At 49.6% G+C, this 139,424-nt stretch overlaps 8 protein-coding genes across 21 annotated transcripts; 3 read left to right on the top strand and 5 right to left on the bottom strand.

The window, feature by feature from the left end:
• Window positions 1–18,325: 18,325 nt before the first annotated feature.
• On the bottom strand, window positions 18,326–47,299 carry CDC42 (cell division cycle 42). 2 transcript variants are annotated; one of them, XM_071575450.1, is made up of 6 exons: window positions 47,212–47,299; window positions 33,145–33,286; window positions 28,981–29,053; window positions 25,669–25,778; window positions 25,376–25,573; window positions 18,326–19,728 (listed from the first exon to the last, which is right to left on the bottom strand). In XM_071575450.1, the coding sequence occupies exons 2-6, from the start codon at window positions 33,247–33,249 to the stop codon at window positions 19,639–19,641; spliced, it is 576 nt and encodes a 191-aa protein (XP_071431551.1). In that variant the 5' UTR covers window positions 33,250–33,286; window positions 47,212–47,299; the 3' UTR covers window positions 18,326–19,638. The 2 variants fall into 2 exon arrangements, with proteins under 2 accessions (XP_071431551.1, XP_071431552.1); XM_071575451.1 differs by lacking the exon at window positions 18,326–19,728 and adding an exon at window positions 20,353–21,207.
• Window positions 47,300–50,179: 2,880 nt separating this feature from the next.
• Window positions 50,180–54,098, bottom strand: C22H1orf50 (chromosome 22 C1orf50 homolog). Its single transcript, XM_071575475.1, has 4 exons — window positions 53,933–54,098; window positions 52,890–52,976; window positions 51,732–51,863; window positions 50,180–51,078 (listed from the first exon to the last, which is right to left on the bottom strand). The coding sequence occupies exons 1-4, from the start codon at window positions 54,065–54,067 to the stop codon at window positions 50,887–50,889; spliced, it is 546 nt and encodes a 181-aa protein (XP_071431576.1). The 5' UTR covers window positions 54,068–54,098; the 3' UTR covers window positions 50,180–50,886.
• A 143-nt stretch (window positions 54,099–54,241) lies between these two features.
• On the top strand, window positions 54,242–62,150 carry P3H1 (prolyl 3-hydroxylase 1). Of its 2 annotated transcripts, none has more exons than XM_071575469.1 (15): window positions 54,242–54,750; window positions 55,109–55,261; window positions 55,465–55,654; window positions 56,120–56,251; window positions 58,165–58,304; window positions 58,996–59,085; window positions 59,181–59,233; window positions 59,593–59,714; window positions 59,882–60,009; window positions 60,092–60,187; window positions 60,303–60,453; window positions 60,911–61,028; window positions 61,243–61,318; window positions 61,467–61,607; window positions 61,685–62,150. In XM_071575469.1, the coding sequence occupies exons 1-15, from the start codon at window positions 54,268–54,270 to the stop codon at window positions 61,802–61,804; spliced, it is 2,193 nt and encodes a 730-aa protein (XP_071431570.1). In that variant the 5' UTR covers window positions 54,242–54,267; the 3' UTR covers window positions 61,805–62,150. The 2 variants fall into 2 exon arrangements, with proteins under 2 accessions (XP_071431570.1, XP_071431569.1); XM_071575468.1 differs by having other exon boundaries at window positions 55,444–55,654.
• A 1,241-nt stretch (window positions 62,151–63,391) lies between these two features.
• On the top strand, window positions 63,392–67,451 carry CLDN19 (claudin 19). 4 transcript variants are annotated; one of them, XM_071575473.1, is made up of 5 exons: window positions 63,392–63,802; window positions 64,750–64,914; window positions 65,118–65,205; window positions 65,517–65,573; window positions 66,583–67,451. In XM_071575473.1, exons 1-5 carry the CDS (start codon window positions 63,580–63,582, stop codon window positions 66,602–66,604), a joined length of 555 nt encoding a protein of 184 aa, XP_071431574.1. In that variant the 5' UTR covers window positions 63,392–63,579; the 3' UTR covers window positions 66,605–67,451. The 4 variants fall into 4 exon arrangements, with proteins under 4 accessions (XP_071431574.1, XP_071431572.1, XP_071431571.1 ...); XM_071575471.1 differs by lacking the exon at window positions 65,517–65,573 and having other exon boundaries at window positions 65,574–67,451; XM_071575470.1 differs by having other exon boundaries at window positions 65,517–67,451.
• Window positions 67,452–71,478: 4,027 nt separating this feature from the next.
• LOC139681959 (claudin-16-like) lies at window positions 71,479–74,163 on the top strand. Its single transcript, XM_071575788.1, has 5 exons — window positions 71,479–71,592; window positions 71,913–72,015; window positions 73,006–73,170; window positions 73,322–73,513; window positions 74,072–74,163. The coding sequence occupies exons 1-5, from the start codon at window positions 71,479–71,481 to the stop codon at window positions 74,161–74,163; spliced, it is 666 nt and encodes a 221-aa protein (XP_071431889.1).
• A 2,261-nt stretch (window positions 74,164–76,424) lies between these two features.
• Window positions 76,425–85,872, bottom strand: YBX1 (Y-box binding protein 1). Of its 3 annotated transcripts, none has more exons than XM_071575561.1 (8): window positions 85,557–85,872; window positions 85,166–85,229; window positions 81,795–81,828; window positions 79,578–79,667; window positions 79,053–79,355; window positions 78,621–78,700; window positions 78,250–78,527; window positions 76,425–76,793 (listed from the first exon to the last, which is right to left on the bottom strand). In XM_071575561.1, the coding sequence occupies exons 1-7, from the start codon at window positions 85,711–85,713 to the stop codon at window positions 78,281–78,283; spliced, it is 975 nt and encodes a 324-aa protein (XP_071431662.1). In that variant the 5' UTR covers window positions 85,714–85,872; the 3' UTR covers window positions 76,425–76,793; window positions 78,250–78,280. The 3 variants fall into 3 exon arrangements, with proteins under 3 accessions (XP_071431662.1, XP_071431660.1, XP_071431663.1); XM_071575559.1 differs by having other exon boundaries at window positions 76,425–76,798; window positions 85,557–85,871; XM_071575562.1 differs by having other exon boundaries at window positions 76,425–76,798; window positions 78,250–78,515; window positions 85,557–85,868.
• Window positions 85,873–88,993: 3,121 nt separating this feature from the next.
• Window positions 88,994–98,323, bottom strand: LOC139681957 (peptidyl-prolyl cis-trans isomerase H-like). Of its 7 annotated transcripts, XM_071575783.1 has the most exons (8): window positions 98,230–98,323; window positions 97,857–97,921; window positions 96,237–96,279; window positions 94,143–94,235; window positions 92,572–92,659; window positions 91,585–91,625; window positions 90,729–90,828; window positions 88,994–89,172 (listed from the first exon to the last, which is right to left on the bottom strand). In XM_071575783.1, the coding sequence occupies exons 1-7, from the start codon at window positions 98,293–98,295 to the stop codon at window positions 90,760–90,762; spliced, it is 465 nt and encodes a 154-aa protein (XP_071431884.1). In that variant the 5' UTR covers window positions 98,296–98,323; the 3' UTR covers window positions 88,994–89,172; window positions 90,729–90,759. The 7 variants fall into 7 exon arrangements, 5 of the variants coding, with proteins under 5 accessions (XP_071431884.1, XP_071431883.1, XP_071431885.1 ...); XR_011699576.1 differs by lacking the exon at window positions 91,585–91,625; XM_071575782.1 differs by having other exon boundaries at window positions 88,994–90,828.
• Window positions 98,324–121,181: 22,858 nt separating this feature from the next.
• HIPK4 (homeodomain interacting protein kinase 4) lies at window positions 121,182–122,423 on the bottom strand. Its single transcript, XM_071576011.1, has one exon. The coding sequence runs from the start codon at window positions 122,421–122,423 to the stop codon at window positions 121,182–121,184; it is 1,242 nt and encodes a 413-aa protein (XP_071432112.1).
• Window positions 122,424–139,424: the final 17,001 nt, after the last annotated feature.

Genomic DNA, 139,424 nt, shown 5'->3' with positions numbered 1-139,424 from the left:
AGGGGTTTAGGAGGGGCAGGTCCTGCCTGACCTACCTGATCTCCTTTTATGACCAGGTGACCTGCCTGGTGGATGAGGAAAAGTATGTGGATGTGACTACCTGGACTTCAGCAAAGTCTTTGACACTGTCTCCCACAGCATACCCCTGGGAAAGGAGGAAGCCCATGGTTTCAGACAGGTGCACTCTTCACTGAGTTAAAAACTGCCTGGATGGTCAGGCCCACAGGGTGGTGGTGAATGGAGTTAAATCCATTTGGCATCCAGTCACTAGTGGTGTCCCTCAGGGATCAGTGTTGGGCCCAGTCCTGTTCACTATCTCTTATTGATGATCTGGGTGAGGGGATTGAGTTTACCATTAGCAAATTCGTGGACAACATTAAGTTGGGTTAGAGTTTTCATCTGCTGGAGAGTAAGAAGGCCCTGCAGAGAGACCTGGATAGATGGGCCAAGAACAACAGCATGAGGCTCAACCAGACCAAGTGCTGGGTCCTGCACTTTGGCCACAGTAACCCTCTGCAGCTCCAGGCTGGGGACAAAATGGCTGGGAAGTGGCCCGGCAGAAAAGGACCTGGGGGAGTTGGTTGACAGTGGCTGAACATGAGTCAGCATGTGCCCAGGTGGGCAAGAAGGCAAATGGCATCCTGGCCTGTATCAGGAACAGTGCAGCCAACTGGACCAGGGAAGTGATTCTTCCACTGTACTCAGCACTGGTGAGGCCACACCTTGAGTGCTGCCTCCATTTCTGGGTTTTTCAATTCAGAAAGGACATTGAGGTGCTGGAGTGGGTCCAGGGAAAGGCAACGATGCTGGTGAAGGCTCTGTAGTGTATGTCCTATGAGGGGTGCGTGAGGGAGCTAAGGGTGTTTAGCCTGGAAAAAAGGAGGCTCAGGGATGACCTTATCGCTCTCTACAACTACCTGAAAGGAGGTTGTAGCCAGGTCTCTTCTCCTCGGCAATTAGCAACAGGATAAGAAGACACAGCCTGAAATTAAACCAGGGGAGGTTTAGGTTGGACATTAGGAAAATATTCTTCACAGAACGGGTCATTAGATATTGGAAGGGGCTGCCCAGGGAGGTGGTAGAGTCACTGTTCCTGGAAGTTTTTAAGGGAAGACTGGACGTGGAACTTCATGCCATGGTCTAGTTGACATACATGGTGGTGCTCATAGGTTGGACTCAGTGATCTCAGAGGTCTTTTTCAAACTAAGTGATTTTGAGTTTCTGTGATTTAGTGTCTCTTCAGTGTATTCCAGTGTGTCCAATGTCTGGGATTCAGCTGCTGCCACATCCCCGGGGTCTTGTCCTCAGGAGTGGGCAGGGGGGTGAAGGCAGCTGTAAGTACAAAACATGCCCTGAGATGGTCTATACAGATGTCACACCAGTGGCAGCTCATTTCAGGAATGTTGTGCAGGCAGCTGAACTCCTAGGACATCTACCTGAAAGATTACCACCCTATCTATGTAACGTCTTCAGGGACAAGCAAACAGCCAGGACCATGGAACAACAAACCTCTGAAAGCCAGGACTGAACAGAGTCTGTCTCCAAACTCAGGCCAGCTGGGTCTGACTCCATATGCCATGCCACCCGCCTTTCCACTTCGCAGACTAACCCAGCACTGCCACAGCTGCAGACAGGATGCATGAAGTGCAGTGCCACCACTGACATCCCTGGGAATTGGGGACCTGGTGCAACCACTGCTCAGGCTCATGAAGGCTTGAAATAAACAGTGTTTCCATTTTGTCTTGGTTCTCCAGCTGCCAACACCTCCACATGACAGAGGAGACCCTCTCAACCTGAGAGGCCAATATACAGCCAGCCAGCCAGCCAGGTCTCAGCCTCTGGTGTGGGCTGTGGTGGGGTCTCTGGTCCTTCAAGCTCTGACTACATCTATAGTGACTTAAATGATCATTGTTGTCACTGCGGTGACATCAGGACAGATGTTTGTGCTCATTCTACCCATGCCTGTGCCTTCCAACCAGCCCTCGGGAGGGAAGCAGGCAAGGAGACAGAGCTTGAGCTGAATGAGCAGGTTCAGAAGCTTTTTGGATGGGACAGTGTCAAAAAAATGACAGGCTCAGCTGCATACCAAAGCTCTGGTTGTCCTGAGCTCCTCTCAGGAATGAAAACACAGCAATACAGGCCTTCCCAAATCAGCACTCTGGTCCCAACACATGCCCATGGGTCATCAACGCCAGCAGAAGCTCCTCCAGTGCCATTTGTTTTCATGTTCCCCTTTTACTCATCCTCATTCTTGAAGACTCCAGGACCCAGTGTTGGTCTTTAGATAAATACATCACTCATTGAAAGCTGCAGGATTGCTCAGGTGCCAAGGTCCTTCCAGCTTTCTTGGAATGTCTTGGGGGTCAGCACTGAGAGAGAATGGGGTCTGGTGATGAACCCAGAGCACATGCAGCCTCCTCTAGAGCTCCAGCTGTGGCAGGACCTGCAGGGTGCACTGTGCTCCTCCAGCCTGACAGTTCCTAACTCCACCCAAGATGGTAATAAAAGGCAACTGGCACAGTATCGTGGTTTAAACCCAGGCAGCCCCCAAGCCCGTCACAGCTACTCACTCACTCCCCCACCAGCAGGACTGGGGAGAGAAATCAGAAAAGTGAGAAAACTCGTGGGTTGAGATGAAGACAGCTTAATAGGGAGAGCAAAAGCCACGCACAAAAGCAATGAAAAACAAAGAATTAATGCACCCCTTCCCATGGGCAGGCAGGTGTTCAGCACCCCCAGGAGAGCAGGGTCCCATCCTGTGGAACGGTTACATGAGAAGACAAGCACACCATGATTCCAAATGTCCCCCCCTTCCTCCTTCTTCCCCACAGCTTTATATACTGAGCATGATGTCATATGGTTTGGAACATCCCTTTGGTCACTTTGGGTCAACCAGTCCTGGCTGTGTCTCCTCCCAACCTCCCATGTACACCCAGTCCCCTCCCCAGCATGGCCATATGAAAGCAGGAAAGACCTTGGTTCTGTGTCTGCCCTACTCAGTAATAACAAAAACATCACTATACTACCAACCCTGTGCTCAACACGAATCCAAAACACAGTCCCATACCAGCCACTATGAAGACAGTTAACCCCACCCCAGCCAAAACCAGCACACAGACAGGGAATAACATGTCTGTAGCTCACAGGCTGCATTACTGGTATGCAACTGGACAGGTAAGGAATGGACTGGAAACCTGGCTTCACTCATGACACCTGTGCAGAGCACATCTATAGCAAATCCTGGGCTCTGGGGTTTGGCTATGATTTTGCCAGGCAAGGCAAAGGTGGCAGCCAGACTTACCTCCACCTCCAACACACAACCACTACCTTGGCATCACTGGATCAGCAATGCACCTTTAAATACACAAGTAAGTCCTTCCACAGAGGAGCTGGGAAAGGGCACAGGACATCACCCCCAGTCCCAGTAACGGTACCAGAGGTGGCTCAAAGTGTTTTCAGTGGCTGCCATCACCCTGGAGCTCCCCACAGCAGAGATGGTCATTGCTCCATGTTCTTCCCATCCCAAAACTCTGCCTTGGAGGCAGTGTACTGCTCTGTGCTTCGGGAAGGGAGGCCACACCCTCAGCTAACACTAAGTCAACACAGCGCGAGTGCCTGTCACCAGAACCCCCACTCTTAGGCAGGCCGGCTCCACACAGAACACAAGCAGCAGGCTCAGCAAGAAGCACCCTCAGTTTGTAGAGTGCTGTGCTGTTTTAAAAATCACAACAGTAATTGCACCTTCTGCAGAGCTGGAGCCCCACACACAAACTCAGTTACCTTTACACCAAAGCTGCAATCTTGCCGAGAAAAAAATCAGGTCTCTTTAGACCAGGACGATTGTTTTCGAACCCAAATTGCTGTCGGCTGCAGGAGGGGGGAGGAGGCAGAGATCCATCATCATCCATTGTCTGGGTGGGTTTTTAGAAACAGTTTGACAGATTAACCCATGCTGTAGCCAGGCTGGAGGCAAGCCAGGATGGAACTAGAGTGGAACAGAGCGAACGAAGGAGCTTGAGGGAGGAATTAAACTGCAGAGATAGACCCTCCATCATGCAGTGGGCAGAGATCCCACGAAGGGCCAAGGCTTTAAACTCAGGGTAGGTTTGGATTAGGCATTAGGAAGAAATTGTTCTCTGTGAGGGTGGCGAGGCACTGCAACAGGTTGCCCAGAGAAGCTGTGGCTGCCCCATCCCTGGAAGTGCTCAAGGCCGGGTTGGATGGGACTTGGAGCAACCGGGGCTAGTGCAAAAGGGGGTGGAATGACATGAGCTTTAAGGTCCCTTCCAACTCAAACCAGTCTGCAATTCTATGGAAAAGCAGATGCCCTTGGCACCATGTGAAGGCTTCTCTGCATCCACTGCCAGGTTCATCACTGAAGGGCAACAAAAGCACACCACGCACACCATGCACTCCACACATGTCCCACTAGCACTGTGGACACCACACAGCCCAGACCCTTCTCCATTCCTCACAAGGTTAGGAGTGCATCTGAACACCCACGTCAGTCAGACCAGCTAGCTTCAGGCAGATCATCCCTCATTCTGTCTCCACACAGGGCTGAGAAACAGGACAGGCTCACAATGTCAAAAGCCCCTCAAGCAACACAGTTCCATCTTCAAAGCTATGCTGCTCTCCAGCCACAGCAGCTGACCTCTGGTCAGACACCACAGCCAGGTTTAAAAGGTATTTCAGCCCCTCATCATACAGATTAAAGTCTGAAGCCATTTTCGGAGGCATCTCAGTACCTGCAACCATCAAGTTCTTGAATTACTCAGGCATCACAAAAGTTCTGCTCTGCTGCAGCAGCAGCCACATCCCCATGTTTCCTGGGCAACAACTGCAGTTGGTAGCAGCTCTTCCATGTCCCATGAAACATACCAGCCCGGCAGATTACAGCTTCCTCACTCTCAGCAGACAGATGCTCCCACTCCTTTGCTGAACCTCAAAGCAAAAGTCCCAGCCTGCAAACCCAAGTGACATCTTCCCTTCATGCAAGAAAAGGCCAGGAGCCAAAGCTGGGGAGAAACACTGGTCTGCTGGCAGTGTTCTCCCTGGAATAGGTTTGTCCTGTCTAACTGATATCACATTCTTTCACCAAAGAGGCCAAAGCACCCCAGGTTCACCAGGGCTAAGACACCAGGAGATAGCAGTGCAGGGACATCTACAGAAGGAGGGACAGGGTGTCTGGGAAGCATTCTACAGGCTTCTACCAGTCCTGAACCAGGAAATATCCTGAACTGTTAGGGACCCAAAAGGATCATCAAGTTCAATCCCTGGGCCTGCACAGAAACACCCCCAATAACCTCACCATGTCCCTGAGAGCGTTGTCCAAATATTCCTTGAGGTCTGGCAGTCTTGGGGCTGTGCCCACTGCCCTAGGGAGCCTGTTCAGTGCCCAACCACCCTCTGAGGGAAGAACCTTTTCCTGAGATCCAACCTCAACCTCCCCTAGCACAGCTTCATGCTGTTTTCCTCGGGTCCTGTCACTGGCCACCAGAGAGCAGACATCAGCACCTGCCCCTCCACTGCCCCGCATCAGGATGCTGTGGATTTAAATAAGGTCTTAGACTGGGGTATCTGAGGGGGGCTGTGCCCATAAAGCACCCTGTGGGGACACAGCATCAGGGAGAACAGGTGCTGAGGATGCACTTGATTAGCAGTCAGGGAGACTCAGAGAAACCCAGGCTGCTCAGCATAGTCAGTGAACACGCTCCCCTACTACACCCCCAAGCCTCTCTCCTCTTCCTCCTGATCCTCTCTAAACCAGGGCTGGGTCCATCCAGAGGAAGCCAAAACCAACAGCAGCAGCAGCGGCAGAAGCACAGCTGGACACAGCTCGCTCAGCTGATGCCACAGCCCCAGCACAGTTGTAAACAGCTCAGCAGTTTGTGCACACTCGGGTATTGATGTTATACAAAGGAGCTGGAAATGTAAATGATTGCACTGGACCCACAGCCAGTGGCTGCTGGTGCAGATGGCCTAGGCAAAAAGAAATCTAACTCCTCCACCCCCCTCCTTGGCACCAGAGTCAGAGACTGGGAGGTCCAAGAGCAAGCAAAGCCTTTACATGTTTGCCATCTAGTGGGCTGTAGACAGCTTGACGGGCTGTCCTGAGCCAAGTCGAGACTCACCTCTGCCTGGGGCACAGCAGGGTCCTCAGTCAGCCCACTGATGCTCTGTGGTGCAGCCAACTCACCTCATCTTGCGAATGGAAGTCCAGCTCCAGGAGAACAGGGCATGGGACAACACCCATCAGGACAAGGGGGCTGTGCTTATGTAGTGGGAACCCACAAATCCACCTCATGGAGCTAAGGGAGCCCCATCACAGCCAACACCAAGTTGGGTGAGTGGGGATCTGAAGGCAGGAACAGTCTACATAGGGATCAGAACAGCCTGGAGAAAAGGAGGCTCTCTACAACTCACTGACAGGAGGGTGAACCCAGGTGGGAGTTGGGCTCTTCTCTCAGGTAACAAGTGACAGGAGAGGTTTATAGAAACACAGAATATGCTGAGCTGGAAGGGACCCACAAGGACCATTGACTCCAACACAGCCCTGCACAGGACCATCCCCAAGAGTCACACTTTGTGCTCAAGGATCATCCAAACACTCCTTGAGCCCTGCCAGCCTTGGGACTGTGCCCGCTGCCCCAGGGAGCCTGTTCAGTGCCCAACCACTCCCTGGGGAAGAAACCTTTTTCTGATATCCAATCTAAACCTCCCCTGACACAACTCCAGGTCATTCCCTGGGTCCTGTCCCTGGTCCCCACAGGGCAGAGATCAGTGCCTGCCCACACCCTGCCCCTCCCAAGGAAGTTGTACCTGCAGTGAGATCTCCCCTCAGTCTCCTTCTCCAGCTGAACACACCAAGTGCCCTTAGCTGCTTCTCAAATGCTTCCCCTCCAGGCCCTTCCCCGTCTTGGTTGCCCTCCTTTGGACACTCTCAAATGGCTTCAGATCTTCCCCATGTTGTGTCACTCCAAACTGCCCAGTATTGCAGGTGAGGCCACCCCAGTGCAGAGCAGAGCAGGACAATCCCCTCCCTGATGCCCCCCAGGACAGGGATGGCTCCAGGGCATTGCTGACTTGTGCCCAACTGGCCACCGACCAGGACCCCCAGGGCCCTTTCCTGGCACTGCTTTCCAGCATCTCATTCCCAATCTGTCTGTACATCCGGGGTCACCCCATCCCAGGGGCAGAATCTGGCACTTCCCCTGGTACAACTTCCTATGGTTGGTCGTTCCCAGCCCTCTGATCTGTTCAGGTCTCTCTGCAGGGCCTCCCTTGTCTTTGAGGGACTCAACAGCTCCCCCCAGCTCTGTGTCACTCACAAACTTGCTCAGTGTCCCTTTCCAGTCCTGTGTCCAAGTCACTTACGAAGCTGTTGAAGAGCACAGGGCCCAGGATGGAGCCCTGTGGAGCCCCACTGGTGACAGTGACAGTCTGATGTCACCCCAGTCACCGTCACCCTCCGTGCTCCACCTGTGAGCCAAGTGCTCACACAGCACATGATGTGTTTATCCAGCTCTGGGCTGGACAGTTTGTCCAGATGGATCCTGGGAGAGCTTTACTGAAATCCAAAAGGTTTACCCCCAAGTGGCTTCCCTGGATCAGCCGGGTGGGTTATCCTCTCATAGATGGAAATCAGCTTTGATAGGCAGGACTTTCCTCTCCTGAAGCCGTGCTGGCTGTGGATGATGACTGCCTTGTCTTTCAGGTGTTTTTTAATACTTCCCAGAATAATCTTCTCCATAACTTTACCAGGCACTCAAATGACACTCACAGGCCTGTAGTTTCTGGGGTCCTCCTTCTTGCCCTTTTTGAAAATCAGGACAACCTTCACCAGCTTCCAGTCAGCTGGGACCTCTCTGGATTCCCAAGACCAATCAACAATCACGGAGAGAGGTTTTGCTATGACACCAGCAGCACTTTTAGGATTTTGGAATGAATCCCGTCAGGCCCCATAGATTTGTAGGGATGCAGCCGGAGCAGCCAATCCCACACAATTTCAGGGTCGACTGGGAGTTGATCATTCTCATAGTCATGGTCCTCCAGCTTACGGCACTGAGACCTCCTTTGTCCATCATCCATGTTGAAGACGGAGGCAAAGAATGTGTTAAACACCTCTGCCCTGTCTCTGTCCCTGTTTGTGAGGTGCCCATCCTCGTCCTGTAGGACGGTATTTCTATACTGCCAATTGGCATTAATATATTTGAAAAAAATCTTTTTATTGTCCCTCACATTTCTGGCACTTTTAACTCCAGCAGAGCTTTGGCTGCATGAATTTTCTCCCTACAGCAGCAAGCAGCATCTCTGAGTTCTCCCCCCGACACCTGACCTTGCTTCCACTGAGCATACCCATTGCTTTTTTGCCTTATCTCCAGGAGAAAATCCCTGCTCAGCCAAAACAGCGCTCTGCCTTCCCTGCTTGACTTCGACATTTGGGAATTGCCTGTTCTGTGCCCTTAGAAGGTGATGTTTGAAAAGTGACCAGCACTGATGGATCCCAGCACCTACAAAAACATTTTCCCAGAGGACCTTGCTAATTCTCTGAGCAGCCTGAGTCTGCTCTCCTCATGCCCAGAGTTGAGGTTTTGCTGGCACTTTTCCTCCTGTCAACTGAGACTATAAAGTCGATCACCTTGTGGTTGCTGTAGCCAAGACAGCCACCAATCTCCACTTCACTCATAAGATCCACCCTACTGACAAGCAGCACATCAAGGAAGGCATCTTTCCAGGTCAGGTCCCTTAGGACCCATTTCATTGACTTGTTTAGATTGGGTATTAGGGAAAATGTCTTCCATGAAAGGGTGGTCAGGTATTGAAACAGGGAAGTGGTGGAATGGCCATCATGCTTGGAACATGGGTCAGTGATGGGCTTGGCAGTGCTGGGTTAATGGTTGGACTTGACGATCTTGGAAGTCTTTGTCAACCTTTAAGAAGCACAGAAGCAGGGATGTAGAAGGGACTAAACCCCATTTTTTAGGAGTAAGACTTTCATTTTTCACCACATTCCTAGCAACCTTGGCTGCTGGCTCAGTTAAGAATTGCTTGGGTTTTTGGACCCATACAGACCCACTGCTCCACAGTCCACTGCAGTGTCTTCAGGATGGTATAGGGCATCGAAAGAAACGCACCATACTACATAACAGCACTAATGAGTCAATCACTTTAACTTCAACACCAACAATAATTCCTAAGGAGATAAAACCAAGTCTGTTCAGCTGTAGTTAAGGTTGAACAAACACAGCAACTACCACTTTTGCTTTGTCTCTTGGATAAGACTCTATAATAAAGTGTCATGTTTTGAAAAAAAAAATTGAAAAAAGGAAGGGGGGGAAAAAACCTCCACAAAACAAAAAACCACCAACAGTACCAAGGCCTCGGGGAAGCTCTGAGAAGCCAGTGTCACTTCACACCACCAAGGGAGGGGATTAAATTCTGCTGAATGCTGGAGCCAGCAGTCAGCTCTTCCCACTGCCAGCCCAGCTCCGGCTCCTGCATCTGTTTTCCAAAAGGCTTCATGAGTGCGTGACCTGGCGGGGATCAGGGGCACAGCTATTTGCAGATGCTGAGATGGCTGCAGGAAGGCCTGAGCACCTGGGACCTGCTGCCTGGTCATGGCTCCTGGCAACACTTGCTGGCATCTCTCCATGATGCTCACACATGTAGGCGGCACACCAAAAGGACAGAAGCAAAACTGGGATGGGGGGAAAAGAGAAAAGGAAACAGTGGCAAGAGGGATAGATGGAAAAGGAGTGATGGCAGAGGCTACGAAGTGGTGGAAGGGGTTAGAGGTACAATAGATAAAAGGAACAGTGTCAAAAGAAGACACATGGGAAAGGAAGGTATGGAAGAAAAGTGGGAAAAGGAAGACAGAGAGAAATCAGCAGGAGCTTTCTTTCCCCTTCTCTCCCCCAGTCTCCCCAGGATGTTCCCTGCAGCTCACTTGGGGTTAGCGGGAGCAGCTACACCCCCTCTGGAAACCCCAGGATGGCCCTGCGCCACTCTGTTCAGATCACCAAAGATGTGCCAAAGAGCCCCTAGGGAGCCAGCCATCAGCATCCACAGAGGAGGAGGCACCTTGCTCACCTTCAACCCCTTCACTAACCCAGGCAGGTTTATCCCACAGGATCCACTGGCATCAGAAGGCTGGCACCACCTCTCTCAGATGCCAGTGAGTGCCTTCCAGCTTCACCCAAAGCTGTCAAGAGTGATGCAGCCACCCCACATGTGACAGAAAACTACCAACTCAGACACTGCATCTGATCCCAGGGAAAGCCCCATGACCAGAGGAGGGGACCCCATGGTGAGGTTGGCTGCATGAGCCCCACCAAGCCATGTGCTGAGCAGAAGTGAGAAATTTCAGATTACTTCGTGCAGACGACTTCATCTCTGCCTGTTCTCCCACTGCATATAGGTGACAACTTCCCATCTGTTATCCAAGCACATCCCAAATCAGGGTGATCAGTATTTATCAAATAAGGAAAAGAAGAAGATATTAGGCAAAACATTTCCAGGTTTAATTTAATAAGGGTTTTGCTATCAGTCAGCGCCAGGTCCATAAGCACTTCTTGGGATGGTTAGCCCTCATTTGTCATAGAAGACTTATTTTTCTTCAGTTTTTCCTTTTTCTTTTCATTAATTCAAAGGAAATAAAAACAAGCAGGCAGCCTCACAACATCCCTGAAGCTTGGGTATCACCTGCAGAATCCATGTGGCAGCCCAGATTTAACCACCCAAGGTAAAACACACGGCCAAGTCAGACTCAGCAGACCTTGGTAGGCTCATTTCTTTGTCCCCATATCCAAAAAAAACCTTATCCCTGCAAGCACCATGCCTACACCACCCCTAAGAGCCCCACTCCTAGTTGCAGAACATGGGCAGGGAAACACAGCCCCACAGAAAATGTTTTTAACTTGTGCTTCAAAGCTCTTTGGAAAGCTGCAGTTGCTGCTGCACACTTCAGTGAGCTGGGCTGAACAGGGGCAACGCAATGCAATACAAGACAAGCCTCAGAGCCACCAACAGCAAACCCTGGCAGCAAGCAAACAGTGCAATGTCACAGCAGTTGTGCCCATGAACCTCTCATTCACTCTATGGGAGCCAGTGAGCTCCTGTCACAGAGTGAATTCCTGTGAGTTCCTGTCACACAGCAATGCTGGAGTGCCAAGCACACGCAATCCTCCACCAGGATCCAAAGTCATGGCTGAATGAACACCCGTTACCTCACCCTTTCCTGGCACAGGAGACTCCAACTCCAAACCAGGGCTAAATGCCTCCAGGGATCTGGAGAAGCTGTGGCTGCTCCACCCCTGGAAGCGTTCAAGGCCAGGTTGGGTGGGGCTTGGAGAAACGTGGTCTACTGGAAGGTGTCTCTGCCCATGGCGGGGCGTTAGAACTAAATTACCTTTAAGGTCCCTCTGAACCCAAACAATTTTAGGATTCTGTGATCTGCCATAACCACCCCCTGGGCTGCTGAGTATCCCGTGCCATCAGCAGTGACCTCAGCAGCCACGTGCATGTCCCAGCACTGCCACCAACAGGGACAAAGCCAGGGATGTGCTCCAGGGCGGGCTGCCAACATTTCTTAAAACCGCATGTTGGATAAAAGCAGAGAGCAACAACCACAAAGGCCCATTGCAGCTCCCTCAACCCATCCCATCCCACTACCCTCCTGCCTCTGCCCACTCTGCTTTCCAGAAAGCAGTGGCTTTTTCCTCTGCAGCTGCACTGCTCAAACACAGCCAGATCCCAGAGCATGCCAGAGACCCATCCCTCATGTCTGCTGACAGGAAATGAGCCTCTTGGCTGCCAGGACGATGCCTCAGCAGTTTCTAAAAGTGATGCCCAACTGAGACACTCCTCAGGTTAAAGGAAGAAGCCAAACCAGGATTACAGAGCAAGCCTTTCCCATGCTTTAAGCTCACAAATGTATCGAAGTATCCAACTGCACTCAGCACAGCCCTGCACCTCTGCGGCACACAGCAGCCCCTGCAGGCAAGGTGGAAGGAGCTGGCTGCACTGCCAGACCACGGCTGAGCAGGCTGAAACACTCCTTGCAGCCGAAAGCAGTCACTTACCTCACCTGGAAGACATCAGGTTTCAACTCCTGCATGAAGATACCCCTTGCAAACTCCCAACTATTTGATGTTTCTGGTTTTGCCCTCGTTAGTCCTGGCTGCATTTAAAAGGAATTGCTTCTCACCCTACACTGACCCTGGGATGTAAAGAAGTTTCACAGCACAGAGTGGAGACAGGCAGGTGACAGACAGCAAACAACGCGGAAACCATCAACAAGCAAGAGCCTACACTGCTGTGAGCTCTGGAAAACATGGAGCACTGCACTAGTATGTCCACTTCCCCTTTTGTGAAAGGTGGGAGTGAGGAGACTTGGGAAACAGCTGCCTGAAGCCAGCACTAGCCACAAAGGAGGGCAAGGCTTTTTGAAGGCTCTGAACTTATAGGAAGGAGAAGAGAAACACCTTCAAACCAGCACAGCATCATGAAAGAGGGAAGGAGGGGGCAAGATACCCACCTGCTTCACTGCTGCCACAGGAACCTCTGCTCCAATCTGAAGGAAGGGCCAAGAGCTGTCTTTCTCCTGGGTAAGCTCCCTCCCTGTAACTGTATCATTGAGAGCACAGGAAGGTCATCACAGCTGTATGAGGGACAGCAGCCTAGACCTGGGTCCTATGCTAAATTTAAGGAAATGTACGCAGCACTCCACTTCTGATGCCCCCATCCTTCCAGAACTGGATGTTGGATAAAGTAACCACCCATTCCCCTTGTGAGAACATGAAAAATTCTTCCCCCTCCCCATGTAGTTGAAAGTAGGCTTTGGTGAGCATCATCCCTGCAATACTCCCACACATACTGAGCATTGGCAGGTCATCAGTGTCCTGGACTTCTGCAGGAGCCACTTTTATCCAGAACAGAGGAGATGGTCTATCCAGCAGTGGTATTTGTTGGGATGTCAGTGCAGTTGCTGCAGATGTCCTGTGTTTTGGTACAGCTCACCTGCTATAGCTGCTCCCAGGGAAACAACTGCCCACTAGACCACAAGCAGACAGGTCTGGGGCACCCAGGAAGGGCAAGCACACAAACCTGCACAGTGTGTCCAACTCCAGCCAGTTTCTTCAAGGCCTGTACAGACAAGACCAGTACACTCCTTTGACCATGGAGTTTAGGCTCTTTCCTCACACATTTAACACATCATTCACATGGGCACTTCTCCAGGATGAGAGGTGCAGTGCACAGAGGCAGAGGAGAGTAAGCAGATGCACAAACACTACCCATGTGTGCAGGCAGTAACCACAGGCTGCTGTACACAACCCTCAAGACGTGTCCTGATTTCTTCAAAACCAAGGAAAAGCTGGAAATTCAAAACTAACAAAGTGGGTTTTTTCACATATGTATCAAGTCTAAACATCAAGAACTCAGTACACAACTAGTTTAATTTTATGTAGTTTATCCCAGCACAAATACTGACAGCAAGATTAAAGGTGATGGCAAACCTGTGCTTTGGAGCTGAAGCCCATTTCTCACCAAAGCCTATAAAGAAGCTGCTGTAGGAACTCTAGTCTGCATTTTTCTGCTCCAGAACTCCATCACCTCACCTTGGAACATCCAGCCACCTCCCATGCAGAAACCAACCTGTATAACCCTTGTAGTCAATTTGCTCAGCTCCTCATCCACCTTTATTAGCAGCACCCATGGCCAGGCACTGCTGCAGGTCACCCAGGAGGCCCAGAGGGCTGCTGGAGTCAAGCCTGTCATGTTCCATCCTGCAGGCTCCTGCTCCAAGGGTTGCTCAGCTCTAGAAGACCTTGTTGGCAGCAGACGCTCTCATGACCAGGTGACGTCAGGAACACAGGCCAAATTCCAGTCTCAGCCCTTCTGTCCCAAACCACCAGAGGGCAGCTGGAAATGCACCACGGACTGTTGCAGACGCAGTGAATATTCCATTACTGAGCATTCCCCTTGCGCAGCTACTGCCCCACAGGAACTGAAAAGACACCCTAGCACACATTCTCTGCCCTCCAGGTGAGACGAGCTGCTAGCCCATGCTTCAGGGAAGCCCTCTTGCTCCTGCCAAGCAGCACCAAGAGCCTAACAGCACACACTGGATAGGGTCTACATCCATCTGGTCTTTAGGTCTTAGGGGTCACCTTGACAATTCAAGCCAAAAACCTCCCTGTAGCAAGGAAAAGAGTTTACTAATTTCCAGAGACCACTAGATTATGGGGTGATCAGAGAAATTTACCCTCTTAGTTACTCTGAACTTCTGTCAAAGCTGAGAAGCAGGCAGAGGGCAGCAGTATCAGGCTGGGCTTTAAATAATACAGACTCTATACCCAAGAAAGCCCCTCATCCACACTCCTTCCTATGAACTACAGCCAAGTCCTTTTTTATCCAGGCTTTTTTCCTCATCTAAGCCCATGATAACTAATATTTTTATCTCAACACACTACAGTGAGAAGTTGGCCAGCTAGCACCAACTTTCAAAGAAAGAGCAGGGAGGAGGCCCTGGACTTGCCTGTGTGTTTATGGCAGGGCAGCAGGATCTTCAGCTGAGATAACCTTCTTGTTGAGCTCCAGACTGCACCCCACTACTAGTTTCTTGAGCAATCCTGGACAAGTAATTTAGGTCAGGAGTTCACAGAGAGCTCCAGCCAACTCCTGGCTCACAGTTTCATTTTTCCCAGACAGTTTCAGGAACTGATTCAGCATTTGAAAGTAACAGATCACCACTGGGACCAAGGTGGCAAAACCAGCAGAAACGCACTGCCAGAAGGAGGGGCCTGCTCCTTTCACCATCTAGAACTAGTTTACTCATCATAGTTTAATCACCTCACGATTATTTAATTCTTTCAAGTTTTTGAAGCAGTGATTTCCTCTTTCATGCTTCATTTTCTCTGTTTGTTTAACTACTCACCACCAGGAAGGTCTCTGGGCACCCAAATGGTAAGTTGCACTCCTCAGTCCAGAGGTTGAAGAGGAACAACAGTGAGGAATGTTTCTCAGAGGAAGCAGTGTGTGGACAGCCAGGGAAAGCAACGACACACACCTCCCCAGCACAGTGCCCCAGAAGCACCCTACAGAAAAGAGCTGCACAGAGAGAGAGCGCGCGACTGGTTCACCTGAGCTAAAGCAGCAGAAAGGCTGGGTGGGGCAGTGCTGACAATGCTCTTGCAAGTCCCACTCAGAGTCTGGTTTTAAAAGGAGGCAGCTGCTGCCAGCTGCAAACCAAGACCGAGGCCAAGTACCAGAGGATACTTCTGCCTCTTGGGAACACACCAAAACCATTGTCTGTTTGTAGCTGTATACAGCAAGTGGCAGGAGCAGGTCTGCCAAGTGAAACCACCTCAACAGCAACACTCAGATTTTGGGGGCCTTCAAACTCCCTCCAGCTAGGACCCACTGACCCAAACTCCTGGAGGGCAATACCTAGTACAAATCCCACTAGCTCACTCCAAAACCACTCCAGGATGTAAAATTGAGCATGTGAAGTACAGACAACTCAGGATATTTGCACATCGATCCAACATAACGTTAAAGTAGCTGTACCCTGTCAGATTTCCCTTCTGGGAGCTCCGTAGGACAGGAAGGGCAGACACATGTAATCCAGGCACACAGTCAAAGCACAAAGGGAACTATCCCAGGTCAGACAAAATAACACACTGCTTGAAAAGCCCTTCAGGCCACAAGCAGCAGCTACCTGGTGGTATACAACAGTTTGACCAATGCCATGACCCCAATTGCTCAGGAGCCTGAGTGACTCAGTTATACCAGTTGCTCCCAAAAGCTCTTCTCTCAGAAGTCTTACCAAATGTGCTCATCATATCCTCCCCATTATTTCAAATAGGGCCACACTTCACTAAGTATAATGCCCAGCACCGACAGCAAGAACCAGCACATTCCTGGGAAGGAGAGGAGTGAAGAACACAGCTGAGCAAAGGAGCTGCCTTCTGGGACAGCTGCAGAGCTCAACCTGTCTCACTGATCTCCTAAACACATCAGAAAAGATGACCATCACTGCATCTGCTTGAAAGCAGCAACATTTCTTCCAAAGGCATAACATGGTTTCCCATTGCCCCACAGGGAAACAGGCAAGGGAAAGCAAGAAAAATCTCTTAATTACAACATAGCACAGCACAGGAAAGCCTGGAGAGAAAAAACAGCCACCAGTTTAATACCATCAGCACCAGTCTGAGTTACAGCAGACATGCAGAGTTCATGCCTGCACCAGAAGCTACAGAAACAGTAGGATTAGCTGAATCAGCTTATACACAGTAGGAAATTTCCCCATATTAACTAAACCAGCAAGGGAGGGACCGAGCAAAGGGTGTACTTAAAGCTATCTCCTGCTCAGGAAAGCAACTGCGTCCCTGACATACTCTTTCCAGCAGTAATCAACCTTGGAGTCCAGCCTCTTCATTTGGATTTCAAATGCAACTATGTCCCTGACAAGTAGCAGGACTTTTTTCAACATTAACTACTTCTCTATTTGGCTGATAGTCCTCAGTTTCTGTATTTCAACTCCCTTGACAACAGAACAGTGGAAAAATAAACTGATTCATGCTGCTTGTCACAGCACACAGGTTACCTGACACAGCTGGAGTGGTCAGACTTTGGGTATGCTCCCACCTCCTCCCTAATTCCCTATGCCAGATCTGCTCTCCTACCTTCTTCCCTTGCAGTCATTTTGGTATTAGCTTGACCCTGAAAAACACACAGTGAAGTCCACTAGTTCATCAGGAAAGTACCCTGCAGGATGCCATATTTCCATGCAATTCATTAATGTAATCATCTCCCTGTACAGCTGAATGGAGCTGATGTGAAGGAGGTGTGGGAACACACAGACCAGGCAGGGAAAGGGGATGATCCCTGCTTCAGAGACAAGCAGCTGATGAAGGCACAGAGCCACTTGCCTTGAGCAGCCAACAGAAGCAAGAGCTCTGCTCACTACCTGATTTAATCTTAGGAACTGGAGGTTCACATGTGAGCCAACCAAAGCACCCAAATCATGGACCTACTTTTTGTGCAGGAAGAAGTGGCTGTTTAGTGAAAGTTATATGACTCAAACCATAACAATAACCCCAGGATTTCATTACAAAATTACTGCATCCCAGCCATTAAAACACAAAGATGCTTTTCAGACTTCATGCAGCCCTCAGTCCCTGGAACAATTTTAATACAATTCTCAGGCGTCTTCCCATCAGATATGTTTGGCCCTTTGCAAGGGACCCCATTAGCACATGTAAGGCCAGGTTGGATGGGGCTTGGAGCAACCTGCTCTAGTGGAAGGTGTTCCTGCCCAAGGCAGTGTGGTGGAACAAGATGGTCTTTCAGGTTCCTTCCAACCCAAACCAGTCTGAGATTCTGGGATTCTATCTGTAGCAGCTGGTTAAGCAGCCAGCCCAAACCTCATACACTATTTGTGCTCATGTGCTGCAGGTACCTCACTAACCTTCACAGGTGAGAGGACAATAGCCCTCAGCTGTGGGTCCATCTGTGAGGCGAGTCCTCTGTCAGTAACATGAGGCAATCTCAGCTCACACCACAGACTAGCTTGCCATACAAGGATCAAAGAAAGCACCACGTATTCCCACCTGCCCCCAAGCCCTGTGCTGTCAAACTCACTAGCTGAAAGTGGCAGTTCCAGGAGGGGAAGAAAGTGGTTGATTTGCCTGCTTTTGCCAGTTTTTCATGCTTTCATACAAGAACGTAGACAGTTACCACAGAGCTCTCATAAGAAGCTCATATAATTGGGCAAGATAGAGCACACCTCACACACCTCACCTGAGACAGACCCCTCTACCATGCTCCATCTTCAAGAAACAGGCACAGTGTGAAACAGCTCAAGAGCATTTTGAGCTTGTTTAACCAGTCCCAGGACTGGGACAACTATGTCCTAACAGATCCAGGGAGCTACCAGAAAGACTTTTGCAAAGCTAATGTAACACTAAGAGTAAGAAAGCAGCACCACTCCTTACAAAGGAGGACTTTCAATCATCTAGTGCCTCCTGGATTCCCTTCAGAGCCAAATTGTACTATCTGGGAGCATGCACACTGAGTATTCCTTTCATTAAAACCACTCAGCCCTCTCTTCAGAGCTGGGTCTGACAGCAAAGATGTTATATCAAAGATTTGAGCAATCTTGACAGGACTGAGGCCAAAAGCAGAACTGGATTATACATTAAGGAAAGACCCGAGCTAGCTCACAAGCAGGACAGTGGGACTCACAAGGTATAAAGCTGTTATTTACAAGTCCTTCACACTCAGGAGAAAAGATAAAGGAAATAACTACCCTCAGGCAAACTTGTGAAGATACTTTATGTTTAATACATCTGAAAAGAATGCATATACAAAGAACTTAGACATGAAAAAGCATTGGTTCAACACTAATGAGTCTACAAGAAATTGGAATTTTGGAAGATGGAGAAAATTCACTAAGTCTTAAAAAACTTTGAATTTGCAGGCCAAAATATATACTTGGTAAAACCCTTACGTACTGCAGTTGGTCTGTGTACAGACCCTGTGTATGATCCTCAGGGGCTGGAGCCCATCTTACAGGTTCAATGTTACTCATGAGCAAAATGTAGAAAAAGGGGTTCCATTCACTGGTCCCAGTATGGTGCCACACTAAACACCAGAAGCCCCTCCCTGCAGTTCCTTCCAACTGACGCAGGTCCATCTTTCCACCCCTCCCTGAAGGATGCCAAGCCATCCAGTAAGAGATGCACCATCAGAGCCAGCTCCAAAGCCCATTGCTGCATACCCTGGGTCCCTTCAGGGTGTCCAAGCAGCAGTGTATGTGCAGATCATTGTAAGTATTTCTGTAATAATTAAGGATTTGCATAAGGTGGACTTGTTAAAAGCGAACTGATCCGGCCAGGCATGCTTCCAAAGGTGCAGGTATTTATCACCAGCCAAAAGGTTATGATGGCAAAGATTTAGCAAGAGACTGGCAAGTTAGTTTCAAGTCTGATCTGATGGTGCATTCAGAGAAAATGATTCTCCTATTCCTAAGGCTTCATAACTTATAGGATGGGGTAGAAATTTATGACCTGCACAGTAAAAAGCCAGGGGAAAAAGATACAAGGCAACTTCAGAGGAGATGCATTTTCTACACTCCTTCTTAGAGAAGCACCAGCTTGAGACATTTTACTTTCCTAACTAAAGTCTGCTCACATCCAGGCTGCTGGCTGGCTACAAAACAGCCCTACGAGGTCTTGAAACCTGAACCAAGTCTTGCCAGGCCGGCATAAGGGGCAAGGCTTCAGAAAAACAGCCTAAAATTAGTCTGTTACAGAAAAAGTCATTGAGCGTGCCTTGATGTTAAACAAAAAAAATTAGAAACAAAAAACAAAGTAAAAAACTAGTACTGATCAGTGTTTTCTGATAATACATAGTTACTCAAAATTAACTAGTTTAACTGAATTGAGGGGGCACTGGGGAATAAACACTAACATTCTCATCTCACACAAGAATCGTGTGGGGGAGATGGGAGTGCAGGGCATTTGTCATTATTGCAAAAACAAATTTTAAAATTTGTATCTTTAGTTTGATTTAAACATTGCTTTTAATATGACATCAAACATCAGCTTTGCAGAAGGGGCTGTGGAGGGACGTTCATAGCAGAACACACCTGCGAGTCTTCTTCGGCTCCGGAGGCTCCAGGGCAGCCAATATCGCTTCATCAAATACATTCTTTAGGCCTTTCTGAAAAGGGGTAAAGAGAGAAAGGGGCAGTCTCATTTTTGAGTTTTCACATAAGCAAAACCCCAGAAAGCCACACCCCTCTACAGACAGATGGAAGTTTGCCATCCACAGACCTCAGAGCCTGCCTGTCTGGCAAGGCTCCGTCCGAGCCGCACTGTTGCGCTCAGCAGCTTCTGAGCGCAGCATCTCAGTTTCAGAACAGGAACACAAATCCTCTGAAAGTAGACCAAAGTACCCCTCATATGAAGCAAAACACATACACCAAAGTAATTTCCTTAAGGCGATTTTTATGATTAACTGGCTACTCACACATTTCACATGCTAATGACAAAGCAGAAAGTGCTGCATTCAGATGAAAGAGCTCTACCTGGAGCACACCTGGGACAGCAGACACCCGTGTGTTAGGGGAGGAAGAGACAGGGCAAGCATGCAACTGGTCCAGTATATGCTCTTGTGCATCCAGCCCTAAACACCCCAGGGTTAGAAGCAACCAGGCAGAGCTCAGAAGCTGCCAAGGTAGCAGAGAAATCGAGCTGGAGGAGGACACAAAGGTACTGTACACTGTGTTAAGGATTAAACTGAAGCCAGGAGATGCAATTTGAATAAAGCTTCATCAGTCATTCATACAAACAACTGCAATTTTTAATTTCAAAATTTAAAGACAAGCTACAATTGATGTTTTCTCCTTAAAACAATAAAATCAGAAGCATGATAGTAAGCAGCAGCTTTACATCTTACAGTAACAGGCTTTAAGGATCTATTATTGAAATGAAGAGCTCTACCATGTTAGTGAAAGCAAGAATTTTAACAGTTCATAAAGCAGTAGCAAGTACATTGATATTTCCTTCCCCCCAAGGACTGACAAATACTCCACTATAGCACAGACAGCCAAAGCAATAGCAACACAAAAACATCTCACTGCACACAGGGAAACCAGAAACCCTTCACGTTACAGCATCACTTGCAGATCACCAGTTCAGGTACTTTTGTCATGCAAATACAGTTTACAGGTTCACAAGCAGAAATGGAAAACACACCCATTGTTTCTTCCAGCTGGATTCAGGAAGATCAAACATCATGTCTTTTTCTTTTGATCTTTCTTTAAATAACAATGTAACCAAATCCCTTCCCCAACAGCCTGAATTATAAAACTAGCCACATCTGGCAACCCAAGCAGCAGGGAATTAAGCGAGTCCAGTTCGTGTTGCACAGTCACAGCGTTTTACTACAGATCTCAAGTACTGTTTTCAGTCCAAGGGCTAATACAGAGGTTGCTCTAAGATGGTAAGCAGGCACAACAGTTTTCAATCAAGGTGGTTTGACGCATTTTTAACCACGTTTCTACAGTAGTGGGAAGAGGAAGCAGCAGCAAGAGGGGAAGAAGAAAGTTTAGAATATACAGCACTTCCTTTTGGGCTGAGTTTCCGGAGGCTCGAGGGCAGCTAGGATAGCCTCATCAAACACATTCTTCAGACCTCTCTACAAGACAGAGGGGAGGAGAAAAAACAGCAGCCAGGTTAGAGGATTAGAGAAAAACAAGCAGATACAAAGAGCATTCAGGATAGAGCAGGCTGAATTCACAGAGGCAGGTAAACAGATTTACTTTGTAAATAAACAAAGTAGATCGAAGGAGGAAATCTCATTTGGATGACTGAGAAGTCAATGACAGACAGAAAGAACATTTGACAGAACAAGTCACGCAGCAGGGCAGAGGCAGAAACACAGCAAGAACATGGGGGTGGGAGCCACACAAAGGGTGGTAGTTTCCACTCCACTGCTGTACATACACTGAGGAAGTTTACAGTGGAGTAAATGGAGCAGAGAGCAGCTTGCCCCACCTTAGGGACCCAAAAGGTCAGCTAAACCTTTTGTAGTCACCCAGTGCAGATAAGTGAGCACCGTGGATGCACAGACTACTGCTCCCAACTCCCCCAGTGGCAGCTAGTCCAGAACAAAGGCTCCAAGCAACTCCTCTGCTTTGTGAATTCAGCCCCTGAATAACTGAAGGTCTCAAGATGGCTGGGAACACACAACCTGAAGGGAAGCAGGACTCCTCTGGTAAGCCATTGTCACCAGCAGTCAGTAACTCTGTCTTTAGAAGTGATGCAATACCTTACCAGTGCTACTCTGACACTGGGAGCCAGCATGGAAATGGTGCATTTCAGTTATTCAGTTTAGTTTCCAAAGCAAGTATAACGACAGGAAGACAGAAACAGTGTTAGGACTGGAGCAACTAGGATCTAACACCAGAGAAGCAGTCACAGAGTTGCAGGACTCTGCAGGGGTTACACCGGAGCATGGAGCATGCACTGCATTTGCTGTAAGCACAACGGGAACACCACAGGCTGTTGCCACTCCCACACAGCACTGCCAAGTTACGCACCACACCAGGAGTAAAACCTGGCTCAGTTTTGGCTAACTGGACTCGCCTAAATCTACTGTTTTGAGTGCAACCTTGATAAATTCAGGAGTACTGCTTTATCACAGCTAAAGGCAAACAGAAAAGCTACAATTACATCCTGCAAACAATTGCAGTCTGTGCAAAATTTAAAGGGTTTTTTTAAGATCATTCAAATGTAACTGGTTTCTCCATCACAGATTATACTGGATATATCCCTTTTAGAAGGTCTTTAATCTTGTTTTACTGAAACGCATCCATGGGAGATCTCTAAGGCAGTTCCATCTGAAAGCATTTAAGGCCATCACATTACATACAAGATTATACTTCTACGTATAATCTTTTTTAAGGAAACTACAGTGTACACCCTGTACATCCTCCCCAGCACCTTAAATGAGCTGCAACCCAGACTGACAAATGAGCTAAAGACTTCAGACAAATAACGCCTCGAGTCCGTGTACTAATTACATTTCCTTTCTCTGCTAAAATAAGGTTGTGGCATAAACTCAATGATGTACTACTGTTAGACAGATTAAGAACCCATGCAGGGGTTCCTTAATTCTCCTGCTCAGGGACTTCTATTTTCCTATTGCACGGGAGAAATTTGTTCAGGAGCCAAAAATGTGGGATTTGTTTTGAAGAACCCAGGAAAAAAGTGGAAAGGAGAAAAAAGGGACAGGGACAGAACTGTTGTGAAAACAGAAGCAGAGCTACAAACTTGGATGACCAAGAGTAACAACATGAAGGAACTGTGTTCAACACCACAGACACACAGGCCCATACACCAGTTAAAGTCATGGCTCCTGTGCTGCACTGAGAACACGCTGAGGTTCAGCCTTCCTTTACTCCCTCCATTCATTGACAGCTTAAGGCACTTCATGAATCTGTGCCAAAACTGTCAACCCAGCATCTCAGGGGAAAAGGAATTCAGTGTTCTCCCTGGTGTTACATACTAGCATTGGGCTTTAGAAAGCCCACTCAGATATTTAACTCTTCAGTGTAACAGAAACTACAGTCACTGCAGTGGGAATCTGTGCATCAGTCACCCTTTCCTAACAGCAAAGCCTTATCCACTTGTCACAGGGGCACTGGACACCACTTTGTAGAGAAAGGTTGAAGACAGACATTGAAAATGTCATTGTCACAAAAAGGATTCCACAACCTGAGGAAAGGGGGATAGAACTGGTTCCCCACTACAGCACTCATCCAAACTCAGGGAGAAGATATTTTGTCTATACAGAAAGTCTCAGAAACTCAGCCTCTCATGACTGACCTAGTACAAAACCAAACATGCCAGCCCCATGAGTCTAGGATCACTTGCTACTGTGGTGTCGGCCATTTGTAAATCAGCTGGGAAGAAAAAACCACCCTGGACTGCCAAGGTGAACCATGCAGACAGCAGCCAAAGTAAAGAGAGATTGAATACCCAGCTGAGTCTCACTTCAGCTGAAACCAGCTACTACTGCATTGCCTTGCAGGTAGGAAAACAACCTTCCCAGCTGGGAAAGCAGCTGGCTTCTGTGTTCAGCAAGCTGCCAGCAAGATCATTGCAGGAGTTCCAAACAAACCTTCACAGATCAGCCTTGATACGGTTCGCCAGACACTGCTGACAGACCCAGGGAAAAGGTGTTTTGTGAGGGAAGTCAACAACAAATGAAGGAAGAAGAATGGAGCTAATGCAAACCAACTAGTCCTCCAGGTGAGAAGGCTTCTGAACCCTCCTCCCAGGTCACTCCTGACTCCTAAAACCATCAATGGGTATAGAGGCATTAACACTCTGAAAGAAATTCAGGCTGAGCTTCCAAGTGCATAAAGCTCTTCACTGCAACAGAGACAGATTAGTCTATCTATAAATAGAAAGAATAGATAAACACTGCTATTTTTTATCATATCAACTCTTGCTCTGGTAATTCTAAGTGTTTCCATGCAATTTGAGCAGACTATACAACACAAGTCTAGAGCTACAGAGGAAAGGGTCTCAGTGACAGGCCCTGGACAGGTATTTATCCAACTATCAGGCTCTACAGCCTAGTTAACAGCAGCATTCAGGATGTGCCAGACATGACCTAAAACACTATTCTGGGGCTGAACAGATCTAAGAGAATTACAGGTCAAGCACAAATAACCCTCTGCTTGCCTGTGGGTGGTAAGGAAGCACAGCCAAGACCACCATTTGATAAGGGACTCCTGGAATGAACCACAGCGTGCCTTGCCACAGCACTTCCAGTGCCACTGTCCTGCTCAACTCCAGCACAGCCACTTCATTCACAGCGAACACTCAGGCAAAGCTTTGTTCCAAAAAAAGCCTCCAGATCCCAAATGGAAGAGCCAACATGCAATCTGGGCAAAAGGGGCAAGATAAGTAAAACTTCAGGCTTTGTGAAGTTTTGCAATAAAGCTTTGTGTTCAAGGAGATGAACGCACAATATAACTGAAAAAAAAAGAGTGAGGGGCTTGATACAGGAAAGAGTGAGGGGCTTCATACTGTGCACCCCTGGTTCCATGCACATCAGGCAGTGACAATTTCTTCATAGTGTAGCATTAGGGAAGTTGTTAAGGAGTGGCAGTCAATTCTCCGAGAGCAGGCACACAAGATTAAGTTCCCAGAGCATCCAAAGTCAAGGCAAAAGGCCAGCGAGCCAGAAAATGGCTCCCACACTAGTACTCCTAACTGAAAGGGAAAGGATAATCAAGTTTCCTGGCCTCAAATCAGCTATTTTAGTTAGCTTTTACACTCACCTTCACAAGTTAGTTCACACATCACATTTATGTCTTAAGAGCTATTTAATTTTTATTTTCTGTTTCAACAGAACTTCCATCTGAAGTTCTAGAAAGCAGTTCTAGACCATGAACATTTCCAGTCTTACAAGTACAAGCATTAACTTTTTTGGTGTTTTTTTCCCTTTGCCTGCTCTCTTCAGTAGTGAGCTGTACTCTGTGCCCTAACCCAATTATTGTCTGTAGTGCACCTTCCAAGTTTTCAATATTCTTCTGCAGCACAGAAGCAAACACAGCAAGCACATTCTCCTTTATCACTCTTCTACACTAGGCCTAATCCTCACAGGATCATTTTCATTGTACCACTGCCAACTCTTCGTGCCTCGGAACAAGAAGACAAAGAGAAAGCTACAGTGTCAACAGTAGAAACAGAGCCTATATCTTTTCACATCCACTTTAAGCTGTTTTTCCCTGGAACTGAAAAAGGTATGGGACATAAGCAAGCAAAAATGGTCAAAGACCAACCCTCACCTGCGTAAGTGCAGAGCATTCCACATATTTCACGGCCTTCAGGTCCCGGGCCAGCTTTTCAGCCGTCTCTGGGGTTATGGGCTTCTGCTTGTTCTTGGCAAGTTTCTCAATTGTTGAGGGATCATCTCTTAAATCAATCTGGGTCCCAACAAGCAGGAAAGGAGTCTTTGGACAGTGGTGAGTAATTTCAGGTACCCACTAAAGATAGAGACGACACAACATTTGTTATTAACCACCTATGGTAACTCCTGGCATATTTTAGCAGCTCCCTTTTCAGGCAAAGTTCAACCAACCTTTTCTTTCACATTTTCAAATGAAGAAGGAGACACCACTGAAAAACAGACCAGAAATACATCTGTCTGTGGATAGCTGAGGGGTCGTAATCTATCATAGTCTTCCTGACCTAGAGAGGAGAAAATTCACACAGTATTAGACACAGACAACAGAATACTGCCCTTTACAGTGGGTTAGAATGCACACTCCAGCATAGTAACGTTACTATGCTTAATCCTAACTCTTAACCAAAGAACCAAGCATACCCTGAACCCAAACATTAGTTTTCAAATCCAGAATTCATTCAGTTGCTATGTAACAGTCAGCTGCTGAAAGTTACAGAAGAGGTGGGAAGTCTCCAATACACTTTTAGATCAAACACCCTCTAACTGCATATCCTGTTCCTCAATTATGAAAAGCTGCAAAACATGGATCCAGTTATTGATGAGGTCCTCTGCACCTAGCCCGTTCCATACAAATATTATGCCATCAAACTTCATTACCCTGTAAAAAACCCCCTGCTGTTTGGAGGGAAAAAAACCCCAAACAGTTTTGTTCATGAATATATTTTGACTTATGCTGTGAGTGCTCTGTGAAGCATCCCCAGGCAGCAGGCAGAGAATGCTGCTGGTACTCTTGACTGCCCTCAGGCCACCCAGCAGTATTTCCCTAAATGTCACCGAAGTCTCATTATAGGCTGTGTTTTGGAGGAAGCCTGGGTTCTTCCCTTTTAATCCTTAAGGGCAGGCAGTCCCCAGAGAGCACCATCAGCACTGACCCATCAGCCTCACTCTACCCCAGCTCCTTCTTAAACCTCCTCCTGCCCAATTCAGCCGCACTTTGTTTTTAGAAAGCAAATCTGGCACTGAATCTGCTGCACCTGCTGGCAACCAACGCAGAAACACTTGTTTAAAACGTCTCAGATTCTCTCTTGTTCTTCATACAAGACGAAGACCTCAAAGATCTTGAAGGTTCTGATGCAACATCGGATACACCTCAACAAAGGAAGATCTACAGTTTGAAGATGGAGATGTAGAGTCTGCTAGAGCCATTGTGCTTGACTGGACAGAGGGGTAAGCACTGACCAGAATCACAGAATACTTTGGGATGGAAAGGACCTTGAAGCCCATCTTGTTCTAATCCTCTGCCATGGACAGGGACACCTTCCACCTGACCTGGTTGCTCTGAGCCCCACCCAACCTGGCCTTGAACACTTCCAGGGATGGGACAGCCACAGTTTCTCTGGGCAACCTGTGCCAGGACCTCCCAACTCTCACACGGAAGCTTTTCTTCCTAGCATCTACCCTAAATATAAAATATCTTGTTGCAATTAACAGACTACTCCCAAAAGCTTTGTCTTTCAAGTACAAGCTCAAAACAAATAGTTTGTTTTTAATCTGACAACTAACAATAGAGGTTTCATCCACTGTTAAATTCTGTCACTTGTGCTGGCTACTATTCAGCAAAAAGCAGGCAACTATTAAGAACAACTGTTTCCTCCTCAGCAGTCCAACTCAAAAATTAAAGCCTTTATGTTCACCAGTGCACAGAGTTGCTTACATGCACAAAAGTCACTTGGTAACTTCTCAGAATTACTAACTGGATCACTTCTCATGTTTACAGTATGTGAACACACACCACTTCCTAGAGGTCTGAACTCCAAGCAGGACAACAGGCAGGGAAGGACCCAACACAGCTTTTAACCTCCCAGGAGACCACGCAGTGCTACAGCTGAGACCCACTGGAGTACAGGCCCCTCCAGCAGCCCATATAACAAGCATCAGGAAGGAACCTGTCTTCTCCACCTAACTCCTTATCTACTAGGGAGCCTGCAATAACAGGGACATAAATCACATTTGGGAGAAGAACATGAAGAGTAAGTGAAGCTATGTTGAGGAACGCATTCAGTACACGAATATCAGTGTGCAGTTGCAGTGTCAGCTGCAGGTTGAACTCTGGGTGGCTGGAACCCCAGTCAGGAGGCCATGAGCTGGCTCCAACCTTTAGCACAACAAAAGGCCCGAGGACCTGTGGCATAGTCAGGTGACTGGACATTCAGACACACAGCAGGAGCTGAGGCCTCAGCTGGAAGAACCCCGACTTTTGCAAGCACACTGTAAGGGATATAAAAGCCCAGGGTTTGCTTTGTTCAGGGTCCCTCCTCAGAGGCACTAGCTCAAGCTGTTATTTTGTTTTAGCACTGTGATTATTTTAGAGATCTGCACATCTGAGACATCCAGGGGAAACCTGAGGCTGAGCCAGTAAGAAAACCCTGTCTGACTATGTGAGTGTGGGACATGCAGGGAGTCAAGTGAGGCCCCATCAGGTCACCGGAACTGCCACGGCAAAGGAGCTTCAGTCCCAGCTCAGGTGGAGTGTGACTGCCACAGTGGCTCCTGGATGGTCAGACTGGAAAGTCTCCTTAACAGCTGCAGGCTTTAACTGGAAACCTAAGATCATTTCATTAGTCAAATTAGACACTAATGATGCATTTAAGAACAAAGCTGGAAACAGTCAGATTAAAATTTTATCAGGACAATTTTAGGTGACAGCTTATGAACTAAGCTCCCTATATCAGACTCTTTTGAAGAAGAGTTTGCAACACCAGCTGCTGCAACACCACTGTGGTATTATTATGCAGCTGGGGGGGACGAGGTATCCAGCAGCTGAACCAGTTTCTACCCCTTCTTGCTAACTTTTCTCACACACAAAGCAATAGGTAGCTGTTTAATCTCTGCATGTCTCTCCAGTCAGAAACTGAAAAACAGCTGAAACAAGAGGTCAGCAGATTTTTAATTCAAAAAAGCACACAGTGAGAGAGCTTATGAAATCCACACCCTGATTTCATCCACATTAAGGATGCAGAGACAAATGCATATTTAAGACATTCTAGTATTATTGTTCTGTCTTGACATTTGGTCAAAAAGTTGGCTACTTACTAAACAAAACCCACATACAATCCAACATTTTATTCAATACACATTTTTCATTTAATTTAATTTAAAAACACAGAAACTTTTATCTTTCAGATATCATGTCGATAAGAGGTTAAATTCTGAAAGTTGTTATCTGGTTACACAAAATAAAGTGGGTCTAAAAGAAGTACAAGGTTTTCTTGTTTGAGTTTTTTGTTGGAGTTTGGTTGGTTTTTTAATAAAGTCAGTTTAGCCTAAACTCTCCAAAGGTCAAAAACAAACAATGAAGAGAGATTTTTCACCTTCTGTTAAAAAAACCCTGAACAAAAAAACCCTCAACTGTATGTCTTAATGCCCAGTGTCACCTAAGGTAAATCCTGGGGGCAGGAACAATGACACAAGCACTTGGTTTCTCACCTGCAGTATCAAAGAGGCCCAGGGTGTAAGGCTCTCCTCCAATCATCACTGTTACAGCATAGTTATCGAAAACCTGGCAAAAAAAGAAGTACACATTTAAAGAGAATGTGAACAAGCCATCTCTCAAACTACCATCCTACTCACCTTGTAAGAGCACAAGAGACACCTGCGCAGGACAACAGAACCATCAGGCTTACAGTACCATCACCAGCACTATGGCCAGGAACAGAACAATTCCATTTGGAATAGGGATACTCCAGCTGTTTTCATGAGGTACTAAAGCAAAGCCACAGCAAGCATGGGTAGTGCCCTTCCCAAATCTTCATTCATGAAGCCTAGCCACAATGAAACCAAAGCCACAGTGGGGTACACCACTGCATAACACGTGGTAAAAACCACTGAGCAAAACACAATAGTGCTTACCTGCTGCTACAAAGAGGTTCCCCACACTGACACAGAAATCTCGACCTTCACCCTTGGTGTGACATAGAAATCACATCTCCACAAGGACAGAATGGGTAATGTCAGCCCTGCCCTTCAAGAGTACACAGCAATGGGGCTGCATCTCACAGCATCCAAATCCTCTGAAGTCATCTCTCTGAACACATAGGGAACACCACAATAAAAGTCCATCTTTTCAACAGGGATTTATCCTCAATTTTTGAAGGAAGCAATCCCTGGTCAAAAAATCAGCCTGTGTCAAATTTACTCCCAACCTAAAAGGAAAGTTTGGCTTCAGAGACAAAGTTCTACTGTTTCTGTGCAGCATCAGGCACAACAGTGCCAGGGCAGACACGCTGCACAGATCAAATCCAGCACCAGCGTTTCACACAGTAACTTGTTTAGAACACAACTGAGCATGAGGGCCTATCTAAACACTAACCTCCAACACCCACCCAGTCAGCACTGCACTGTCTGAGGTCAGCATCCTTCCAATAACCATGCTATCTTCAGAATCACAACAGAGAGCACTGCAGAAACTACCTCTGGGAAAAGATCCTTCCACTGTAAAAAAACCAAAACCCACCACCTGTCCCTGCACAGGAACTCGGGGCCAGTCAGGATCGCTGAATGAGGATGGGGAAGTTCTGCTTCCATACACAAGTGCAGCCTGAGCAGCTCCCACAGCTGAAATCAATCCCAACAGGAGAGAGGCCAGCAGCCACCTCAAAAGCACAGTGGAAGCGAGAAAGGACGGACATAAAAAATAAGCAGTCACTGCATCTATTAACAGGGCTACAGCAAGAGCTTAGGACCTTGAAACAAAACACAAAAAACTGAGGTAAGAGCAGCGAGACAGCACTTCAGAGCTGAACTTCCCAGAGTTCAGATGTCTCCTTTCCACCTTACTGCCCTGGTTAAAGCAAGACCTGACACCATCCTAATTTTTCCAATTTTTTACAAATCACAGTGACTGAGAAAGCAACTATGGCCAGTGCACACTGCATATCCACAGCACAACATCCAAAAGCAGAAATCCGTCTCTCTCACTACTTTGGATTAGCATTCAAGATTTTTCAAACACCTCAAGACACTTCGCCGCTCATCCCCATTACCCACAGCCCTAACCTTCACACACTGCACTGGGTTTGCCTTACTAAAGACCCAAGAAAAGTGTCCAGCTCCAAATAACACCTTCTGGCTGGGGAGGGTGGAGGCATTTCACAAGGCACATTCAATGTGCCATGACTACTACTGCTTCAAGAAGCTGAAGGACAGGGAAACAAGAAGACTCCTCTGTTCCCAAGTACGGACCAAGAAACCAGAGTGCTGAAGGTCACAGCTTTTGCTCTTCCAGATGTCAAAAGACAACCAGCAGCTCAATCCCTCAAGGATATCTCCTCATTTTTGCTGAGCAGAGAGGAGGTCAGTAACACTAGATGTAGCTGAATTTTAAGGCAATTAGTATGTGTTCTCACACGTTGTTATTTGTAAAGTTTGCTATCTGCAAAATGGGATTTTTTAAATATTTTTGTTAAGGTACAGCTACTGTTGAAATGTTTGGGGTGCAGCCCTAAGGATACCAGTTTTAAGACTGGCCTTCAAACAAACCTGGCAACTACAGTCTCCTAGCACAATCCATAGATGATTTCATCCTCAGTTGTGAGAAACAGACTTAAAACCAGAGTCCACCAAGAAGTTTCAGTTCTTGCCAATGCCAAACAGCCCATTATAGCAGCGGGCACAAGCTCTCGTGGGACAGGACTCACACTTGAGCTGCCACAACCCAAACACTGCCAGAGCCTTTCCACAGGTATGTCCCTCACTGCCTTGTTTTTTTGAGTATGGCAACAACATCAAAAACACACAAGTTACCAACCATGTGCAGTACCAGCATGAAACCCATCTCCCATTGGGAAGTATCCTCCACAGAGAGAAAGGGTTGCAAAGCACCCATCAGTTCTGTTAATCTGGCTCCACTGGTCTGAACTGGTGTGCTCTCCATCTGTGGCCACGCCGCTGCAAAAACAAAGTTTCTGTTCTATTCCTCTGTCAATTTCTTATGAGCTGGAATATCAGAAGTGACATATCAGTTTGCAGAGTCCGAAAAACGCCTCTAGGCCAGTCACAGGATTAGGAATAGGCCTTTGATATCTCCAGAACAGCAAGTTCCTCAAGCCACAAAGTTCAGAGGTAAATATTATTCCACAAACAAGGGGCAGATTTAAAAGGCACTATAAAGAATCCTTAGGACACCCTGAACACACCTTATGGGCAACTAACTTTTGAGTAGGTTTTCCATATTCCTTGTTAGCAGAGATTTACAGCCAGTACGACCACATGCAGGGTCAGTTGTTCCCTGCCAGAGACACCCATGTGGTTTGCTATGCCAGAACCCATGCCATTGCCTGGCAGCACAGTTCTTTTCTTTTGATGTCCTTCCAGTTTTCGTTTTAGCCCATGGGGAGGGGAGCAGCTAGCTAATATTTTCTGCTACTGGGTTGGTTGGTTGGTTGGTTTTTTTATTCTTCTTTCTGTTTTTAGTAAAATTGTTATTTTTCCATCTTCATTCAGACTCCTTGTAATTTGTACTTTGTCTATACTAGGGAGAGGGAAATAAAAAAGAAAATAAAAAAAACAAAAGAGGGTTCATCTCATTAGACGTCTTACCTCCCACACTCACTGTCATTAAACCAAGACACTTTATAACACTGGAAGTATTAATGTCCCTTTCATTGGGACATTAACTTCAACTTCTGTGATGTATTTCCAGATCCAAGTTTGTTTCGGGTACCTACGTAAACTCTTCAGCTTGTATGTTAGTAGAAGATGGCCTTTTCAGCTCCACAACAGAGAAAACTAGTAAAAAGAGCATCCAGCTGTCAGAGTCTTCTCTTGCAGAAACCTCATTAAAAACTGACCTGCCTCTGTGCCCTTATCTTGCATATGCAAGACTAAGGAGAAAAGCACTTTGTTCTAATAGAAAGGCTGTGCATATGCTCCATGGGCAGCCACACTGTTCCCAGCTTGACCTTTAGATAAGTTAAGGAATTCAGTATTGCAGAAAACTAAGCTGGTGAAACTCAAAAAGGCTACTTAAAAATAGTCAAGGACTACACACAAAACTAGCAAGTGTTTCAAAGTACAGATGAATGCAAAAGCACAATCTAAACCCAAACAGATTTCCGTGCTCAGCCAATATTGACCAGTCACATTCCATAGTTCACTACACTTCTGAATCTTTTAGAGTTGCAAAGGAAAAAGGAGCCTCAGAAAATGTTAACCTGTAGTCACTGACTATTCTAGCAACATGAAACTCCTTTCCCTAAAAGCAAAGAGGTAGCAGGAACTGAGAGCACAAGCTGGAGAGCAGGCATTCCTGCTGCTTGCTCTCCTCCCACCTGCAGCTGTTTGCACTGCCAAACTCACGCGCAGAATCAATCCATAAAGAGAATCCAGATTCTGCAGAGCAGGCAAACAGCAAGAACTGATCAGATACAGGAGAGGCATCCCAGTACAACCAGATGATATGGAAGGCAGCAGCAGGGATCAGGCTGAGTGTCACTTTTCCAAGCTGTATTAGTCAGCCTCCAAGAGGAAAGCAGACTGCAGACTAAGAACGTGTACCAGGGCAAGGACACCACAAAGGTTAGTTCGGAAGGGAACTCAGGCTGCCCCTGCCCATCATGACCAAAGAACAACTGGAGCCACTCTCACACTTACCGTTGGTACATATTCCGAAGGGAATTTATTTGTTGTGTAAGAAATTAAGAGACAGGTTTTACCAACGGCACCATCACCCACGACTACACACTTGATCGTCTGCATAGCTGAAATCTACTAGAATATCAGCTCCAAAGAGAACCTAGAAGAAAAAAAAGAGATACACAGATTTAGTTGTTTCCCATACTCATTATATAGCCCCTATCAATGAGCTTTGACTGCAGATGAAACCACTAACAACACATCTGGGTTATGATAACAAGACGTTTTTAAATGAGTTTGTAGATCCTTTCCCTCTGTCACACACAACAGGTGTTAAATTAAATTAACACATTTTTGCCTAGTTACCTAGAGATGGGCAAAAATGGTCTTTAGGCATTTCCAGACTGTTTTTAATGCATGGAAGCATCCAGCCTCAGATGTTCTGAAAGCTGAAAGTGCAAACTGATCTTGAGAGCTGCTCAGGAACACACCTGCTTCCTAGACAGCTCCCTCTGGGGAGCAGCTCAGCAGGACACACGGCAGCATGTGCTCTGAAACTAGTTTATGGATATAAACAAACAAGTACAGACAGAAATAAATGTGATTAATTTCTCCTCTCACCTTTTTTAAGGCCTAAGCACAGTTTTACAATGTTTTGTAAAGTTCCTACTTAACACATCCCTTTATCCCCACTTTGATGTGCTAACAGAAAGGAGAGCTCAGCAGGGCATCCATATCCCAACAGAATCACTCTCCAGACATCAAAAAATCCTGATGAGCCCAACTGCTCCAGCACTGTCGCAGCAGAGACTTTAGCACATGAACTAAATCAACATGTGCCATCAATACCTCCACTGTCAACACAAGCTGCCCTTCATTAATGCATTAATTAGAAGAATACCAGGCTTCTGGCCATTTCTTTGCATACAGGTATGAAATCCTGACCACAGCAAATTAGTGGAAAAGCTCCCACTGACTTCCAGCATTTCCATAGTACCAGAAATACTTTTATTTACAGCATCAGAGACTTGCTGCAAAGTCTCTGTAAAGTCCTGACAGGGGCCAAGGGGTATCTGAAGCAGCAAATTTCCCCTCAGAGGAGTGGCAATGCTTTAGCCAAGCAAGGATGCTGCTATAGCTCTCAGGTCAGTGTAATCCCATTAAAAAACCCCAAATCAATCCCTCCTGAACTACACACTTGGGCACTTCCTGGTGAATTCACTTTTTACAGTGATCTGCAAGAAGTACAGTGTGATTCGAGTTTTTGAGGCTCTGGTCACACCCAGCAACAGCACAGAATGACAGAATACTGAGTTGAAAGGGGCCCACACGATGCATTAAGTCCAGCTTTTAAGTGACTAGCCCATACAGGGATCAAATCCATGACCTTGACCGTGCTATTATGAGCACCATGCTCTCATCAAGCAGCTAATGATTTGATACTGCACGTGACACTGTCATGCCTGCAAGGAAAGAAAACTGCTACAGAATCAAAACAAACATACTACCCCCAGATCTTCTTCACTTGCTGCAGGGATGCTCAAAGACTTCAACAAAATCATCTACCTTCAGAATAAACATCTGCAAAAGTTCCTAAGAATGGCACTTTTAGGGGAATACAAGTCACCACCCTTCCCGCAAGCCCCAGACAGATTCGGAAGCAGTTTTAGGAAATGGCAGCAAAGACTCTTTCTCAGAGCAGGTGATCAGCCAACACCTGGCACATCAGGCACTCACACTGCCATGGTTATCTGTGTATCTTCTTTCAGCAATAGAGACAATGAATGGTTTGTATAAGCATCAGGTGTTGCCACCAGTCCTCTACTTAGTGCCCTATTTCACTATCCAAATAACAGAATCTGTTGATTTATGCAGACCTCGGTTTCACAGCAGGCATTCAGCAGGATGCACAACACAGATGTATCAACAGGTCCTTCATTAATACAAGAAAAAGCTCTGAAAGTTGGCTCTGAAGCAAAAATATTTACTCAGAAGGACAAAGTAATCATTTCCATTTCAAAAAACATTTTCTGTGTTTGGGTCGGCTCAGCTGTTTCTATCCAAGTAATATTAAGTCAGTATTTCCTCAACTGCTAAATGCTCCCACTTGCCTTGCTACACTGGTGGCACTGACTGATCACAGAGGAAGTCCCATCATAGAATAAAAGCAGGCAATGGAACAGAGTAGCTCAGGCTGATATTAAGAAAGCCTTCAGGCTCAAAGCAAAGGCAGAAACGCATGAGCCACTTACTAAGTAGATGTTAAAAGGAAAACACGTCAAAACTCGGGCTGAGCAAACCAACCCAAGGGCACTCCAGCTATGCCCAGGCACAGCCACCAGCATGCCTCACTGGTGTGCCAGCCTTGTGGGAATACACTGTGAAATGGACCCGAGAAAGACAGCGCTAAAGGCACCCTGAATTCTACGAGAGACTTGCTGGAGTTTAAAGTTAATGCGTTTTCTCTGCACAGTTTTGAGTCCAGAAAGCTCTGCATCTATCCCCCCGCGGTTTCCACACCCCATGGTCATTCCCCCCGCCGTGTGTTCCCCCTCCGGTTTGTACCCAATGCCGCGCCACTGAGACACTGGGGCCACGTCCCGAGCACAGCCCCTGCCGCCGGGGCCATCTCCCATGTCCCGAGCACGGCCCCTGCCGCCGGGGCCATCTCCCATGTCCCGAGCACGGCCCCTGCCGCCGGGGCCATCTCCCATGTCCCGAGCACGGCCCCTGCCGCCGGGGCCATCTCCCACGTCCCGAGCACGGCCCCTGCCGCCGGGGCCATCTCCCACGTCCCGAGCACGGCCCCTGCCGCCGGGGCCATCTCCCATGTCCCGAGCACAGCCCCTGCCGCGCTGCCAGCGCAGCCATCGTGGCGAGTGTCGCTGCCACGCAGCAGCTCCGGGACCCGCCGGGGGGTCCGAACCGGGGCAGCCCCTTCCGAGGGGACAGTCCCTGCACGCGCTGCCGGCAGTGCATGGGAAATGTCCCTGCCCCTTCCGACTGTCCTGCCCCAGTCCCTGCGTCCCTATGGGTTAATTCTGTTGTCACTTGATGAGTGTTTCCCCATTGGCTAATCAGGTCGTCAGTTAACCACTCTGCCCTCACCCTATTCTGTCCAAATTCCAAAGCCCCTCACATTTCCTTCCTCTTTCCAGGACTCTCATTGTATGTTTAATGGTTATCAAAATACTGTTCACCCAATCCCTTTTAGATTTCCACTCCGTTTCAAGTACCTCCCGTAACCTTTTATAAGTCGGTTCCTTCACTAATAAAGTGCTTTTCTGGTTTACCCTCTCACTGAGTGCGGAGGGTTTCCTTGGGAGCAGATCCCCCTCGGCTGGTCACCGTTACAGCCTCTCGTACACAAGAAGGCACCAACATCTGCCTTTTGGTTTGGGCAAAGCCCAAATCATTCAGCCATGCCACTGCTCAGCCCAGGTAAGCTGCTGGCTCCAGTAATTCCTCTGAGTTAGTAAACGAAGTACAAGACAAATCTGTATGCTGCGTTTCCCAGCCATTTCTCAAATATTTTTCCAATTTCCACTGGAATTTCTTACACTCCCCAGCTAGTCCTTGGAACCCCCCGCTCATCCCAGGGCTGACACAAGAGGAGCAACATCCCCTTCACGTAACAGCATTGTATGCCCACCACTTTAGAGAAGCTCACTGTCCACCCTGCTCTCCCTTGGGCAGACCACAACACATCCATCCTATAATCCTCCCTTGCTGCTCTACCTCCTTCATCTACCCTCTTCCCCAATTATTTGCATTTCCCCATTTACCTGTAATTTGCAGGTTACACGCCTGCCCAGAGTCCATAAAGCACACTAGAGGAAAAATCCTGGTCCAGAAGCACTCCCTGTGCTCTCTGCAGCATACCAATCCACAATTCTCTATAAATCCAAATTCTGTATATGCATTTGTACCAGAAAAGATCACATATGCCTTTGTAAATAGAAAAAACCCCATGTGTTTAGTGTTACTCCTTATAGCTTGTTACTCCAGAGAGCACTAGGCAGGCAACAGAATGAAGCCACAGTATCAGAAAGAACCTCAGATCACACAGTGTGCTGCAAGCCTGTACTTCTTCCCTGTCCTTGGACACAGTCAAGCTCTGGGAGAGAAGCTGCTGTTCTCTCAGAAGGGCTCGGGTCAGAGTCTAGGGCTAAGACACAGAACCAGCTGTACACACACCTTGCACACAGCTCACATTATCCCTGCCACAGCTCTGAGTCTGGCACTGAGCTATCAGCCTTACCCACACAGTTACTCCTGCAGAAAACAACAGCACTACAAATCAAGAGCCTCTCCTACAGCAGCACTACTCACTCCCTCTGCACCTCCAACTCACTCCTGAAGTGAAGCACTGGTGAGGTGCACACACATCCTGCACTGGGTGTGGGTGAGGCAAAGTCTCTGTGCTTGAAGCCTGTGCCGCCTTTTCCTACCAGGTGACCAACCTGATCCTTTCAGTTTTCTGCCAGTGGGAACAAAAGAGAGGGCAAATAAACCAAGGTCACACTGTGGAGCCTAGAGAAGAACCTGAAAGGCACAACAGGGATCCAAAAAAGGCCAGGCAGGGTGGCAGGGTTATTTTTTGTTGTGGTTTTGGGTTTTTTCTTTCTAAAGGATGAAATTAACATTTACCATGAAAACCAGTGAACTGGCCTACCAGAAGTTCTCCATGAAACAAGCCAGAACCACTGCTCTCACAGTTGCTTAATTGTGTGCCTTTCCCCACTCCCACCCCAACTAGACACCTCAGGATTACATGTTTAAAGGACCAAGAGGAATTCAAGCACATCTTTGGGTAAAGGGATCCTCTCACCTTCTTTTTTTAACAGCTATATAAATATATCTATAAATACTGAAAAGTAATGGCATAAGTTTTAAACAGATTTATTCTTCAGCATAGGTCTCCAAAGACTTGGCAATGGGAAAGTGGAGTTGCTGAATAAATTATTTTCCTTGGATTAATTGGCTTTCTAGATTAGCTGGATGAAACACCTCATGTTTTGCACTTCTAAGAAGTCCACAGATCATAGCTGAAAATAAACTCCTTTCTAGGGAGCTTAGATGCACCTGGGACTACTCTTACACAGGCATAGGTTTAAAGATACATATATTACTGACTTGTGGTTTAAAAGTAATTTAATCCAATATGAGAGTAAGTAGAGAATAACTCATTCCCAGAGTGCAATGCCAAGGAAGGTAAAAACAAAGAGGTTGTAGAGACTCTGGGTTTGTTTTCCCCCTAAAGTCAACCTAATAAAAGGAATCCTCCATATACAACACCCAGCAGGACTAGAGAGCACTCTGCGTAGTTTTATGTATCTGAGGGAATCGAAACAGAGCAGACAGTGCTGCAGTCCCAGACTTGAGTGCAGTGAGTGCATTTTGAGCCATGTAGCTGTGAGCCATCCAGCCAAGGCCAGAAAAGAGAGCTGATAAAGACTGGAAGTGTAATGCAGGTCAATATGACTTAGTTCTGGTTCAACAAGTTCTACAGACTTTTTAAAAAAATAAATTACAATAAAAAGAAACAGAGCACTGAATTGATTTAATTTCTCAAACCTCTCTATATTGTAACCAAAAACTTCAGTGCTTCAGTAAAGTACACGTAAACTAGTGATACTTGTAGCATCTGTTAAGAGTTTAACATGCTCAGCATGCAATCACAAGAGCAGAATTTCACAAAACTCAACAATGTCCCAGAGAACTGGGACCTGGCATCCTGGAAACTATGGATTACACACCATGTAAACTGTGTCAACTTCACAGGCCATTTTACAGAATTTTGCTTTAAAACTCAGTTACACTTTTATGGAAGACAGCTGATATGCATCTAGGGTTGATCTCAAGAAGTGTTAATAGAGGAGAGAGTGTTGCAACAAAGAGGGAACTGAAGTCTCCAGCAGGACATCGTGGAGGTCAGTAATCCTTCTTGGTGCAAGGAAATTCTGCAGTGATGCACTTTGGTCACTCAGGCCTGTGTAAGCATCAATACACTGACCAATCACAAAAGGCTGAAAAAATCCACAAACCTCTGGCAGGTTCCCACTGACTAAGCACAAGTTTCAGGAAATACTCTTCCAAACACACTTGACCTCTCCTGTGCAAGCCTGACACTCCCATTCTAAAGGCAAGCACGTGGACAGAAGCACATTGGTTTTGCAAACTGTAACTTAAGAGTAGCTGCTATGACTTCACTCTTCCTGTATGTGCAACACGAAGCATAAGCCACAAGCCTTCAAGCTTCTTACAATTTCTCTTATTCTTAAGCTACTGTAGCCTGTTTTCAGGTTAAAATGTGTACATTCTCCCAGCCAAAGGAAACTGTGCTGTCAGATCTGTCTGCACATCCTGTGCTCACTTCCGGCCAAGCCACTTCCTCTTTCAGGCAGGGCTGCACCCACTGCCATTTCACCGGCAGCACCGGCTCCCTGCAGGCACTACCGATCAAGAACCCTCTCATGGTGCTCTTTGGCATACAACACCAGCTCACAAGTTAAACCATAACCAGTCTATCATAGCTTCCAGATCCTATTTGGGCACCTGCTCCACATTCCAAGTAAAAAAAAAAAAAAAGAGAGCCATTTCTGAAGATTCCTCCTCCCAGTGAGATTTTACAGCGTTCATCTAACTCAAAGCACTCTGGAGTCCACAGTGAAAGGAACAACAGTCACAGGATTTTACTCATGATCTCTGGTAACCACTTTTGCCCTTCCACTGTACTTTCATTTCATACGCCATAAAACTACACAGTTCTAAATAAAGTCTTTCTTTGTACTTGATCATTTTTTCCCGGACTAATCACATCCACTCCAAGACAGCCTTGCCCCAGCATTTCAAGGTCCCTGCCCTCTGCTACCTCCTCCAGCCCTACGACAAACTAACAGTTCTGCTTTTCAAAGTGGCAAATCTCTCCAGTCAGGGGGGCATAAGGAGAGACACTCAGCTGCTACAATCCCAGCAATCCAATTTTCCTCACCAGAGATACCTACCAGCATTACATGGAAGATGTACTGCATACCTGTATTACAAACACTGCATAGCAAAGGCCACTGTGTACAACACATCAGTTCTCAGCAGAGATCCCAAACCACTAATAAAGGGACTACATGAGCTCAGCAGTCACGTGAAGACGGAGACGACCTTGGACTTCTCGATATACTAATACTGTCACACAGCTGAACAGAAGCCACTCTGATTGAGAGCTTATTCCAGGACGACATACTGGCACAGAAGGCAAAGCTGTTTTTGAGAGCAGTATCACCACAGCCAGAATTCTCCTCTGCACATGTGCAGCAACCACCTACAGACACTATCCAAATCCTCCAACCCAAGGCCCGCCTTCCAGCCTGCTAGGAATCATCTTTTTCATGGAGATCTCACCCCAGAACTACACACATCTGCCACTTCTATGTTAGTAATGCCGTAAATGAATGTAAAAGAATGTATTACCTTCTGAAACACCTGGTGCCCAAGCCCACCTGCCTGTCCTGCCCACGGCTCACGCTACTGCAGGCACATAAACTCTATAAACAAACATACTTATTCCCAAAAGTTCCAAGTCAAGCTTAAGGTCTGGGTCTTCGCTCTCTTAGACAGAGCCTAAACTGGCTGTTGAACAACAAACCAGCACCAGAGCTGCACACCCTTAGAACAACATAAATCATAAAGTCCGAGGCAAAACAGGCAAAAGCAGAAGGGACAGACCTGAGAAACGACCTTGTACCCCATGAATTCAGGATCTTTAAAAAGTTATCCTCATTTAAGCATTGCCTTGGGGTTTTGTTTACTGTCACTAACAGGTCAGACGCAAGCCCTTAAATTCTATCTCAGAATTTGTACTCCACAGGGCGAGCAATCTCCAAAAACTAGCACTGTTTGGTTTATATGTGTCTAATTATGACAGACAGACACAACAGCTCAGTCGCACCAGAAGCTGTGTCAAGACAAACACAAGAATTCAGTTAAGGACCTGGATCTGCAGTGGGCAGGTCTCAATTCAAGGTTGAAAAGACTCATATCAGCAGAGCACACTGGTGGGCTCCTTCCCACATGTCTGCTCACACCCAGTCTCAATTTGGTGTTGGATGCCAGCATGGGAAACCTGTGGGCAGAGCCACAACAGCACGTAGTGGAAACAGCCACAGGATCACCAACAGAGCTGGATCAATGCCATGACAGCCCTGATTCAGCTCACAGGCTCCTGTTGTTCTTGAAACCCACAAAATTTGCTATCTTTATGGAAATCCCTGTTGGAGATAAAGCATGTGTCCAGGATGCTGGACCATCCCTTAGTCTGCCACTCAGCAGAGCCTGCATATCCCAATACCTCAGCAGGTTTGAAGCTCCCATTTCTGGACAAGTTATATGAACTCCTGTGGTCTCTCTCTTCTCAAAATGCAACTATCACCATCATGGCCAGGCTTCGCAGAGGAAGATTTTGGGAGGGGCTCTACCCAAGTGGGTAGAGCCTGTGCAGTGGATTTTGTTTTTGGTGAGGCAAAGCATGCGTGAAATTGACCCCACTCTTTGCTCCTGAGGTTCATCTGCCACGGCCGAGCGAGCTTGGACAGTGCCAGTGAAGTCCTCAGGACTAGAATCCACAGCCCCCGGCATTCCCAGGAGGTCTCCCATCCAAGTACTAACCGAGCTTGACCCTGCTGAGCTTCCGAGGTCAGGTGAGATCAGGCAGCAGAGTGGCATGGCCACAGTTTGCAACTATCATGGAGCTATCATGGAGCTACCACAGAATATGTTGAGTTGGAAGAGACATCACTGTTTAAGACCAACAGATACTTTCTATACTTAATGCAACTTTCTTTTTCTAATTCTGTAACATTTGGAGCTACTTTGCACTTCTTTGTAAAGGCCCCTCACAACCACCTGGTACACAGACACATGACAGGAAGTGAAGATGGTTAAGCAGGGAAATTTTAATAGCCTGAGCCCAAGCCATCAGTAGCACCATAACACACACTCCAAGTTTTCCAACTTCAAAAGAAGGGGAAAAAAAATGTCATCCCATTTTAGTTCTAAATTCAAAACCAGAAAGCTGACCAGACAGATATGGAGTGACTCAGCAGGCTCTGCTGCCACACCAGTTACACTCGGTGTAGCCATGCCTACACCTGCTTTCCCTGGGCACTGCCCACCATCCCACTTCATGGCTACAAACAACCACTTTCACCTGATCACCAACTCCAGAGAAAAAAGCAAAATTCACAACTTCCCCATAATCCCTCTGGTTAAGGTTACACTGTCAAAAGCAGCCATCAGCACTGGAAAAACCTGCCCCAGATTAAGTGGTGAGAAGCATGTGGGCTTACATTAAGTCCTTTTCTGTCAAAGGCATTTTAATCTTACATTATTACTCTTCACTTTTTATACTCTACAAGAAGCTGTTTTCTTCAACCACGTAAAAAAATCCTGTTCAGTATTTTATTAACACTTTAAAAGCTCTGTCTTCACTGGCTTAATTGTATACTGATAATATCTAAAAATGCAAGCTGCAGAATCAAAGCAAGGCTCACATGCTCCAGTGTTCTCCCTGCATTCCCATGGCCAACCACATTTGGCAGTGGCAGAACAGACGTTTTTGCACCGCGGAGCGTCCTGCCTGAAAATCCCTGCAGGAGATCCTGCTCACTCCCATTTTGCTCAGGGAACGGGAGAGCTGCACTTGCTCTACACACACAGAGCCAGAGGGTGCTGAGAGGACGTGCTGTGTTGAGAGGGGATAGCTCAAGATGGGTAGCAAAGTGTTGTCTGAGGTTTAAAGAAAAAAAGCTTTGTTAAAAAGCACTGCAAAAGCAACTTCGCCCAGATATTGAGCTTCCCTGGAGTTCCTCTTAGAACTACCAAAGTAGCCAGAAGGCTCACTAATGCCAGGACTGCAGCTGGGGAGCTCTGGTACTCACCTAACCAGCAAAAGGAACCAGAGCAGCTGGAGACAACCCCTTCACCAGCCAAAAAGGGACACTGCAGCGCTCTGCTCAAGGCCAAGGCTGCAGGACCAAGAGCCTGGTGAGCAACTAGAAGCTCCTCAGCAGCTGGCAAATGCACAAAATGCTTAGAAAGTAACAGCTCCCACTCCAGGATATGGAAGAAGAGGGTCCTTCTGAGAGGAGCCAAGTAACACTTCACATGCACTAAACCCAGAAGTACCACTGAACCCAAGATAACTGCTCAGGCACACAGCTGCCGTCACACCCAAGCCCTACACGAGCCCCCCTGCCTTTAGGTGCTCCCCAGCAGCAGCTGCCTGGTTCACAGTCACCCAGCTCATGCAGTGGCAGAAACCTTCTTGAGTTGTATCCAAAACTGGAGACGCAATTTCGTCACTATTTCCCCCAAAACACAACACTCATCATTGGCCAGAACACAGCACAGCATCCTTGAACTTGAGAAGAGCTGAGCAGTTCAGATCAGCTTGTTACAAAGCAGGACAATTCTGGCAGCCTCAGCTGCTGCTGGGAGTCAGGCAACCCTCTGCAGCTGCCCCAGGGCTCCACTGCTCCCACTCCACAGCAGCTTAAGGTTTGCTCTGACACTCCCTTAGCTTGGTGAAAACCTTTACCTGCCAGAGTTTGGTCTATGCTGGAAAACACAAGCTGATCCCACACAATCTGAACACAGGCATGGACAACTTCACAGAGATGAGCCAATACCTGCACACCCCCTCCAGACAAGGGCCCCAGGGAAGCCCCTTGTGATACTTTACTTAAAAACGTTTTGGGTTTTCATAAGACAAGAGAACAGTGCACAGACCAACTCTCCTGGTAGCAATTACACCACAACATTCTAAAGTAAGGGGGTGAATTAGCAGCACTAAAGCCTAAAATAGAACAACTTTTAAATGCTTTCACAAAACAAACTCTTTGTTTTCTCTTTATAAAATGTCACTTGTTCAGCAGAAAAGTCAACACATCTCAAGGAAAGGGCAGCTGCTCTATTGAAAACAGACCAATCAGTATTTTGAACCTTTACAGCTCTTTAGGACAGTCACTCTCTCCAACTCCAAAGGAAGATTACAACTATTAATTACATGAGGACAACACCACAAACTCTGTTTCTTGCACTCACTGTTTTCAGTTTTCTGCACACCCAGTGCAAGGTAAACAAACCACTCAGAAACAACCTACAGGGTCTCCCCCAGAAGCTGGGAATACCCTGCTGTTATGCCATTCCTGGCACTGACATGCAGCCCAGGGGCTGCAGGAGGCAGCTGATCACTGTGTCACGGGCCAGGCACCCTCAGGTTGTGCCAGGCTTTAGCCCCTGGAAAAACTCTGGTGAAAGGGCTTTCTCTACCTGCCATTTCTAGGGGCAAACCTTCCTGATGGATACCCTTAGCTTGTGTAGTGTAAAACCACACAAGTTCACTGTAAGTCTGAAGTGTAGGGCTTGGAGGCAGCCACCTAATTAAGCAGTGACAAGCTGCAGGAGTGTAAAAATACTTTAAATTTCTTTAAAAACTCTGCCTAAAAGCTTATCTGGTCAGTAAGTTGTTTAATTTGTCTTATATTAAATACTAAAAATAGGGTGTTTTCACCTACAAGAGCTTCTTGCTACCTGGAATACCAGAAACCAATTTCATTTTCTTTTAATCTGACAGCACGTCCATTTTCCTAAAAAAAAAAAGTATAATTGGTTCCTCAGGAACAGAACTTCAAGGGTGAGCATAACTGTCCTCCCATACAATTCCTCCTGACTGCCTCCTGCTCTAGAAGCTCCTATCACTGAAATTCATATGATGGAGCCAAAGGACAGGAAAACAGTTTGGCTGACCACAAAAGGCAGACAGAGGATGAGAAGGATAAAACACACAAGCCCACAGGTAATTTTTAAAAGGTGTCAGCATTCCTCACAGGAGCATCAAGCAGATTACACACACCTCAACTGCACTGCTGTGTGCTCATTTACAGTCCAAGTTCTCCAGAGGCAGCAGCAGAGCTGGAGCCCAACCCGCTGTGGTAACTCTGAAGTGTGCAGTGTAACAAGAGAGCTGCTGAAAACAGTTTAATAAGAACTCCAGCTGTCCATGCTTGGAAGATTTGGAAATTTATTTTAGTTCTACAGCTGCATTTTAACCAAAAGGAACCTTTACATCAGGATCAGTGGTCAGCTTCATGGTGCACTTCACACCAACCTCACATGCCCTTTACAGGACAGCAGGAAAAGCCCACTCCACACTCAGGGAAATCCCCAGGAGTTTCAGAGGGACTCCAGTTCTGTTTGTTCTTTTAGTAGAAGATCCACAGACTCTATTTTAGGTACTTGGCACTCTGGAGCTTCCAGAGCTTTTCTATCAAACAATGAAAACATCACAAACTCCCCAGACATTGATTTCAGGCACCCAACCAACCTCAAAGCAGTGCATGTAATGAACTCAGAGCATCAGCTGCAGGTCATGAATAACCAAGTTCAAAGTAAGCAAATCCAGCGATTAAAATTTCTGCCCAGGGTATGTTACCAAACTGCAAATATGCTTCATTTTGCACCACAGTAGTTTTTTTACTCTTTGTCAAGACTTAAAAATCCTTTTCCCCATTGTTACTGAAGCACACAAGTGAACAGTTTAAATACTGAATCATTACTACAGTCAGGAATACACTGATGCAAGACTTACATGTGTGTCTGAAATCTGTCTCAAATATACATTTGCCTTTACCAGAACCCCTCACTAACAAAGAATTCTCTAAGCTGAACAGCTTCCCAACATACAGTCAGCGAAATATTAGGCTTTGTATGTAAAGTTCATTTTGCACAGGACCCTTTTGCCAACTGAAGAAGTGAAGCTGTTACTGCCTTAATGAGTTTTCCCAATCAGCAAAATCAGGAGCTTCATCCAGGTTTCAAATACCCTTCCAAAAAAAAAAAAAAAAAGAAAAAGGGACTTTCGGGGTACTACAACTTAACACTTTAACACTTTGAATGGAGACAGCCAGCACCTTCTTCCCTGGGAGAGAAGCACAGATGGTCAGACCGAGACACTTCAGACCACCCAGCTGCCATCTAACACGCCCTGCTCGGCAGGGCTTCTCTGTCAAGAGGGGAACAAAGCTGTTCCAGCTCCCCTGTCCGCAACACCCACACAAACAGGGCACAATGAATCCCGACAATTCCGCAGCTCTCCCTTAAGCACAGCTTTCCAATGCTGGTTGTTACATTCACAGCCACTTTGCCGTGTGAGTGTCACCCACTACTTGTCACCAGCTGCAAGGTTTGTCTGCTCACAGGTAAAAACACAACTGAAGTCCAGATCACTAAAACAGACCTTTATAACAGCAATAGGTGACATGCTGCTGCAGTATGTACATTTTTATGAGATTTCACAGGAGAATGGGAAACACGTGCCAATACCAACCCTTCAAGGCAGCACTGGCTCCTGCCCCGGCTGCAGCCGGTGGCATCACCAGCGACGTACAGAGAGCTTTGGGATGGCTCTGAATAACCCACTGCCTCGCACCTCCTCACGAGGCAGACGCCCAGAAGGGCCTCTCAACTCTCTGACTACGAGCTGCTCGTGCAGCGCACCCAGCTGGAGCTCCGCTTCTCCCCGCGCCCGCAACCCCGCAGCAGCTCAGGGCTCCTGTGGCACAGCCCGGGCCGCAGCCTCTCGGCGCTTCTCTTACAGCCCCGAGCGCAGCCGGGCTGCACCGAGCGCGGGGAACCCGCGACCAGGGCCGGGCCGGGGCAGGGCCGCGCCGGGGCAGGGCCCGCCATGGCCGCGGAAGCGCTTCCTGCGCCGCTCAGAGGGTCCGGCGCGCCCGCTGCCGGGAAGCGGGGCAGGAGGACGAGGCGGCGGCTGCCCCAGCAGAGCCGGCCCCGCAAAGGCAGCGCCCGCCGGCGCCCACCGGGACGAGCCAGCCCCACAACAGGCGGCTGCGGGGAGGCCCCGCACACACCGCGGGCCTGGCAGGGCGGCTCCCGCAGGGCGGGCGGTCCGCCCGGGGCGAGAGCGGAGGCCGGGGCCAGGAATCGTTGGGTCGGAGGCGGGCGGGGATCGGGGTCGGTCGGGGGTGCCGGGGGTCGGTCGGGGGTCCCGTCCCGTCCCCACCCCCCGCTCACCTCGGGCGCTCCGCCGGGCGTTGGCAGCTCGCTGCGGGGTCTCCTCGGCGCAGGCACAGGGGCAGCCGCGTGACGTCACCACGCAGCGCACGCCGCGCGGGGGGGGGGCGGGCAGCGAGGGCTCTGCCGGGTACAGCGCCCCCTGCCGGCCGCCCCGGCGCCGCCTGCTGGGCAATGCACGGGCCGGCAGGGGGCGCCCGTGCGCAGGGACCGCCTGGCCCCGCCCCCGCCGGGCCCCGCCCCCGCCGGGCCCGCCCCGCTTGGCCCCGCCCCCCCGCATGGCCCCGCCCCGTCCCGCCCTCCGTCGGGCCCCGCCCCCGTCGGGCCCCGCCCCCGTCGGGCCCCGCTCCCGCCTGGCCCCGCCCCGCCCCCCGCCGGGCCCCGCCCCCCGCCGGGCCCCGCCCCCCGCCGGGCCCCGCCCCCCGCCGGGCCCCGCCCCCGGGGGCTGCAGCAGCTCTTATGGGCAGAACCTCCCCACGTGGTGCATCCCTAAATCATTTTCCAAATTCCCTCAATGTTTTCTTCCCTTTTTTTTTTATTTTCTCCCTGGAGCTGAAGTTGAAATAAAAAAAGCCAAAGAGCCACAATTCTTCTGCTGGGAGATTCCTCCAGGCTGGGAGGAGACCTCCAGAACAGCACTTAAGGGGGGTTAAATCCCTGTAAGCCTTCTCATCCTTCAGGAACAAGAGCCCAGAAATAAAATCTCTAGGCATGGCCACTTTGAGAAGCAGGAGCCAAAATCTGGCCTGACACAGAAAAATCCAAAGTAATTCAACTCATAACAGCCACGAAGAGCTGCAGGTCCCAGTGCCAGCAGCCCAAGGCACCAAACATGCTCTGGGGAGCAGCTGAAGTGGGTCAGACCCTCGGAATATCTTTGTGCTGGGCCTTTCAAAAAAGCCCTGGTTCATCTTCGAGGCCAAAGATTGAGCAAAACCCACTCTGCCCAATGTAATGGTGTCAGATGCATATCTGTGCTTTCTTGTGTAAATATTGGCCATCCTTGGAGACTTCAGAGTAAGCCATTGCCTTCTGAACATGCTCACTGGAGCCCTGAGCACTCACCAAAGATCAAAGGAAGAAGAGTATTTTCAAACAGAAATTTCATTATGAAATTGGGAATGGATGTCAGGCCCCACTGACTCTCTCCAGCTGATTTTGGATGAAATCCCTGCCCTGTCAAGCACAAAGGCAACAGCGGGGTAAGAGGCTGAGCCAAGCAGGTGAGATCATGAACCCAGAGGGACTTGGGGAGTCTTTCAGAGCACCAGCTCCTCGATTCTCCAGAACTTATCCTTGTTGCAAGCCTCACAGGAGGCTTCAGCTCATCCTCCTGCCACCAGCTCTATCCTTGCCCGTGCTCCAGAGGATGGGTTGCTCAGCACTACAGCAAGTTCCGACAATGCCTCAGCTCTTTGGGTTTAGTTAGATACAAAACTAGCAGAGATGGCAACATTGGGTGGGCTGTTTTGGGGGAATGGTTTCCCCTTTCCAGAAACCCCTTCCTGCATGGCTGCAGGACTCTCATCCCTGCTTCCCACACTGCTGAGAACACCAAGCACGAGCCCACCACCTCCATGTCCTATCTCTTAAGACCTTTGTGGTTTCATACAAATCCACAGCCATTGTGGTTTTGCCTTTTAGGAGCAAATCCAAGAGAAAGACTTGCCTGTGCCCAGAGGGACTGCAGAATACCAGCAGGTTGTGGGGTTTGGAAACCTGGGGGTATCTGCTGGAGGTGTAGGAAAGCACAAATGAAATCCCATCAAAGGCTATGGAGGTCCCCAACCACCCCAATTCCCCTGTGCATGTCACAGTACAGATATTAATGATGGAAACATAAAACTGGGACAGGAAGCACCATTTCCCAGAGGAGCATACACACACATCTGGGTTGCTGTAATTAGCACCACAGAAAGCACATGCAGTAATTAACTTTCTCCCTTCCAAGTTAAGATTTAGTAACAAGCAGTAAAATCGGAACAAGCAGGAGGGAAAACCATCAAATTAGACACTTGTGACTTGATCAGGAATTAATTATACCTTGGAATAATAATAGAAGAATTGCTGTTAATCTGGCCTTGTGCTTCAAGTGAGGAAGGACACTGGGGAAAATGTCCTTCATTGACTCCAAGAAGCAGGTTTCTGCCAACCAGAGGCTCAGCCATGCTGGGATGGGGGGGAGCTACTGCACCAGGCAGAGGTGGGAGAAGAAAGTCTGGGACAAAAAAAAATCCTGGGCTGTCAGGGAGCTGCCTCAAATCTGCCATTTCTATGTGATCCCACAAAGAACAGCTCTTCCAATAGGGAACTGTCACTGTCAGCAGCCTCAAGCATCTCCCAAGGTGTGGGGAAAAGGACATTAGAGGCTGGAGGAGAGTCTATGCCCTGGAAAGGGGGAATAAACTGCAGTGATGACAAAACACAGTGACAGTGCTGGTTCCCAATGATGTGATGACAAAAGCTGATGCCCTCATGGCTGGGCTCCACCAAGAAGCACCACCTCCACCCATAGTGAGCCCAGACTCCAGGTCAGAATTCAGCTCCCACAGTGGCCCCTGATCCTCCCACATTGCAAACAGAGGAGGAGGTCAAAGCTACTGTGCACGTGGAATGCCTGGAGCAGCACATACAAGGTCACCTAGTCATGTCAGGGAGGTGAGTAAGTCATGGGAGGATCCAGACAGGTCTGATCTTAGATGCCATGATCCAACCTGGATACCTCTGTCTCTGTCAATAAATTACAGCTTTGACTCCTCACACCGGAGCAGGTGAGCTCCTGGAGGAGGCCTGTGCAGCTGGGCAAAGGGAGGACATCTCCTCAGGAGCTCTGATCTTTACTTCTCTCCAGTTCTTGGTGGAAAAAGAGGCTGGAGAAGTCCTATCAGCTCCATGTGCCACCAAGTCTCTCTGATAAAGCCAAAGGGATACTTGCCACACAGGAAGAACACAGGGCCTGTCTCAAAGGTACATCTGAGATCAAGACTGATTTATTTTACATTACCCACAGCTGGCACAGAGACATCCAGTGTCCTGTCTCTACCTGGCAGCTCATGCACTCAAATCCATGGGGAGTGCACAAGGAATGTGAAATACCCATCATTTGAAGAGCACCTGAAGCCTGCATGGCACTTTTGAGGAGACTCTTCCTAGAGAAGAGAGCTCCAGGTCACCCCATGTTCCCAGCTCAGGGGTTTAGGTCACCTGGGACAGAGACCAGCAAATTCCTGTCAAAACAGACCCTTTGAACAGGGATTTGACCACTCTTTCAAGACCACACAAGTCCATAAACACATGCATTTTAACAAGGGACAAAATCCAGCTCTGAAATCATTACCTGTCACAGGTACTCACAGTGAGATACACCAGAGCCAGGCAGGTAGGACATATTATTTTACAGCATTATCACATCTTCTCCAAGCATTTCTGCTTTTTGCCCCAAGCCCTCTGGAACTCACACCAGCTGGTATCATCTGCCTCTCACTATGGCTTGGCACAGGTCAACAAAATAAATTATTCAATTACTAGAAAATCCTATATGACTGAACACAGTCTCCTTAAAGTACAGAGCAATCAGCATTTTTGTTTCTTGGTCTCTTCCCTTGCCCTGCCTTTGGTGGCACGCAGGCCCTGTGTCCCCTTACGCAGGGACTCTGCTCAGGGGGTCCTGTGTGGTCACTCATGTGACTTGGTCAGGCCCTGGAAATTGGGCTCTGTGCATGGAGGCAGCGCTGCTTGCCGGGTCAGCAGCTTCTCCAGGATGGTTATTTCTGCATCTCGTCTCTCAATGTCCTCAAATGGAGTCCAGGACATGTCATGCTGGAGCTTATAGGCACCCAGAAATTCATGGGGAGTGGTTCCCCATTCCTGGTGGAGAAAGGAGAGACCCATCAGTGCTCAGTTCCCTTTGCAGCTGGGCTGTGCTGTCCCTCACCCCTACGCTCTTTGAAGCAGCCCCAGCTGCATGACCATACATTTCTTAACCTACAAGTAGGCTCAGCTACCCCGAGTCCAAGATCAGGTCAAGCTCCAGCACTGCTGACGCAGGGAGACTTGGGGACACAAGAACTCCCTGATCTGCCCAGAAGTCTGCCCCAAAGGCTTCACCCTGCAGGTAAGAAAATGGGTGGCCTAGAAGGAGAAGACCTCCAAGACCACCCCTCAAGCTGCAGGCAAATTCAGTCCCTGGATTGAAGCATCTGAAGAGACCATCCTGTTAGGCAGTGCTGGCCAGGAAAGGCTCTTTACTTTCAGAGGAAGAACTGCAGGGACCAAAAGGCAGAATTCAGGTCCATGCACCAAAGGGCTTCTTACCATCCTCCACCAAGAGCCAGAGAACTCCAAAAGATGGCTCTGGCCCCAGCAGACTAACCCAGACCAAGGGCAAAGGCCAACTGAGCAGCAGCCAACAAATGCCCCCATCAAGCTGGTGCTTTTGTCTGAGCACCACATGTTCCCAAACACCACAAACAAGACTTTTTTTTCACCTCCCTGCTTTCTCAGGGGCTGCAACCACCCACCTTAGGAGACAGGATGGAAAAGTACCGCTGCCCACTCTCCCTCCTGTACAGGTAGTAAATGTTTCCTGGCTTCTTCACAAGGTTGCAGGCCACATGGTTCAGATCAGCATCTCTGTTAGCTTCATCCAAGACCTGGAAAACATAAACTTAGTATTTCTACATTTGAAATAAAATGACAATGTGCTACTGCCAGAGCCCAGGACACATCACTTGACACATGGCTCACAAGGCCTTGATCTGCCTGCCACATGTGTGATTTCACTTGCCCCAGGAAGAAGACACTTTCCAAAGAGATAAAAGTTTTCTCCAAGTCTTCCCTGTCAGCTGGAACTCAAAGCACCTCTCCACGGAGGTGGAGATACCTCCAAGAATTAAGGATCTCTGCACCTCACTCCAGGTTCACCTCTGTTCCTGACCCCACAATATGTTGGGCTTTTTCTTCATCTCTGCACACAACTGCTGGACCCTGGGGGCCTCCTGCTTCAAACCCCAAGGAAAGGGGCAGGGAACAAAGGGGTATTCATCTCCCCAGCTCCACCAGCTGACAGCTCCATAGCTCCAGCTCCACCAGTTAGTGACTACATGATGTAAGTGCCTCAATGGCTACAGGCCAGTTGCTATGACTGGCAGATCCTTTCCCATTCTGCCTCCACATTTCACCCCTAAAGATGAGGATGTATTGATGAACACAGCTGAGCCCTGCTGGGTGCTGCCAGGGCCACCCACTCCAACAAATGAGCTGGGACAAATGGAAAAGCCAAGTTCACATCTCTCAGGGGTCTCAGATCCAACCAGGGGCACACTGTCACTGCACTAGGTCCTCCTGGGAGCACAGCACATGCAGCAGTCACCTGTCCTCAAACCAGTCATCTCTCTGTTCTCCCTGAAACCTGAGCTGCTTTGGATCACTCACTCTTGCTCCCCTACCTTAGCTGAAATCTTCCTGATGTGCCCAAGACTTGGGGAAAGCACCAAACCCAACCCTCTCTCACCCCTGTTGACACCCAACAATAAACCCTCATTTTCCCACTGAATCTTCTCTTCTCGGCTTCTGGTCCTGACACACCGGGGCCACAGCTCTCCCCAGACGCCCAGCAGTGAGGGCAGGTGCTCCTCTCCCTGGGCAATGCAATGAGCCTTCTGCCCATCCTCCCTCACCTTCCGCGCCTGCTCCTGCAGGTGCCGGATCTGCTCTGCGATGACGGTCAGTTTGCTGCAGGCGTTTGCCCGGACAAAGTCATCGGCCTGGGATACAGAGCGAGGGCTGGTCAGGATGGAGGAGCTGCAGCCCCCCGGCCCATGCTGGGCTGGCCACAGCCATGCTTCAAGGTGTCAGCAGAGCTGAGGGGTACAGAAGCTGTCACAGCACCCCCGGGCAGTGGACTGACAGCCATGGAGCAGAAACCATGCACTGGGAGCTGCCTGGACAGGCTGGGGGGAAGTGGGAGGTGGCTGCAGGACACACTGGTAGGCAATGGGTTGGACAGGGAGGTAGGGGGATGCACAAGAGAGGTAGTAGGATTTACAGGGAAGCATTCAGACAGAGTGAGAAGCTCTGGGGGACAAACTGGACATAACTGGAAGGCAGTAGAATGTTCTAGGAGGCACAAGAGGGAAAGTAGAACATTCTGGGTGGCACTGGGGTATGCTGGGAGGCACTGGCAGGGACAGTAGGGCACATCAGGAAAAACTGCGGTGGACTAAGAGGCACCAGGATGGACTGGAAATCACTTAAGTGGGGATAAGACATACCAGTGGTGTTGGGATAGCCTGGGAGAGTGGCAGCTGGAGGCAGCTGGAGGCACCTGGACACACGGGGACGAACTAGTCAGTGGGACATACTGGGAGGCAGCAGGGCATACTAGGATAGGACTTCAGTGTGATGTTCTGTGAGTCACTGGGGGGCAGCAAGACACAATGGGAAGCAGTGAGGTGCAATGGGAGGTACTGGAGATACCAACAGCGTAGGAACTCGGGAAGGTATTGAGGGGCACCGGCACATACGGGACGGGGACAGTGCGAGACGGTGACAGGCACCACGCGACACACCAAGAGGCCGCCGGCGTCACCAGAAAGCAGCGGGACTTGCTGGGAGGCAGCCAGGTCGCCGCCGGCTCAAAGCTCCGGAGACAGCTGGGAGGCAGGGGGACACCGGGCCTAGCCATGCCCCCGCCGCCCCGCAGCTGGGGCCCGGCCCTCACCTGCTGCACCTGCCGGGCCAGGGCCACCAGGTCCCCAGGGTCCCCGACGCGCGCGGCTCGGCCAGCGCTGCCCTCAACCAGGCCCAGCCCGGAACCAGGGCCAGCCAGCCCGGGCTCCGCGTCGCCCTCCGCCATCGCCAACCGCGCCCCCCCACTTCCGCCCGGCGCCGGGGTTTCCGCTGTAGCGTCATCACGTACGGAGAGGGGCGGGGCCACGGCTGGGCGTTCCAGTCGCTGATTGGCTGGCGGGCAGGGCGGGACGTAGTAGAGGGGGCGGGGCTTGTGCCGCCGCCGTGCGCGGGGTGGGCGTGGCCGCGGTGGGGCTCGGCTGGGTCATGGCGCTGCCGCCGCTGCTGCCGCTGCTGGCGCTGCTGGCGGGGGCGGCCACGGCCACGGCCACGCCGCCGGAGCCGCTCCCGGTCCTTATCCCGACCCCGGCACCGGCCGTCCCGCCGTTGCCGGCCCAGCCGCCGGACGCTCTGTTCGCCGCCGGTACCGAGGCGTACGCGCGGGGAGACTGGCCCGCCGTGGTGCTGCAGATGGAGCGGGCGCTGCGGGCTCGGGCCGCCGTGCGCTCCCGGCTGGTGCGGTGCCGGCTGCTCTGCGCCAACGCCACGGTGACGCCAGCAGAGGGAACCGAGCCCCAGCTCGACCCGGTGCTCCGGGACCTGCAGTTCTTTCGGGGGCTGCTGCGCCGTGCAGCCTGCCTGCGGGGCTGCGGGCCCGTCGCACCCTCCCGGTACCGCCTGGGCGAGGAGCTGGACCGGGAGTTCGTCCGGCGCAGCCCCTACAACTTCCTCCAAGTCGCATATTTCAAGGTGCGGGACCAGCACTGACCTCGGCGGGGCGGGGGGATGAGGGGTCGGGGGAAGAAGGGGGAGTCCCGGTGCGGCGGGATCCGGGACGTGCGGAACGCATGGAAGGTGCGGGAACCAGGCGGAGGGGGCAGGATGGGACCGAAGAACCGGCCGGGGCGATCCCGGTCCCAGGGAAGTTTAGTGTCTACCCCGGCGGGATGGCGTTGGCAGCCCCAGCCCTGCCCCCGCCAGTGCCACGTCGGAGCTCGCCGGAGCCGCCCCCGTCGCCGCCCTTCGCCCCGGCCGTCGGGATGTCCTGGGCTGGGGGTTCTCTCCGCCCCGCGTGCAGTCAACGCTGTCTCACCCCCCTCCTACCCAGATGAACCGGCCGGCTCAGGCAGCGGCGGCGGCTCACACCTTCTTCGTGGCCAACCCTGGGCACCAGGAGATGAGGCAGAACCTGGAGTACTACCAGGCTATGGTGGGGGTCCGCGAGGATGACTTCACCGACCTGGAGGCCAAACCCCACCTGGTGAGACCCCCCTCCCCTTCCAAAGCACCTGTCCACTTGTCCAGTGATGGGACAGTCGCACTGTGGCTGTTGGCTCAGAGAGCTTCTGAGATGCCGTTGTGGTGCTGTGAGGTCCCTCCCATGGGGACCAGATGCCCCAAGTGACCCATCATGGCGAACAGACTGTTGAGCCTCCCCCGCAGTCATCTCTGATCCCTCTGCAGAGCGAGTTCCGGCTGGGTGTCCGGTTTTACACCGAGGAGCAGCCGGCCGCTGCCATCCTGCACCTGGAGAAGGCACTGGAGGAGTATTTTGTGGCAGATGCCGAGTGCCGTGCGCTCTGTGAGGGACCCTACGACTATGAGGGCTACAACTACCTGGAGTATAATGCAGACCTTTTCCAGGCCATCACAGGTGGGAGCTCTGCTTGCTGTGTCCTGTAACAAGACCTGGGGACAATTCTTTGTGGGTTGGTTCCCAAAGATCTGGGGAATGGTACATCCCTGAAGAGGGCAAACTCCATGCTAGGTTTCACTAGGAGGAATGTGACCAGTATGTGGCAGAAGGTGTTTGCCTGCACTCAGTACTGGGGGTGATGCCCAGGAATCCTCCAAATTCCATATGAATACGTAAAAACAGGAGAGGGAGCAGTAGAGGGTCACCAGGATGCGAGGATGCAAAGCTGAGGATGGCCACTCTGTCCCCAGAGAGCAGCACAGGCCCAACCATCACTTCGACGTGGACAAGCACTTAGAGTGTTTTTGCCTCCAAAAAGCTGGCAACAGCCCCAGGGCAAGCAGAAGGTTGGAGACCCCTCAGGGTCCTGCCAACCAGCCTGTGGGTGACCATGAGCAGTGACATGAGGTTTTTCTTCACCAGATCACTCCATGCAGGTGCTGAGCTGCAAGCAGGGCTGTGTCACAGAGCTGGCCTCACAGCCTGGCCGGGAGAAGGCTCTGGAGGATTTTCTGCCCTCGCACTTCAACTACCTGCAGTTCGCCTACTACAAAAGTAAGCAGCTCCTCGCCCCATCTTCCATGGGCTGTCAGTGCTGGGCACCCAGCTCTGCCCAGGCTGAAATCATAGATCCGCAAAGTGGTTGGGTTGAGAAGGGACCTTCAAAGATCATCTCATCAGTCCAGCCCAAGATGCAGGGACGTCTTGCACTGGTCACTCTGAGGTCTCTTACTGCCCCATCCAATCTGGCTGTGAACACTTCCAGGGATGAGGCAGCCACAGCTTCTCTATGCAGCCTATGCCAGGGCCTCACCAGCCTCATCAGAGAAAATTTCCTCCTTATGGCCAACCTAACCCTGCCCTCCTCCTTCAGTTTAAGACCGTTGCCCCTTGTCCTTGTGACTAAAAGCCTTGGTAGAAAAAGCCTCGTCTCTCTTGTAGCCCCTTTAGATATGGGAAGGCCATAAGATCTCCCAGAAGCCTTCCCACATCCAGGTTCAACAAGCCAAATTTTCACGGCCTTTTTTCTTAGACATGCAACAGCCCTCTGACCATTTTTGTGGCCTTCTCTGGACCCACTCTAAGGGGTCCACATCCTTCCTGTCCTGGGGATCCCAGAGCTGGAGGCAGCATTGCAGGGGAGATCTCATCAGAGAAGATCAGAGCGGCAGAATCCACCTCATGTGCTACTCATGATGCTGGGGATCAAGCCAGGACATGACGGGTTTCTGGGCTAACAGCACACATGGCTGGACCCTGTCCAATTTTTCATCCACCATTACCTCCAAGTCCTCTGCAGGCTACTCTATAATCCCATCCATCCCCCCATCTTCACTGATGCTGGTGGAGAACCTTCCACTAGACCTTGTTGTACTTTGTGAGGTTCACACAGGCATGCTCTTCCTGCCTGAAATGTTGTGCAGGAGATCTGGATCTCCCTATGCCTGGCTGCAGTCACCTTCCACATTGTTTTATTCCTGGGCAGTTTTGCTTTCCAAGCGAAGTAACTGCTTAGAGAAGCAATTTTCTTCCTCCTGCCTGCTGTCTGTCTCGCTTCAAACCACAGTGGCAGGCTCCCCCTGCAGAAGAGTTATAACCCAGGCAAATACATCAGATTTTATTTCATTTTTTATTCACCTCCTTAAGCTGTTTCTGTGCAAATTTCTGCAAAGGGAGAGAAAAAAAGATATGACATGCAAGAAGATGGAAATCCTTGAGAAGCAATAACTGAGAGGGGACTTCATCAGTGTCTCTCATTATCTGCAGTGTGGGTGTCAAAGGATAGAACCAGGCTCTGCCCAGTGGTGCTGAGCAATAGGACAAGGGGCAATGGGGAGAAACTCATGCACAGGAGGTTTCTTGTGCATGAGGGAGGAGGCCATGCATAGCCAGGAGGTTACCTGGCTATGAGGAAGAACTTCACTGTGCAGGTGACCATGCATTGGAACAGATTGCCCAGTGAGATTGTGGAATCTCCCTCACTGGAGATATTCCAGAACCATCTAGATGCAATCCTGTGCCAGGATGTCCCGGCTTAAGCAAGGAGGTTGAACCAGATGACTCACTGTGGTCTTTTGCAACCTTACCCAATTTGTGACTGTGTGATTTTGTGAAAGCCTGCACAAAAGCAGGGCAAGGTGCTTCAGTGGCTGGAAATTGCAGGTTAGTCAGGAAATGGTTGGGTCTGGCTGCCTGGAAATGGGCCTCAAGATGTTTTCCAAGGAAGAAAGGTACACAGGCTGTGACCCAAGTTTCTGGTGCAGTGGTTTCTGGAGACATGAGAGCACCTTGGATTCTGAATTTTGCCTTTATGGCAGCAGTTATCCTTGCTTCAGGGGATCTGCCCTACTTGTGAGACCCTTTGCAGAACAACAAGCACTTTGTCTCTCATCACTCCTCCATATCCATGTTTGCTCTGCCTCCAATGCCCTTGAACATGCTGTTAACAGCCCCATTTCTCTTTGCAGATGGAAATTATGAAAAAGCCATTGAATGCACCAAAACCTATCTGCTCTTCTTCCCACATGACGAAGTGATGAACCAGAATTTGGCCTATTACACTGCAGTCCTGGGGGAAAACCTGGCCAGACTCATCCAACCCCGAGAGGTGAGCGATCAGCTGGGGCGAGCTGTTGCAGAGACATCTTCTTTCCTCGGGGACCTTTGGGATCTTCTCTGATCCAGCCACCCAAGGTGGACAGAAATGGATGAGTTTAGGGTCCAACAAGCTGGAAAATAGCTGGGAGGCTGAAAAACATCACTTACAAAATATCTTTGGCCAAATGAAGTTGGATGACTGGCACACATGGACCCACTCCTCAGGGAGAGGGCTGGGAGAGGCAAGTAGACAGATTTTTTAGGAGGATCTGAGTGCACCTCTGCTGCACTCTTCCACAACTGCAGTGAAAGTGCTTGAAAAGGAGAGCATTTGGGTTCAAAAAATAGCTGGATCTGGATGATAAGGTCCTGCCTAGGTTGTGGTAGGCAGGAATGGGTGTCTCTGCCCCACACCAGCTGCAGTAGAGAAGAGGATCTGCTACTAAAGAGCTTCCTGAAGAGGGGCACATGTGTGTGCCTCTGCTTGACTGTCCTTTCCCAGGGACTCGTCCACACAGGACAGGGAAATACAGGCAGGATGGGGAAAGCCACTTCCTTTCCAGTTGCCAGAGGGACCAGGAAACCAGGACTGTAGGTCTGGAGCAAGGACTGCAAGAATTGTTTAAACTTGCACCTTTCTGCCCTGTCCTTCAGAGCCCTCATGCTATAACTCACTTCTTACTTCTGCCCCCTTGCCACAGGAGATCCAGGTGTACCGCCAGCGGAGCCTGATGGAGAAGGAGCTGCTCTTCTTCAGCTATGACATCTTCAGCATCCCTTTTGTGGACCCGGTGGGTGGTGAGAGACCAGGGGGACATGGTGGCTTGATGGAATGTGTCCTGGCTGGATCCTTGTCCAGCTCCTGATGCTCTTCTTCTGGCTGCAGGACTCTTGGACACCTGAAGAGGTGATACCAAAAAGGCTGCGAGAAAAACAGAAGTGAGTGCTGTCCCCAGCTGAGGCCACCCAGTGGGGGTCCAACAAAACATAGACCTCTTCCTCTGTGGGGTTTGGGCCAAAGACCATGGCACAGGGTTGCTGCCAGGGAAGGTTTTGATGTTGGGATAGGAAGAGGCTGTTGGAAGGCAGAATCTTTGCTCCCCATCAGCCCCTGGGGTGATATGCACAGGTAGGTCACCCAAAGAACCACAGGATGAGGGATGCATTGAAGTGACCCTCTCCAGTCTTGGGCTTTGTCACCAGCCCCTGAGACAACTTGTCCTGCCCTTGTCTTGGTGCCCCTCATTCCCGACATGGGAATAGTGGGGCGGTAGGGCTGATGACTACCACATTCCCAGGGTGGAGCGGGAGACGGCGGCGCGCATCTCGGAGGAGATCGGCAACCTCATGAAGGAGATTGAGACACTGGTGGAGGAGAAGGCTAAGGAGTCTGCTGACATGAGCAGATTCATCCGAGAAGGTGCAGAGGAGGGGAGGTGGGATGGAGACCTCCATGACCCCTGCTGCCAGCCAATCCATATGTGGCTGGCAGCAGGAGCAGGTAGCAGGACCACAGCTTCCCCCAGCACTGCACCCCAAGGTTGGTGACATGCATCCCTAAGTCCCCCAATCCCTTTTGTGCTCCAGGTGGCCCCTTGGCATATGAAGGAGCCAGTGTCACCATGAACTCCAAGGCCCTGAACGGTTCCCAGCGTGTTGTGGTGGATGGAGTCCTTTCTGCTGAGGAGTGTCGGGAACTGCAGAGACTCACTAACGTGAGTGCAGAGATGGGTAGAGGATGGCGAGGGTCCCATCCTGCAGCTCAGACAGACCAGTAACACCAGTTCGGTTTTGCAGGCGGCTGCCTCAGCCGGGGATGGCTATCGGGGGAAGATGTCTCCTCACACCCCCAGTGAGACCTTCTACGGTGTGACCGTCCTCAAGGCCCTCAAGGTTGGGGTGGATGCGAGGAGGAATGAGCTGGGCTGTGGGGCCAAGAGATGGGAATTTGGGGGCAGGTGGTTGGCCATGCCCAGTGCTGAGCCCCCGTCCTGTCTGTCCTGCGCAGCTGGGCCAGGAGGGCAAGGTGCCCCTGCGCAGTGCCTACCTGTACTACAACGTAACGGAGAAGGTGCGGCGCATAATGGAGTCCTACTTCCGCCTGGAGGTTCCGCTCCACTTCTCCTATTCCCACCTCGTGTGCCGCACAGCCATCGATGGTGAGCATGGCCCAGAGGAGCAAGTCTGGACCTGGAGGGGTCTGGTCTTGGATGTTTCCTTGGAGACCTTCTTGCAGCTCCCTAACTTGTTCCTCTTCCCAGAAGGATGTGGGAAACTTGTCCCTAAGCCCAGTTCAGGAAGATGAGCAGCAGCTCATTTTCACTGGTTGCCTCCAGTGGGGCAGATAGCTTCATGCCATACAGGATCTCAGCACTCAGAGGCATTTGGGATGGTTGCTGGGAGAAGCTGTGCATGGAGGGCCATGGAAATGCCATGGGACAAGTCAATAGGCTTATGCCACCTGAATGGCCTCTCATGGTCCATGCTTCAGCAAGTGGAAGTGCTTTAGGCTATACGTGACTTTCTTGTCACCTCCAAGCATGGGATGCTTGAGGATGGACCCTATTCTTGCACAGACAGAGAGGTCCTGATATGTCAGGTCTTGTTCCACCCTAGAGAAGCAAGAAGGTCGAAGTGACAACAGCCACGAGGTGCATGTGGACAACTGCATCCTCAATGCAGAGGCTCTTGTGTGCACGAAGGAACCTCCAGCCTACACATTTCGGGATTACAGGTACTGATGGTGCCTGTCAGCTGAAGCTTCCTCACCTGAAGGTACCACAGCTTGGTGGCACCTGGGCTGGGAGGAGCTGGGTGGGAGGATGCCCAGCCTGGGCTTTCCTGCCTCTGGCTCTTGCTGTGGTGTTGATGGAGCTCTGGACTCACCTGCTTGCTGGAGCTGTGGTCATGGTTGTTAGTTACCTCCACTTGTTCTCTGCTCCCTTTAGTGCCATCCTTTATCTCAATGGAGACTTTGAAGGCGGAGCTTTCTACTTCACCGAGCTGGATGCCAAAACACAGACCGTGAGTAGCTCAGCTCCAAGGATCCATATGCAACACAAAACCCAAACAAGCTGGCCCTGTCCCCTGGGAACATCTGGGCACTGCAAAAGATGAACTTGGGTTGAGGGGGACTGACTCACTCATGACCAAGGTCTCCCATCCTTGGCAGGCAGAGGTCCAGCCACAGTGTGGCCGTGCTGTGGGCTTCTCCTCTGGCTCAGAGAACCCCCATGGGGTGAAGGCTGTGACCAAGGGCCAGCGCTGTGCCATTGCTCTCTGGTTCACCCTGGACCCTCGGCACAGTGAGCGGGTGAGCTTCCTCCCAGCTGCAGGTGGGGGTTTTGAGTAGGACAGTGGCTGTGCTTACCCCCATGGGTCTGTCCACAGGAGCGTGTGCAGGCAGATGACCTGGTGAAGATGCTTTTTGGCATAGAAGAGGGAGATTTGGAGCCAGAGCCAGAGCAAGAACCACCAGCTGCCATTGTGGTGGGGAAGGATGAGCTGTGACATCCCACAGGAACCAAGATGTCCTTGTCAGGACCACTGACACTAGTGTCACAGTTTTGGGCTGCTCAGTCATCAGGGTGACATATGGGACCCTCCTCTGCCCCTCACCCATGTGGGATGGGACATTGGAAATGCTCTTCACTGCTCCTGCGTCATCCGGCATCCCCCTGTGGACCTGAACTAGGGTGTGATAGAGACTCATAGGGGTGACATGGGAACAAGGGAGCAATGCTGTGTTAGGGGTGACACCCCAGTGCCACAGGTGCAGATGTGTGCCTTTCCTAAACCTGCAGCTATTTAAGTGCCTTCTGCAGAAAATGGGCAAATAAATGTATTTTTTTTCTAAGCCGTTGCTTCCTGGTGGGGGTCTGGCTGGAGGCCGCTGCTCCCGTTAAGCTGTTATCAGTATAGGGGTGGTGCCTTTCACTCTGGCAAACATTTACCAAAGGATGTTGTAGCACTGCAACCCCACAAAAGTGTTTTGGGGGCGCAAGGTGCCCCAGGGGCAGCAGGGTCAATGCAGTCCCTGGCTGAACATCCCCTGCACCCTGCTCCTGTAGCGTGGGAAAGGGACCCACCATTCCAGGGAGGAAAGAACAGTCCTTGAACAAGAAGGACATTGAGCACTCTGGCACCTCTGGCAGGATATTGAATTGTTCCCGGGGGTGTCTGGCCATTACCATAACCATTCCGGGAATGTGGGCAAATAAATTCTGCCCCACTGCACCACTACCCGGCACCCTCATGCCATTTGAAGAGGACATAGGGCTGGTCCCATTCAGCATCAGGATGGGTGAGGTGGGGTCTGGGGCACAGTTTCTCCAGGATGAACAGATGGTCCCACAGGAGGGTGCCCACCATCCCGCAGTTTGACCCTGGCTGCTCAAGCGCGTGAGCAGACTGCTGATGAGGCCAGGGCAGTTAACGATTGCCAGGTCCTGGGGCTGACACGGGCTTCGTGTCACCGGGGTGGTGGCACGTGTCCCCCTACACTCCGTGTCCCCCTCCTTCAGGGGGACACCACTGACAATGGCGTCTTTTGTTTGTGCCACCGCGGCGTGGTGTGCTCGAATTCCCTCACTGAATGAACCCTTTCCCCACTCCCTGTCGCATTCCTGGAGCTACCCCCGGGGCTCTGTGGCTGAAGGGGGACTCCCAGCCCACGGCAGGGGTGCAGAAGGTCATGGATTTGGGGGGGGGGGGAGGAGTGTCACCTCCTCCACACCCCTTTCCCCTCTTCCCGTTGAGGAGCCTAATTTTCCCATTCCCCTCCACTGTCGTTTGAAGAGTCCCCATCTCCCTCGAGACCCAAATCTCTCCTGTAGGACAGAAATAGCCCCCATGCCACAAATCTCTCCTCCAACGCCAAATTCTTTCGTTCAGGACTCAAATCCTCGAGTCCAGTCCCAAATCGATCTCCTCAGACTCAACTCTCTCCCCCTCAGACCCCCAAATATGTCCTCCCGCAGACACAGTGCTCTTCCCTCGGACCCAATGCTCGCTCTCCAGGACCCTAATTCGGACTCCCCGCCCCAGCACCCAACTCCCCTCCAAGCCCCACGTCACAGCCGCCCCCCCCCTCCCCGGGCTCCAAGTGTCCCACTCGGGACTGAAATCCTTCCCAGGGTCTAAATCTACCCCCGCGAGACCGAAATCCCTTCCCAACTCCCCGCCCCCCAGAGCCTCCCTTCACTCCAAATCCTGCCCCCACGCTGCCCCCCGCGTAGCCTCTGCCTTCCTCCCATCGCGCTCCGTGCGGGGCGCGGCGCGGGGCGATGGGCGCCGGGGCGCGGGAGCTCGGCGGGTTCCTGGCGGCGCTGGGCGGGTGGGTGGCGGCGCTGGCGGCGGCCGTGCTGCCGCAGTGGCGGCAGAGCTCGTACGCAGGGGATGCCATCATCACGGCCGTGGGGCTCCACGAGGGGCTGTGGATGAGCTGCGCCGCCCAGAGCACCGGGCAGGTCCAGTGCCGCTTGCACGACTCGCTGCTCTCCCTCGACGGTGGGTATCGGGCTCGGGGCCGCTTCCTTTCCTGGGTTCAGACCCCCCCACCCTCTCTGCCCTGTGTCTGAGCTCCCCTTGGATCTTGATCAGCCCTTACCCTCCTGCAGGTCTGAGCCCCGCGCTAGGTTTGGCCACCCCATATGCCTCCAAGCCCTTATCTGTGTTTGAACCCACCTATGTGGGTTTGAAACCCTGCCCTGCAACAAGCCTGTACCTTCTCAATGACTGCGTGCCCCCTTCCTGCTGTGGGTCTGAGCTTCCCTGGTCCCTCCAGAGGCATGAGTCTTCTGGAGGTCCAAACTGTTCTTGCCCCCCTCCACCCCATCATAGATCTGAGCCCCTCAGCTGTGCCTGACCCACCTCAGAAGGGTCTGAGTCCACTTCACCCATCCTCTGAGCTAAGCCTCCATGTGGGTCCAAGTTTTCCCCCTCCATCTGTGAATATGAGCTATTCTTAGCCCCCAGCCTCCCCACACCAGGGCTGAGCCACTCTAGGCCCTGTGGGTTTGAGCCCTTTTGTGTGGCTGGGATGCCCCCTTGCCCTGATGGGTTTGAGCTCCAGCTTGGGCATCACATTTGGGGACCAACAGCACCCCATGACGACATCACAACCCACCCCACCGCCCTTCTGTGACTGGGCATCACCCTTGTGGTATTTTGGGACTGTGGTACTGTTAAGGGCAAGGTGTTTTCCAGCCCAGGCAATGATGAGGAGGATGAGTGTGGCAGGGAGAAAGGTCAGGGAAAGTGTTGGGAGTGGTGCCCTGACCTGAGCTGAGGTCTCTGTACCTGCCAGGTGGGGAAGAGGTGACATGGGAGTCATGCAGTGAGGACAGGGTTAAGGACACATCCATCCCCAGTGTAATACAAGGTGACTTTGTTTCCAGTGCCTGGCAGTGGTCAAAGCCACATGCTGGGAGTGGCTTTTCTCCCTCCCCTTGCAGTTCACATCCAGATGTCCCGGGCTCTCATGGTCATTTCTCTTCTCCTGGGCTTCTTCGGCATCATCGTGAGCGTGGTGGGCATGAAATGCACTAAAGTTGGGGAGGAGGATCCTGTCACCAAGGGCCGCATAGCTGTTGCTGGAGGTGTCCTCTTCGTCCTCTCCGGTAAGGCAGCTCCAGCCTCTGCACCTCACTGGTGCAGGAACCCTTGAACACCTTTTAACATTATTGGAAGAAGGGGAGTGGATCAGTGAAGGCTACATGTCACTGATGGTCAGCATTTGATGTCTAGGGAGGATTGGACTAGATGACCTTTAAAGGTCCCTTCCAACTCAAACCATTCCATGATTCCATGGTTCTGTGCCTAGGTCTGTGCTCACTGGCCGCCGTGTCCTTGTATGCAACACAGGTGACCTATGAGTTCTTCAGGGAGAGCACTGTCCCCATCAACGCCAGGTAAGAGCCTGGCTCAGGGGGTGCTCTTCACCTGAATCCCGTCCTGTCCCTGCACTTCCCATCAGACCTTCCCTTGCTGGTGTTGGCAAGGCGTGGTGTTGTGGACCACATGGGTGGGACATCTGCTACCCCTCGCTGCCACCTTGCAGAAGATACTCTTGATGGGCTCAAGGGAGGGTTAAAGCATAGGGAAGTGTAGGAGCTGGATCCAGCAAACATGAAAGATGGGGATGGAGAGGGAAGAATCAAAATCGGCCTCAGCATTGCTGGTGGCCTTGTCAGGGCTTCAAGCATGCTATTGTCCATTTCAGTTTGCACCTCTGCCTCTCTGCCGCCTCCCTGATGCTCCCCCAACCTTTTCACCACAGGTATGAATTTGGCTCTTCTCTCTTCATTGGCTGGGGGGCCGCCAGCCTCTCCATGCTGGGGGGGTCCCTCCTCTGCTGCTCTTGCCCTGCCAGGGAGCGCCAAGGACAGCAGTACCACCGGCAGTCGCAGCCCTCCATGTCCCAGGAGTTTGTCTGAGCCCTAACCCTGCACTCCCACTGCCTAGTGCCTCCCTCCCCTCCCAAAAACAGGCAAGACCATGATGCTCCCACCCCACCTGGTCCCTGAATGCTCCATGAGACCTTTCTCCTCATCATCTTCCAGGTTTTCAGCATCATTTGTAGTGCCAGCTTCTAAAACAGAGGTTCTGAGGGTCTCAGCTTCCATATCTATCATTGTCTCAGATGGGCAGGGTGGCACCCCCAGTCCCTGGGCATTGCTGTGCTGTGTCTGTCTGTCAGAGGGATGCTGCAGGGGTGAAGGGGGGAGGCTGATGCTGGTGCCACAGGGGCACAAAGCCAATCCTGTGGGCATGTGCTGCACAGAAGCGTTTTGTGCCATGACCACCCCTCTCCCACATCCTGTTTTCAGGAGTAAGTGGGGAGTGAAGCTGGTGTTTGGTTTTCCTGAGTTGAGGTTTTTGTCTCTAACAGCCCTAGCCTGACTCAGGGTTCAAGCATCCCCATGCTCCGCTCTTGGCAGAGGAATGGTTTCCAGGCACAGATTTCCCCCTCCTCATTGCTACCTAAACCCAACATTTTTAAAATTATTATTAATTATTGTTAATTCCTGCTGGAGGCCAGTTGCTCCAGCTGAGCTCTGCCAGCCAAAAACTGCACTGGGCTTGTTCCTTCCCAGGACCAGGCTGTGCCTTGTTAAACAGAAGAACAAATGGGTTTGGGCAAATTAAAGCAGCAAAAAGGGGCTCTGAGCAAAAAGGAGGTTTTGTTTTTATTTCTGGTGCCCAACTCAATTATTTTGAGTGGGAGATAGACAGAACCTCAAATTTTGGTGCTCCCCCGCTGAGTCCAAATCCCTCTTCATTGACAGGATCCCCTGGAGCAGGTGGTGAAGGTTCCAAACCCAGTATGCTAATTGCTTCTGCCTGCTTGTACCTCTGCTCCACTGCTACTAATTGCTTTGCAACCCCCAAAATTCCAGTTTCATCTTTAAATCCCCAAACCCCCCATACCCCATCCCTGCAGTCCTACTGCATTTGTGGCACCAGCCAACCTGCAGGGAAAGAGACTGGAAATAATTCAAATAGCTTGGTTATCTACTTTTTATTATTTTATTTTTTAACCTCAATTAGATGAAACATCTGATTTTTAAAATTTTCTCTTGCTCTGTATACTTCTATTTTTCTCAATTTTATTTTGCTTTACTTTATTTTACTGTATTATATTCTCTATTCCTCTGTTTTGTTTTACTCTATTTTATTTTACTTTATTTTTCTCCCTTACATTTTACTTCCTTTCCCTTTATTTGATGTTATGCCCATGACCTGCTCTGGATCCTAGGCTGTGCTGGAGGAGAAGCCCCGTGGAGGGGCGGGGTGGTGATTTCTCTCTTACCCCTGTATTACCTGCCTCTTCCTCTCTTGAATTGCAGCCCCCATGCAGGGGGAGAGCAGTGCTTGTAGGCTGGCTTTACTCATCAAGTGATGAACCCAAATTTTGGGGTTACCCTCCAAAACCACCAACCAAAAGCCACTGCAATGAGGATTGAAAAGGAACCTTGTGCTTTAAAACCACAAAAAATCAACTAAAAAGGTCTTTTTATATCAGTGTGGTGTAAAGAATGTTTTTAATATAAAATTCCAATAATTTTCAAGGGGATGCATGGTCTTGGAAATGGGATGGGTGGGGATTTTTAAATGCTTGAGTTTTCTTCAGTTTGTACTAAAAATTGTGACTTGATTTTATTAAAATATTTTCAGTAATGGGTATCTTTCTGGAATTGTCTCTTTTATACCCCCAACTCCCCACCTGGACCAGTCCCTGCCAGTGTCTCCAGTGCTGGGTCAGAGCCACTTCTGCAGCGTTGCCCAGGCAGGAGCCTCTCCCCTATCCTAAATGGTTCTTGCCCTCCTGGCCAAATACCTTGAGTCTTTTGCCACGTATTGCTCTTCAAGGACACGGCCTTAAAATTGCTTAATTTAAGCTTAAACCCCTTGGAATCCAGCTTGGTCCCTCTTGCAGGACTCTTCCCGATGCTGAAATGACACCAGCATGGATCTTCTTATGGACCCTCAAAGCTGAACTCTCCCTATTTTCTCCCATTTTCCATGAATTCAGAGCTGACTTGTGCCTAATCGGGCACTTTGCTAATTTAAGCTGATTTTTGCTCCTCTATGTAGAGGCACAACCTCCTGCCCTGTCATGCTGTGCATGTTTTTCCCCAGTGATAATACTTTCCATCCAGGCTTTTGCATGCCTGCTGTCTCATCTCAGCATCCTTGTCTTGCCTGCTGCACCTGTTCCACAGACACATCCCATCCCACCTCAAAACCAGGGATTTACTGTCCTTGGTGGCTCCTGTGATATCTCTAAGGGCCACCTGAGGGCTCCTTGGGGATAGACACTCAGGCTGGAAGAGCATCCAAAAGAGGAGGATCTGCCTCTGTTCCCAGTGCAGACAGGCTACAACAGTTTCCCCCCTTTCCACACACAACTTTTGGTCAATAAAACCAGTTTAATGAGCAATATTGAGATTTCTCTTCATACCTCTTGCTTTCAGTTAAACCCCTGGGAGATAATAGTCATTTTTAAACAAGTAGAAATGAGGGGTATGGGAAAACTACCCCAACCAAAGGTACACAGAAGGGCTTTTCTCACACCTCTGGGACATGGCTGTTTGAATTTGGTGGTGGGTTTATTAATTTTTTTCATTGTCCTACCCCAACAGCATCTGCTGAGTTCTCTCCAACTCTCTGAGATCAAAGAAAACATCTTTATTTCTTTTTTCCCTTTCCAGCTGTAAACAGGCTTTTCAGCACAGTGTGTGCTAAATCATCAAGATTTGGGTCTTGTCAGCACCACTTCTGTAACATTTGAGTTTGACAAACCTGGTGGGATCCAATGTCTGGTTTTCACCTTCAATAACCAGGAAAAGGAGCTTAATTACTTCACTACTGATGGCTGTGCCCCTCCACCTGAATCTTTTAACCCTCCAAAAGGTTTCATTTGGGGATTGACAAGGCAGATTAGTTTGATACGTCGTAAAGTGACTGTTTAGATGAGTCAAAAATACAAATGACCTTTTTTTATAGGTAGCCAAGGACATGAAGCTACAGTTTTGTATCACTTGAGGTCATACCAGAATTTCACATGTCATGAATGACCAAGGACCATAAATTCCTGAGCTGTAAAGGTTGGAAAATGAAGGTTCACAAGCCCTTCTGAATGTTTTCAGCATTAATTCACTGCTACATGCCAAAGCGCTGGACCTGCCATGTGCCAAAATTCCAGGAAAACAGTAACTCAAAATAAAGCCCAAGCAATTACACACTTCAGACACCTGGGGGTCTCTGCAGGGCTGAAACTCAAGGGTTTGCCAAAAGACTAGTGCAAAATCCCCACAGCAAAATGCTGCACAGAGGATTATCTAGAGGGGAAAAAAACCCCACCAACCTCAAACAAAAAAACCCAAACCCTCAAACAAAAAACGCCACAAAGAAACCAAAAAAATCCACTCTAAAAACCCAAGCACATCTCAACTATAATCTACAAAATGGAAATACGACGTTTTCCATGAGTCTAGGAAATGAGGGTGCAGTGATGGCTGAGCCACAGAGCACAGCTGAGCACAGGGACGCTCAGAGAGTGCCACCACAAGGATCCTGTGAGAGCAAACAGGATCCTTCCCTAAGCAGTAGGGGATTAGGGAACAAACATGAAGTTTTTAGGGCAGCTCCAAGTGCCAGGCAGCTGGCATGCTACTCTCCAGGGTCACAGGCACTTCCTCGGGGGCTGAGCAGACATGGTACCACTGCAGGGGTTGTCACTTGTTTTCTCTTAATGGAGAAAAAAAGAAGGGTCTTAATTACCAACCAAAGGAGTTAATTATCATCCTGGCATTCCGGATTCTTTCTTTGGCCCCTTCCATCCCTCTGACTCTCTTGCACCACTCGTGGGTCTTATGACACTCACCCCTAGGCAGCAATTAAAATGTCTAATTGAAAAACGGGATATTTGCCAGGACACAGAGTCCCCCACCTGGGGAGAGCTCCCAGCAGGTTCCCAGAGGTTTCCCCACATGACATTTCTGTGGAGGCTCCATTCCCAGACTATGACTGATCTAACTGCAGGGACACCCATCATGTCTCAACAAAGCCCAGCTGACATGCCTCGGACAAACCTTAAATAGCTCAGCACAGGCTCCAGCCGGCACTGCGTATCCCTGATTCCATCAGATGGATCCAGAGCGAATCCCACTGACACTTAAAAGCCTTCAAGATCCACATCCCCATCCCAAATCATCAGCGACGAAGAATTTCTGTCATCATATCACTGCAGCTACGATGAGCCTGCAGTGAAGGTAATGCTCCCTCGTGAGCCCCTTTTATTGTCAACTGGGTTTAGAGCTGTTTTTTCTCAGCATTAAGAATTTCTTTTCCTTTTTTTTCTTTTCTTGCTCATATAACTCAAGTGGCTGAACAGATTTTCTGCAAAACAGCAAGAGTCTAGTGGAAACAAATAAGGTTATGGAGAGTTAGCTCAGAATAGAGTATGGGGAATTCAAAAAAATTATCGTAAATTGGGATCTGAGAGGCTGCTTGTGGTAAGATACACTCAGAGCGAAGCTGATGAAAGTGCTCAGAGATGATGGGAGAGTGATGCCCCTGCTCCCAGCAACATCCCAAGAGGGGATGTGGGGGTAGATGTGGCATAATGTGCATGGGGACCATGACCACCCTTCCCACCTCTGCCCCACAAGGGAGTCTGTGCTGTGCCAGAGTGGGCAGCCTCTTGCTGGAGGTACCAAGCCTGGTGATGAGAAAGAATTATCACCCCATGATAATCAACCTATGGAGCTCAGAGATTCATCTGGTCTTGTTAATTGACACATTCATGTAAACCCCTGTCCAAAAGGCTGTTGCAGTGGTTGAAACTTCAGGCATTAAAATATTTGACATTTTGGGTTGCAAAACATGGCAAGGTGGGATTCCTACTGTCTTTGCTGACATGATGTCCCCTGCTCCACACTGTGGGCACAGCTCCCTTCTCTGCAGAGACTCTCCATCTCTGGCTAGCATGGAAAATGAACGATCCCATCCCTTTTGCTCTTTGGAAAGCCTTGGCAGCTCCATGGGGCATCCATGTCATGCCCCAGCAGCCCTTGTCCATCTCAGAATGGGAGATGTTTCTTTGGGCTTGTATTTGAGATTAGGACACGTCCATGGGACACTTGCTCTTGTTCCAATATGGGTGTTTCAACACCTCACAGCTTTTCTTGGAGGAAAAAAACAAAAGCAAGAAAAGGCAGATGATTCCCCACCAAGTCACATGGTTGCAGGCATGGAGGCATCCACAGAACCTCCGGATACCAGCAAGCACATGCTCAGGTCACAGGTTTTGGCAGCAGAAGTTATTTGACAGTGGTTTCCAGCAGCTCTTGGAAACCCCCAAGTACTTACCCCCAAGGGGTACTGATGGTTAGCAGCTTCTATTTGGAAGAGCAGGCACTGATGTGGAAATGTCTCTACTGCAAAATTGCTGTGTCCCTAAAGGCTCTCTCTACATGTTAACCTGGTGGCCCAACCTTGGCTGAGGGTATCAGAGCATTTCAACAGCACTGAGCACCCCAAGACAGGGCCCAAATGACTTTTAGGGATCCAGAGGACACCTGACTTCAGTGGCACTTTGTCCTTGGTGGATCAGGTACCCAGAAGTAGCCAGAACAGAGGTGGTGGGGTGGATGTCTCTGTGCCTTGCAGGTGACCCCATGAGTGCAGCTCTGCAGACAACAGCGTTCGGGCTCGCTCTTCTCTCAACTCTCTTCCTGCTCCTGGCCACGTGCACAGACTGCTGGATGGTCAATGCTGATGACAGCTTGGAGGTGAGCAGAGCAACCACCTTCAAGGTGAGCAGAGCAACCATCATCCTAAACATGAGCAGCTGAGAGCAAGCCTCTTGCTCTCTATGAGGTTGCATACCCATACACTTTCTGCTAAAGTTGAAGGGTTAGAGGATTAGAGAGATAAAGAGATGCTGGAGCAGGAGGAGGTGGCAGAGAGCAGGTATGGGTAGGGAGTCACCAGGACATGTCCAGGTATGGTGGTGGGAGCCTGAAATCTGCTCTGCTGGGCTGGGAGATCCCTGGGAAGCTGGGAGGGCTTTTTGATGTTTTTTGCTTGAGTGTCTTTCTCCTGCTTCCAGGTAAGTCACAAATGCCGGGGCCTTTGGAGGGAGTGTGTCACCAACATGCAGGATGGGGTTAGGACCTGTGACCAGTATGACTCCATTCTGGCTGACCACCCAGGTAAGCTGGCTGGGCCTGGGAGCATTTGTTAAGTTCATAGCTCAGAGTCTTCCTGAAAAAGAAGGGAAGAGGGATCCTCATTGCACTGGGCTGCCCTTTGTCATTTAGCAATGCCAGCCCAAGGTTACTCTCGGTCTTCTGTCTCAACTGCCTGGCCTGGGCAGCTTCAGCCAGACCTGCTATGGGGTCACCAGGCAGGAGAGAGACTGTGAAGCTGTGCCTTCTGACAACAAAGGTCTTTTGGCATAAAGTGCCCAGGTGCAGCCCTTGCTCCCATTGCATGGCGGGATTTGCAACCCACCATGCTGCAGGCAGGGCAAGGACCATTCCCAAAGCCCAAGGACTTGTGAGACGGGATGGGGTGGGTCAGGGCAGACTGACCTGTGTAAGAGCTTGTGGACAGTCATATCGGGGTAGGGACAATTCTCCTGACCTGCACAGGGCACATCAAGCCCTGCACAGACAACTCTTGTATCAGGTCATGACATGGGACAACACAGATGCAGGCAATGGAGAAGGAAACAAGAAGTCACCATGGACTAAGAAGTGCTGCCACCCTGCTCTGAGTAGAGTGCTTTTCAGGGTGCAGTCCCATCACAGCTGATATGATCCATGTTGTTTTTCACTGGTACATTAACATTTGCTGTTCAAAACAGCAGCTGCACAACTTGGAGCAGCATCTTCTACCCAAGAAGGTCTTGAGCAGGTAGCCACACCCTGGGCACTGATGGGTGCACCTTAAGTTATTCGGTTTCTTGAGCTGGTCTAATAGGGGATTTATTAAGCCCTTTTACTAAGTTTCTAATGAGCCTGTTGAGCACCTTCCCTTGATCCATGGCAGCAATGGAGTTGGTGGGTCCCAGTGTGATATGGGGCCTTCTGAGCTGGGTGACTCTAGTTGGGACACAAGCAGCAATCTGGAGTGGAGAGGGCCATTCCTCTGACCGTTCTTCATTCCCCTTTCTGGTTGCTTTTTCCTTCTCTTCCCAGTGAAGATCGTGGTGACGCGAACCCTGATGATCACAGCAGACCTCCTGGCTGGCCTTGCTTTGGCTACACTGGTCCTTGGGCTTGACTGCATCAAGTTCCTCAAGGAAGATCCTTGGGTCAAACTGAAGATGTGCTATGGGGCCGGAGTCATACTCGGCATTGGGAGTGCGTGGCTGGGAGTGCTTAGGGACAGACAAGCCTCAGGTCCCACAGGGAGCTGGGGGGCCTGCCAGGAGCTAGCAGGACCCCCTTAGCAGGGCCTTGGGGAGCTTGGCGGGGTAATATAGTTCTTTTTAACCAATCCCATTCCTCCTAGGCATCCTAGGGCTTGTGGGCTCTGTGTGGTATGCAGTGGACGTGTACATGGAGAGGGCCATGCTGGTGTCACACAATATATTCCTTGGAGTCCACTACGACTTCGGATGGTCATGCTGGCTGGGGATGGCTGGCTCCACTGGCTGCTTAGTGGCATCTGTCCTGCTGACCTGCTGCCTCTATGTCTGCACAGGTCAGTCTGCCCTGACCCACCCCATCCCATCTCAAGTAGCCTTTCACCCTGCAGGGATGTGGGGTCAAGGACCAGCTCAGGGCATGCAGGTGCTTCTCACAGGGTCCAGCCCAGCCAAGGGGAAACCCCTTTGTGCCCAGCCTGTGCCCCTTGGTGGGGGGGGGTTACACCCAGCAGGACAGGGCTGAGTGAGGGCCCCACAAGGGCATGGAGGAGGTGCAGGGGTCCATCCACATCTGTGGTCCAGGTCCTGATGAAGGCATGCTGATGTTTACCCAAAGCAGTGGCTATTCTCGAGCTGAATCCCTGTGACCAGCCAAAGCCTGAGCCAATGGCCACAGGGATGTGCTGGTGGAAATTCAGCTCCACCATCAGGAACATTGGGCAGGTGATGCCTACCCAGACGTCACCTTCAGTCCTTATGCCTGGTTCTACGGGGTGGAAGTTGACCCCGCTGGCTGTCCAGGTTCACTTCTCCTGCCATGTCGCCACACTATGGCAGCTTCAAGTGCCCCTGCGACTGCCAGTCATGACACAATGCCAACTCTTTCCTGGCAGCCCCCAGCAGCCACTGGCAGCCCCAGATGCATCCCCAGCCCTGGGGCCGAACAGCCACCAGCAAGATGTACGCCATGGACTCACGTGTGTGACAGCCAGCAGCACCCCCTGCACCTGGCCCCACTATGGGATGCTCACCCCACCAGTCTGACCCTGTTAAAAGTACCAGCATGTGTACTGGTACATTTCCACAGCTGTCACAAGACTCTGACTGCAGCCAGCTGGCAGCATCAGTGGCTGCTAAAAGCAAGGGTGCTATTGTAGCAGTCACACAGGGAAAGGTTCTTCCCCACTTCCAACCAGGTTTCATGAAAATAAATCCCAGAAAAGCATTGCTTTAAGAAAATATGGCCCCAAGTCCCCTGGGAAAGCTGTTGGGACACTGAGGGCAAAGAAGCTCCTCCGTTTCTCAGCCCGTGCTTTGGAGGAATTCAGTGGGAAGCCTTTTCTGAATGGAGCAACACTGACTCCATGTGGCTGGTAACCCCAGTCCCTCCCACACCAGCCTCCCCTGGAAACTGCTCCTGCATTTGGCATGACTAGCACTCAAAAACTGGGCAAAAACTGGAGCCTGGAGCACTTGGTTATTGTTTCCATGGGGGATCATTTGGCTCATCAGGCACAAGGAGGTGAGTCAATCTGAAGCCTGAGGAAGGTGCTCTACCTGCAGTGGGGTTTTTAAGTCGACACAAAATGGGAATTCTCCTTTCCAAGTGCATTATAATCCTTCTTCATTTGCAAACCATTATGAAAACAAACCAGTATCCAAAACTACCAACGACTCAATTCCCCATCATCCCCAATCACTGAATCATGGTTTTGTGCTCATTTCATTACTTCTTATCCTAAGCTCAGCACACAAAACCTCCACAGCTAGACAGAAGCTTCCTGACACAGGCTCTGTCACCCCGAGAGGCAGCAGGTCAAGGCCTGAGCAGATGGTGCTGCAGGGGCATGCTCAGTCCCCAAAACAGACAAGTGTGATGAGTTTGCAGTTACACTCCTGCAGCCCAGCCCACCCACACTGCAAAGCACCCTGCATTCCAACCCAGAGGAGCTGCAAGGGTCTCCTGAGCCATCTGCCTCTGCACCTGAAGCCAAAAGGCAGCAAATCTGTTGCTCATTGCAGCTCCTCACGCTCCTGCCAACAAGCATGTCTGAAGTGAGTCTGCCGATGTCATCAGCAACACCCCAGGGACCTGGGAAAGGAGGAAATCCTAAAGCTAAAGTTGAGTGACAGGAATAAGCAGCAGGAATGACAGTTTGCTGTCAGTGGTCGAGGGCAGGACGCTCATGGCTGTCACAGCTGCAGGACAGGCAATTGGGAACATTAGAGGGTGCTTGGAGAGAGCAAAGCCTGGAGCAGAGGGCTGTTGAGGCAATGGAGCTCACAGGAATAATGATTAAGAACACAGAGTTCATTAGTGTGTAGAGAAACGTCCCAAAAGCTGGCATTAGACAGCCAGCCCTCCTGCAGGTGCTCTGCAATGGCAGTCATACTGCCTATGAGCAATTTCTAATGCTCTGGGGGAACAGCCCCCATTCACTGGGCTCTCACCCCAGCACTTCTGTGCAGCCAGAGCTGGTTTTGGCACAAGGAACAGCTGCCTCTGTGCTTCTGCACCCCTAGGGAACAACTGGCTGCCTTGCTTTTGCAGAGCCAAGAGTAACAGCCAACCCAGGCCTCCTGCTTTTCCTCCCCAGTTCCCCTCCCTGCACACCAGCAGCAAGACACCAGCAACTGCTGCAGCAGCTGCTGGGACAACACACCTGTGTCTCAAGAAATCAAGAGCAGCTGTGCTACAGAACAGCCCCAATGACAAGTTCAGGATTTTTTGAAATCCAGAACCCGGCACAGGTTGCCCAGAGAAGCTGTGTCTGCCCCATCTCTGGAAGTGTTCAAGGCCAGGTTGACAGGGCTTGGAATAACCTGGTAAGAGTGGTCCCTGCCCAGGGGCTGGAACTGGATAAGCTTTAAGGTCACACCAACTGAAATCCATCTGAGATTCTATGATTTTGGAGTATGTTTTTATCCCTTTTTTTAAAGCACCCTCACACCGCCTCAGTTCTGCCACTGCCATATTCCAGCATGGACACAGCAGAACTGCCCCAGCAGGCAGCTCTTGGAAACACACTGGGCTACAACCAGACACTCCTCTCTCTTCATACCTGCCCATCTGCTCAAGTGGGACTCAACTGCATCTTCACTGGTTTTTTTCACTTTAATTTTTTTGTGTTTTACCCCACCAACCCGTAACACCCAACGAATAAAGCAGTCTTTTTACCCCCAGCTTTCTATGAACATTTAAAACCCTCACACAGAAGTGGGTTTAAAACACTTAACTACACTTGGTAACTCTTTAAGACCTTTATTAACAGATGCTTGCAGTTTGACTTGAAAAAATCAGGCGTATATTTCATACAAATTAAAAATGAGGTTCTTAAAAATCTCAACTTGACCAGATATGAAACAATTTACAAACTTTTAAAGGTATCTTGAGAAAAAACAGGCTTTTAAAAAACGTGTTTATCATTTCCAAAAAGAGAATTCTTTAGGTAAAAATAATAAAAACCCCATGCTGCATAGATAATGCAGATAGTTCTAGTAATCTGGTCAACAGCAAAAAGCAAGCACTTAAGGTCTTCAGTTCCAATTCTTTTGTTCATTTCTTATTGCTGGAATTTCATTTTCTTCTTCATTTCTTAGTCTTTTCTTTGATGACTAAACTGAAAAAGAAAAAAAAAAGCTGATCAGACAGGTGACAGAGGATTACACAGGTGCTTTGTCTGCCAAGACTCACCTGCAACTCAAAAATTCTCCCTCAGCTGCCTGTCACATGCTCACAGACAACCCTCACAGCTGTTGATCTTTGTCAGCCCCCCGCAGCAACCACACTAACCACCTTCCCTACAGGACCAACACCAAGGACTCCAGAGAGCACAGTCAGTCAGCCAGTCAGTTTAAACCCAAAGAGATTCTACCTGCACCTCTCCCTTCCTGCCATGGGGGCAGCTGCTCCCACCAGCCTCTGCCAACACACTAAGTCATGCCCAGACCACAGAAACCACAACCAATATTCTCCAATGTTTTTCGACAGCAAGAGGAACCAAAGTGTCATCGTGGTGTCCCTTTGAAGCGAGCGGTCTGAGAATTCATCTAGGAGGTGTTGACCATCAAGGTGAACACCAGGATACAACACAGGTTTACACCAAGCACAGAGATCAGTGCAGCAAGGCCTGGACAGGGATGAAGTGATCCATCTGCACAACAAACATGATGCACTTGAGCCCATGCAGAGGGAGCCCCCAATCTCCCACAGCTGGAAGAGGCTGTGGCTGTTGCCAACAACAAGCTACTGCTCTCCCTGCCCAACTCCTGCAGCTCCTGGCCATCCCATCAGTGTGACCACTTGGTGTGCTCCCACCACAGCCTAAATGCCTCTTCTCACTCTCCTGTCTTCTAAGCAGTGAGCAAGGAGCAAGTCACAAAACGGACATGATACCCACACTGGGGAGGGGAAATACAGAAAAAATCCTGGCAATGAAAACTCTCAAATTAGCATAACTGTCCCTCAGAAATCAGCACCAAACAAGTGCCAGTCGCAGCCAGGCTCCCTTTACAACAAATCCAGCTTCTGGCCCCTGCCCTGCGCATAGCCCTGCCATGCCCTCACCTCAGCATTGCAACCACAGCTCCTGCATGCTCTGACAAAAGGACCAAGTTTTTTCCAGCACTCTGATTAGATAAGAAGATGCTCCCAAGACACTCCTGGTAATTCTGCATCAACTTTGTAGAAATGGATGTCAAGGTCTCAATGACACCCATCCATCCCTTTCAGGGACAAAGCTCAGACATTGACAGAGCTCAGTAAATCCCAGCCCCTGCTATTCCTCCACTGTTTGAATTTCTGAGTGGACAGAGACTGCTGTAAGCCTGAACTACCAAATACAGCCAAGATTTTAAGTGTAACTCAATCAATAACAATTCAAACCTGTAACCAAGTCCTCCCAATTAATCAGCAATGCCACAGCAAAGCCTCCCAGTTCAGTTCTGCAGGCACGTTCACAGATTAGTTACAGCACACATGAGCAAGAAGAGTCTAAACCTTGCACAAATTAAAAAAAAGCATCAAACGAAAAATGCCACCAAATGGCACCCCCAGACTCCAGCCACGCACCCGGATGATGGTAGAGATGTTAAGCCGGTGTTTACTCAGCCCCGCCCTGCTCGGCCTCGGGAGCGGACGTGTTCTCAGCTGGTGGTTCGGCTGTCTTCGTCTCTTTGCCATCTTGTGGTTTAGGGTTCTCTGGGCGTCTGCGTCGGTAGTTGAAGTTCCGGCGGTACCGACGTTGAGGTGGTTGCTGACTTTGGGTCTCATCCCCTTGGTTCTCTTTATCTTCTTCATTCCCATCCTCTCTAGGCTGTCTTTGACGAGGAGGACCCCTGAAAGTCAAGCTATGCTTTAACCATGCAGCATCTGAGCATCGCCATGTCCTGGCTCTGTTGCTGAAAGACAAGTGTGAGACCAGAAACTCATCTCCAGCATACCTGCGAAATCGTGGTCTGTAACCCCGGTACATGTTCTGCCTGACTGGTCTGCCATCTCCTGCACCCTGGTTGTCAGCACCCTGCAAGACATCAGGCCACAGACCTCCTCAGCCCCAAGGAGAAGTGCATTAACACTAGAGGTTGTCACGCCACGAGGAAGGAGCTGGAGGTGTCAGGTTCAGCCAAGGTGGGCAGCTGTTCTAGGACACAGATGTGCACATGATGGAGAATCTTCCAGTTAATCAAACAGATTTAAACATGCTGGTTTATAAAGCTGCAACAATAAAGACCTTCAGCTACAGCATTTCATCTGACTGCCAAACCTTAGCAAAACCATCTGGAGTGTCAGAAGAAGTGTCAAAAGCCATGACCCATCACCCTGCTCCCAAAGCAACCAAGCCCATTTAGCATCCCACGTTAGGCACACATTACCTCCACTATCTCTCCCTGTACGGGAGGGTTGGAATACTGTGGACGACGCCCGTAGGGCCTACGCATATAGTAAGGTGGGTACCGCCGCCTGCGATAGGGACGGCGTTGCTGGGCTTGACCTTCTGGCATGTTCTCTGCACCTTCACTCTTTTCCCCACTCTCACTGTTCTGGTAGTTTTGCTGGTAGTTGCGTGGAGGGCCCCTACGACGTGGATATCGTCTGTAATGGTTACGATCTGCTGCATATTTACTGCCCTGCACTGGAACTCCACCAGGTCCTGTAACATTGGCTGCCTCCGCGCCCTAAAGAGTGGGGACAGCGTTAGGGGAAACAGTCAGCATCCCAATTGTTACAGCATAACACAATCTAGCACTGAGCAACGATTTACACCCACATTGTGAAGCAATGAAAAAACCATTCACTCCTTGGATTTCATCAGGCATCGACTCAAACCACAGGCACCACACCAAAGCCTGCAGTCCGAGTTTTCCATGTGCATTCTGACACCCAAGAGATGTGTTTACCTTTTCTCCCTCAACCACATCAAACTCCACGGTCTCTCCATCTCCTACGCTGCGGAGGTACTTCCTGGGGTTATTCTTCTTTATGGCAGTCTAACAACACAACAGTGCAGGCACAACATGAGAATACAAAGGAGTGTATCTGAAGACTTTTCTTTTTTTTTAAGATTACTAAATACTCAATTCCTGATCTTAGGAGAAAGATCTGTACTCCTGAAAAAGCAATTGAATCACTGGGAAAATCCAGGAAGCCACAAAATATACCTCTATTACTATAGTTCTGGCCTATTTGAAATGTGCAACAGCTTTATGGTTGACTGGAAGCATCTGTCAAGACGCTGTCTGCTGGCTGATAAAGCAATCTGAAAACAAACAAAACTCCCACACTACACACTGGCCGAAGGCTTCCTAACCAGACCTTAACATTCAACACCACCATGGTAGTTACACATTCCTATGAATGACATACAGCAATGTACCAGCCTTTCCAATCACTTCCTTGGATTTCCAGCCCTCCACCATTTCCCAGACCACCACAGGGCCCAGTAGCCTCTGGGTCCCGTATTATATAAACACAGCAATTGCCAAAACCCAAGAGATTTCTTCCTCTGAGACTTCCAATGTCATTGCTTCCACCACAAGATTTACCGATTAATCCCAAATCTACTCTAGCTGTGTATGACATACCAAGGATTGGCCCTTCACAGGTGCCAGCACCAGACAATCTTCTGTTAACAGTGGCCACATGTCAAATGTCATTACTGGAACAGACAGTTTTTGGTGCTCTGTAATACTGGATGACATCATCAACAGGGGAGTTAATACTGCAGACACACACACTCAGCCACATTCTGCTAATCAAACACTTCACCTGAACAGCAATGCAAGTGTATAACTTTAACGAAAGATACTTGCAACACAATTTGACTCAATTTTTTCCCCTAAATGCAACAAAATCCATGGAAAAACATGCCCACAAGGCTCAGGCCATATAGCAGTGACTTTAGGGAAAGCATTATTACAACAGCAGCCAGTCCAGCAGCCCTTGTGAGTCCCAGGCTAGATAACAGGAATGGGGAATAACAGATACAGCTAGAGCTTCTCAAACAAGCTCATTTCTTTCAGATTAGACCCCTAAAACTGCTTCATTGTAGAAATTGTTACATTAAACCAAATCACTACCAAACTGTGATTTTAGAAACCTGACAGTGGTTACATGACAAGTCCTGAAATACGACTAGTAAGTCAAGGTCACTCACAGGTGACCCTACTTGCCAATCAGGTCTGAAAGCCTCCCCTCAGGGTGCACGTCCCTGCCTGCTCCACCTTTCTCCACCACTAACTGCAGACTAACCTCTGATAAACCAATGCCTCTAATAGCTGGTAATTTAGACATAGAACAAGCAAGAAGCTGAGAGCTGACAAATCAAACACAAAACACTTTCCAGGGGTTGCTTTTCCCTTCCTCTGTGTTAACATCAGCAGCACATTCCTAACTCGAGACAAAAGAATGATCCTGAAGACCCTAAGTGAGCCATGCTCCACTGTGAATTCTTTGTGGGCTGTTTCCTGACAAGAGATCCTATGACAGAAAAAAGTACATTGCTGATTGCAGTCTTGCAAGTCAAACAAATGACTAAACTAGGCCCAACCTGCTCCATATGAAATAAACCACAAGTGTGGTGTGCAGTGTTACTCTGGGGTATTTTCCAGAGGTTTACTGGTCACTATACATTATATCTAAGGATACATATCTTCCACATTGAGGAAGTCCTTATTAAAATGTTTGTAGACTTACAATCAAAGCCTAGAGCAGTAACATCTACAAAAGTTTTTCCTAGGGGAATAGAGGCTTCACTGGCACTTCATCCTTATTACAGCCCAGTTAATTTCTCTCCCTGCTGCAAGCTTTTCATTTATTTCCAGATGTTTAGTTAACCACTGTATGAATACACAAGGAGACCGGACTCCAAGCAGTTGTCCCCAAGCACACACTGTCAGCCAGTGCAATTCTCATCCCTGTACATCATCAGCCTGCTCAGCCCCATGTACCTCATGTGGACACACAAAACCTCCAAGTGCAAGTAGGTTCTACTTGTAATGCAATAGAGAAAAAGATGTCTGTGTTCAAGTAAGAGGCTCTCCCACTTCAATCCTACTTACATGGGTCAGGCACAGACAGTTTCAGAGGGGGAACGCGTTTCAGTTTCAAGATCTTACCTGATGGACAAACACATCTTCCTTGGTGTCATTCCTGCAAGACAACAGGAAATTGAAATTCATGAATGAAATGCATAATAAATTAAAAATTCAATGGTTTGGCATAGAGCCAAAATGCAAATCTGTTATGACATCAGTCTCTGAGCATCAGCCTTGCTCAACCTGCTCACTGCATGCAGCAATGAGATGGGCAGAAAGCATGTGCATGGTGCAGAGCACATGCTCCAGCCCAGTAAGACACATTCCTCCCTCACTCCTGCACACTCCTCTATCCTTCACATCCCACCGACAGAGATGTCTGAACACCTGAAAGTGACCTGTCTCTTCTTCCTGGCAGTGCTCTGTGGGTGACTGGCTATTGCAGCCTTTGGAAGAAGCAGCTGTGCCCTCCCCACTGGAGTCCCAGTTACACCCCCTCAGCCTCAAGGTTTCCCTCACCTGAGGAGAAGGACCACCAGCTGCCCATGAAGGCAGCAGGGTCAATCAAGAGTAGATCTACCCTCTTGAGAAATGGAAAACAGCCGGGTCTGTACCAACAAGGACCCAAGAGCATCCATCCTTTCAGCAAAATCATGGCAGATTTCCACAACTGCCATGAGACCAGGCAACCAGCTTCAGTCAGAAGTTTCTGTTCTGCTCTGAAGAGGTACAGAGACAAGCCTGCGCTGATTAGAGCTGCACAAGCCATCCCCTCCCATTCCTGACACACCGACATCCCAGCTCCCATCACCCAGCACACACTCTTGCCGTGTCAGTTTCACTACTGCATGGAACAGTTTGAATTAACAGGAAAGTGGCTTTTCTTTCCTAGAATGACTGGTTAAAGACGTAAGTAAGCTTGTGTGAAACCATGCTCAGAACTCGAAAGCTCACAGCTATGGGTAACAGAATGTCTGGTTTGTTGCTTTTTTGTAAGATAAAGCCAGTTGCTCCTCACCACTGGTTTTAAAAAGAGAGAATTGACAATTAAGACAATTAAGACTTTTTCCAAAAACTTCATCCAAGCTACAGCTATTCTGTCAGGTATCACAGGTAAAAATCAGTCACCTTGTTTCCTCATGGAATTGATAACTACAAGCCCAAAAGGTTACTGGGAAAAGGCAGCCAAAAAGCAGCAGAGCAGAGCCACTCTGATCTCATCTTCAAGGCCCCACAATGCAGCACCCAGAAGGCCTTGCAAAGCCAGAGCCTGAAGACTCTTCTTCACAACACAAGTTCCAAAAGCTGAAAACCTTCACAAGAGCCCAGTTACACACTTAGTGAAAATGCCAAGCACCTTCCTTCACCCTCAGCTGAAAAATGAAGGTAGGAAGTGCTCGTCCTCTGCGCTCCACAAGCGTAGATGTCTTTCCCTTTAGCCCAACCAGACCAGATGCTTGGTTTTAAACTCCTTTTGCAAATACCGTTTCCATTTTAAAGAACATTTAAGTTTTAGATCGAGGACTGACTGGGTCACAGCGAGTTCAGGGTGCATACACAGGTAAAAGTCACACCAGGCCATTTCACAGCCACACGCCGCTGGCCACACCATTGCCGGTGCTGCTTTCCAGCAAGTACACCCGGAAGCAACAAGCGCGCGGCCACGTGGATGGATGGGGGAGTAGCAGCAGCCATCACTTTCTCTAAGAAAACTTGGAAGGGTACAAGAAAAATCCCCGTTCTGAAGGCCCAACAAGCTATTTAGTTGATCTTTGCACTAAGCCACTCTCTCATTCACATCTTTAATCTATGAAAATAAATTTTAAAAAGGGGAATCACACGAGCTGACAGACTAAGAAGACTCCACTGTTAAGTCCAGCAGGACACCAAATACCGGGCCAGACAATACCAAATACCAGCTCCAGCTCTGGTAGGGACAAAGCCAGTGGGCCTGCATGCCCATTTTTTCTTTTGATAACCACGAAAAACAATCAATAAAGACTTAAAAATCAAATTTCTGAGCAGACTTCTAACATTAAAAGCACGCCTACATCAAAGCTGATTTCAGTTCCAAAGCTCATTTTATCTTCAAGCAGATCTGGCTAAAGCAGACCTATGTAAGGGCAGGAGCTCCTACATGGCTTCCCTGCAGCCAGGCAGTTTCCAGAGCTGTGGAAATGTCTTCCCGTTCAGTTCCCAGGCTGTGGCTCTAATCTTTTGATAACAGTAGATCATGCTGGGTTTCTCATTATGAATGGCAACCTCAGGGATTAAAGGGCTGTCAAAGTAATGACTAGGGAAGACACTCAGATGTCTTAACGAGCTGCTGCTGCTTCCTCACTTGACTGACATCACCGTGCATTTCCACTACTGAGGAAACAGGAAAAGCCTTCCCTCGAGGTGGGGTTTGTGGCTGGGACCTGGAAGGCGTTTCCAAAGACAGGACGGCTTCCAGGCACTGGTGACTGCACAACACTGGGAGCTGGAACACAGCGTGAACAATGCAAGCTGGGCTGACTGGGAGACAACTTTGTAAAGCTGCAGACACAAAACCAATTCAGGAGCTTGGCAGACACAAAGTAACAGACGTTCGAAAGGGCAGTGTTTAAACCCAACCTAAATAAAAGACCCAATAAAAGCACCACACTTACTGCCCTAAAGGGGGATTCGCCAGTCCTCAGCCACATTCTGAGACTGGGGGCTTGAAGTACCAAAAAATAAGAGGAAGAGCTCTGGCAACTTCCCAGAGAAGGTCCCCACAGCTGATGGGGGCCAAACTTGCCTATTTTTTTTAAGAACTGGTTTGCAGAGCACTTCTAGGACTTCTCTCCCTGATAGGCCTACTTTAAGTATTTACACAACTCCTGACGCGTTAAAATTATGCTTTCACATCAACTACTGTCATAAAAAGAATCTTCTAGGCACGTTTTTCTTGAGACCTTTCCACACACTCTAGAACAGCAATAGACAGTATGAATTGTGCTCCATTTGCTCCACATATTAGAGGGTGTTCTCATGAGAGTGCACTTGGAACTACCAAGTGCTCAAAGCAATTTTTGCTTGCATTGACTGAACCTCACACAGGAGCTTAAACAAATACCGTGTGTCCCAACAGCCAATCACCAGTATACTTTTATATTCTTAAGAGAAAAAACCAACAAACCCAAAACCGCAAATCATCACAGAAGAAACGACTGCAACATAAGTCACATCGCCGTAGGAGTAAATTCGCTGGGTTAGCGCGGGTCTTGCCCAGGTAAAAGGACTCAAAACCCAACCCAGGAAGCCCCCAGCGGCTCAAAGGAAGGTCACACCTCACCAGCTCTTCCTGCAGAGAAAGGCGAGAGGCGGCAAAGTGACGGCCACTGCCGCCCCCCGCCTCGCCTGTCACCCGCACGACTCCCGCGCCGCGCCCGTTTCCCGTAACAAGGCCCGCCGCGCCGGGCGCTCACCTGTTGATGAAGCCGTAACCGTTCCTCACGTTGAACCATTTCACTGTTCCCAAAACCTTCGTTGCTGCGGGAAGGGGCAGAGGGGGCGGGAGCGGCGCGTCAGGGGCACGTGGCGGGGCGCGCGCACAAAGGCCCCGCGTGGCGGACATCTTGGGCCGCCCCGCCCCCATCCGGCACGCGGGGCCGGGGACGCGCGCGGGGGGGGGGGGGGGGGGCGTGTGGGGGCCCAACGGGCGCCGCGCGCGGGCGGGACACGCGGGGGGGGGGGGGGGGGGGGGGGGCCGCCCCTCAGCGAGCACCGCGCGCCGCCCCCGGCGGGAGGGGAGGGGAGGGGAGGGGGGATCGGGGCTGCCCACCCGCCCGGCACCCCCCGGGGACCCCCCGCCCTCACCGATGACCTTCTTGTCCCCGCCGGCGGGAGGCGCCGCCGAGGCCAGGCCGCTCCCCCCGTTCCCCGTCCCGCCGTTTGGCTTGGAGTCGACGGGGGCGGCGGGGGCCGCCGCGGGGACGGGGGCGGCGGGCGGCTGGGTCTCGGCCTCGCTGCTCATGGCGGCGGCTGTTCGGTGCGGACGGTGGTGGTGACTGCTGTTTGCGCCGCCTCCCGCGGTGTGATGGTGACTGAGGCCGGCCGTGGGGGGGGGGGGGGCTGCTCCCTGCTCCGGGCTCGCTGAGCTCCGCTCTCCGCTCCCGATACCGATCGAACTGGCCACAATGGCGGCGCGCACCGGCTAACCACCCCGCGCGCCCCGCCCGCGCGCCCTGCGACTCGCCACCCGGCCTGCCCGTTAAGGAGAAAGCGATCCTATTGGCTCTACCCGTCCCCGCCACCGCCCCTTGCCGAAAGCCTATTGGTGCCGACACCTGTCCTTCCGCAGGCGCGTGCGCCCATTGGCTGTTCTCCCAGGCTCCCTGTTCTCACCGGCCGACCCGCAGTCCCCGCCCCCGAGCCCTGATTGGCCGTGGCCGCCGCCGCTCCCGCCCACAACGGGCACGATCGGGGAAGTGCGCGCGGCCATGTGGCGGCGGCCGGAGCTCCGCGGCCCCTCCCGGCCCGCCCGAGCCGCGCTCGCCTTCTCTGTAAAGACCTGGGGCAGAGCCATCGCGCGGGCGGCCCCGGCCCCAGCGCGCCCTCTTCCGTTAATGCTGGGAAGAAGGGGCCCGGGAGTGTTAATTACTGGCGAGAAATAAGGGATTTGGAGCCGTGTCGGAGCTCCCTAAGCCGTGTACTAACGTGCAGCTACAGTACCGAGCTGACCCCGGGGAAATTAGCTTTTCCCTAAGCATCCCATCCTTCCCTTCCCGGACGGCCGGGGGCAGCTCCCCATCCCGAGCCCTTCTACCCACCCAGGCTGGCGGGAAAGCATCACTGCTGAGTCCTTTATACCCTGGTGGAGCCCTTCCCCGACCACCACCTCTCAGCTCTTCTTTATCTCTTTCCCCTATGTCCTCACCTTACAGTGGCTTGGAGATACCCAACACTTTTGCTGGATTCCTCAGGGGGAAGGTCCAGGGGAGAAAACACCATCCTTGTCCAGCAACTTACTTGCCTCGGACACTTGAAAAACGTGGTTGGTGGCCACAGAATCCCAGCCCTGTCCTTGCTATGTTATCCCTCCTACATAAGAGGAGGGAAAGGTCACGAGCAACTACCTGGGTCTCTGGGAGACGACCCATCACTCCACCATCTTTGCAACCAATGTGTATTTTCTCAGGATCAGCACTTCCAGCATCACACACAAATCACTGTCCGGTTCCCTGTCTCAGTTCCCCACACTCCACCATGGCCGGGTGAGGGACTCCAATGGGGCCAAGGTCAACCCCCCACAAAAATCCATGGGAGTTTATGGACACTGGTCTCATCCAGCTCCCTTGGGCATTTTTCCACCAAACCTCCCAATTCATCTAACAAAGGGAAGGGCTTGAAAACAGTAACACAATCCCACAAGAATCTGCACCACGACAATGACCAGGATAAAGAAGCTAGAATGATGTCAAAGCCAGATGGTGCTTAGTGAGTAATCCAAAAAACAATCTTACAGTGGGAATTAAGGAATACACTGTGCAGAGATCTGAGAGGGAGAAAGTGGTGGAGAAAATCCTGCTCTGAGAGGAGGTCTGTGGGAATGTCAGGGTCATGCACCTACAGCTGAAATTGTGGGCCTCAACATCATCTTCAGGGAGTACCACCATGGAGCCTGGAAGCTACTCTGACCCTCAGAGGAGCGCAGAGGCCATCAGAAACACCATGTCCTGCTGCAGCATCCACAGCTGGAGGAAGATGCCGGAGCTGAGAGTTGCTCCACCATCTGCTCTACAGCAGGAGATTCCAGGCCTTGCTACATATGACGTAAGGGTGACAGCATCATGGGGGAACTCAACACAAAAATGTGGTCTATGAGAAAACTTTCAGTCAGCAGGTAAGGAACAAGACACACAAGCTGGAAAGTTGAAACCCTGTGCATTCCATGTTGAAGAGAAATGTAATGCATTAAAATTAGGCATTTGAACAACATTCAAAGAGGTGGTAATGGGTTTGCTGCAGATAATCTGGGGAAGCTCTGTGACCCCAGTATGCAGGAACTGCGACTGGTTGATGTCAGTGATATAAATACATCAGGCTGAAAAACTGCTGCTGAGCCTGGGCCCAGAAATAAGCTGGTTTCCCTGGTGAAAAAGTGGTGAATTTGGGCACCAGCAGCCAGAAGTGCAAACTTCAGCACTGCACTGGCAGGCAGAGCTCTCTGAGGCACCTGAGCCAGCCTGTTGGGAACCTCCAACCCTCCTCTCATAGTAGAGAGCCCTCTGCAAAGTATTTGTGTGCCTGGGGAGGAAAGGGCTGGCATGTTTGTGCTTCTTGTATTGCTTGATGTTCTGTAGGTACAAGGTGAGATGCCTCAGGCTGGAGTGCAGTGAGTGTCCTCTGCAGCTGTGCAACCCCAAGAATGAAAACACAGGAGTCCTGACAGACAGAGCCTGCTGCCAGGACTTTAAAGAGCTATGAGAGAAAAGAGTATAGCCAAGCCTGTGGGACCTTCCCACAGGCTAGGCCCAGCTCAGGCACAGAGTGTACCTCACACCTGCTGCTTAAGGAGGCATGAGGCCTCTCAGCATGGGATGAAGCATCTGCATGTGACAGAACAGACGCTCTCCTAACTTCTTTACCCTTAAACAGTTGGATGAGAAGCTCCTGTTGGAGTCCAGCCCTGCACAGGGTGCTGGCTTGTCCCTCAGCAGATGGGCAAGTTCCCAGCCCCATTCTGGGTGAAGAAGGGCAGACTTTCCACCAACCTACAGCCTTACCTGTGCTCTCTGCACCACACAGGACAAGTAGCCCCAATTTCCCTCCTACAGCATCCCCATCCTCTGTTTCCCAGCCTACAGCTCTGCTCTAACACCCTTCGTGAACTCCTCCAACACCCATGGCATGAAACAGCCCAATGGCTTGGTGCCACCATGTCCCAGGAGATGCTTCACAAACACTTGTTTATATCAGAACTCAGCTCAGAGTTCAGCACTCACTCACAGTAATGGAATCTGTGCTATACCAATTCTGTGTGCCTCAGTGAAGCTGCACACAGAAAGGTTCTGGAGATTCCCAAATGCCATGAACCTCTGCCAGCCAGGCAGTCTGAGTTACCTGCCAAGTGAAGGGACTGGTGCAGCACAGCTCTGTCAAGCTCCTTTCACCCCTTCATTCCCTCAATAACGTAACGTAAATGTTCCTGGCTGAACCAGCCAGGGATAATGCATATTGCTGGAAAGGCTACAGCCCTTCTCATCTGGAGAAGAATTCATTCCCACACATGTTAACTGATGTGCACTACATAGATGTTTAAAAAACTCCTTTATTTATATTTCAAAATGTAAGAAAAAATATATGGATACCCATTACTAAACAATTTCAGGAGAATGTCAAGAGCATGGCTCTGGCCCGCGGCCAGCAGGGGAGTTGGCTGGAGTTGGAAGTGCATGGAGCCAACACAAGTCTAACCACTGGTGAAGAAACACTGAAATGAAGTAAAAACAGGTCAAAAATCCTATGACATCAAGACTGTACAGTGACACTTGGGCCACATGGTAATCTTAAGTGAGTGCCGGTTACTGCACACACCAGCTTTCATAAGCCAGGATACTCAGGAGTCCTCCTGGGTCTGCCTGCCAGGCAACTGCATCTACCTCTGAACTTAAAACCTACAGTGCCTGTTTCTCCCAGCTGATTTTCAAGGATCTTGACAAGTAGCTGATGCAGCTATCTGACATCAAGCTGTTCTTGTCCTGAGGCAAGACAGACATCAGGGTGCAGCAAGGCTGCTCCTAAGATCTGGCTGGGAAACTACCAAGATGGCACCAGCCTTGTACCTAGGAATGAAAAGCTTCCAGTCCCAAGATGGACACTGGCCAGAGATGCTGTACTCCAAACTGAAATTATCAACAAGTCTGGGCCTGAGGACAACCCTAAAGGGGACCCAACTCATCAGCACAGCTGTGCCCATCTGCAAGAAAGCCTGTTAGCAAGACTATCCTTATCTTCAAAAGTCTGCAAATGCCACCAGAAGTACCATTGGAATGGAAGAATTATTTCATTCTCTGTTGTCACTTAATCAAGTAGCAGGAGCTCCTAAGATTCTGAAGTGCTGCAGATCTCAAAGACTTTATTACGGAAGCAGGGACATGTCTCTGTGGGCAATTCCAGCTGTCTTTGGAAATCATTTAATGGAAGATCAAAAATTGCGGGAATTTGATTTTGTCAGAGCCTGCCAGCTTCCTGAAATTTGGGAAAAATGAGCAACCATAAGGCTAATCCATCAGATTTTTGACAAGCTGCAGCCTCACACAGTGAAATCTAGAGATTTGTTTAAATACTTGTGTTTTTTACAGTAAAGTAAGCAGACAAATGGAAACAAAACACTGTATGTTACCCTGAGCCTCTTGGTTTAACCAAACTGAAGCCTGAATAATAGTAAATAGTGGATCCTTCAGATGAGGACAGTGGTATTTTTTTCAGGTTAAGGTAAGATTATGTAAGATGATAATTCTTTGGTCCTTCACTGGCAGCAGTCCTACTGCTGTCTGAGCAAGGAGGCTCAAGTCCTCCCTTTCTCCTTTTTTTTTCTTGGTCCCTGCCTGTTCCACCTATGGATGCTCTGCTTTTCACAGTAGTTGGGAGAGTTCTGTGATAGCCTCCTGTACCACAGACTGGCTGGTTAGTGCCAGCTGGGTGCCTGCTGCAGGTGCCTTTCATCCACTTTCTACAGCTGAGGCTTCACGGCAGCCTAACTCCACCCAAGAAAGAACTCCCACAACCCCATCTTCCCCTGAACTGCAGCTGCAAAATCTTATCTCTGCTGTGCTGCCTCTGGTGTCTGTGCAGCTCAGAGGGAAGCCAGTTTCAGGGACTTGAGTCGGCATAAAAAGAATGCTGTTAGAGAAGCATTTTCTGGTGTTTCACTGAGTTGAGACAGCTCTCTGCAGGTTTGCAGAAATGTGAAATAAGTCAAGAGAAAAGTAAGGAGCAGAACATCCCAGAGTTCATGGTACTGTCCCTGTGACGACTGAGACTTACCACATTGCCCTTTCATTGCTCTTTCATTGCTTCACATTTTCCCACACTGAGAGATCACAACTGGCAGCTTGGGTTTGTTATTGGGACCTGTAGGCACGTTCTGGGGACAAACAAATACACAACATAAAACCTCACAAAAGCACAGCAAACCCAGCCAAGTGACATTTACTGGAAGACTGGCTAAGAGACATTTGTGTAACATGGGAAACAGGGAATTCTGAAGAACAAAGAAGCACCATTACATATTTTGGCAACAGGTCCAGCCACAAGCTGGTGAATTCTCCCTGTATGCAGAGGTTTTGGACACAGATGAGAAGCTGGTCCTCTGAAAGGGAGGGAAGGAACAGAACAAAACCTGGAGAGCTCATCATGAGACACAGCAGGAATCGTGTCACTCGAGGCTTCTCTGGCTTAAATCTTCTACAGTTACTAAAAACAGCTGCCACAAGCAAAACAACCTTGTATTCATACAGAAAGGGAAGAGTCCATGACAAAGCAATCATCATTCTAAACCTGTTGATATGGTGGAATCAGCTGCTCTTCCTTGAGTCTCAAATTTCCTTTACTTTGCTCTCACTGCAGTGATGCCCAAATAAAGCCTTAAAAAAGCAATTCTGCTCAAAGACTATCAGAGCCACAAGAGACGAGCATTTCCAAAGCCAACCCATACAGCCTGTGCTTCACCAGATTTTCTGCTACATTATAACGGTGACAACTGGTAATGCCAATTATCAGCACTGGTATTCCCTGGTATCCTGTAAACAGACAGCCAAAGAGAACAGGACAACTCTTGTTAACTCTGTACATGACTTTCCAATGTGAACATTCACAGAGAAACAGGCAAATTCAAACCTACTTCAATTTTTCTCATGACCAACAGCCCATCGACAATTTTACCTATAAGAAAATTTATGCACTTCAGTATGGACATTTAACTTTGCTCGTCCCTCCCATCACAGGTACAAGCATTTTTGTCCTTCCTGAAAAGCCTCCTGCAGTGTGCAGCTATTTGGCACTTCAGAGTTGGTTACCGACCTCTAAATTGATAAAGGAAACAACCCATCTTCAAACGTTTATCACATTCAGCACAGATTAAATGCCTTTTCCCACTGCAGGGGTGGCGTGTGTAGAAATCTAGGGTTTGAGACCTACTGCCACCAGCTATGCTGCCATCCAGCATGAACTACCTCTCTAGGAACACAAGCCTGGCAATGAACAGTATCAGTGTTACTTAAGAATTAGGGGGAGCACTAAGTAGGACATCAGCTTCAGGCTGGTGTGGAATTCCTACAGCTCAAGAAGCAGTAAATGCAAGTTAGCAGATGTGGTTTCACAGAATTACTGTCCAAAAACTCTCCTGAAAGCGCAGTTCACTCTGACAGTGAACCCTGACAGATCTGTACTGTCTGCACTGGCACAAGGATTTGTGCAGCACCACAGTACACCAAACACAGAACTATCTGGATTAAAGTTAACCTGGGAAAAAATTATTCTTTTCAACAATAATCCATCACAGTATCAGGCTGCACAGATCCCTCTGCTAGCACAAGCAAGAAGGGAAGAACAGGCAGTCCATACTCAGAGGATGGCTGGGCACTGAACAGGCTCCTCAGGGCAGTGGTGACAGCCCCAAGGCTGCCAGAGCTCAAGGAGCGTTTGGAGAATGCTTTTAGGCACATACTGGGATTGTTGGACTGTCCTGTGCAGGGCCAGGAGTGGGACACAATGATCCTTGTGGGTCTGTTTCAGCTCAGGAGATTCTGTGATTCTCACCATTTATTTTAACAGCTGCCCCAGGCATGTCCATGAGCTGGCACTCCAGGACTCCGCTGCAGGTACTTACCAAACACAACATGCTTTCCATCCAACCAGTCACACTTGGAGCACGTGATGAAGAACTGGCAGCCATTGGTACTTGGGCCACTGTTTGCCTGGGATTTGACAATGGCAAAATACGACAAGTGTACAATTGGCCAAAACGAAAGGCAGACACATCTCACTTAAGAAAGAGCTGCTGCTCTAGACCAGCTTATTTTTAGCTTATTGCTACACAAACCAAAGGAAGCAAGATACACATCTGGTCACACCAGTGTGCACAAGAGCCATGTCACCAACTTTTTACTATACTTCTACAAAGGCACACTCAGCACAAGACTGTTCTCAAGTCCAGGCTCTTGTGCACACTCCTGAAAAAAGGCTGAACTTTTAGGTGATGGGTACTTGCTGGCTGCACTATTGTCCTGAGGAAGACAGCCAGGAACCAGAGGGTCGAGGGAGGGAAGAAGCAAGCAGTGATTTCTGCTCTTTGGGAGGTTTCTTCAGAATAAAAATTAAAAAATGGTGTCTGTTCTGATGATCAGAATGAGAAAGATAATGACCATTTTCACACAGAGCTCACAGAAACAGTGGGATGCAGATATGAAATTGAGTTCACTTCTGAGTGCAACACCCAGAGCACTTGCACTCTGTTAAGAAAACATCTCTGTGACACTGCAGTGCATTTGCAATATTGACAACCAGCAACTACTACAGCACATTTCTGTGCTGACAAGTGAACTGGTCAAGTTTTGCAGCTGCAGGACTGCATAGGACAGGGTCACTTTGGGTTTTTAGATGCTGCTAGCCAGCCTCAGAAGAATCCAGCTGGGATCCATCATTTGACCGAGCAGAAGGACTTCAGAGCCATGCCACTTTAACACAAAGCTGGCAATACTGGAGTGGATTCCTTCTCCCATACTACAGTACACTGGCTGCTTAGCTGTGCCGTGACACCACTTTTTGAGCCATGTTTTGAACTGGATGAGTAATTAATCCAAATGATGAAAGCCCTAAGCATTTTTAAGGGTACAGCAGCTGAAAGACCCAGAGAAGAAGCAGTTGTGGATAGGAACACTGAAGCACTGGCTCCATTTGTTTTCTCTTCTAAAAATCAGGGTACGGCTCCTACCAGACAACATGTAATGGTTGCAGTTTCTTTACTATGTTGAACAGGAAGGTCTGTTATGAAAAACACCACGGTAACACTGCTGTGGCTCTGGAACTCCCAAGTATCTCTGTTTCATCCTTGTTGAGGTCAGTGTTGGATAACACTGTTAGTGAAGACAAAAATGCCACCCCTCACCACTGTGAGAGAACTGTAAGAATCAAGCTCTTTGGAAAGCTGATCAGCCAAGCCTGTCCCAGAGCAACAACAGGCAACAAAGAAAGGATGATGTAGGATGAGGATTATTGAGTTACTCAAGACATGAATCCATGAATAGTCTTCTGACTAATAGTTACAAAGCAGGTCTTCCAGACCTCGAACCAAATGGTGGAGATTTCTGTTGCCCAGCAAATAATGTATACACTTAGAAAAAGGCACAGAGAAAGTACCAAAAGCTTTTTTGGTCTGTAATGTGAGTATTTCACACTCACCATAGAGAAAAGGCCAGGAGCAGAGTGTTTCAGCTTGAAGTTTTCATCTGCAAAAGGACCCCTGTATATACTGGCCACTCCAGTGCCATCTCCCTGCATGAGAGAAGTGCCCAGTCAGCCACTGTATTTGTTCTGTAGCAATTGCTGCAGAACAATTCAATTTAAAAATTAAATTTAAAAACCCCAAGCAAGAGAAAGGGGTTAAACTCAGCCCAAAATGGACACTGTGCTGCCATTTTTATACACCAGCAGTGAACACAATCAGTGTTTCATTTCTGAACAGGAACGGCAACTGGTTTCTAATTACAGAGTTCATTGTTCGCCATCCATATGTTGGCAGAAACACACTGGGGTGGTAAGGGTTACTTCCAAGCCTCCCAGAGTGAGGTGGAGGCTATAAATTGCTTGGTACAGACCCACTTGGACTTGGCAGGGAAAAAAAGAGGAGATGTAGAAGAATGGGCTGATGCGCCAAGGAAAGTAGAAATGGCTGCATGGAAAAAGTCTGCTCAAAGTATTTCACCTTATTTTCTGTGACTTTACTGGAAACAGGGAAGCAATCTCCCTGTTCTTCAAGGACAGTTTCTAAAACAAAGATTTTCCTAGTGTCTGCCATACTTTCAACCAAGTCCAAACATCTTGTACTTAACTACGTGCCCAAGCACTCAGGTCTCAAGACACTTATAAATGAAAGCAGCATGGGCTCTGACAGCTGCAGGTTGCAAGCTCTGACAGCCCAGAAGTTCAGAACTCTGCAGAAGCCTGGCACATGGCTCACATCAGACACACTGACTTGAGGGACTGCTGCTCTGCCCTTGGGTCCACCCTTTCAGAGACATTCCTGTATGATGCCAAAAGGACTGAGCAGGACCCCTTCAACAGAACAGCCTTAAAAATGCTGCAGTGAGGAGTCCTCCAGGGAAAGCTGTGGATGCAATGCAAACATGTATCTCTGGTATGGTCACTTAAATTCACTATTCTTACAGTTAATTCCTTTTCTGTGTTGATTTTCTGTGTCACTTCAGCCTCATTTCTTCTGCCTTGCCACAACCTCTCTCCCTTCCCTGCCTTCCTGCCTAACATACACAACGTTTATTAGGGCAAACTTAATAGTTTACAATAAAATGCCAGTAATATACCATGTGCAGTGCCACATCTTTTGCTCTGCTTGCCCAGCTCTTGCTTCTTTTCCTCATGTTCTCAGTAGCTACTTAAACTGTTGTCTCTGAGAGAGGAACTTGAGTCATGTCTCAGGGGTCAGTGTGAAGTGTGCTTGCTCCCCAAATGGCTTTGTAATAAACGTACTGTATAAATTCCAAATACTGGAGGAATCTGTGAAGCTTGGTGAGCTGCAGTGGAACTAATAAAGCCCACTGGGACACCTGAGCAGTGTCACAATTAGCAACTACCTCAGAGTCCGGTGTGGCTGAGCCACCCACTGTGTGGTTGGTTCTTTCAGTGAATTTTATACAACCATATTTTATATTAAAAAATCTTTATTGCTCCCCTCATATTTTGAAACACTTCCAGATATGAAGTAATTTTACTTGGTCTAAGGACAGTGAAGAGATCTATGGCCCTTCAGCCTTCCCCATCTACTCTGCTTATATCCAAGTCAGAGCAAAACCATCATAGTGGGCACAGTCTGTTCTATTTTGAGACAATTCAGTAACAGAAAGTTAGTTTTGATTTAAATCGCCTCTTGCACTAGACACTTGGTTCTGTACTTTGGGTCTCCCTCCAAAGCTAATAAAAATCCAAGGGTTTCTTGTTTGGGGAAGGACAACAGAAGGGGGAAGGAAAATGGTAAAGAAATTCTTTGCAAGTTTTAAAAGCCTCCAGCAGTATTGCCAAGCTACTGTAGAGAGGAAGTATTTTGGCAAGAATAAAGTGTGTTCACCCAAGGCCCTAGATTTGTTTTCAAGTACGTTATTGTCTGTTGCAGTGAGATGGCAGCAACCCTGTGAGGACACCTCCAGTTATTAGTGCATACCTCAAAACAGAAAGAGATCTCATAAATCAGCGCGGACCCTTGGAAATAGCTGCATGTTATACAATATAGCAAAAGGACAAAAGGGATACAGGAGTACATACATTTACGAAGTCACCTCCTTGGATCATGAAATCCTTTATTACCCTAAAGAAGTAGTTCTTGGCAGACAAAGGCCTCAGAAAGCTCAGTGTAAGGTCAAAAGGAGTTCTGCCTTGCTGCGCAACAGAAGTTAAGAGAGTCTGTGAACACTTCAGCCTGAAAGCTACAACAAATTAGGGGTTGACATCAGGTTACTTGGGACCCATTGCTGTTTGATCAGGGATAGTGATTAGGTGACAGATGCCAGCCAATGATCTCTGATGTGGCACACCAGGAAAAGGGGATTCCTCCCAGTGATCCCAGTACACACACCTGACAGCACCTCCAGATCCTCCAAAGCCACCGAAGGATGACATTAGCCATGACCCACAAATGCCTCGAGGCAGGTCCCAAAACCCCATCTGGCTCAGGCTGCTATTTAATGCCTAAACAACAGTGGATGAATTACGTGTGGAAAGTGCTTCCTTTATAACCTATAGGGACACCATCTTTCCTGTAAGAAAGTAAAAACGAGAATCCTTACAATTTACGGGATATCGCAACACAAAACCCTGCCAGGAATTCAGTCCCAAAGGTTGCCCTATGCATTAGCAGCTGCTTTGAAATACAATCAAGCACTGCAGCCTCTCAGCTGCTGCTGCTGGAGGCAAAAGGAAGCCTCAGCTGGGCTCTGCACATGAAATGACTCAGTTCCCTGCAAGACCCACACCATCACCTTCATAGGATCCCACTGCAATGTGCAGCATGAGCAGATGGGTTTTCAGATAAGGCTTTCTAGAGTGACCTGGGCATGAACAAAGTCACATCCAAAAGGGAAAATTTGCCATCTCCGTGACTCACGGAGCCCCTCACTATTTCCTTGGGGTAGATTTCTGTAACTCTTTCATTTTGTACTGGTACAACATAAAAAAAACCATCCAGGTGAGCCCGTCTTCCACCTTACACAGTCCTGTTTCTCCGGTGGACCACTTAAAAGAATACTGTAACCCACTTACCTGAATTCACCTGTACAAAACTGTGTGGAAAACAGAAGACAAAAAAAGTATGAGGCACATGAGAACTCTGAGGGCACTGATGGCTGCACCGATTGGCACATAGGACTTTCCTTACTGTATCACGGATGCCCCCAGTTAAACAGGAATTGGCTGCTTCTCCCCACTGCCATTTCAAAACATTTTCTGTGCACTCTGTGGTGAGGAGGTCAGAGATTTTAACATCAAGGTTGTAAGAGACGGTGAATGTGGAGGGCAGGCACTGTGTTTGACAGAGAGTAGGGTATGTACATCTCTCTGATGGAAGTGGGATTCCAAGTGGTGCATCCCTTCGTTGGTGGCAGGAGAACTGGGTGACTGGGAGATCATCACTATGGCACAAGGCACTGCCTGTTCTAAATGCACAGAGCAGATCGGAAGCTCCACAGCAGGAGCAGAGGGGGACTGGGGTCCTTTGCCTTGCAGCCAGATGGGCTCCCCTGAGGGACCAGGATGCCACACACTGAAGAGAGAGACGCAAAGCAGGTGCAGCAGTTTGGTAATAACTTTGCCATCAAAACCCATTCTTGCACCGAAAACCCTTTGCAGCCCCGGCCCAGGCTGCGCTGCAGAACGGCAGCTGCTTCGTACCTGAAGTTCTCTGCCGCTTTGGGTACAACATCAGCAAACACTTCGACCTTCATGCGGCCGACCTCCTGGGGAGACAGGGGCCAGGTGAGCCTTCCGGGCCGCCTCCTACACAGCTGCTTCCCGATCCCGGGAACTCCCACAAATCCAGTCCCCCATCCCTGGAGATCCCTCCTGACGCAGCCCTGCTCCTCTCCCCTGCGAGTCCCTCCCGACGGGCCCTGTGATCGCACAGCTCCGATATCCCTCCCCTGGCACTGACCCTGCCATGAGGAGCCCCGACATCTCCGTTGCTCCTCTATCCCGACAACGTTCCGACGCGCCCGTTTATCCCGCACTCGCTCCCCGGGCACGGCCGCTTTCCACGGCCCCCAACCTGCCCGCCGATGGTGACATCAAAGAAAACCACCGGGTTGTTGGGGTTCGCCGCCAGCGCCGACATCACCGCCGCCCCTGCCGGAAACAGAAATGGTGGCGGAAGCGGAAGAGACCGGCCGGGGCCGTGGCGGGGGCTGATGCCGTGACGGGGGCTGATGATGCCACGGCGGGGGCTGATGATGCCGTGGCGGGGGCTGATGATGCCACGGCGGGGGCTGATGATGCCGTGGCGGGGGCTGATGATGCCACGGCGGGGGCTGATGATGCCGCGGCGGGGGCTGATGATGCCGTGGCGGGGACTGATGCCGCGGCGGGGGCTGATGATGCCGTGGCGGGGACTGATGCCGGGGGCGGGACGAGGCCGGCGTCGGCGCTCGGGGTCTGCAGCACAGACCTCTGTGCTCAGGGCTGCGGCCGCCGGAGCTGATCCAGCCACTCCTCTGCTTGTCCACTCGGGCACACGCCGGCTGAACATGAGCCCAGGTGTGCCCAGATGGGCGAGGAGGCCAATGGCGCCCAGCTTGTATCAGCCGCAGTGTGGCTGGTGGGACCAGGCCAGTGCCCATCGCCCTGTGCTGGTACTGCGAAGGCACCTCGGATCCTGGGGTGACTTCTGGGCCCTTCGCTGCAAGAAAGACATTGAGGGACTGGAGCATGTCCAGGGAAGGGAATGGATCTGAGGAAAGATGTGGAGCACCAGGAGAGGCTGAGGGAGCTGGGGAGGCTCAGCCTGGAGAAAAGGAGGCGCAGGGGGGACCTTCTCACTCTTTGCAATTCCCTGACAGGAGTGGGGAACTGGGGGGTGTCACCTCACTTCCAGGGAACAAAGGACAGGACAAGAGGGAAGTGCCTCAAGTTGTTCTAGGTGAGGTTCAGGTTAGTTATTAGGAAGAATCTCTTTGAGGAAAGGGCTGTCCAGCCCTGGCAGAGCTGCCCAGGGCAGAGGTGAAGTCCCTATCCCTGAGGGGATTTAAAAGCCATGTGGATGTGGCACTTGGGGACATGGATTAGTGGTGGCTGTAGGAGTGCTGCGGGAATGGTGGAACATGATTTTCAGGATCTTGTCTGTCCTCACCAATTCCAGGATTCCATGATTGCAACAGTTAAGTCTGTGCTTGTTTTCAACATCTGAACAGCTGGCCACTGCCTCTTAAGAGGTTTACAGGACATCGCCAATGTCCTGACAGCGTCCTTAAGAAGAGGTGATGCTTCTCTGGCAGAAAGATGAGCAAGGTAGCTATCCAAGTGCACTGCGATTTTGGTGCTTGGAAGGAGACCTTTCCTGGAGGAGAATCCTGTTTTGAAAGCTGTGTCTGCACAGAATGACTGAGTGCATCTGTCCGAGGACAATCAGTGCTGGAGCTCAGGCCTTACTTTTTCCCTGTCACAAGAGGAAGCCTCCGTGTGAAGATCAGCAGCAACTGGGTTTATATAGAGCTGGGCTGGCCCAGAACACTTCTCTGCCACTTAAATGATGAAATGGCAACACCTGCTTTTGATGAACCAAGACAAGTTATTTTTACACCTGCAGCCTGTGTTTAGTGATAAGGGTTTCTCAGGGCATTTCCTAAAATCTCTTTGGATAATTTTTGAGTCTTCTTGGTCTCTCTTTAGGTTGTGCAGTATCCAGAATATTTGAACTTTTGCACATACACATCTTAGGTGGCTGGAGAACACTGCTTTATTCCTTGTAGCCATCCTGAAGGTCCTACTGACAGGACACTGTTACTGCTTCCTGAAGGTATCGACTCAGTGAAATGCATCAATGAATTGTGTCCTTCAGTGTGGCCTGTCTGTGGTTTTGCTTTAGAATCCCTGCAGTTCATCTGAAGATGCCTTCCTTTGTAGGCCAGGGATGGGCAGTGGTACAAGACGAATGAAGCCCTTGTAGGTCTGTATGACATCAAGACAGTTTTCTGCCAACATACATATTTGCCCTTCTATGCCAGGTAGTAACAAGTGTGAAAGAATGTTTAGTACACACTCCCTCTCCTGGAACTGATCCTGTTGCTGTTCACCTCCAGTGGATTTTACTTTCTGTCTTAGGATAGATTGACTGCCCAGGTGAGTTCTGTCAATCCTGCAGTTCACCAGGTCCTTTTTTCTCTATCCTTGTCTGGCACTAAACTCCGCTTGTGTAAATTGCCAGCTGCCTGCCCTCTCAGAAGGGCCAGCTGTGAAAAGGGGCAAAATGAAAGTCTGAGAGGGTGTAAAGATGAGTCACTGCTCTGAAAGCAACAGACATGGCTGGAAAACCGTGATCTATTTTTCGCTGCCTTGTGCTGCTTCAGTGTTCTGCATGTTGTGTCGAATGCTGCCAGAAAATGACAGACCTGAAAGCCACAAGGAGACTGCAAGAACAGTCCCAGACTGAGATCACTGCTGTTTCTCGGGGCATGATGATTTGCCCCCTGAAGCAAGTGCAGAGTGCCAAGAGGCAAAAAGCACTGCTATGGCAAAGCTGGATCAAGTGCTGAAGGGTCCAATTTCTGGAGGCACAATGGGACTGAGATATCGAGGTGAGGAAAGCACACAGACACTGAAGAGGGGAAGCTGAACAGAGCCAACCAGACACTGCAACTTTCAGGAAATGCAGAGAACCCTTGCCATCAGCTGGGACGTGGCTGTGGGAACCTGCTCAGTTCTTCTCAAGGGGAGGGAAAGAGCCTGGTGATGGCATAAGCTCAGGAGAGGAAGGTGTGAGAGGATGAAGAAATCCCAGAATACTCCAGAGAGGGGGACTAAAAAGTAGCAACATTTGCAGCATTGCATCAGTTGCCTTACTCTGCCAGGGGTTTTGAGGGCACAGTTTATGGGCTGTTCACTCTTTGTGACTGAGCTTCCCAGCACACCCTAACAGTGACCTTCAAAGCCTGCAGACAAGCGTATTAAAAGAACACTAACCATCAAACTTGACATTTGCCATCAAGCCAAACCCAGTCCCAAGTGGTGCTCCTGATTTCTATAGGGAGTTTGACCATGCAAGAAACAACAGAGACATTTAGCTTTTTCTGAAATTGTTTCACTCAAAACTTCCTTTATGAAAACTCCCTTGTCATGCAGAAAGGTGAGCTTTGTGCACCTGCTGATCATATTGAATGAGCACATAGAGATTTCAGAGAAAAAAAAAATTTCCCAGGAATAGTGCATATCCAGAGCTGCTGGATAAGAGGCTCAGGTTGCCTGAGAGTGGTTCATGTTCTCACAAGTGCAACATTCAGTTTAAGAGAGGCAAGGGAACCAAGGGACTGCAAACATGACCACTGACAGTTCCCATGAACAGGGTTGTCTGCTTAAGCAGGTGGGTTTCCACTCTTCCCTCTGGTGAAGAAATTGGTTTCCTGGCAAACACTTCACCTTGAAGATGCTTTTGCAGTGTCGCAGACAAGCTGGAGTTCACACAGCTTCTCAGCCTGTTACAAGCCATCCCAAACCTACAATCAGTTTTTGAGGCAAACCCAAGACAAATATGTAGGCATTTCTCCTCACAGAAAGTATAAAGCACTCAGCTCCCAAGCCTGCCACGAAACTGGCTCCAAAATGAAGAAGGTGGTTCTGCATCAGTATCCTCCTTCGTCTCCAATGCCAGTGCTTTGGACTACTGTGCTCTCTAGAAAACAAATCGGACTATGAAATGTGGAAAGAACAAGCTCTGATACAGACTCATATGGAGAACGGCTCTGGCAAACAGCTCCCCCGCATGGTTAGCACCCCTCCCGTGTGTTCCCCAAGGCTTTGTTCCCGATGAGTCATCGAGCCGCTTAGCGTGGGGACTGTCTCCCAGGTCGGGACTACCCTTCCCGGGCGTCCCCCGCCTGTGTCGCCAGCGCAGCCGCCGCTGCGGCAGCAGCTGGAACCTGCCGGGGCTGGTTGGGCCGGGCCGGGGCAGGGGCCGCGCCGTCTTCGGGATCGCTCTTCCTCGAGATGCCGATGTAGCTGCCGGTGGTGCGTCTGCCCCTCCTGTCGGTTTCCGCCTCTGTGCTAACCCCATGTGTCACAGACCTCCAGTGGGACCGCACATGCACCAATATGATGAACTCAGTGGGTAATAGTGGGTCATAGCGATATGCCATGGTAGAGCTAATTTTTTGTTCAATTTTAGAAATGGCTTGTTTAACTTCTGGTGTTTCTGTCCTTAGTTCGGTAGGATCTGTTGCATTCTTTGTTGACTATTAGAGGTAGGGTCACGAGGTGGCGCTGTGCTCCACTCGACGAGTCCGCTGACATCTGTGGGCCAGATAACTCAGCAGCAACAAAGTTTAGTTACTGGCTTTTTAAACGATGGAGTTAACCCTTCCCCTTTTGTATTTCTTTCTTTTTGCACCACACTCCGATCCCCCTCGCCCCCCAACATGTCCCGCACGGCCAGCATGCTCGAGATTTCCTCTGCTGCCATTTCAGGCATTTGCTACAAAGACGTAGTTGGCTCAGGGTCCTCCTCTCTCTTCTTCACTGACGCTGGAAACTCTCAGAGTTGTCGAGAAGTGTGCGTCTCCTCAGTCACTCACTCGGGAGGAGGCTTTATGTTCCTTTCCGGAGCAGCAGTTTCGCCATTCGCAGAAACAGTGCCCGCCGGCGCCGCGGCGGTTGTTGGGGGGGGTGCGCTGGTCGCCGCTGACGGCAAGGGGGGGTTCCCATCTCGGCCGATGGTGAGGGCTCCGGGTACCATGCATGCGCTTCAGCACCCTCCGGCGGCGCAGTACCGGATGGGCGCGCGAGTTCTTTGGGAGCCGGGTCTCGGCCGCGTGGCGAGCCGATCGCGCAATGTTTTTCACGGGCTTCCCGACCACATGGTCTCGTTGTTCTCCCGGCCACGCGGCTCGCTCCGAAAAAAACGGCAAACAATTCTCCCACCGCTTTTTCGGTCCCGATCGGCTCCAGTCCCTCCGGGTTGTTTCCCACGGCAGTTTCTAGCGGTAACGGAGCGGCTCCGGTCCCGCGGGGCGGCGGGACGACCCCAGCCCCGAGGTACTCGCAGGGCATCAGCGGCGCCGAGGGGAGATGCACAGGGGGAAAAAACGCTCCACGGGGGAAGATCTTGTCCCCCTTCCCTCATCTCTCGTCTGGGGGCTTTCGATCCTCACAAGCCGCCAGAGCTGCTCTGACTCCCGTGTCCCCGTGATAACGAGACAGCATCCCTCTAACAGTTCTATAAACCGGAGCAAGCGTCTGTGCCTCGCTGGATGCATTTTGCACAAAGTTTCAAATGTCCATGCCAATTTTGTCCCGTATTTCCATGCAATATGCATGACTAGCATCTCTCAAATTCCCTCGGCAGACGCAGCAGGTGTTCTAATTCCGCTTGATTTATTTTCAGCTCTGTAATATAAGCTAACCTTCTAAGGCTAATCAGCATAGTTGCTTTTCACTGATACAGGGTTTCTCCATCCTGTTTGATTTTTTATCCTCTGACTCACCTGAGTCAGATTCCGTGGCCACGTACATGCTCTTTTCGGCGTCCAGCTTTTCCGCTGCCAAACAGGACCTGGTTTATCTACCACTGGCTTCTATGTCCCCAAACATCACGCCAGGGATCACCAATTGTCGCAGACCTCCCACTCCAATATGATGAACTCAGGCAGAAATCCAATTTTATTCAAATTTTCAACACATTTATACCCGAATAACCACGCCCCATGCGCAACTCATAGGTTAAGGCTGCTGTCGTTATTCTGACTCCAATCCTGATAGGGGAAAAGGCAAAAGCCCTCCCAGGGGGCTGTGCCAGGTCTGCTTGTTGTTTTTCTCTAAGTTTGTTTTGTTCTGGGCGAGTCTCTCGTCATGTGGTCTTTCAGCACAGTCCGGCCCCGGCACCCACGGGTTTTCTCACCCCTCTATGTGCCTTTTGTGACTGGACTTGCCTATCCTGTATCGGCCTTTATAGCCACCAGCACGGTTGCAGCAAGCGTGCGTAGTGCCCTTCCCAAATCTTCGTTCCCGAAGCCTAGGCATGATGATGATGATCCCCAAGCCCTGGGTTCCTATTGAGTTTGATCCTTCCATTTCCCCTATTGGCTAGTCAAGTACTCAAGTCACTCTCTTCTTCCCAAGGCCTTACCTAATCCTGTCCAAGTTCCAGCACCTTCCCCTCAGAATCCTATAACAACGCCGTGGTTCCACAATAAACAGATTTTGCCTCTCGTCTCTCTGAGTAAACACATTTCTCTTGCGGTCCCCAGCTTGGGGACTCCTGTAGGAACCATCTCCTGCCACCCAATGTCTTGTACAAATCCAGCAAGAGAGTGTGCTGATTTAAAAGTAAACTGGTGGAAGAAATGAACCCAACTCAAGAGAGGTTACAAGTCAGAGTTACAATTTAATAAGAAGATTACAATAAATACAACAATACAGATTAAAATTGGTTTCAACACACAAAACCAGATGTATGACCCAACAACCTGAGGTACAAACAGAATGGTGTTCATTGGCCCCTCTGCTGAGTGCCATGTGGGTCCCTTGGGTGGTGAGAATGATGGTCACAGTTCTGTTGAAGTTCTAGTCCTCCTCTGGTACCAGAACCCAAAGCTGAAGTTTATATATGCTCAGGTTCAGGTGGGAATGCACAGTACCTCTCCCAGAGCGAGGAGTTTCACAATGGGTGATTTAACTCTGTGAGCCAAGGGATATTTTGGAAATCTTTGATGGTCTAGTTTGTTGCAGCTGCCAATTGTGCCAGCTCCTAATGGCCCATTAGATCACATGACCCCTCAGGCAGGGTGTGAAGGTGCTAATATTTTCCTGGAGGGGAGTTATCACAGCTGAGTCATTGGTGTGAAGAGGAAGAGACAGTCTCTTGTCTCACAGGGCTCTTTAACACCCAGCTTGTAGCTTTAGGTGTCAGATGTGCTCTGGGAAGCTGCTGTGAATGACCCATTATTAACAGTTCATCAGAAATTACGTAGAGGGTGTAGAATATACAGTTTTGGTTATACCCACAGAGTGATAAACTAGTCCCAGACCCCTGTAACTAGGGGAGAGAGGTGTTAGGAATGGGGGAATGTGAGCAGGAACAGGGTCCAGGTGAGCAACAAAGTGCAGGAATCTTTCTCAACAGCAGTCATGTTCTGGTGACCTGTGTAAAAGTCCCTTCTTTATCAGCCTAGGAAAGAGGAAAGAACACTTTAGTACAGAATTATCAAGGGAAATTATTCTGTTTATTTAGCTATGTGTGGCACATGCATAAACCAGTTCTCTGTGCCTTGTCCTCTTAACTTATCAGGCACATATGACATCAAAAATGCCCTTCACAAATCATGGAGAACCTGCAGCACAAGCCAGGTTCCTGCTCATTTCCCATTACCTGCTTAGCCGCCCGTGTTGTCTTCAGGGTCTGCTCACTGTAAGCGGCTTCTGTTTCCACATGCCATTCTTTTTCACCTCCTTCTCTGTCATGTTTCCTGTCCTCCCAGCCTTTCTTCTCTTCTGGACTCTCTTCTCAGTCTCTCCCTGACCTCCCAATACCTTTACCTGAAAGCCACATGACCTGCACCTGTTCCTCTTCTTCTGTTTCATACATTTTTTTTGTTCTCACCAGCCTTTGTGTCCTGGCTCCGTCCTGCTGTTAAACCCTGTTCATGCAAGAGAAGTGGCAATTGGTCGGTGTCTTCTCCATGGCACCTTACCTGCACTGCTCTGACCTGAACAGCTGGTGGGAACAATCACAGCCCCTCCTGATAACAGGCTTGGCTCTGGGTATGGAATGTGGCTTCTGAAGGAGAAGAGCAAAACTCAACCATAACTCCAGGGCAATGTCCTTCTGGGAGAGCTAATTGGAAGGCAGCTCTCCCAGGCTGGCAGCAAGACAAGTTGGCAACAAGTCCCAGGACTGGTCTCGGATGCTCCTGGGCAAAAGTGGTGCTTTGTCAGTTCCACAGCTTCTCTGGGTAACCTGTGCCAGGGCCTCACCACCCTCACAAGGAAAAATTTCTTCGCTTGTCCTGTCACTCCAGGCCCTTGTCCTAAGTCCCTGTCCAACTCTCTTGGAGATCCTTTAGGTGCTGCAAGGGGATCCAAGGTCTCCCTGGAGCCTTCTCCTCTCCAGGCTTAACAGCCCCTGCCCTCAGTCTACCTCCATAGCAGAGGTGCTTCAGCAGCATCTCAATGGCCTCCTCTGGACAGCAGATCCATGTCCTTCTCGTGCTGAAGACCCCAGAGCAGCAGGCAGCAGTGCAGGTGGTGTCTCACCTGAGTGAGATAGAGGAACAGAACTCGCATGCTGCCCATGCTGCTGGGGATCAGCCCAGGACATGTGTGGTTTCTGGGCTGCCAGTGCACATGGCCAGCTCTCACTGACCAGCACCCCAAGTCCTTGTTGGCAGAGCTGCTCTCAATCTGTTCATACTTGTCTTGGTTTGAGGGGAAAAACCAAAATGTTTACCCACAAGCGAGGGAGGGGCCTCCTCCACAATAAGCATGTCACTCTTTATCAAATTTAAGAAAGCCTAGGTATTTCTGCAGCTTTTTTTTTTTTTTTTTTTTCTCTCCTCTGTTCATTTGTTTCTTTGTCTCTTTCTACCTTTCCCCCCAGCTTAAGGCAGTCATGCCTCCCAGAAAAATGAAAGCTGTTGCTCCTGTTACCAGTAGAGGTGTGTCAATACAGACTGAACCCTCTAAAAAGGATGCAGCCACTCAGGCCTCCGGCTGCATAGACTGTCTGAGCCTGGACCTACTACCAGAGGACAGTATGAGAAGTGCCTGCATACGATGTGAGCAGGTGAACGATTTGCTGGGTCTGGTGGCAGAGCTAAAGGAAGAGGTTGATAGGCTCAGAAACATAAGGGAGAGTGAAAGGGAAATTGACTGGTGGAGTCAGACCCTTTCCACCCCTAAGGAAGCCCAGCAGGAGGTGGTGAAGCCCAGCCCCTCCTGCCATCAGGCAGACGGAACAAACCATAGGGTTGGGGATGAATGGAAACAGGTGCCTGGTCAGAGAGGCAAAAACACCCCCTCTCGACCCCTTTCACCTGCCAGGGTGCCCTTAAAAAACAGGTATATGGCCCTGGACTCGGGCAGTCTGTTGGAGGACAGTCAGGAGGAGGATCTATCTACAAGATCTTCTGGTTACCCCCAGCCTACCGAATGGGTTACGACTACAGGTAAGAGAAAAAAGAGAAGGGTTGTTGTAATAGGTGACTCCCTTCTGAGAGGAACTGAGGGCCCTATATGTCGGCCAGACCCGTCCCACAGGGAAGTTTGCTGCCTTCCTGGGGCCAGGGTGAGGGATATTACCAAAAAACTTCCTAAACTTATCCAACCCTCAGACTATTACCCACTGTTGGTTGTCCAGGTTGGAAGTGATGACATTAATAAAAGGAGTACCAGAGTAATTAAAAAAGATTTCAAGGCACTGACCCGATCTCTTCAGGGGACAGGAGCACAGGTAGTAATTGCCTCAGTTCCTGTGCTAGCTGGGATGAATGAGGAGAGGTTTAGGAAAGCCCAGCTTACCAACAGGTGGCTTAGGGGATGGTGCTATCGTCAAAATTTTGGGTTTTTTGATCATGGCGCAAACTCCGTGTTGCCCAGTCTCATCAAAGCAGATGGGCTTCATTTATCTAGGGAGGGCAAAAGAACTGTAGCCCATAAGTTGGCAGGGTTAGTTAGGAGGGCTTTAAACTAGGTTTGAAGGGGGAAGGGATGGCAACTGGGCTCTCCAGAGACAGGCCTAAGGGCATAGAGCCTGAGTTGAGAATGAAATCAATGGCCCAGCTGAAGTGCATGTACACCAATGCACGCAGTATGGGAAACAAACAAGAGGAGCTGGAAGCCATAGTGCAGCAGGAAAACTATGACATAGTTGCTGTCACAGAAACGTGGTGGGATGAATCACATGACTGGAGTGCTGCTATGGGGGGCTACAAGCTCTTCAGAAAAGACAGGCAGGGAAGGAGAGGTGGAGGGGTGGCTTTATATGTTAGAGAGTCTCTTGACTCTGTTGAAGTTGAGGTCAGCAGTGACAAGGTTGAGTGCCTGTGGGCCAGAATCAGGGGCAAGGCCAACAAGGCTGACACCTTTGTGAGTGTCTGTTACAGACCACCCAACCAGGATGATGAAGGGGATGAATTATTCTACAAGCAGCTGGCAGATGTCTCAAAATCTCCAGCCCTTGTTCTTGTGGGTGACTTTAACCTGCCAGATATCTGCTGGGAGCTTCATACTGCAGAGAAGAGGCAGTCAAGGAGGTTCCTGGAGTGTATAGAGGATAATTTCCTTCATCAACTGGTAAATGAGCCTACCAGGGGGAAGGCCCTGCTAGACCTACTATTTACAAACAGAGAGGGGCTGGTAGATGATGTAGTGGTTGGAGGCCGCCTGGGGCATAGTGACCATGAAATAATAGAATTTTCAGTCCTCAGGGATGTAAGGAGAGTCACCATTAAAACCTCTACCTTGGACTTTCGGAGAGCAGATTTTGGCCTATTCAAAGAACTGATTCAGAGCATACCCTGGGAAACAACCCTTAAAGGTAAGGGGGTCCAGGAGGGATGGACATGTTTTAAGAGGGAGATTTTGAATGCACAGCAACAGGCTGTCCCAGTGTGCCGAAAGGCCAGCCGGAGGGGAAGACAGCCAGCTTGGTTAAATAGGGAGATTCTGCAAGAAATCTGGGATAAAAAGAAAGTTTACAGACTATGGAAAAAAGGGCTGGCTACTTAGGAAGAATTTACAGATAGAGCTGGGTCATGCAGGAAAAAAATTAGGGAAAGAAAAGTGGAATTTGAAGTAAATTTGGCTATTTCAGTTAGGGATAACAAAAAGTCCTTTTATAAATACATTAATAACAAAAAGAGGGGCAAGGAAAACCTCCATTCTCTGTTGGACTTGGAGGGAAATATAGTTAAGGAAGATGAGGAGAAGGCTGAGGTACTTAACACCTACTTTGCCTCAGTTTTCACCAGTAAGACAGGTGGCCCTCAAGACAACTGGCCTCTGGAGCTGGTGGACAGGGAGAGGGAGCTGAATACCCCTCCTGTATTCCAGGAGGAAATAGTGACCGACTTACTGAGCCAGCTGGATCCTAACAAGTCTATGGGACCAGATGGGATCCATCCCAGGGTGATGAAGGAGCTGGCAGAAGAGCTTAACAAGTCACTCTCCATCATCTTCCAACAGTCCTGGCTCTCTGGGGAGGTCCCAGATGATTGGAGGTTGGCGAATGTCACCCCAATCCACAAAAAGGGCTGCAAGCAGGACCCTGGCAACTACAGGCCTGTCAGCCTGACCTCCGTGCCTGGCAGGGTTATGGAGCAGTTCATCCTGAGTGCAATCACACAGCACCTTCAGGGTGGACAAGGGATTAGACCCAGCCAGCAGGGGTTTAGGAGGGGCAGGTCCTGTCTGACCAACCTGATCTCTTTCTACAATCAGGTGACCCACCTGGTGGATGAGGGGAAGGCTGTGGATGTGGTCTATCTGGACTTCAGCAAGGCCTTTGATACTGTCTCCCATAATATACTCCTGAAAAAGCTGGTAGCCCATGGCTTAGACAAGTGTAGCCTCTCCTGGATTAAGAGCTGGCTGGAGGGTCGGGCCCAGAGAGTGCTGGTGAACGGGGCTGTGTCCAGCTGGCGGCCAGTCACCAGTGGTGTTCCCCAGGAGTCTGTATTGGGTCCAGTCCTGTTTAACATCTTTATTGATGATTTAGATGAGGGGATTGAGTCCATCATCAGCAAATTTGCTGATGACACCAAGTTGGGAGGGAGTGTCGACCTGCTGGAAGGCAGGAGGGCTCTGCAGAGGGATCTGGATAGACTTGAGAGATGGGCTGATTCCAATGGGATGAAGTTCAACAAGGCCAAGTGCCGGGTCCTGCACTTTGGCCACAACAACCCCCTGCAGCGCTACAGGCTGGGCACAGAGTGGCTGGAGAGCAGCCAGGCAGAAAAGGACCTTGGAGTACTAATTGACAGGAAGCTCAACATGAGTCAACAGTGTGCCCAGGTGGCCAAGAAGGCCAATGGGATCCTGTCCTGTATCAAAAATAGCGTGGCTAGCAGGACCAGGGAAGTGATCCTTCCCCTGTACTCTGCATTGGTGAGGCCACACCTTGAGTACTGTGTTCAGTTCTGGGCCCCTCAGTTCAGAAAGGATATTGAGGTGCTGGAGCGGGTCCAGAGAAGAGCAACAAGGCTGGTGAAGGGACTGGAGCACAAGTCCTATGGGGAGAGGCTGAAGGAGCTGGGGTTGTTTAGCCTGGAGAAGAGGAGGCTCAGAGGTGACCTCATCACTGTCTATAACTACCTGAAGGGAAGTTATAGCCAGGTGGGGGCTGGTCTCTTCTCCCAGGCACTCAGCAATAGAACAAGGGGGCACGGGCTTAAGCTCTGCCAGGGGAAATTTAAGTTGGATATCAGAAAAAAATTTTTTACAGAGAGAGTAATCAGGCATTGGAATGGGCTGCCCGGAGAGGTGGTGGATTCACCATCCCTAGAGATCTTTAAATGCAGATTGGACGTGGCGCTGGGTGCCATGATCTAGTAAATGAGCTAGAGTTGAACCAAGGGTTGGACTCGATGATCTTGGAGGTCTTTTCCAACCCAATCGATCGATTCTATGATTCTATGAAAAGGAATTTTAATACAAGAAGGTTAACTGTTCTTAACTGCTATATATATCTGTAAACAGACTAGTGCAAACCGCTTCCCCAACACCACAAGAGAGAGAAAAAAAACCCCCAACAACAAAACCCAGCAGGTTTTTCCTCCGGGAGGAAAGTTATACTTAGACAGTGTCAGTGTCACAGCCCGGCTGGCTGCGGAGTGAGTTTCCAGTTCCTCTCCAGAGAGACAGATGAGTGTTGAGCTCTCAGATGAACACTGTCTCTTCCCCCTGTGTTCCTTGTCCAAGAAGCAGAAACATGAGCAGCCAGAAGCAGTCCCGGGGCAGGCAGCAGCAGCGAGCCGGCTTCTCCTCAACCCCGCACACACACCCAACTCCCAACTGTGTGTAGTCCCCAAGAGGAAAAGAGACAAACCTGCCCCCACCCAAGTGATCAGCAGGTAGCTACTTTTTTTGTTAACTACTGGCATGGGCAGTTAGTGGCTGGGGAGAGAATTTACATAATAATTCCAAACTACAGCATTATCCACCCCTAAATTCTCTTCCATGCCAATACTCTACATCAAACTTCAATTTTCTTTCAAATATTTAAATGTTTATAAATACAGTAATGTGAGTTGTTTACCCAGAGATAAGTTCCCCTTGAGGTACACATCATGTCTCTCCATCTTCCTGCATCACCCACCAGGTGGAACCAGATCCCTGAGTGAAGACAACCCCACGAATGGGTTTGCCTTTGCCTGAGGCAGGGTTGATCCAGACTGTTTTCCCTAGCATACCTCTCAGGTGTATTACAGGGACTTTGTCTTCATCTACAGTGTGAAGGGGTTCTGATTGGGCAGGACCGGCTCGATTGACAGAGCCTCTAGTGTTGACTAACCATGTAGCCTTTGCTAAGTGTTGATCCCAGTGTTTGAAAGTCCCTCCACCCAACGCCTTCAAAGTTGTTTTCAACAGTCCATTACACCGTTCAACTTTCCCGGCAGTTGGTGCATGGTAGGGGATATGATGCACCCACTCAATGCCATGTTCTCTCGCCCAGGTAGCAACTAAGCTGTTCTTGAAATGAGTTCCATTATCTGACTCAATTCGCTCTGGGGTGCCATGTCACCACAGGACTTGTTTTTCCAGGTCTAGGATGGTGTTCCAGGCAGTGGCGTGAGGCACTGGGTGTGTCTCCAGCCACCCTGTGGTTGCTTCCACCATGGTGAGCACATAGCGCTTGCCTTGGCGGGTCCGTGGCAGTGTGATGTAGTCAACCTGCCAGGCCTCCCCGTACTTATACTTATCTCAGCATCCACCATACCACAGGGGCTTCACTCTCTTAGCCTGCTTAATGGCAGCACATGTCTCACAGTCATGGATAACCTGAGAGATAATGTCCATGGTTAAATCCACCCCTCGGTCTTGTGCCCATTTATAAGTGGCATCTCTGCCCTGATGGCCCAAGGCATCATGGGCCCATCGAGTCAAGAACAGCTCTCCCTTGTGCTGCCAGTCCAGATCTGTCTGTGATACTTTCACTTGTGCAGCTCAGTCTGCCTGTTGGTTGTTGCGATGTTCCTCATTGGCCCGATTTTTGGGCACGTGTGCGTCTACGTGGCGGACTCTCACAATCAGCTTCTCTACTCGGGTGGCGATGTCTTGCCATATATCGGCAGCCCAGATGGGTTTCCCTCTGCGTTTCCAATTGGTTTTCTTCCATCGGTCTAACCATCCCCAGAGAGCACTGGCCACCATTCATGAGTCGGTGTAGAGGTAAAGCTTTGGCCATTTCTCTCGTTCAGCAATGTCCAGGGCCAACTGCACGCCTTAAAGCTCTGCAAACTGACTCGACCCACCTCCTCCTTCAGTAGCTTCTGCAACTTGTCATGTGGGACTCCATACAGCTGCTTTCCATTTGCGATTAGTCCCTACAGTGCGACAGGAGCCATCGGTGAAGAGGGCGTAGCGTATTTCCTCTTTTGGCAATTGATTGTATGGTGGAGCTTCTTCCGCACGTGTCACCTGCTCTTCCTCTTCATCTGCTAGACCAAAATTTTCACCTTCAGGCCAGTTTGTGATGATTTCCAGGATCCCAGGGCGATTTGGTTTTCCCATATGGGCATGCTGCATAATCAGGACAATCCACTTGCTCCAGGTAGCATCAGTGGCGTGATGTGTAGAGGCAGCCTGTCCTGCCAACATCCACTTCAGCACTGGTAGTCGAGGTGCCAGAAAGAGCTGTGCTTCTGTGCCAATCACTGCTGAGGCAGCTTGAACTCCTTCATAGGCGGCTAGGATCTCTTTCTCTGTTGGGGTATAGTTGGCTTCGGATCCTCTGTAGCCTCAGATCCAGAATCCAAGTGGTCGTCCTCGAGTCTCACCAGGCACCTTCTGCCAAAGGCTCCAAGACAGGCCATTGTTCCCAGCAGCAGAGTAGAGCATGTTCTGTGTGTCTGGTCCTGTCCTGACTGGTCCAAGGGCTACAGCCTGAGCAATCTCATGCTTGATCTGGTCAAAGGCTTGTTGCTGCTCAGGGCCCCAGTGGAAATCATTCTTCTTACGGGTTACCAAGTAGAGAGGGCTTACGATCTGACTGTATGCTGGGATATGCATCCTCCAGAACCCTATGGCACCCAGGAAGGCTTGTGTTTCCTTTTTGCTGGTAGGTGGAGACATTGCTGTGATCTTATTGATGACTTCTGTTGGAATCTGATGGCGTCCGTTCTGCCACTTCACTCCAAGGAACTGGATCTCTTGGGCTGGTCCCTTAAACTTACTCCATTTGATGGCAAAGCCAGCTCCCAAAAGGATCTGGATGATTTTCTCTCCTTTCTGAAAAACCTCTTCTGCTGTGTCCCCCCAGACAATATTGTAAACTCTTGCTCTCTCCCCCTCATGTAAATCTCTGAGATAACAGATCTGTAACTTAGCAAGTATTGTGCAATTCCCTAATTAAAATAAGCCCTCCCTGGATTACCATAACTCTTCCTCCCTATTAGCATGTGCTGTTCAGAAACCTTAAATTGCATGTTGCATGTTCAATAAAGTATTCCAGTTTTCATCTCCATGACTGGGATTGTTATTATTGGCCTTCACAGCTGGGGGTTGCCCCAACCCGTGTACAGCATCTGCACCTGGCCTCGTTGAACCTCATGAGGTTCCCATGGGCCCACTGCTTGAGGTTGTCCAGGTCCCTCTGGATGGCATCCTGTCCTTCAGGTGTGTCACCCACACCACTCAGCTCAGGGCATCTGCCAACATGCTGAGGGTGTGCTCAGTCCAATGGTCTGTGTCATTGATGAAGATATTGAGTAGCATTGGTGCCAGTATGGACCCCTGAGGGACACCCTTTATCAGAGATGTCCGCTGGGACTCAGACATCTGTCGATCCATCTGGTTATGCATCCCTTCACCTGTCCCTATGTATTGCAGGTATTCTGGGGCCTCACCCTTCTCCAGTGCAGTCTGGATCAGTCCATGACAGATGGTGGGACTGTGTTTCCACCCCTGGGGTAGTCGGTTCCAGGTGTACTGCACGCCCCTCCACGTAAAAGCAAACTGTGGCCTGCACTCTGGTGCCAGAGGAATGGAGAAGAAAGCATTAGCAATGTCAATAGTGGCATACCACTTTGCTGCTTTGGACTCCAACTCATACTGGAGCTCCAACATATCTGGCACAGCAGCACTCAGTGGTGGGGTAACTTCATTCAAGCCACGATAGTCCACAGTCAATCTCCATTCTCCATCAGACTTATGCACAGGCCAGATGGGGCTGTTGAAGGGTGAGTGGGTTTTGCTGACCACCCCTTGGCTCTCCAGTTCACGGATCATCTTATGGATGGGGATCACAGCATCACGGTTCGTTCGGTATTGCCGACGGTGCACTGTCGTGGTGGCAATTGGCACCTGCTGTTCCTCAACTTTCAACAGTCTGACAGCAGAAGGACTTTTTGAAAGACCTGGCAATGAGATCAATTGTTCAATCCCTTCTGTCTCTACAGTGGCTATTCCAAAAGACCATCTATGCCCCTTTGGGTCCTTAAAATATCCATTCCTGAGGTAGTCAATGCCCAGGATACATGGGGCGGCTGGACCAGTCACAATGGGGTGTTTCTGCCAGTCTTTCCCTGTCAAGCTCACTTCAGCTTCTAGCACAGTCAATTCTTGAGATCCCCCTGTCACCCCAGAAATAGAAATAGTTTCTGAGCCCACATGTCCTGATGGCATTAATGTGCATTGAGTGCCGGTATCAACCAAAGCCTTATACCTTTGTGGGTCTGATGTGCCAGGCCATCGAATCCACACAGTCCAATAGACACGGTTGTCCCGTGCCTCTACCTGGCTAGAGGCAGGGCCCCCGTAAGACTGGTCTTGGTCATAGCAGTCGGAGCCTTTTCTCGATGAGTACACCTGGGAGGTGCCCTCCTGTGGGTCAGATTCTTGCCCGTGGGAAACTGGGACTGCACTTACTCTCACTGACCTTCTTCCATTCTCCTTCAGTTCTTGTACTTGGGCTGCAAGGGCACGGGTGGGTTTCCCATCCCCCCGTCCCATGTCTTCTCCATGTTTGGCCAGTTCGTGAGGCCTGTCCACTTCCTCTGGCTGGGGGGCGTCTGGCTCTGACTTCAGAGGTTCTCATTTGCACTGGTGCCACTTGGAGACTGTCTCTAATCTCCGCTCTAATCTCCTCTCTAAGTTTCCTCTGCTCATTCTTTACCTCTGCACCCAATGTCTCTACAGCAGAAATACGGGCCTGCATTGGGCTGTGGGTCATGCCTTCATATATCCACAGCTTATTTGCTACAGCACCCACTGTTTCTTGGTTCTCTTCCTGCTGTAGTTTGGGATTACTATGTAAATTCTGTCCCCTGTCACTAACTGCCCATGCCAGCAGTTAACAAAAAGAAGTAGTTCCTGCTGATCACTTGGGTGGGGGCAGGTTGTCTCTTTGTTTTTTGGGGACATGTTTCCATTCTTAGCTGGGCGGAACTTGGGAGCGGTGTGTGCGCTGCCCAGGAGGGAAGCTGCTCTGCTGGCACTGCTGGGGCTTCTGGCTGAGACGGTGCTTTTCTCCTCGCCACGGCTGTTTCTCCTGGTTCCTGCATTTGGGATCCCGGCTCCTGCTCCGCTCTCACCGCCGCCTGCACCGTCATGGCCTGCCCGCCCCAGCTGGGGCAGTGACCCGGGAGAGAGAAGTTTGCAGCTGCTTTCCAGGACGCGCGGCGGTTCCCCACTTTCAGCTTTCTTTTTCTTTCTTTGGGATAAGAGACACAGAGTTCATCTGGGAACTCACCCTGCTGCCAGCCGGGCTGTGACACTGATACTGCCATAAATATAACTCTTCTCCCGAAGGAAACTTGTTGTGGGGATTGTTGTTTGTGAGGGTTGTTGTTTTGGTTTGGTTTTTTTCCTCTGTGGTGTTGGGGAAGTGGTTTGCTCTAGTCTGTTTATAGTTATACCTATACCTAATATAGTTATCCTTCTTGTATTAAAAGTTCCTCTTCTTAAATTTGATAAAGAGTGGCGTGGAGAAGGCCCCTTCCCCGCTTGTGGGTAAACATTTTGGTTTTTCCCCTTAAACCAAGACACTTCCCTATACATGGATGCCAGGAAATCGGTGTATTCAGCTGGCCCCGTGTGTGAGAGGTTCCACCACATACGTGGTGTGCGTCTTACCTTGTCAGGGTCATTATTGGTTTGCCCACCCCTACCAAAAAGCACGTCCATCATTGCCATCTCCCTCAGACGTAAAATTCCTTCTTCCATCGTCTTCCAAGTCTTCTTAATGTGATGTTCCTGCAGGATTTCTCTATAAACAAACTTCTCTCTTACACTCATTAGAAGTCATGCCCAGAGTGAAAGGGGCTTTGATTCCCTCACAAACACCTGTTCAATAGCCACATCCTGGGCCAGAGCCCCCAAAAACCTGGCTTCAGCACCATCCAGCTGTAAGGTTTCACCCATAAGGTCCCAAACTCGGATCAACCAAGTCAGGATGGGCTCACCCGGGTGTCGAGCAATGTCTTTCCGCAAACTACGGAGATTATCAAATGACAATGACTCAGTGATGATCTCAGGCTCTGGGTCTGCTTGCTGTGGAGGTGCAGCAGCCCCCTCATCATCCTCTGGACGGGCTGGTTTGGTCTTATATTTCCTTTTCTGGATAGGGGCAACTTCCATAGGCTTGGACTGTCCACCCGGTTTAGCCTCGTCCTGCGTCACTGTGACGTCAGAGGTTTTACCCTCTTCCCCTTTTTTAGCCTCGTCCTGTGTCACTGCAACATCAGGGGTTTTACCCTCTTCCTTCTCCCTCTTCACTGTGACATCAGGGGTTTTATTCTCTTCCTTTTCCCCCTTCACTGTGACATCAGGGGTTTTACTCTCTTGCTTTCCCCCCTTCACTGTGACATCAGGGGGTTTACTCCCTTTCTTTTCCCCCTTCACTGGGCTGGGCTTCTGAATGCGTTCTCGAAAAACATACTGTAGGCCACAGAGATACAACCTTGCAGAAAAACCATAAAAAGCAAGGTATCTCTGGCAAGGTATCTCAGGGAGAATTTAAACATCTCAAAAGCCGTTGTAGCAGACTTGAAGGGGGAATGGACGAAGGGTCGGGAGAAAAAAACTCCCCTTTGTTCCTTCCCAAGGGTCAGTACTATTATCACTAAATCCCCAGAGGTAGCAGCTTAGGTTACGGCAGGAAAACAGCCTTGAGAACACCATCCAAATGACACCCACAGGCATTGAATTCATAGCACCATAAATCCAAAGTAGGAACTCAATAACAATTGCGGCTATTTGAGTTTTACTCATTGATTTGTTGATAAGACTTAAACCTGCCGCTCCTTTTGGCATAAATTTGTACCAACAGAAAGCCAATATATTATACAGGATGGTCCTCATGGACCCTAAACTCAATACACACATGGTGGAACAAGAAGAGTTATCCTTCTTTGTTTACAAGCCCCAAACGTTGGGCACCAAAAATATGTCTTGGTTTGAGGGGAAAAACCAAAATGTTTACCCACAAGCGGGGGAGGGGCCTCCTCCACAATAATCACACCACTCTTTATCAAATTTAAGAAAAGGAATTTTAATACAAGAAGGATAACTGTTCTTAACTGATACATATATATATATATCTGTAAACAGACTAGAGCAAACCACTTCCCCAACACCACAAGAGAGAGAAAAAAAAAACCCCAACAACAAAACCCAGCAGGTTTTTCCTCCGGGAGGAAAGTTATACTTAGGCAGTGTCAGTGTCACAGCCCGGCTGGCTGCGGAGTGAGTTTCCAGTCCCTCTCCAGAGAGACAGACGAGTGTTGAGCTCTCAGATGAACACTGTCTCTTCCCCCTGTGTTCCTTGTCCAAGAAGCAGAAACATGAGCAGCCAGAAGCAGTCCCGGGGCAGGCAGCAGCAGCGAGCCGGCTTCTCCTCAACCCCGCACACACACCCAACTCCCAACTGTGTGTAGTCCCCAAGAACAAAAGGGACAAACCTGCCCCCACCCAAGTGATCAGCAGGTAGCTACTTTTTTTGTTAACTACTGGCATGGGCAGTTAGTGGCTGGGGAGAGAATTTACATAATAATTCCAAACTACAACAATACTCCAGCCTGGGTTGATGCTGGATGTTGGAATCTGAAAATCAGCTTCCAGCAAAGAGGGCTAAAAAGCTTAAACAACCAGCCTTAGTCAACAAAGGCTGAGAGAAATTCCATAACCAAGAACAGAGAAGGCTGGTGATGCTCAACTTGAAGATAAAGCTGTCTCCTGCCTTGAGATAAGAAAAAACCCTGGAATGAATGTTACCAGACAATATTGTAAACTATTGCTCTCTCCCCCTCCCCTCTCTCCCCCTCATGTAAATCTCTGAGATAACAGACATCTGGGACTCAGACATCTGTCGATCCATCTGGTTATGCATCCCTTCACCTGTCCCTCTGTCTGTCTCTGCACCCATCCAGGAGACTCTCGGACAATCTGTCAGCTCTCCTGTCTGTCCTACACCTCCATCCATCCATCCATCCATCCATCCATCCATCCATCCATCCATCCATCCATCCAGGCCATCCCTGCCACCCATCCATCTGTCCCCCTGGCCTGGCTGTCTCTGCTGTCTGTCTGTCATCTGGCCCATGTTTGGCCAACCCTGCTGTCTGTCCATCTGTCCATCTAGTCTAGACATTTGTCCATCCATCCATCAAGGCTACTGTGTCCATCTATCTGCCCTCCTATTGGTTCTTCCCCCATCCATCTGTCCATCCTTTGGTCTGGCCATCTCTGCCGTCCATCTATCCATCCATCCATCCATCCATCCATCCATCCATCCATCCATCCATCCATCCTTGACCCACAATGGTGGGATGTGGAGAGTATGTGTGTCCACCTGTCCATTCATCTGTCTCTTACCCCCTGTGAAAGGAGGGGTATATTTGTCCATCCATCCATCCCTGGCCCCCACTGCCCCAAGAAGCCCTCCCCCCTCAATTTCCCCCATGACCCTGATGGAGATCAGCTGGATGACACTTGCTCCTACTGTGAGAACAAGGGCCAAGTGAGAACCTGTGGCGGGACAGAGAGGGACAAGTGTTAACCCCCACCTCCTGCAGCCTGTGGGAGAGGAATGGAGAGGATGGTGAATGCTACCGTGGAGGAGCAGGACAAGCCCTACATGTATGACAGTGAGCTGGGAGTTTGAGGGGAAAATGAAGCCCTCAAAATTGTCCCCCTGAGAAGTCTGTAAGACCCTCCCAGGGCTGAGTTCCAACTGCACACACATGCACTTGGCAGAAGAGGAAGCCAAGGAGCTGGGGCAGGGGGCAGATATTGCCCCCACACTGCAACGAGCACAAGCATGATTGGGAGCTGGGGGAGACAGGGGTTGGGGTAAAAGGGCAGGTAGGGGCTCAGAACACAGATTTGGGGATTACAGGGATGCTGGAGTGTGTCTCTGTCCCACTGGAAGGGTTCTGGGGGTCTTGGCTCCTTTGGGGGGGCTCCAGGTGTGCTACACCTGCTCTCACCTGGGGGGTTCCATGAATGATGGGGAGAGGTCCCTGCTCCATTTGGGGATGTTGTGTGGGGATGTTGTAGGAGGTGCCCTGAATGCACATTCCTCCTTTCTGGATTTTGGTGTGGTTCAGTGCTTCTGAGCAAGTTATCACCAGCTGCTGCTGAGAATGGTCTAGGGATGGTTCTTGAGGTGTCTCATCCTCCCCCACAAACCTCCTTGGAGAGGCATCCAACTGGTTTGGTGACAACCTTGCACAGCCAAGCAGGGTAGTGAAGGTGAGGGTGAATGGAGCCAGTGCTGGCCCTGCTGTGGGCACCAGCATCACCTGGGAGCAGCGACAGGTGGTTTACAAGCAGGTGATGTCAAGCACTGAGAGAGTCTCTGCAGTTCTCTTTGGGATTGGTGAATGGATCACTGGGGAACTGTGAGGTCTGTCTGCACTGAATCTGGCTACCCCAGCTACAGTTTGGGAAAAAAGTTGAAAAACCAAGTTTTACAGAATTTGCATTGTTGTTGAGCTGGGATGTCCTCCACGCTGCAGTGATAGGGAGAGCACTGGGCCTTTGCTGAGTGCTGTACTAGCCCCAGGAGAGAAGCTGGGAGTCTCAGTGACGCCAAACCTCTCCAGCCAGGAATCAGGAGAATTGCTCAGGTTTTGACAAAACCATTTATTGGGGGATCAATGTGAGGAACAGAGCTGGTAGCATCTCGTACAGTGTGTCCTGGTGCAGCCCTAGCCATGGTCTCCACCAGCAAGGCACTGGGTTTTGGTGGCAGGTGTCTGAGGGTGAGGATGAGGAAGGTCTCTTGCAAGCTCTGAGCTGCTGGGGTATGTGCCAGGGTTGCCATGGGGACTCAGTGGTGCTGGGGATGTCACAAACTCTGTGGCAGGAGAAGCATGCTGGACACAGTGTCGTCATCCCAGCCTGACCCCTGGAGCCTGTTCTCCACATCCCTGGAGGCTTGGGGTCATGCTGCATCACAAGAGATCTCTGCAGGGGCAGGAAAAGCATGAGGAGGGAGTGAGTGTTATCTCATTCTTTGTGGGGACCTCTAGCACCAGGGACCCTGAGCACCCATGACATGTGGCATCAGAGGACATAGGACACCAAGGGACCCCAAGCACCCAAGGGACTCCAAGAACCAATTATCCTCGAGTGACTGTGCCCAGGAGCCCCCTCCCTGTTCCTGTACCTTGGCATAGAATGACCTGTACCGTATTTCAGGCAGGTTCTGCTCCATGATGCCACCAACGACTGGGCTGCCATTGCAGTGGCTGTGCCGCTTCACTCTGCTGGGAGGCCCCAGCATAGTCAAGTGACGATTGGTGGGCTCTGTCTTGGGTGATGCTGGTGGCAACAACTGCTGTGGTGGGTGGGGCTGGGGGCTTAGCAGATGCCCCGCTGGTTCTTGTCCCCAGCCAACTCAGCCAAGCTGAGCCCATCCGTCTGGGCAATGGCCTTCTGGATGCCACCCTGGCCAGTGGGGATGAAGGCACCTTTCTCCATGCCAGGCAAGATCTCAGCTTTGCTGGAATCCATACAGGATACCCTCAGGTCCTCCTGGCTGAGCTGGTAGTATTGGGTAGCCTCAAAGCTGGAATTCATCTCCTGCATGGAGATGAAAGGATGCTGGAGGGCAGCTCTGGGTGTGATCCGCTCATGGGAGTCCCAGGTGAGCATCTTCTTGACCAACTCCACCATCCCATACAGGTCACAGCATTTGGCCAGCTCCTCCTGGTCAGGATTGGGCACCAGGAAGATGTTCCCTGCTGCTAACTGATCCAGTGAGGAAAATACATGCTCTCTCCTCTCCATTGGCTTTGCCATCACCTTCCCTGGTGGTTTGAGCTGCCACGTACCAGTGGAACATGGGACCCGTTGGAAGAAGGACTGTGTCTTCTGGGCAGCACAGAGCAGCTTACCCTGGGGTAGTCCCAAGGTAGAGCAGATGTAGCGTACCTGGTCATATTCATCAAGGCCAGGGTAGAGGGGCCAACCCAAGTGAAGCTCAGCTATCACACAGCCCAAAGACCAAATGTCCACCTTCTCGCAGAAGGGCAACCCCAGCAAGATCTCTGGTGCCCGGTAAAAGCGGGTTTGGATGTAGGGTTTCTGGATGTGGCAGACCTCAGGGAGGAGGATAGCTGAGCCGAAGTCAATGAGCTTGACGTGAAATGGATAGCGCAAGTGGTCCACCAGCATGATGTTCTCTGGCTTAAGGTCAGCATGGATGATGGAGAGCTCCTTCAGCTTGACCAGTGCTGCCAGCACCTGTGCCGTGATGGTACGGATGTGGCGAACAGGCAGTGGTGAAAAGTTGTTCTGCTTTTGGAAGTCAAAGAGGTTTTGCTGCAGCAGCTCGAAGACTAGATAGGTCCAGACTGGGTCACTGAAGGACTCAAGGAAACGGACTACATGTGACTCTTCTGTGTCCCCCTCCCGCAAGGCCTGCAGCAGCCTCAGTTCATTCTTCACCATTTGGCCATTGTGATCATGGTTCTTCAGGATCTTGATGGCCACCATCTCCCCAGTGCTCCTGCGCTGTCCCTGGGTCACCTGCCCAAAGGTCCCCTTCCCGACCATGGCGACCATGTCATAGCACTCATCACCTACCACCAGTGTCACCATGGTGGGTCAGCTGCTCATCAGGGGCTCAGGATGCTACAGCTCAGTGCCCAGCTGGGACTGGGGACACCCGACTGTCCCACTGCAGCCTCAGAACACTGTGGGTTCCAACATCACTGTGGCAACACCTGTTGATGATGATGTCACAACAGAAGCAGCCTGGGTAGAGGAGCCCCCTGAAATCCAGTGCTGGACACCTCAAATGTGGCCCTGCTCTCCTAAAATCCATCCACAAACCCAAACCCACATTCCTGGTCCCCCCAAAATAGATCCCAGAACCTGCAAACCCATTCCAGCCCACTGAAAACCCATTTCCAGGCTCCTAACCCCCTTCCCTTTGGTCCTCCTAACCCCATCCAATTCCCCCATGACCCAAACACAGCCCCTCAAAACCATCTTTGAGTCCTCCAAATGCAGACCCTTATCTCCCAAAACCCATTCAAGCCCCTCCCCCCAAACCTCCCCCTAGTGTCCCAAACTCCATCCGAGCCCCACAACATCCACCCTCGCTCCCAAAATTCCATCTTCAGCCCAACATAAACCATCCCCAGCGCCCTGAAATCCATCTTGGTTCCCATAAAACAGAGCCTAGTCCCTAATATACACTTATTTTCAGCCCCAGAAAACCCTTCTCTGGTCTCCTAAACCGTATGTCCAGACCCCATAGCCATTCTCATTGCTTTTTTGGACATTAACATTTATTCCGGCTAGGTCAAGAGCAAGAAGCTGAGCAGGGCAATGCCACCACTTCCCACTTTCTCCACTTAATAATAATACCTGGAAAATAAGCAAGGATGGATTAGCATGGATTAGGCAAGGAGGTTAAAGAGTGTTTGGGGGAGTAAGTGGTGCTCCACTACTCCACCACTGTTTCACAGGATCCCCAAAGATCCCTATGCTTGGCATGGTGGTTCATTTTTCACCACAGGTTTGGGGCCTCAGTGCCAGCTTGGGCAGCTGAAATTTAGCAGTTTCCTCACCCCTTACCCTCCCCAGATTAAATGTGGGGTGACTTTCTGCATTGGAGTGTAATAAAATATTATTATTTTGGTCTTTGTCTGGCCTTGCTGCTTGCTAATTTATAAAGAAACATGAATGTAAAGAAAGTACTTTTAATTTACATGATCAATGGAGCATAGAAGGGCAATAAAGAAGTTATAACATGATGGGAAACCAGGCAAAGTAGTGTACAAACTATGTCACCCTAGATGTTCTCTGACATCAAGGCTGTGTTCCTCTCTGACTTAGCTGCATACCTCAAGATAGATACAAATACCCTGGGAACACAATAGTGAAGGTCATACAGGAGAATGAGGAAGCCGATGATGGGAGGAAGATCATGTGGGCATGGGTCGTACAACCACTACCCAACAGGTGAGCATGCGCAGACTGTTGCCACTTACGTAATTAATAGGCGGTGTTTGGCTGCCTCTCAGGCATCCCCTTATACTGTGTCCTGGCCCTATGTAGTATAATAGTTAGATGATAAATAGGGACACCAGGAGTGGGGGAGCTGAGCCACACCCATCCTTCCACCGAGCCTGTGTTGGCTCCGCAAGAACACCTGCTAAGCATGGATGCCGTCCAGCTTCTGGTAGTCCTGGTAGTCCTGGCCTGTCTGCTTGAGTAAGGATCAGTGATAGGAAGTAGCCGCTGAAACATCAACTATTTTGTATCCTTTTGTATCCTTTAATTAAGTTTTAAGTATTTTATTATTTTAATTCTCTTTTGTATTAAGTATTTTATGCTTTTAATTCTCTTTTGCGATTGTTATTGCAATAAATGCTGCTTGTGGTATTTTAAGACTGTGATTACCTTTATTCTGGACATGTATCTAAAATGAACTATTACACTTTCATCATCACTGGCTGCTGGTTGAGTTAGGGGTCCCCAGGGTGTAGTCAAATATCTCTGAAATCATCAAGTTAACAGAATGTCCTAGTTCAGCAGGTGGGCCCAGTTTATCACTGTGTGGGGGTGATCAAAGCTATTCTACCCCCTCTATTCATTTCCCAAGAACAATGGTGCAGTTGCAGCAGCTGCCAAGGAAGTTGTTAGCACCTTCTCACCCAGGCCAAGGGGGTGGGTCTGCTAATGGGCCATCAACAGCTCCAAAATACCCCATGACTCACAGAGTTAATCACCCATTGTGTGAGTCCCCACCCTGGGGGAGGGACTGGGTGTTCCCACCTGGACCGAAGGGTACATAAGCTGGGGGTAAGAAGACCTCAGGGTTCACTCGTTGGATCCAGAGGAACAGCAGAACCTTGACAGGATGAGATCATGACTTCCAACAAGCTTGCGACCTCCCCTCTCGACCAGACTGGGACTGTCATGCCCGCCAACAGGTTTCTCGCTTCCTTCTACTTGGGACTTGAGGGAACCACGTGGGATTTGCACCCCAGGGTGCTGGGTCATACTGGGTTTTGTGGGTTAAAAGCAATTTCTCTCTGTGCCATTGCATTTATTGTAACATCGTTATTAAATTGTAACTCTGACTTATAATCTCTCTTGTGTTGAGTTCATTTCTCCTGCTGGTTTTCCTTTAAACCAGCACATCTTTTAGTACCCAACATGGGGCACAAGAGAGAAGTCAGAGTTACAATTTCATTTTAGACATCTGTGTACTTGGGAACAGAAACTCCGTAATCACCATGTTGCTTGATGTGTTCATGTGGATGTTGTATCTGAGCCTTTTCATATTTCCATCTATGGGGAATTATTTGCCTATTTTGATGCTCTTTTTAAGACCAGGGGTAGGGATCAAAATTGCTTTATTTATATATTGTGTTTATGTCATCATAACATCAGATGCAGTGAGTTTCATTGTAAATCTATATTCAGTTTTGTTTGCCTGTCCTGGTTTGGGTTGCTACCTCTTAAGCCTCAATAAAAATCACACCCAGCCTGTGGGGGAAACAGGAGGGGATGGTTATTTTGACCCTTTCACCTTCTCTTCCCCCTTTAGACCTGCTAAAACAGTCTTTGAGAATATTGAATTTACTTTTGATGTTAAGGATAGCATAATGTTGGTGGTGGTGTTGCTTTGTCTTGTCTGTACCATCTACAACATGCTTGGGGACAGAACAGGGGCCTTCTAGGGAGGCTTCCTGGAGTCCTGCTCTGGGAGTTGATAATGCTGAGTGGCACGGAAAGTGGGAGGACATGGGGCAGTATTTGAGAGTTTCTCCTCTCAAGTGATCTGGAAATTCACCTCTGAACAGTTGCAGAACCCTGACAAAATAATAACCTATGTGAAAGGCAAATGCACTGGCAGTCCCAGAGGTGTGCAGCTCACAGCAACCTGCTTGGTGTGGTACAACACTGCCAGGAGGAGGAGAAAAGGAGCAAATCCACAAACACCATGTCCATCCAAACTACGGCTGAGCCAGAGTGGAAGAGAAATAAATCAACCAGCACCATGTCCACACAAACCAAGACTGAGCCAGAGGGATAAAGAGATACATCAACCAGCACCATGTCCACGCAAACTATGGAGGAGCCAGAAGGACAACAGAAACCAGTATCAGTTGCCCCGTCCAGAAAAGAAAATCAACGACCAAATCAGTTCGTATAGTGAATGACAAGGAAGAGTCAGGACCTTCACATCAAGCAGAAGAAATGAAGCCAGAAATAATCACCTGGTCCCTATCCCTGGGAGAGCTGTGTGAGCTCCGGAGAGAGTTCACACGACAGGCAAATGAGTCCATCTTGACCTGGCTGCTCCAAATCTGGGACACCACAGCCAATGATACAATTCTAGATGGGAGTGAGGCAAGGCAGCTGGGATCCCTGTCTCGGGATGTGGTCATTGATCAGGGCATTGGAAAGAGGCAGGAAACTCTCAGCCTCTGGCGGCGACTGTTGTCAAGTGTGAGGGAGAGATATCTTTGCAATGAGGACCTCCACGTACAGCAAGGACAGTGGAACACGATGGAACAAGGTATCCGGTGCTTAAGGGAATTAGCCGTACTGGAGATAATCTTTTCAGAGGATGAGAGATTCCCTAAAAGTCCAGATGGTGTCCAGTGCACATCCCAGATGTGGTTAAAATTTGCACGACTTGGGCCAGAAATGTATTCTCGCTACCATGCAACATTGCAGTGGAGAGAGGGAGAGGACAAGGTGGGCACACTGGTCAGTAAACTCAGGATTTATGAAGACACTGTCACTGCTCCATTACGAGCCCACGTCTCAGCTGTGGAAACAAAACTGGCTGAACTGGAAGAGAAGATTAAGGAAGGACCCTTCCATATCTCTCCAGAACAAACGAGAGTCTCTGCCATCAGGACCAGGCATCCTCCGGCTAAGAAGAAAGGGTACACTCCACACGGCAATCTGTGGTTTTACCTCCATGAGCATGGGGAAGATATGAGGAAGTGGGATGGGAAACCCACCCCTTCCTTAGCAGGTCGGGTACGTGAATTGCAAAGAGGCACAACCAACACAGGGAATTCAAGGTTGAAGGCTGCCCCGGTCTCTCATGGGCAAGGCTCCAGACAGTATAGGAATGATGATGTTATGCCCGATCCTCTTGAAGGAACCTCCCGGTCATATTCACAGGGAGAGCGCAGTGAGTACCATGACCAGGACTAGGGGGGCCCTGCCTCTATCCAGGTAGAGGAGAGGGACAATTGGGTTTATTGGACTGTGTGGATTCGGTGGCCTGGCACATCAGACCCACAGAAATACAAAGCTTTAGTGGACACTGGTGCACAATGCATGTTGATGCCATCAGGATACGCTGGAAGAGAATCCATCTCTATTTCTGGGGTGACAGGGGGATCCCAACAGCTCCTCCTGGCACCCTGACTACCAGTGCAGGGCTTGATGTTCAAAGGAAAGGCTCCTTCTGCCCATCACACCACTGATGCCACATGGAGTAAGTGGATCACCCTGATCACGCAGCGAACCTGGATAGGGAATCCTAATCGCCCTGGGATTTTGGAAATCATCACCAACTGGCCGGAAGGTAAGAGTTTCAGATTGTCCTCTGAAGAAGAAGAGGAGCAGGTGACACGAGCTGAGGCCCCACCATATAACCAGCTACCAGAAGAGGAGAAGCGATATGCTCTCTTCACAGATGGCTCCTGCCGCATTGTAGGGACAAGCCAGAAATGGAAAGCACCTGTGTGGAGTCCTACATGTCAAGTTACAGAAACAACTGAAGGGCAAGTTGGATCAAGTCAGGTTGCAGAGCTGAAAGGTGTTCAGCTGGCTTTGGATATCACTGAACGAGAGAAGTGGCCAAGACTCTACCTCTACACTGACTCGTGGATGGTGGCCAATGCTCTGTGGGGATGGCTGAAGCAATGGAGAAAGGCCGGCTGGCAGCGCAAAGGGAAACCCATCTGGGCAGCTGAGATGTGTATGGGGAAGCCTGGCAAGTTGACTACATCACACTTCCCCAAACACGCCAAGGCAAGCGCTATGTGCTGACCATGGTAGAGGCAACCACTGGATGGCTGGAGACATACCCCGTGCCTCACGCCACTGAGGTACAGGGCCTGGGCCTTGAAAAACAAGTCCTGTGGAGACACGGCACCCCAGAGAGAATAGAGTCTGACAATGGCACCCACTTCAAGAACAGCCTCATAGACACCTGGGCCAGAGAGCATTGCATTGAGTGGGTGTGTCATATCCCCTACCATGCACCAGCTGCTGGGAAAGTTGAGCGATGTAATGGACTGCTGAAAACCACCTTGAAAGTGTTGGGTGGGGGAACTTTCAAACACTGGGAGCTGCATTTGGCAAAGGCCACCTGGTTGGTCAACACCCGAGGCTCCATCAATCGAGCTGGCCCTGCCCAATCAGAACTCTTGAGTACTGCAGATGGAGATAAAGTCCCTGTGATCCATATGAGAGGTATGTTAGGAAAGACTGTTTGGGTTAGTCCCACCTCAAACAAAGGCAAACCCATCTGATGGATTGTTTTTGCTCAAGGACCTGGTTGCACTTGGTGGGTAATGCAAAAAGATGGAGAAACACGTTGTGTACCACAAGGGGACCTAATTTTGAGTGAGAAGGGTTTGTAATGTTTCACTGTATATATGTGTGTATATATATATATTTATATAGTTAAAAAGGGGATTAATTTGGGAATGACTAGATGGTGTAGAATAAGGGGTGGATAATGTCCCAGTTCAGCAGGTGGGCCAAGTTTATCACTGTGTAGGGGTGATCAAAGCTATTCTAACCCCTCTATTCATTTTCCAAGAAAAATGGACCATTAGCAGCAGCTGCCCAGGGAGTCATTGGGCTTCACACCCAGCCTGAGGGGGTGTGGCTGCTAATGGGGGGGGGGGGGGGGGGTGTCTTGCTGCTCTCTGTCCTGTCCCGGGGGGGTGTCACAACTCTCTGTCTGGTCCCGGTGGGGGTGTCGTGCCTCTCCCTCCCGTCCCAAGGGGGGGTGTCGTGGCTCTCTTTCTGGTCCAGGGGGGGGTTTTGCATCTCTCCATCTGGTCCCCAGGTTGGGGGTGGGGGGAATGTGTGTCACGGCTCTCTGTCTGGTCCCGGGGTGTGTGTGTGTGTGTGTGTGTGTGTGTGTGTGTGTGTGTGTGCGCGTTGTGGCTCTCCATACAGTCCTGGGGTAAGGAGGGGGGATCTTGCGGCTCTCTGTCCTGTCCCGAGGGGGATGTCGCAACTCTCCGTCCAGTCCTGGGGTGTGTGTGGGGGGTGCTGCGGCTCTCCGTCCAGTCCCAGTGGGGGTGTCACGGCTTTCCCTCCCGTCCCAGAGGGGGGTTTTGCGGCCCTCTGTACGGTCTCGAGGTGGGGTGTGTGTGTATGTTGCGGCTCTCCGTCCAGTCCCGCGGTGAGGGGGGTAGTCTCACCGCTCTCTGTCTGGTCCAGGGCGGGGGGTGTGGCAACTCTCCGTCTGGTTCTGGGGACGGGGGGGTGTTGCGGCTCTCCGTTTGGTCCTCGGGTGGTGGTGGTGGGGTGTCACGGCTGTCCATCGGGTCCCAGGGGTGGTCGCGGCTCTTTTTCTGGTCCTGAGGCGTGGTGTCGTGGCTCTCCGTACAGTCCCAGGTTGCGGAAGGAACCTCCCGGTCATATTCACAGGGAGAGTGCAGTGAGTACCATGACCAGGACTAGGGGGGCCCTGCTTCTAGCCAGGTGGAGGAGAAGGACAATCGGGTTTACTGGACTGTGTGGATTCAGTGGCCTGGCACATCAGACCCACAGAAATACAAAGCTTTAGTGGACACTGGCGCACAATGCACGTTGATGCCATCAGGATACGCTGGAGCAGAATCCATCTCTATTTCTGGGGTGACAGGGGGATCCCAACAGCTGACTGTACTGGAAGCTGAAGTCAGCTTGACTGGGAAGGAATGGCACAGACACCCCACTGTGACTGGTCCAGAAGCCCCGTGTATCCTTGGCATAGACTACCTGAGGAATGGATATTTCAAAGACCCAAAGGGACTGCGTTGGGCCTTTGGCATAGCTGCTGTGGAGACAGAGGAAATCAGACAGCTGAGCACCTTGCCTGGCCTCTCAGAGGACCCTTCTGCTGTGGGACTGCTGAAAGTTGAAGAACAATTGGTACCGCTGGCCACAGCCACAGTGCACCGTCGGCAATACCGCACTGACCGAGACTCTGTGACCCCCATACACAAGATGATTCGTGAGCTGGAGAGCCAAGGGGTGGTCAGCAAGACTCACTCTCCCTTTAATAGCCCCATATGGCCAGTATGAAAGTCCAGTGGAGAGTGGAGGCTGACAGTGGATTACCGTGGCCTCAATGAGGTCACACCCCCCCTGAGTGCCGCTGTGCCGGACATGCTGGAGCTCCAGTATGAGCTGGAGTCCAAGGCAGCCAAGTGGTATGCAACCATCGACATTGCCAATGCCTTTTTCTCCATTCCGTTGGCAGCAGAGTGCAGGCCACAGTTCGCTTTCACCTGGAAGGGGGTGCAGTACACCTGGAATCGACTGCCCCAGGGGTGGAAACACAGTCCCACCATTTGCCATGGACTGATCCAGACTGCATTGGAAAAGGGTGAGGCTCCAGAACATCTACAGTACATCGATGACATCATTGTATGGGGGAACACAGCAGGGGAGGTTTTTGAGAAAGGAAAGAAGATAATCCAGATTCTCCTAAAAGCTGGTTTTGCCATTAAACAAAGTAAGGTCAAGGGACCTGCTCAGGAAATTCAGTTCCTAGGAGTGAAGTGGCAAGACAGGCGTCGCCAGATTCCAACAGAGGTGATCAACAAAATAGCAGCTATGTCCCCACCGACCAACAAGAAGGAAACTCAGGCTTTCCTAGGCGCTGTGGGCTTTTGGAGGATGCATATCCCTGAGTACAGTCAGATTGTAAGCCCTCTCTACCTTGTGACACGGAAGAAAAATGATTTCCAGTGGGGGCCTGAACAGCAACAAGCCTTTGAGCAGATTAAACAGGAGATTACCCATGCAGTAGCCCTTGGGCCAGTCAGGACAGGACAGGATGTGAAGAATGTGCTCTACACTGCAGCCGGGGAGAATGGCCCATCCTGGAGCCTCTGGCAGAAAGTACCTGAGGAGACTCAAGGACGACCGCTGGGATTCTGGAGTCGGGGATACAAAGGATCTGAGGCCAGCTACACCCCAACTGAGAAAGAGATCCTGGCAGCTTATGAAGGAGTTCGAGCTGCCTCAGAAGTGATTGGCACTGAGGCACAGCTCATCCTGGCACCCCGACTACCAGTGTTGGGATGGATGTTCAAAGGAAAAGCTCCTTCTACCCATCATGCCACTGATGCCACATGGAGTAAGTGGATCGCTCTGATCACGCAGCGAACATTCTTAGAATGACCACAACCACAAACCTCACGCGTGAGAAAAGTTTCTTGTTTTGTACTGGTTGTAAGTTTGTAAATCCCAAGCCTACATGTCTTGATCATGTATTGGTTTATGTCAGTTTGTAAAGGTTACTGTACCCTCTTCCAAAGGTCTGTTTTGAAAAGAGAGGGGGAGACAGGCATGTGTAGAATGAAAAGCCTGTTGCCCTGTTAAGTCTTGAATTGGCAAAAGGTCAATTCTCAAAACTTCTGTGTGGCCATCACAGATGTCTGAGAGTAGCCTTGATTCTCAGTCACTTTAGACACTCTTGTACTGCAGTAATGCTGTCCAGAAAATGTTCAGCAGCTGAGGGGGGCAAGTGACCTTACCCCTGCAGCCTGCTGTGCAACTTGGCAGTGTAATAAGCTTAAAACTGCACTTTAACTGAAAATTACCAGATTTAACAAACTTTTAGCTTTTAGGATCTGTTTGCAACTTGGAGGTTCTGGTTAAACAGCATGCTCTTGAACTGGACTGTTCTTGTTTGATTGGACAGTTAACGACTAGTCCTACAAATAAGAGCAATCAAGCAAATCATAATAACAACCAGAATTAATACTCCCTGTATCAGCACTGCATCTTGCCAACTGATTAGGCTCAGGGAATGAACCCATTTCTCTAAAGGAGAAATTTTAACAGTTAGCTTGTCAAAATTATTTCTCACCACTTGTATTTTATCATGGACTTCTTTGGAGTGTTTGCTTAATTCCCTTCAAACTCATCACATTGGTAGCCATGAATCATTAGCAAGAATTTTAGGGCTTCTCTATTTTGTAATACTGCTTGTTGTATCTTACCAGCATCTGTTGAAAAATCATCAAGCATTTTGGTAATGATGTTTAGTTGTTCCTGCATCCAGTAGTTTAGCATTCGTACCAAACGTAATGCTCTGTTTACACCAACATTCGGTTGAACATTGTGTCAGATTCATTGTATGTGGTAGGAGTTGTTCTATGACTGGAATGAGCTATGCTTAGAGAAGTGAAGAACACAACATTGTTTGGGCTTTTGCTGCATCTGTTACAATTGTTGAACCAGAGAACTAAACCCTATTTTATTACCCACCTGCGTAGCCACTTAATGAAAGGAGGTCTTGCAATAGGAAACAACAGAGCTGATGCTTTAGTAGCAGCCCCAGCATGGACTGGTCCTCCTTTGGACAGTTTTGGCCAGGCAAGGCAATCTCATTCCTTTTTCCATCAGTCTGCAAAAGGTGTTAGCACGACAGTTTCACATTTCCTTACATGATGCTCAAGGGATTGTAAAATCTTGCCCTGATTGTGAGAGGTTAGATCTAGGCTTAGGTGTGGGAGTTAATCCTAAAGGACTACAGTCCTTAGAATTGTGGCAGATGGATGTGACACACTTTCCAGAGTTTGGCTGTTTGAAATACCTTCATGTGTGTATTGATACCTTTTCCCTGGCCGTGTGGGCTACTGCACAGACAGGAGAAACAACACGACATATCATCAGACATCTTTACACGTGCTTTGCTGTTTTAGGGGTCCCTCACTCTATCAAGACAAATAATGGTTCAGCATATAGTTCCAAATGCTTTGCTGATTTTTGTAATCTATGGGGCATTCAGCACACGAAATGTATACTCCACAACCCCACAGGTCAGGCAATGTTTGAATGCACACACCGTACCCTTTTGTTGGTAAAACAAAAGGGGGGAGAACAGGGGAGTATGTCTGCTGAAAGACTTCATAAAGCCCTATATGTTTTAAATTACTTGTGATTTCCAGATAACAGAGTAGAATCCCCAATGTTAATTCACGGAAAATCCTTGATTTCAGATCTAACCATCCAAGAGAAAATCTTGGTAAAGTTTAAAAATCCCCAGACAGGACAACGAGAGGGTCCAGCAGAAGTTAAATTTACTGGTGGTGGACACATGTGCTTACTTACAGATTCTGGTACTCGGTGGGTACCGACCCAATGGGTCAAGCCGTGGAAACAGAAATGCAATACCACGGTGACAGGCAGTGCCTAAAAGGGTTTGTGTTTCTCATGTAGTTTTAGGATTGCGGCAAGTCATCCTGCTGCTAACTCACAGCCTCAGCAGAATATTTGGGTTGCCATCGCCAGCAAAACAGGCCAGTGGTAAAACTCATATGACAGTGTGGTACTATAGTAGGAGCCACAAAGGCGTTAGAGTTAACCAAGACATTAGGTAGCTAGTTGAACATAATCTCAAGAATAATAAAAAAGCTTATCACTAATTTAGATAGTATTAAGCATATATTATTGCAAAATAGAGTTGTTTTTTGATTTTCTTTGCTTTCAGCACAGCTTTTAGCTCTAGGCCTTAGATGGATGTGCTGCATGAATTTGTCAGATCATTCAGTGTCTTTTCATGCACACTTAAGACAGTTGAAGGATAAGATAAAAAGCTGACAGCAACAACATCTGCTTTTGGTGATTGGTTGTAAAAGTTGGGATTTAATGATTGGTCCTCTGATTTCTTGAAAGAATGCCTGATGATTGTAGTTTTTGTAGCTGCTTTAGTTTCCTGCTTGGCATTTTGCTTTGTGTTATTAATATGGTTCACAAATCTGTAAAGCAGGTTTGGATCACTCAAAATAAAAAGAGGGGATTTGTTGAGAGGTTTCTTTCAGAAAGTGAATTTATGAGCAATCCAAACTGCATCAGCTCTGTGAGAATCGTGCAGATATTTCAGCTAAGCAAGGACACACACCTGCTGTTTGCCCGTTAGGCGACGGTCGCTCCTGAGGAGCTCACATCGACTCCCTGGAAGTGTTTTCATGAGAGCGCCTCAACTGTGTTACCGATCTCCGGACATGGACCTGAAAACATCAGGATGAAATAATATAAACATGGCACTTGTGAGATATGGGGTTTTAACCAATTAGAGGTTTTAGCTTGTTGAGGTGAGACCTTTTTAGCCAATAAGATGTACCTGTAACCCTGTATGAACCGTGTGCTGTGTGGAATAAAATGTCTTCACTTTGAATCTCATAGATTTGTAGTGTCAAGTCCTTTCTCTGTGCAAAACTTTGTTTACTTTAGAACATCAAAACATAAACAATCTTTTTTACTGCTAACCCTTCTTTTGACTGTCTTTCTGAGTTCAAACCCCTTTCCAGTGTCAAGACTCCAAGAAGATGAGTACAGCCCATAGGCCAGTCTTTCTCTCCTGCCCCACCCCCATGGAGAGCAAACCCCAAGTGTGGGGCACATGGTGAACTGTGGTCCCTCCTGTGTGACCAGGGGGAAGACAGCAGGAGGTGGAACTGTGAGTCTACTGTGCTTGAGGCCTGGGTGCAAGTATTAAAATGGAAGAAAGCTGGTAAAAAGGTTTTCTTTTTACAGAGCAGACCCTGGAAAAGAGCCAAGAACAGCAATGAGGCTGCCCTGCCTCCCACCAGGAGGACGAGGAGGAGAACTGAGTGTATTGGACAGTGCTGAACCAGGGAGGGAGCCAAAGCTTTACCTCTCCACTGACCTGTGGGTGACAGCCAGTACCCTGTGGGGGTGGCTGGACTGATGGAAGAAGACTAATTGGAAGCGTGGAGGGGCCCCTGGGGGCTGGTGATGTGTGGTGGGACATTGTTGCTTGAGTAGAGTCTGTGGAGATTTGCCGTGTGGGTGCTCATGTGCCCAAAGGCTGAGCTAATGAGGAATATTCCACCTGGACTGGCATAAGGGAGAGCTGTTCCTGCCTTGATGGGCCCAGGATGCCTCGGGCATCAAGATGCCACCTATGGGTGGGCATGAGACCGAGAGTGGGTTTAACCATGGACACTATTTCTAAGGTTATCCACAACTGTGAAACGTGTGTTGTGAGTAAAGAAGCCAAGAGAGTGAAGTCCATGTGGTCTGGTGGGCTGGAGACCCCTGAGAAGGGGATGGTGACCCCTGAGAAGGGGATGAGACAATCCCAGTGTGTGCCTCAAGGACATTTAACCTTGGGAAAACAAAGCAACTTGCATTTTGCGTTGTGTGTTGCAGGACATGAACCATTGGGTGAAGAAGACCTGAGCTGAACTGGTGTTGGTGTCCAATGATGAACTGTTTCTTTTCTTGCCCCAAATACCCCATCCTAATGGACTAATGCCCACAATATGGAGGGGGGAGCAATATGGAGGGGGGGATGAGGGCCCTGGAAAGAACAAAGACTGTTTAAGCACAAGAAATAAATAGATATAGAATATGAGTTTGATGTCATTTGGTATGAAATAAGGGGTGGAGATTGTGGTAGTTTTAGCTTTAGTTTTAGCCTGGCCTCAGTTTCAGCAGGCCCAGAGAGTGAGTGTAGATTAGGAGGGTCAGGTGTCACCTGACTTAAGCAACCAAAGAAATAGTTCATACCAGATGATGTGAAACAGATATAAATACAGCAGAGTAGGAGGAGTTTCTCAGTTCCTCTGTGGCTTCTCCTCTGGGGAGGACGCACTGTGCTGTCCCAGGAGGCCCAGGCCCAGCCCCAGCTCACCACCATGTCAGGGAAGTAAAATGTTTGTGCTTAGTCTTTCTCTCTGCTTGGCTCTGTCCCGTGGGGGATTGAGTTCTCTGGAATGATTTGTTGCTAAAATGGTGTAATTTGTGTTCGATGGGGAGTGGGGAGTTATTTTTTGTTATTTCTAACTTGGGTAAGTGAGAGCTATATTGTAGTATTCTTCTAATATTTTCTGTATAAATATATATGATTAGTTTAAGTTTAAACCTGTTTTGAATTTCCAGGTTTTTTTCCTTTCTCCTTTTTTCTCAGTGGGAGGGAGACTCACTCTGTATTGGGCAGTTGGGATTTTGCAGCTCAACCCAAGACAGCCCCAGAGAGCTCAGAGGGTCTCACTCAGCACCGCTGGTTGTGGGGCCCACACAGAGGGGCTTCAGACACAGGAATTTTCCATCCTGGCCCCAGTTCAGGTGGGTGACTTTCTCTGAAAATTTGAGAACAAAAACTCAATCCAGGCTCCATGTCACACAGAGAATCAATGAATCAGCTGGGTTGGAAGAGACCTCTGAGGTCATCAAGTCCAGCCCCAGGCCTCAAAAGCCTCAGAAAAACCAGTTTCTTGTGGAATGCAGCCCAGCTCAGTGCTCTGGCCAAGACCCACCTCCTTCCCCACTCTTGGGTTGAGCTGCAAAATGCCAGCTCCCCAATACAGAGTCGAAGCCTCCCTCCCCCAGCCAAGAAAAGGGAGAAGGGGGAAAAAACTGGAAACTCAAAAACGGTTTATATATTTTGTCGCAGGTTTGGCCTGGCTGTTGCCAACCCTGGACTGGCCCCCCTTCCCCCTCCCAGAACCTTCCCAGCAAAGGAAAGGGAAAAAAACCCCGAAAAGAAACGCACTCTAAAGAAACTGAACTGAATAAAAAGACTAAATTATATTTTCTAACATTTACAATCACACTATATACACAGTACGTAGGATCCCACCCCCAGGGGAAAGGGAAAGGGAAAAGGGGAATAGGGGACTGAGTCCCTGGAAAATTGAGAAGAACACAAAACCAAACCAAAAGAAACAAATGAATCAGACAAAACACAACTAAAACCCTCAAGGAAGGGGAACAAATATGAAACAATCTCACCCAGGACAGGAGAACCACCAACAACCGGAGGGACCAGACTCCAAACACCTCCCACCAGCTCCTTGGCCAAGAGAGAAGAGAGACAAAACCACTCCCCCCCCCCCCCCCCCCCCCGCTATGTGGAAGACACGTGTGGAATACTTGTAACTTCCTTAGATACAATGGTTACTGAGGAAGCCATGGGTCAAACCATTACATTCTCCACCCCTTATTCCACACTGGTCTTTCCATGCAATCCTTGTATTCTTGCATTTGCTTATATCCCCCCCCCCCCCCCACACACACACACACATATATATATATATATGTATAGTCCATATGCGGTCCTTCGAGGCAGATGTCTTGTCATCAAGGATCAACACCAGCATCAGTTCAGCTTTAGTCCTTTGCCTTTTGGTTGAAGTCACAGTTCCAAGTTTAGGCCTGGTTCACAGTTTAGGGCTGCCTTATTGTTGGACATCATGAGATACCAGTACCGGCTTTGTTTGGGTTTTTCTCATCTCGTGTCTGGTTTCCTGCAAAACACAACTTAAAGCACATAATTAGTTCTTCCCCAAGGCTAGATTGCCTTGGGGCACACACTGGATCTCACCATCTTTCCTCATTACCCACCAGGTGTTTCTGGGCCCTTGGGCAAAAACAATCCCATGAATGGGTTTGTCTTGGCCCAAGGGAGGAGTAATCCAGACAGATTTCCCTAACATGCCTCTCAAGTGAATCGCTGGAACTTTGTCTCCATCTACCGTGTGGAGAGATTCTGCTTGGGCAGGACCAGCCCAATTGACAGAGTCTCTGGTGTTAACCAACCAGGTGGCCTTGGCTAAATGCTTATCCCAGTTCTTGAAGGTTCCTCCACCTAGTACCTTCAGAGTTGTTTTTAACAGTCCATTGTACCTTTCAACCTTTCCAGCAGCAGGTGCATGATATGGAATGTGATATACCCATTCAATACCATGCTCCCGTGCCCAAGTGGCCACTAGATTGTTCTTGAAGTGAGTCCCATTATCTGACTCAATGCGATCTGGAGTGCCATGCCTCCACAAGACCTGTTTCTCAAGGCCCAAGATAGTATTCCGGGCTGTTGCATGTGGTACCGAATATGTCTCTAACCATCCAGTGGTCGCTTCAACCCTGGTAAGCACATAGCGCTTACCTTGGCTAGTCTGTGGCAATGTGATGTAGTCAACCTGCCAGGCCTCTCCGTATTTATACTTGTCCCAGCGTCCACCATACCAAAGGGGCTTCAATCTTTTTGCCTGCTTAATGGCAGCACAGGTTTCACAATCGCGGATAACCTGGGAAATAGTGTCCATGGTTAAATCCACCCCTCGGTCTCGTGCCCATTTATAGGTTGCATCCCGGCCTTGATGGCCTGAAGCATCATGGGCCCATTGAGCCAGGAACAATTCTCCCTTTTGCTGCCAATCGAGGTCTACTTGTGACACCTCAATCTGTGCTGCTTGGTCTGCCTGTCTGTTATTATCTTGTTCCTCATTAGCCCGTCCTTTGGGCACATGGGCATCTACATGGCAGACTCTCACGTTCAATTTCTTTACTCTTGGCAGCAATGTCTTGCCACAGATCTGCAGCCCAGATGGGCTTCCCTCTACACCTCCAATTCATCTTTTCCCACCGGTCTAGCCACCTCCAGAGAGCATTTGTTATCATCCATGAGTTGGTGTACAAGTAGAGCCTTGGCCATCCTTCTCTTTCTGCAATGTCTAGGGCCAATTGGACAGCTTTGAGTTCTGCAAACTGACTCGATTCACCTTTCCCCTCAGTGGCTTCTGTCTCCCGTTGGGTGGGATTCCACACAGCTGCCCTCCACTTCTGGCTCCTCCCTACGATACGGCAAGAACCATCGGTGAAAAGGGCATAGCGTGTCTCTTCATCTGGCAGCTGATTATATGGTGGAGCTTCTTCAGCTCGACTCACTGACACTTCCTCTTCTTCATCTACCAGGCTGAAGCTCCCACCTTCAGGCCAATTGGTTATAATTTCTAGAATTCCAGGGTGATTCAAGCTCCCAATTCGAACATGTTGTGTAATCAAAGCAATCCATTTGCTCCATGTAGCATCGGTGGCATGGTGTGTAGGGGGCACTTTTCCCTTAAACATCCAGCTTAACACTGGTAGTTGAGGTGCCAGGAAAAGCTGGGCTTCAGTACCAATTACCTCTGAGGCTGCTCGTATGCCTTCATATGCCACTAGGATTTCCTTCTCCATAGGGGTGTAATTGGCCTCGGAGCCTCTGTAGCTTCGGCTCCAGAAACCAAGTGGTCGCCCTCGTGTCTCACCAGGCACCTTTTGCCAGAGGCTCCAGGAGGGACCTTTATCTCCAGCTGTGGAATAAAGTACATTCTTCACATCTGGTCCCATCCTGACTGGTCCAAGAGCCACGGCATGTGCGATTTCTTGCTTGATCTGCTTGAAAGCCTGTTGTTGTTCAGGACCCCATTGGAAAATGTTCTTTTTACGGGTCACAAAATAGAGAGGGCTCACGATCTGGCTGTACTCTGGGATGTTCATTCGCCAGAAGCCTATGGCTCCCAGAAACGCTTGGGTCTCTTTCTTGTTAGTCGGTGGAGCCATTACTACAATCTTATTGATGACGTC

This window comes from Pithys albifrons, chromosome 22, assembly GCF_047495875.1.
Source record: "Pithys albifrons albifrons isolate INPA30051 chromosome 22, PitAlb_v1, whole genome shotgun sequence".
In the NCBI taxonomy this organism is placed as follows: Eukaryota; Metazoa; Chordata; class Aves; order Passeriformes; family Thamnophilidae; genus Pithys; species Pithys albifrons.
Note: the sequence above shows the minus strand (reverse complement) of the source record. Positions and strands in the feature narration are given on the sequence as shown.

Excerpts from the sequence above, each read along its gene's own strand:
- CDC42 (XM_071575450.1), bottom strand. The coding sequence starts at position 33,249 with ATGCAGACGATCAAGTGTGTAGTCGTGGGTGATGGTGCCGTTGGTAAA. Across the intron at positions 25,574-25,668 it reads TTGAAAATGTGAAAGAAAAG|TGGGTACCTGAAATTACTCA; the intron begins GTTGGTTGAACT and ends CTCTATCTTTAG. Across the intron at positions 19,729-25,375 it reads AATGCTCTGCACTTACGCAG|AAAGGCCTAAAGAATGTATT; the intron begins GTGAGGGTTGGT and ends ACCCCTTTTCAG.
- C22H1orf50 (XM_071575475.1), bottom strand. The coding sequence starts at position 54,067 with ATGGCGGAGGGCGACGCGGAGCCCGGGCTGGCTGGCCCTGGTTCCGGG. Across the intron at positions 52,977-53,932 it reads TGGCCCGGCAGGTGCAGCAG|GCCGATGACTTTGTCCGGGC; the intron begins GTGAGGGCCGGG and ends TCTGTATCCCAG. Across the intron at positions 51,864-52,889 it reads TGCAGGAGCAGGCGCGGAAG|GTCTTGGATGAAGCTAACAG; the intron begins GTGAGGGAGGAT and ends TATGTTTTCCAG.
- P3H1 (XM_071575468.1), top strand. The coding sequence starts at position 54,268 with ATGGCGCTGCCGCCGCTGCTGCCGCTGCTGGCGCTGCTGGCGGGGGCG. Across the intron at positions 54,751-55,108 it reads TCCAAGTCGCATATTTCAAG|ATGAACCGGCCGGCTCAGGC; the intron begins GTGCGGGACCAG and ends CCTCCTACCCAG. Across the intron at positions 61,608-61,684 it reads ACCCTCGGCACAGTGAGCGG|GAGCGTGTGCAGGCAGATGA; the intron begins GTGAGCTTCCTC and ends GTCTGTCCACAG.
- CLDN19 (XM_071575470.1), top strand. The coding sequence starts at position 63,580 with ATGGGCGCCGGGGCGCGGGAGCTCGGCGGGTTCCTGGCGGCGCTGGGC. Across the intron at positions 64,915-65,117 it reads TGTCCTCTTCGTCCTCTCCG|GTCTGTGCTCACTGGCCGCC; the intron begins GTAAGGCAGCTC and ends TTCTGTGCCTAG. Across the intron at positions 65,206-65,516 it reads ACTGTCCCCATCAACGCCAG|TTTGCACCTCTGCCTCTCTG; the intron begins GTAAGAGCCTGG and ends TGTCCATTTCAG.
- LOC139681959 (XM_071575788.1), top strand. The coding sequence starts at position 71,479 with ATGAGTGCAGCTCTGCAGACAACAGCGTTCGGGCTCGCTCTTCTCTCA. Across the intron at positions 71,593-71,912 it reads ATGCTGATGACAGCTTGGAG|GTAAGTCACAAATGCCGGGG; the intron begins GTGAGCAGAGCA and ends TCCTGCTTCCAG. Across the intron at positions 72,016-73,005 it reads CATTCTGGCTGACCACCCAG|TGAAGATCGTGGTGACGCGA; the intron begins GTAAGCTGGCTG and ends TTCTCTTCCCAG.
- YBX1 (XM_071575561.1), bottom strand. The coding sequence starts at position 85,713 with ATGAGCAGCGAGGCCGAGACCCAGCCGCCCGCCGCCCCCGTCCCCGCG. Across the intron at positions 85,230-85,556 it reads CGGGGACAAGAAGGTCATCG|CAACGAAGGTTTTGGGAACA; the intron begins GTGAGGGCGGGG and ends CCCTTCCCGCAG. Across the intron at positions 81,829-85,165 it reads GGTTACGGCTTCATCAACAG|GAATGACACCAAGGAAGATG; the intron begins GTGAGCGCCCGG and ends GTTGTCTTGCAG.
- LOC139681957 (XM_071575782.1), bottom strand. The coding sequence starts at position 98,295 with ATGTCGGCGCTGGCGGCGAACCCCAACAACCCGGTGGTTTTCTTTGAT. Across the intron at positions 96,280-97,856 it reads AAAGCGGCAGAGAACTTCAG|GGTAATAAAGGATTTCATGA; the intron begins GTACGAAGCAGC and ends CTACTTCTTTAG. Across the intron at positions 90,829-91,584 it reads TGGTCATGAGAAAAATTGAA|AACGTGCCTACAGGTCCCAA; the intron begins GTAGGTTTGAAT and ends GTTTGTCCCCAG.
- HIPK4 (XM_071576011.1), bottom strand. The coding sequence starts at position 122,423 with ATGGTGACACTGGTGGTAGGTGATGAGTGCTATGACATGGTCGCCATG.